The sequence below is a fragment of the Schistocerca piceifrons genome, chromosome 8 (assembly GCF_021461385.2).
Source record: "Schistocerca piceifrons isolate TAMUIC-IGC-003096 chromosome 8, iqSchPice1.1, whole genome shotgun sequence".
Taxonomy (NCBI): domain Eukaryota; kingdom Metazoa; phylum Arthropoda; class Insecta; order Orthoptera; family Acrididae; genus Schistocerca; species Schistocerca piceifrons.
Window position 1 is genome coordinate 204170177 of NC_060145.1, and position 144179 is coordinate 204314355.

The following is a 144179-nucleotide window of genomic DNA, read 5'->3' on the forward strand; positions in this document are numbered from 1 at the left end:
CATAGTCAGTGATCTTCATATAGAGCGGTATATGGCGTTTACCAACATAAAAACGTGAACAGCCTACTTACAATATATACGGCTGAAGTAGGGAACTCACCAGTAACGTAACGAGCGACGGAAAGATTATTCGCAGGATGATTTGGAGGAAGGGTCATAAATATCAACACATTTACTGAAAGTAAGATTGATGGTTAGAAGCACAACTGCGTAAGTGGACAGCGGGAGCAATGTGTTGGAACGTTCATGAGAGTGACTGAATCCGAGAAGAAAATGTGAAGCGGAGAGTTTCGTTGCAAAATAAACATTCTGAATGCACTTGGGAAAAAAGGAAAGTTATCGCAGCAAGTTTACTGTGACTTGTTTATGGCACATGCATAATCTGGTCACAAACGGGTTGCTGATTCCATCCCTATTAGTAGCAGCTGGCTGACGGAGGCACATGGGAACCATAAGCAGTCAATAAATGAAAGTTTTTCAGGGAGGAGGGGATGGGGGGAACACAATGACAGGATTCCCGAGAAAAGGCAGATTAGCGAAAAGACTCAACATACGAATACGACGATGCGGCGCAGACACGTAGACACGTTAGAAAATTCTTAGAGGCGCAAGAGACGGACGATTGAGACAGCTGCGAATGAAGGCAAGCCTATCAGCAGATCATGGAAATCGTCCAGTACAGGCAGAATTATTCCCTCTGAGAGCAGTCCAGCATGCCCACGGTCTAATAATATTCCATCGGCTTACGTTGTTGACCCTCTTGTGCAACTAGTTCGTGTATGGTTTGTAGAGCAACCGACCAAGAGAATCAAGGAGAAAAGAAGTGATAGGGTTACCAGTAGTTTCTCATATATTTGACGTAGGGTGGAGAGGAGGGGGTGGGGATGGGGTGAGAGGGTAGTCCTCTGTAAAAGTCGCGATGGAAGTGTTTTCAATGTGAGCTACTACGGTGCGGAGATGACATTGTGAATGGTAGCTCCACTGTTATACACGTTCCAGTAAGTGAACGCGACTGCCACCTCTTAGGTCCACAAATTTGCTTCTGCCGTTTTGCAGTTGTCGGCATTAGCGGAAAGTAGTGGTTCAAGTCGCAGGTAGTAAGTTTCACACAGTAAGCTTAGGCATTTGAGAACATAACGCCATCAAAATATCAGTCGATTTTTGATTGCATCTTAAAGACATTCTCTGCTGAATATGTCAACTTACGAGTCCAGTTCTCGTCATCTGCGGAAGGTTTTAATTTTCTGCTTTGATATGAAGAAATCTGGGGATGAGGCTCGTCAGAATCTGGGTAAGACCTATGAAGAGACGCCTGATAGTGACAGAACTTTGCAGAAAATGGTTTCCATGCTTCAAGAACGGTGATTTTGACGTTGAAGACCGCCATGGTGGTCAAAGAGAGAAAGCTTTCGATGCTACTGCAAGCGACGGGAACAAACACAGGATATTCTTATCGAAAGTAATTGATGTGTTTCAGCGGAGCACTGAAAGACAAACGGCCACAGTACAACGATAAAGAAACGGCGATATTGTAGCATGACAGTCCTCGACCACATGTCGTAAAACCCGCCAAAACATACCTGGAAACGGTGAGATGGGAAGTCCTACCTCACCCGCCGTCTTCTCCAGACATTATTCCTTCTGCCTAACAACTTTTTAGTTCAATGGCTCACGACCTGGCTGCCCAGCGCTCCCTGTCATATGAACAATTGCAAAATTGGATCGATGCATGGATCTTTTCGAAAGATGCCCAGTTCTTCCGCCACGGGCTTTGTATGCTACCCGAAAGCGATAGCCAATACTTTGAAACGTAAATCTTTGTAAGACGCCCACAATAAAGCCTCGACTTTTGAGAAAAAACGGCAGAAGCAAAGTTGTAGCCCCAGTATCTTCAGTAAATCTTACTGAATATGAGCCTCTGCAGCAGGCACCTTCTTTATGCACTTATGCCGACTGCTTGTATCACAAACGGTGGGTGCATTTTGGAAGTACACTGTGTAGCGCCAGACAGCCTTTTAAGGTGAATCACGTTTTATGCTCCATAGGAAAAATGGCCTTTAGCGTGGACGACGTGAAACGTCTGAAAGTAAAAACACTGCTTCAACTGTCGGAAGAGTCCAGGTCGGAGAAGGAAGCGTTATGGCCTTTGTGATCTCGTCATTGTGGAAGGCACAGTGGATTAACAATGAGGACCACGTCCACCCCTACACGGGGTTTGATTTTCCTCGGTACGATAGCATCTACCGGCAGGACAATGCAACGTGTCACACAACTTGCAGTGCATGTATGTGATTTGAAGAACACAAGGACGAGTTTACTCCCCTGGCCATAAAACTCCTCAGATTATACCAATTCGGAAAACTGTGGGGCCATCGCGATCAGGCTGTTCCCGCCTTATATCCTCAACCGAGAAACATAGCGCAGCTGGTCACGCCACTGGAGTGCGCATCGCTTCACATCCTTGTCGATACCTTCCAGAACCTCCCTGGCTGTGTTTCTGTATTTCTCACAGAGTTCCGTGCTGCAAAAGGTGGTTGTTCAGGCTTCTGACATGTGGTCACATCAATGGGTCTGGACAGAGAGATGTAAGTTGTTTTAAAGGTTTTGATTTCATCCAATGTTTCTGTTTTCGTTGCATTTTATTGGTATTCCTTACAGAGGCCAGATACAAAATGCTTTCTGTTTCGATAAATACATCGTCGTCAGTCTTCCTTCCATCATCAGTTTAGATTTCGTAAGTGTATAGTTTGCTTAACATTAACTGCCACAAAGCATTATAACTAGGTTCCCTGACAGTAGCATACAGTTCTTCGGAGCGATCGCTTCAATGATGTTCTTGTGACAATTCGAGACCGAACTGCGGCGGTCAGTTTCTTTCCTACTATCGTCAATCAAAGCTGAAATACGACGACGTACTTCCTGATCATCGGATATCCGCCGCTGCCGATCTACTTCCAAGTCATCGGATATCCGCCGCCTCCTCCGCATTCTGTCTGTAGTGGGCCTCGCTGGACTATCGACGCCAACAGGCCATTGCTACGGCAACTAATACAGCCATCTCTGCTACGATTACCTTCAACGAGTTGATAACAAATGCCCATAGAGGGCAATCTATAGACAACCGAACAAATTATGTCTGTTATTGCGTTTCTTTAGATTAAATGTATTGTGGTAGGTGTTCTTGTGAATAGTTATGTATGCGGTTTTTTTGTATATTTTTGTATATTTTTTCAAATGTATTTGAACTATGCGATTTCATATAACATGCCCCATGTAATGAGTACAGGATTGGTTGTCCATGACGTAACACCGTATGCGATGAGCGGAGTTTACAGTATGTTTTCTCGACTTGTTCAACTGTTGACGCATGTTTTCTAACGGATCTTGCCCCGCCCACCACCATCACCAACCGTCATTTCCATAACATCATATTTTGTTATTATTGTAGCTTTTATTTTAGATCTCTTTAGTCGTATTAATATCTCTATGCAAAGAAACCCCTCTGAATACGTATTGCTATTCTATTGTAGTGCTTTCGGCCTGTAGGTGGTCTAAATTATAGATCGAAACCGGTTATCTACCAAAATAAACATTTGTTGCGATCGACACTGTTTTACAGAATTTGAACAAACAAGTTAGCCATTGCTACGTCATGTTGCGCAGATTTTTCGGCTTCAGTATTACGATTAGTCTTGGAGAATAAATTTATCCGTCAGCGAAAAATAGAAATCTGTGTGACACATCATTTCCTTGGCAACATATTTGTTATTCCTTATTGCTAATGTAATCACATTGGCAAGTTTCCGACAATGGGGGGACGGGAGTTTAGGTCGGCCATAAAATGATGGGTCACTGTTGCCCTAATCCTCCTACGTGGATTGTAGTCGGAGACCACTAGGATAATGTTAAGATCGAGTCGGTTCCTAACGACGGGCGAGTCTTTCCGACACCTGCTGCAGAAAAAGTAGTTAAACACTTCCATGAAACAGCATTTTAATGGAGCTCTACTCGCTGGAGCACAAAACGGCCAGAAAGAAATATCTGCGTTTGATATTCCTGATTGACTTGATGACCAAATTATTGAATACGCTTGTTGATCAGTTTTGGAGTCTGGAGCAGCGGTCGTGTTTTGCAGTGTGTTTCGTAAGTCGGGAGAAGCTGATCCTTGGGTATCAACCAAGTTAATTCTTACAATAAGAATGACATAGTAGGATAGCAGGACACAGGAAGGACCAAATCCAATTCGAGGATACAATTCCGGAGACGGCAAGAGCTGACAAGTGCGAGAATTATCGCACAATCAGCTTAACAGCTCATGCGTCGAAGCTGCTTACAAGAATAATATACAGAAGAATGGAAAAGAAAATTGAGAATGCGCTAGGTGACGATCAGTTTGGTTTTAGGAAAAGTAAAGGGACGAGAGACGCAATTCTGACGTTACGGCTAATAATGGAAGCAAGGCTAAAGAAAAATCAAGACACTTTCATAGGATTTGTCGACCAGGAAAAACCGTTCGACAATAGAAAATGGTGCAAGCTGTTCAAGATTCTGAAAAATGTAGGGGTAAGCTATAGGGAGAGACGGGTCATATACAATATTCCCAAGAGGGAATAATAAGAGTGGACGATCAAGAACGAAGTGCTCGTATTAAGAAGGGTGTAAGACAAGGCTGTAGCCTTTCGCCCCTACTCTTCAATCTGTACATCGAGGAAGCAATGATGGAAATAAAAGAAAGGTTCAGGAGTGGAATTAAAATACAAGGTGAAAGGATATCAATGATACGATTCGCTGATGACATTGCTATCCTGAGTGAAAGTGAAGAAGAATTAAATGATCTGCTGAACGGAATGAACAGTCTAATGAGTACACAGTATGGAGTATGGTTTGAGAGTAAATCGGAGAAAGACGAAGGTAATGACAAGTAGTAGAAATGAGAAACATAACATCAGGGTTGATGGTCGCGAAGTCAATGAAGTTAAGGAATTCTGGCCGAGAGAAGTCTACTAATATCAAATGCCGGCCGTAATTTGAGGGAGAAATTTCTGAGGATGTACGTCTGGAGTACAGCATTGTATGGGAGTGAAACATGGACTGTGGGAAAACCGGAACAGAAGAGAATCGAAGCATTTGAGATGTGGTGCTATAGACGAATGTTGAAAATTAGGTGGACTGATAAGGTAAGGAATGACGAGGTTCTACGCAGAATCGGAGAGGAAAGGAATATGGGGAAAACACTAATAAGGAGAAGGGACAGGATGATAGGACATCTGCTAAGACATGAAGGAATGACTTGCATGGTACTAGAGGGAGCTGTAGAGGGCAACAACTGTAGAGGACGACAGAGATTGGAGTACGTCAAGCAAATAATTGAGGACGTAGGTTGCAAGTGCTACTCTGAGATGAGGAGGTTAGCACAGGAAAGGAATTCGTGGCGGGCCGCATCAAACCAGTCAGTAGACTGACGACAAAAAAAAAAAAGGCCAGAGTTTGATGAACGCCCTGTTGACTTTTCCAATTTTTCTGAAATTGTAATAACTTGTTTGTCTGTACTTGTACATCACCTCCACCGATATCAGTCCCATTCGGATTATTCCTTCATGGGGCACCTGCATTTACTTGTATTAAGGTGGACGTGGCTCTACGTCATAACAGCACGATGTGTGCCCGGTTCCTGCCAGATGTGCAAGTTTGCCTGATATGACGCCACTAGACCGTTTTCCCAGGTACAAACTAAAAAGTGAAGTCTATGTAAGAGTTCCAACAACCCAAGAAGACAAAAGAAACATATTTTTGGAACTATATATTCGTCGCACCAACGTCTAAAAACGTGTATTTCGGTAGTCGGAGGGCATTTAGAATACTTGGCGAAATAAATGGAATCTTAAAGAAGTGTTCACGACGACCTTTGTTCGTTATTTCATTTTTCTTGCTGTAATATATGTAATTTTGCTATGTAAAAGTGTGTCTTGACATCAAACACATGACGTGAAGTTAACAATTTTCTATACCTCAGTTCTTTCTTTTACAAGTGCACGTATTTTCTGATGTGCTCCTATATCATTGGGCTCTGGCAGAACAAGAGCATAGCTCTTACAATAGTTAACTGGTAAATCGCCCTTGAGTGCTACATCCATTGGCTCCATCCAGTTGGTGAGACAATCGATTCACATTTGCGATTAGAATCAGTTTTAAATTAGTTTGTCCACTACACCTCTCAGATGTGTCAAGCTAGAGCGCTCCGTCAGCCAGGTACGACAGTTTCGAATTACAACACCAACATCCACATCAGACAGCAACTGGTTTTCTATCCAATGGAGATAAAACGTAAGTTTTAAACATTACGGTTTCTCCGAAACCTAATGGGATTTTGAAGAATGAAATTCTCATGAATTGGTCTACATTATAACTATGATAGTAGCAACAGAGATGATTATACGTAAATTTGAAAAGTCGAAATTGATGCTGATATCGCTGTAATTAATATAGCTATGAGAAAGAACTACATGTCATTTAATGAAGACCACCTCACAATTTAGGCGTGTTAAAACAGAATTAGTTTAGTTATACCACCCTGCACACTGACTTCAAACGTTCCGTTTCAGACACTTCGGTATTCTCGTTTATAAAACTCCATTTAGATAGCAGAGCCCAAAATTTCAATGATCATCACACAATCGCCTTAAGAGACCATGCATCAGAGTTACTAACAATAATAAGGCATCCGTACTGTGTAATCTGTACAGCGAAGAAGGAATAAAAGTGATTAAATTTCAGGGTTAAACGATGTCAATGATAAGTTTCGCTGATGACATTACTATGCTCGGTTAAAGTGAACAAGAAATAAAGGACCTCCTGAATGGAATGAACAGTCTAATGAACACTGATCTTAGAGTAAATGGAAGCAAAAGTTCTGTGAAGTAACGAAAAAGAGTACAGCGAGAAACTTAACATCAGAATTGGAGTCATGAAGTAGACAAACTTGAGCAACTATTTCCCACGCAGTAATGTGACCTATGATGGGCGGAGCAAGAAGGACTTAAAAGAGGAGACTAGCACTGTCAAAAAAGGGTATGCCTGGCCAAGAGGAGTCTCTAGTTCAATCGTAGGCCTTAATTTGAGGAAGCGTTGTAGTGGAACATGGACTTGGGAAAACCGGAACAGAAGAGAATCGTAGCATTTGAGATGCGGCTCTAATGAAGAATGTTGGTAATGAGGTGGACTGATAAGGTAAGCAATCGGTGAGGAAAGGAATCGACGGAAAACACAAGAAAAAGCGACACGATGATTATTACTTGTGTTAAGACGGACAAACTTCCTTGGTACTCAAGGGAGCTTTAGAGGGTAAAAACTCAATCTGTTTAAACAAACAATATTCTACACTATATACAAAATAAAGACTTACACCCCTCCTATCCAGCAGCCTAGCACTAATGAAACTTTCTCCTTCCAAATTACAGATGTAGGTGGGGGTAAGAGTGTGGGAAGGGCAATAGCGCCCTCAGAAAGTGGTGATGTTGTGAACTAGGTCAGTTGGTCTCCAAACCTCAAGGTGAAGTCAGAAAATTGGATACTCCCACCAATAAATTTCAATTCGCAGCATTTTTTTAATGTACCACCAAAATATCAATTTCCCATCATTTCTAAGGTTCGGGGTGGGGAAAGGAAGAAGCGTAACTGAAGGGACCTATGTGTCACCTGCGGAAAGCCAATGATGTCATCAAGGGGTGGGGGTCATTAATTCTTCAATTAATTAATTTGGATAGTTAATTTGATACAAGAAGTGGGCCAGAACATGATTCGCCCTACTGTTTGAGCTGCACATACTCATCGAAAACTTCAGTGCCGATTTTAGTTGTGAAAATGCCTTGGTGCGTCGAAGGAAGTATGTTACAGAGAGACATATGTAAAGCACATCACTGTTAAACTTTATAACGGCAGATATGTAAACAGGATGTCTGCATCGGCCTACTGCGGAAGGCAGACTGCCATTTGAACTGTCTGAGCATTCCCCCGGTACCAATTCAAACTTCTATATGTTACGTAGTAACAGTTCCTATGCTCTCAAATTCGTGATTTGCGCACAGGGAGACTAACACCACATCGTAATTTTTGTCTGTCGAAGCATGGATATATCACTGATTTTTAAAATGTCTGTGTTTATACAGTCTCTATATGTCCTCAATACAGTGTTCTTCTCACATCCATGCATGTCTGTAGAATTAGACACTGCCACTGACAATTACAGCTGTCGTAAACATTACGCAATAGACACGCATTCTGGTACTACGCATTGACAAGAGCTGTTTATGGCATATGATAATTTGTGCCAGACCAGGTATCGAACCCTGCTTCCCGCTTTTCTAAAGCGGTCGCCATAAACCCTTCGGCAATCCGAGTGTGCCCCCAGGACGGATCAAACTTCGATGTCTCCCGTAGTCACAAATCCTTATGCTCGCACAAATTGTGATTTATGTCAAGGAAGACAATTACCATACCGTCATTTTTGCCCACCGAGGCATGGATGTTCAGAATAAAATGTCATTCTTACGTGCATGCGTGTGTGAAGGGCACTGTGTCGTGAAGATACAGACGCTGTAGCAACGCAGACATTGTAATTATCAGTTTACTTTAGGAAACGAAAGACTTTTCTCAGACAGGACGCAGCAAGTTTCCCTGGAAACAAAATCATCTCTAGAAACTGAAACTGTACCTGCTATGCCGCAGGGGAGCGTAGTAATGCCTTTTAAGTTATATGTCAATGACTTTGACGATAGGCTACTTACAAATCTAACGCTCTTTGCAGCTGATGCAGTTATCACTGAGAAAGTACTCTACAGTAAAAATTGCAGCAATACGCCACTATTTTACGAAAAAATATCAATCATATGAAGATAATAGCAACTCGCTCTCAATATAGAAGAAAGCGAAGTTGTGCTCTTTACGAAGCGTAATACCATCGTATGTTTTGACTACTGGATCAACTAATATTTCTATGTACTTTAAGATCTGAAGTCATGTATACAACTGCTTCATTGCGTAATATTTGGTTCCAGTGTTTGGTAATACGCACAGTTCTGCTGACCAATCCCTTGGAAACAACCAAGGGAGTAGGGTGCAGTGCGTACAGTTGGTGTCAAACCTGTAGAGAAGCGAAGCTGCATTTTTGTGATGAACTCAGCCTTTGTAAGACAGAATCACAAACTACGAGAGTGATTCAAATGGAAAACTTAAAATTCCCACAAAATTTCAAAAAGTTGTGTGATGCGGTTGATAGGTGGCAGTAACGTTTTCTGACGTTCAGAAAGTGATAGACAACTGGCAGAAGCGTCCACTACAAGATTACCATCCCACTGTGAACATGCACCTCTATTAAGCAGCGGTCTAGTGAGGACGTCGAATCAATCGAAATTCATTGCAGACTGACAGCGCAGTACGGTGATTCTTGTTTTTCATTCTAGAAAAGGTACGAGTGGTACAGGAAGTTGAAAAGCGGCTTAAGTTCTGTGGAGGGTGCCCCAAGACCATAGTGACGGACAAGAACACTGTGTTAGTGGAGCAGCTTTTAAGAGAGAACAGTTGAATAACGCTGAATGGAATAGGCAGAAGTTTTGAAAATTAGTATTGGTTCATCGAACAATATAGTTCACAATGTACTGCGCTTCAGTAAGGTGTCTGCAAGATAGGTGCCATGTCACTTGACTGTCGAATTCAAAGGCTCTCGCTTCAGTGCCTGTGAAGAATTTTTCCGTCGTTTCCACTTCCAAATTGACGCATTTCTATGTAAAGTGGTTACAGGTGATGGTACATGTGACTATCAACAGAAACGAAAAGGTCAAAAAGGTAACGGTGCCATAGCTCATCAAGAAAACCAAAGAAATTACGGACTCAACCGTCTGCTGGAAAAGATACGCTCATTCTCATCGGAGATGCAAATGGAGGGATTCTGGAGTACTACATGGATAGGGGAGCTACAGTAACCAGCAATTCTTATTCAGGCATCCTGAAAGATCAACTTCGCCGTGCAGTTAGGGGTAAACGATGCTGACCTCTGACTTCAGGAGTGTTGCTACAGCATGACAACAACGGACTGCATACAGCCAGTAAGGAATTTAAATTTGAGCAGCGATAGGTAGCCGCGCCGTCTAAGGCGCCTTGCCGTGTTTTGCGCGGCTCCCGTCGTCGGAAGTTCGAATCCTCCCTCGGGCATGGGTGTGTGTGTTGTATTTACCGTAAGTTAGTTTAACTTAGATTAAGTAGTGTGTAAGCTTAGGGACACATGACCTCAGCAGTGTCGTCCCAAAAGGCCTAACCACAAATTTCCAAAATTAAATTTGATTGTCTAATACATCCTCCTTTTCACCACATCTCGCTTCTAGTGGTTTTCATCTGTTAGGTATATTAAAGGAAGCAATGGGAGGCAGGCGTTTCAGAAGTGACAAAGAGGTGAAAACTGCCGTGCACGATTGGTTGCTTATATCGCCAGAAGAATTCTTTCATCGCGGTGTCTATTGACCTCCAAAGCAGTGGAATACGTGCATGCAACGTAAGGGAGACTATGTCGAAAATGACACTTGAGTTTTCTGTTCATCGTTACAATAAACATATTCTAGCACTTCTCAGGTTCTAATTTGAATCACCCTCGTATATCACTGACGCGTTTCTCATGGTACATCACATATTCCCTCTACATCGTGTTCGTATTATCTGCCGTCGCTACGAGTTAAGTATTCTGTGGTTTATTAGCTGACCTGCGACATGAATATTTTAATAATTCACAGAAAACGCTACTTTTTTATAGGTAGCCTACTATTGTCAGTATTTTATTCATATTCATAACGGTCTTGCGTTGACACACAACAAATAAATGTTTCAAGTGTGGGACTAAAGTTTTAAACTTAATTGTCACCGTCGATCAGTATGATGGAAAAGAAAAATGAGCAGTTTCCATAATTTACCTCCATCGACGAATTACGATTGTTTCGTATTATATAACTCAGATGGGACCACTTGCAAAAGGACCTAAATAAGTCATCCACAAAATGCTGCAGTAGGTCTTCATAATTCAGAACTTACTTCCGCCACTGCAATTTGTAAGATTTTGCAATGACATAGATGTATTTATATATAAATGACAGCCTCACCGTCAGAGTGACAGAGGAGAGTGAGTAAACCACAGAGGCGGTGAGTCGACTATCATCAGCTCTGTATCTCACCATGGTTAGCTGACAAGGACAGCTGTCGTCAGAGTGTAGTATTCAAATAGAAAGTACAGTAATCATCAAACTATCTTAGGTACTCGCTGTTATATTGCTCTCATAAAAGATTCAAAGATCGCTAAAATGAACGATAATTTGTCCTGGGCAGCCAGTGGCAAATCTGTTCTAATGCTCAACATCCGCCACCTGTGGGTGCTGGGAATTTGGGAACTGGGTGAAACCAACCTGTTTACACTACAGTCTATCATCGCGTTCGGGATGGGCGCTTTCGTCATCGCGGATCGTGCTGTAGCTGTTTACTTCATCTGGGGGAACTTTGAGTTAACCACGCTTGTTCTGCTCATTACTTTCATCGGCGGCAGTGGCGTTGTGAAAATGGCAGTCTTCGTCTACAACAGACGGCAGTACCACTCCCTGGCTAACCAGCTAGACGAGCTGCAGTCCCTCCAACGTAGGTCCTGCTCAGAGGACCCTAACTTGGCAGCCATTTCAGCATCGTCCCGCCGGAAAGCTGCGCGCCTCACGAAGGGGCTGCTACTGCTCATGCTGTCGCAGACTCTCTTGTGGATCTCGGTGCCGCTCGTAGCCTACCCAGAGGAGAGCCGTTTGCCATTTGTTCAGCACCAGTGGGACCACAACAACAAGTTTTATGTGATCTCCTATATCGTACAAAGCCTGTCGGCTGTCTGGGTGAGTCAGATAAGCTTGGGTGTGGACTGCCTGTTCGCAGCCGTCATGGTTCTTGTGGCTGCCCAGCTGGAAATCCTCGTACACCGTCTCTCGAACGTCAGAAACGACGTGGACATAGTGTGGAAAGAGACAGCCGTTTTGGAGAAGAAGGAGCTTGACAGCAAATCTGATGAAAACATGTACGACGAATTGCGCCTTTGTATTAAAACTCACCAAGGTATCCTAAGGTAAGTCACAGGGCACGATATATCTGATTACAAACACATGCTGACACGTATTTATTTTTTTCGCTTACGAAATAAGCCGAAATATTTCTTTAACTATTATATTGCATATTAAATGTTGCAACAAATAATTTGCCAACTTTCAGAATGTTGGCGCTACGTCACATTGATTCCAGCTTATTCTCTCTCTGTCGTTTCTTAATTAATTCTGTGCTATTATTAATATCGTTACTATTACTAGCTTGTTGGAGAAGTCGTCCGTCTGTGGAACTAAGTGAGCAGCTATTTGATTTCGTGCTATACACATTCAGTAGTTGTATAGATGGACCACATCTCAAAGAATATCCTAACAATAAACTAGCTTACTTTGGACTGTGCTCGAGAAACAAACCGAAATTGTTTATGACGAATAGTAGTATCATCTTAAGTTGAAGCAGCTCGTATCTAAATACTGTTCTATAACAATATTTCTCACGTTCCGAAGGCTTAAATCTTGGTAGATATTGTTCCATAGCCAAATTATGCTAACATAAGTTATAGACATGACATACACTAGGAACATGCAGATAAGCTGTAATACATTTAAATTTATTCGTCAGGAAATGTCCTATACGTGTACTCTGTCTCCCCACCCCTCACTGTAATCGAGATGTTGTTAAATTGTCTCTGGCGCTCAGCAGATAAGTTACTGAATGAAAATATTGAAGTTTTCGTTACGTCAGTAAGATTATTCACTAAATGTATCACCCTGATTATTGCTGAAATCATATTACACGCGTTTTAACATCTGTAACTGTCGGAATTCTAACGAATTCTTCTACAGATTATTCGCGGACACTTCATATGAGATGCCTTTTACTATCCAGTCCTAGAAGTTACAGTTTGGTATAGAACCTTGTAGCTTCACCTTTACATTCTACTTACATTTACCGTATACAAACACATGTACAAAGTAGCTTGTATATTAATAGATAACCAAAAACAAACGACACAATTTTTAGAGTTTTACACTTTCATGCGTACATTACTGAACTCCTTTGTGTGCGTAGATATAAGCGTTAGTGATTAGCTGCAACTTTTCTCGTGTGCAACTGAATATGTGTGGCCGGATGACATGTCTACCGTAGCGGTAATAAATTATAAATACAGATAATCAGTCTATCTCATAGTGAAAATTGTGTCAAAATCCCTACAATTGCTCTCGAGATTAGTCTTCACATATAGACAGGAAAACGCGACAAGGGACTTTATAATATGATCCAGCGCTTCCCACCTATTCTTACGCGTATAACTATTCTGCCGGAAGAAATGTAATTGTACGTCCTTTCATAGGTTTCCAATTCACTCAAAATTTATTACTGGAACGGTGCATATGGAGTACAAGAAATGATTACATTTACGGATCAATAGCACAAGCGGTTCTGAGTTATCAAGTACTGACCCATGTTGGAACACCCGTATTAGCACGTGGTATAGCCTGCACGGACAGTAATGCAGGATCTGACTTTGATATCCAGTCGATCTTACAGCAGGAGGCAAGTACTGTCCTGGGGGACGTTCACGCCCGCTCCACATGTTCACGTAATTCTCTGACAGTTGTTTGTTGGCAAGTCACACGAGTCACTTGTCGTCCTATCATATCCCACACGTACTTGATTAGAGACAAGCCAGGAGATCATGCTGGCCATGGAAGTTGCTGCAGCCGGCCAAAGTGGCCGTGCGGTTAAAGGCGCTGCAGTCTGGAACCGCAAGACCGCTACGGTCGCAGGTTCGCATCCTGCCTCGGGCATGGATGTTTGTGATGTCCTTAGGTTAGTTAGGTTTAACTAATTCTAAGTTCTAGGGGACTAATGACCTCAGCAGTTGAGTCCCATAGTGCTCAGAGCCATTTGAACCATTTTTGAAGTTGCTGCATGTCTTGCAGGACACGTTGAGTTTCATAGGCAGTGTGTGAGCGAGCATTATCTTGTTGGAACAACACATCACCCTCCTTTTGTTTGAATGGAAAATTAAAAGGTTAAGTAACACTCTGCACGTACCGAGCGTTCTTTACCATCCCCTCCAGAAACAAAAAAAGTTGAACGGGAGTTCTGGCTTATCGCACCCCAGGACATAACGCCTGGAGGTGGGGCCAGTGTGTCTTGGGCGAATGTAGTACCAAGAAGGTAGTAGGATTAATCCACTACATTACAGGCCCATATCGTTAACGTCGATATGCGAAAGGATTTTAGAACATATATTGTGTATGAACATTATAAATTACCTCGAAGAAAACTGTCTATTGACACACAGTCAATTTGGGTTTAGAAAACATCGTTCAAAAATGGTTCAAATGGCTCTGAGCACTATGGGACTCAACTGCTGTGGTCATAAGTCCCCTAGAACTTAGAACTACTTAAACCTAACTAACCTAAGGACATCACACACATCCATGCCCGAGGCAGGATTCGAACCTGCGACCGTAGCGGTCGTGCGGTTCCAGACTGTAGAGCCTTTAACCGCTCGGCCACTTCGGCCGGCTATCGTTCCTATGAAACACAACTATCTCTTTATTCACATGAAGTGTTGAGTGCTATTGACAAGGGATTTCAGATCGATTCCGAATTTCTGGATTTCCGGATGACTTTTGACACTGTACCACACAAGCGGCTCGTAGTGAAATTACGTGCTTATGGAATATCGTCTCAGTTATGTGATTGTATTTGTCGTTTCCGTCAGAGAGGTCACAGTTCGTAGTAATTGACGGAAGTCATCGAGTACAACAGAAGTGATTTCTGGCGTTCCCCAAGGTAGTCTTATAGGCCCTTTGCTGTTCCTTATCTACATAAACGATTTTGTAGACAATCGGAGCAGCTGTCTTCGTTTGTTTGCAGATGACGCTGTCGTTTATCGACTAATAAAGTCATCAGAAGATCAAAACAGACTGAAAAACCATTCAGAAAAGATATCTGAATGGTGCGAAAAGTGGCAGTTGACCCTAAAAAACGAAACTTCGGTTACACGATAAATCAGTCTAATCTAAGAGCCGTAAATTCCACTGAATACCTAGCTATTACAATTACGAACAACTTAAATTGGAAGGAACGCATAGAAAATGTTGTAGGGAAGGCTAACCAAAGACTGCGTTTTATTGGCAGGACACTTAGAAAATGTAACAGACCTACTAAGGAGACTGCCTACACTACACTTGTCCGTCCTCTTTTAGAATACCGCTGCGCGGTGTGGGATCGTTACTAGATAGGACTGACGGAGTACATCGGCAAAGTTCAAAGAAAGGCAGCACGTTTTGTATTATGGAGAAACATGGGAGAGAGTGTCACAGAAATGATACAGGATTTGGGCTGGAAATCATTAAAAGAAGCGTTTTTCGTTGCGATGGAATCTTCTCACGAAATTACAATTACCAACTTTCTCCTCCGAATGCGAAAATATTTTGCTGTCACCAACCTATATAGGGAGGAACGATCACCACGATGAAATAAGGGAAATCAGAGCTCGTACGCAATGATATAGGTTCATTCTTTCCGCGCGCTATGCGAGATTGGAATAATAGAGAATTGCGAAGATGGTTCGATGAACCCTCTGTCAGGTACTTCAGTGTGACATGCAGAGTAACCATGAAGATGTAGATGAAGCACTCTACGAGCCAGCGTTCACGTGATCTACGTCGTAAGCGCAAACGACCATCCCTTGCGTACAGTCAGAATCCGCTTTCATCGCTGAAGGCCACGGTGCACCATTCCAAGTGATCCTCTGACGGCGCCAGCCGAGCCGTGCATGTCGGTGCCGTGGCGTGAGTGGAAGATGGGCTAGAGGGGTGGGTTCAAAAATGGCTCTGAGCACCACGGGACTTAAACATCTGGGGTCATCACTCCCCTAGAACTTAGAACTAGTTAAACCTAACTAACCTAAGGACATCACACACATCCATGCCCGCGGCAGGATTCAAACCTGCGACCGTAGCGGTCGCGCGGTTCCAGACTGAAGCGCCTAGAGCCGCACGGCCACAGAGGGGTTGGTGCCCGTAGTCCCACTGCTGATAACCGGTTTACAACTGCTTCTGTTCGCACGTCTGGCCTCACAAGCCCTCTTACCTGTGATGTGGTAGCTGTACGATATAGCAATGGCGCCCATACGATACGACGATCCTGGCGGGCGTCTGTGGTGGGTAGGCGTCCACAACCTCTTCTACGGGAGTGAGAAAATTCACCTGACCTCTGATACCAGCACCGTTGCACAACTCACGCAGCACGTCCAACTCCAGTGGCAGTTCTCCCAAAGAACCGTCTAGAGACTCGGAAGGTCAGACTGCACAGTTTGACCCCTTTCAAATTTGCTCACTTGGCTGTAGAGAGCACGAGTGCGTCTCCGTGGCATGGCTGTGTCCTTGCTTCATACGTTTGCACCAAACTAGTTCTCCTGTTAGTGAGCATTCCCTGTTAAAGGGTAGACACAGATGGTACTCTGATAGCTATTCCACTACACTATCTCTTGGCGGGCGACGTTGAAATCATTATCACTACGTCCACTATAACCCAGGCATAGGCGGTCATCGGATTAAAGTCGACGTCATCTTTGCAGGAGGACTAATTTCTTTCGGCAGTGTATTTGTCTGGCGTAGAGGCAGCTTTGTTTAAGGGGCTCTGCGTAGAATTATGAATAACTATCAGTGAACTACTTGAGGTATCTGAATATCATCGCTTTCATATAACTTAAGCGATTTAAGCAGCATGGACCTCTTGCCTGGTGGCTCCTGCGCCGAAAAGTGTGAGCACTCTTCCAGACGGCAACCCACTAAGGGTGTGACCTTTTCATCAAAGGCACCGCGGTCGATCATTTGTCGACAAGGAAGATTGTGCCCCTCCATTGGATGAATCAAAATCTGTACAGTAGTATCTGAGAGAAGCCTTCCACATGCAGACTGAAAACGTCGGCATCAACTATCTTGAAATGAAAGTAACTTCTTTGGGTTTGCTTTACCATGAAATGTTTTATTCGCCTTGAATTTGGAGCATTTTCTATTGTACATCTTCTAATCCTCACAGTAGGAAATTAAAGTTTGATGTGAGATAAACATAAATTGTAACTCAACTCTCTTCACAGAATACAAGCAAATGTCATCCTCTTGATTTAAAAATATTGTGGGAAAGAATCATGCGTTATAAAACGAATAGGATTGCTTTCCTTTCTTGTGTCATCTAGTTTTCTTTTTTAAATAATACTAAACTCTGTAAGTATCATACACTGTGATTAACTTATCCATGTTCTTCTGAACATTATTGTTATCCAAATGAATGAGAAAAAGTAATTGACATGTAACCAAAAAGGCACACTGTTCCATAACGCAACACAATGGTGATTCTACCTCACGTGTTGTGTATTTCAAAAAAATTATATGTGTCTCCTTACATCTTTTCGTCTCGGATAATTTGTGATTCTGCGTGGTAAAATATATCAAAAAAGCTTCCATACATTTGGCATCTCCTGTCAGGATCCAATGAATCGAATGTAGCTTATACCAACTGTAGGCATTCCTTTTCGTTTTCGGGTAATCAGCTTCATCTGTGTATAAAAAGTCTGATGGTGTGACACTGGTGCTATCTTAAAGATGCAATCTAACTTCTGCGTAATAGTTTGCCAGATGTCCTACACTTTATCACAAATTAATGTGTGTTCCTCAGTATCTACTCAAATAGAGGAAGCATACAGAGAGGACCCTGTTAGGTGGATGGAGTGAAATTGGGAGTTGGTAGGTGTTTTTCTGTTCACAGCCTTGTACCAAGACGCTTTCACATGCGAAGGTAAGTTCCAGTACTAATGTTTTTTCCAAATATTCTTTCTGTCGTAGTGAGGGTATTTCTGGTCTGTCACATTCCTGTTCTTATACTCTCTTAATTTCAACCTTTAACTTTTGCCATACTTATAGCAGTTAGTGTCATTTGGATACAACTAATTTATATTAAAAATTACTTGAAATGTTAAAAACGGTTTGGAATGTGCTGCACATGTAAGGGCGTATTCACATTAACAGGAGTGATCTCATTCAGTAAATGGGGCGTTAAACTATTGGGCTTGAAGGTGTTACGCAAGTATACAATTGCGATTTAACACTGACGTTAGTGAGGTATAGCCCTCCGTTTTCTACCGAAAGAGATAGGCTGCCGAATTTTACTGTGACATTATTGCCGCAGCTCATGTAGCGTCCCAATGCTGACATTATTCTCATATATGTGTCCTTTGGTATTGGCAACAACTGGGCCACATAGTTCATTTATGATATTATGTGTGTATTTGCCAGTCCTGCTCTCTGAACATCGTGCAGGTTTCTGAAGCTGTGTGCCTGGATTGCAATATGCAGCCAGATGTTCCTGTAGCTGGCCAAGATGGTGTGTGTTATGTTCCACCTATACTCGATTACTAATGTATGCGTGTGGGAGACCTCTTTTATTTCCTCAGTGTTTTGACCGAGAAGACATCGCCCTATATTCATTATCCTTGATTTTGCCTACTTCAGTTTTGCACCTGACCCTGTTTCGTATGTGTGTATAATGTGTATTGCGACCTGTATGTCGTTTACGTTTGTTATTACAAACTTACATCGTCGGCCTATCCCTTGCAGACTCGCCCGTGTAATCCTCGAAGCTAATGCTGCTGAGTGACCAGCAGAGGTTTAATAGCGATGGAAGGAACACAAGGCCATCGAAATCGGGCAGCAATGCACCCCTGAACTACTCAAATCATAACTCCTCGACAACTGACCGTTGATCGTGATTCTTGATGACTCGTTCTTATTTATTCTACGTAACATTTTGATAAAGCATAGTGAAAACCTCAAGGCGCTCGTTGTTTCTAGGAGATATCGATGGTTGACCATGTCAAAAAACTTTTCAAAGTCAAGTGTCTTTATTGTATATCCAATTTCAAGAACTTCCACTGTAGCTGTAATGCCTATATAACAATACATAGTGTGGAGGATCGATATATCCTTGCCTCTACTTGTTTAATAGGCTCGTTTGCCCTCATGTATAATTCTTTTGAGACTACGTGCTATGATGCCGGCCATTATTTTGTAGTCACTGCTAAGCAGTGCGATTTGTCATAGGTTTCCAAGAGACACTCTGTGGGTGTCTTAGAATGAGTACAACCGTTTCTTCCATGTAGTCTTTCTGGATTTCGAGTCAAGTCTCGTAAGTTCGTTATATATTTGTAACAATTTACGTGTCAGTGGGGCCTAGAAGACCTGGAAAACTCTGCAGGTATGCCATCTTGATCAGGCGATTTCTTTTCCGGACTAAATGCTATTGCGGTATGTGTATCACCTTCATCTATCTCCTCTGTAAGAATGTGAGACTCTATAATGACAAGTTTCCCGTGAAAATTTCTGCACAGTTTTTCTGCCTGTGCGTTGTTATCAATAGCACTCTGGGACATAATTTGTGCAAATTGTCTATATATTCCTTCTTTAATTTTATGTTGGGTGGTTAAAACGGTTCCATTTTCGCTTGTGTAAAAATTTTCGCTTGCACCCTAATTCTTTCGCGTGCAACGTAAGAAACCGATGCTTCTTCGTGGAAAACGGTGTCCTGTCTTCTCAACTAAACTTTGTGTCCTTGTAAATGTTTGCGCTTTAGAGCTAAACTTTTTGATTTTATGTTCTTGATCTGGATATAGTTTCCAGCTGCCGTTGCATCTAGTTTGTAGCGATCTCTCGGACACTGGTAAAAAAATTCAACCGTTTTCTTATACCAGAAAGTTTTTTCGCGCGAATAATCAATTACCGCTTTTCGTAGTTTCGGTTAAGCTTATTGAATTTACCATGTCAAAGCAAAGTTATAAGAAGTAAACTTCCTCTCATATTTCCTCCTTGCTGGGAAGTTCGCGACCTACGGCATCCTGCAGATACCCTACATTTAATGCCCATGTCCCCGCAGTCAACGGCTTTCTGGCGTTCCATATCTAATGTGGATATGTAACTAGCATGGTTGGAAAAGCTTACGGACCACACCTCGGTTGGAATCACTCAGTTTTTCAAGTTGCTAGACACGTAGATCTTCTCTAAGTGGCTCACTGAAGTGTTCGTAATGAAAATAAAGTCAGGCACGTCGTCGCTTTTAATCACTCACATATCATATAGTCTAAACCCTTTGACTATGTATGCTATCTCAATGGACGCGCTAAAACTGGAGTCTTGATCTTTCTGATTTAAAACACGGTTAAAGTCTCCCGAAATTATGATGCTGTCGTGGCGCACACCGAACAGATGAGTAATTTCCTGTTTGAGAAATTACTCTGTCGCGTCGGGTACTGCTTCCTTGCGGTGCGTAGATATTGATGATACTCGTGTTACGGAATGTGCAAGCAATTCCTCTACTGCTAGGAAGTGTTTCAACGTCATTAACGACAATTCCTTCTTTCGTTAGCATCGCTGACCCTAGTTCACATCAGTTCCCAGAGTTAAAAATAGCATTATACCCATTTACTCTTGAACCAAGCATAGTCGATATCGACTACATATAAAAAATCGTTCAGGCTATTTAACTTACGTGAACTGAAGTTACCATTTATATTCAAGTTTGCAGTTCGGTAGGCTTGAAGAAGAGGCGCATAATTTTTTGTGCATTGTTGATGCCAGCTATGCTTTACCAGTTTTAGTATGTATCTGACATATAATGACTTCCCATTATCTCTTCCTTTAGCGTCAATCATTCACTGTCCTACAGATCCTTAGTAGAGTCAATCTTTGCTTCGTCCGTAGGTGTCGGTATTTCGTTCATATGGAGATGATGAAGCTAGCTACCGCTTAGAAAGGCCTTGTTTCCCATGAATGAGACGCTCTGTTGCCTCAGTAGAGGGTGGTTTTGGACACTGCACTTCATTTTTTCCCTGGAACTGTGTAAAGGCACTATCGTTTTTCGGTGTACAGCAGAAAGATAAACTGACAATGGAAACCTGTGTCCATTACCGCCATCCACCAAGGCAACAGTCTATCTTATTCATAGGAGAAAACCGAGCGGGTTGGCGCAGTGGTTAACACACTGGACTCACGTTCGGGAGGACGACGGTCCAAACCCGCGTCAGGTCATCCCGATTTAGGTATTCCGTGATTTCCCTAAATCGCTTCAAGCAAATGCCGGGAAGGATCCTTTGAAAGGGCATAGCCGATTTTCTTCCCGATCCTCCCCTAATCCGAGCTTGAGCTACGTCTCTAATGACCTCGATGTCGACGGGATGTTAAACTCTAATGTCCTCCTCCACCTCGTCACGGGAGTAAGGACCTGTCCACGCAGCAGCGAGCTTCATCTTCCCCACTAGCAGTCACGGCAGTCAACGCGGTCACTGCATAACAAGCAACATTCCGAGACGTTCCTCCTATGATTCATTAGCGTAGAAAGGCACGTCCGCGGCCGAAGGGGTGGTCTAATGGCAGGCGCCAGCGCCTACAGCTCCAGCTCTCTGTAGCATCGTTGGGCTTTTACGGACACAGGTTGCTCTCCTAGAATTGTTTTTCAACACACACTCTAAAGCTATTCGAAGATCGTCACGACATTTCTGGAACACCCTGTGTTAGTCAGGCACAGCGATATCTAATAGTCCATACTACTATTGCGCCACCTCATGTACACACGCTATTTACAAATAAACTCTCATCCACTCTCAATAACTCAAATGAATACTGTGCTACCGGGAGGGTTCGGATCGTATCGTCACAGATGAACTGCCTGTCAACATGACATGATAGACCCACTTTCAGCTGTGATGCCCTGTGTACCCCCTTGTCTCTCAGTCGAAACACCACCAGGTGGTCCATATACTGAGGTCGAGACGGAGAACTACTGACACCACCGAGCAGACACTCCCTCTAATCACTGACTGTGAGAGTTATTGAGTTCACACGATACACAGCCTTATCCCGCCTTTGGTTGAAATTTTGTTTGTTTATGGTACGTATAAACTTTCTATGTAAGCCCCACGAACTTGCCTTTGTGTACGTCTGCATACAATAGCAATCCCCGCTGAGAATTCTGTGTTCGAAAAAGTGTAGCATGTCAACATCTTTCGACAGTTAGATGCTGACACATGTTCTTTATCCACTGTGTCCCACGAAAGCCCTGATGTGTTGTAATAGAAGGCTGTGTCCAGTGTGTATATATGCGCTCACCCTGGAATTTCTCAAAATTATCTCCAAGCCGGTGTAAGTCTGGGTTCAGGTATATTCTAGCATACTCCCATACATCAGGAATGTTGAAATCCTGCCAAACATTGACTGCATGCCTGTATCCACCATCAATTGTGTCTGTGCCTGTAAGTTTACTGGAGATTGTGTCTATGCCTGGCAATAGCTTTCCCCCGAGTCTCGTCTTCGAATCCAGGTACTTTTCACAAGCCGAACTTTGCATCATATGAATATGTATCTGCTATGACATCCACGTTCTCCTGACAATTGTTTCAGCAAGTTTTTGAAGAAACACATGCATAAAACGTAGCGTATCCAGGAAACAGAGCGTTATTCTCAATGCGGTACGCTCGAAAAGTGAAATATATGCTTTGAAAGTGTCACATGCGACCCTGATTTTTTTCATTTTCAGCCCTAAATTATCCCTAGTTCTGAAAAAGGAAGTAAGAAACATACTTTCTCAAATTATGGAAGAGAACAGGTAGTTGGTATTTCAAGTCGCACCCATTTTCTGCTGAACCAGAGATCTTCCCGCTTGATGACAGTGGTCTCTTCACGGAGTTTCCAATTTTGCTACACAATAGCAGCCAATACAAATGACAGTCAACTGCCTCCTCATAATAAGGCATTCTCCAGCAAATTAATTATGGAAATGTTGTGATAAAGTGGATCAACATGTCATACAAGATCTTCAAGGTTAGTGAGCAACCATCCCACTGCATTACGTTCAATACATGACACGAAGTATTCCACAGTGGTATCATATGAGCATACAATTTTGTGTGCTACCACATATGGCACATGCTGTTCTGTGAAGGTTATATGGGAGGCAATGTGGTCATCTTCACAGCATTCTACAAGGCGTAGGAAGCATTGGAAACCCACATATACTAAAAAGGGACATCCCTACTGCTGGTGTGCATTCTCAAACTTTAAGAAGTTGTTTGTTTCAGAAGGCACTTTCCACATGTACCTGTTCCTGACTGGAGCAATGAGTTAGATGCTTTTCTAAATACTTCTGCATACAGAATCGGTTGAGGCTACTGACAAAAATGCGTAGCAATGCTATATTTTGACAACTGGAATAAAAATGGGCGAGACATATTTTTAATCCAGAAGTAGTGTTATATCTCAGCCTCAGAGAATAACAAAGAATTTCTTACTTTTGAGAAGTAGAGCAGTGCATCTACTTTACACTGTTGATCTTTGTTTTTATTTTCCACTGTGTGCTCTTCAACTTCTTTTGGCTTTCTATCGCATAGTTCTAGGCCACTTATGCTTTACATATTTCTTCAGCACAGTGCGTTCTTTATCATCTTTTGGCTTTATGACATATACCTCCAAATCCTGATTCTTCATATCAAATTTGGTAGGGGAATGTGATATCTTGTAATGCTCCCAAACATTAAATATGTGGTACATTCTTGTATGATCTATATATATCGGGCACTTTCTATTGCAAGCTAGATATCGTTATATAAAGTAAAAATCATCAGCAGTAATTTGGACATTAAAAGATGTGTGATTAGTGGGGGTATCCTTTGGAAGAGAGAAAAGGCTGCACCCACATTTACTGAATCATACACAAGGGAGTACTTATCGAGTACATGGCTGAGTGCTTTACCGGATCCTCTTCCCTGGATTTCAGATTAATGGTCGACTATGACACTCATGATATTAGTTCTGAAGAAATCTTCAATTGAGTGCCCCACACAATGCTTTTTTGCTCCACATCACTACCTTCTTTCGTTGAATGTGTGTCCTAATGACATAGACCTACACTTCATTTAATGGGAGGATACCACTGGCTGTTGACGATTCTGAGAATCACACTTTTCAGATTAGTTTGAAATGCATTAAGGATAGAGGCAGTGTCTTGGTAACATTAGACTTTTCTGTGTGTGCATGTGAGATCTACCACCCCAAAGCGCCTGCAACCACAGAGAAGTTCAAGCCCGGCTTATGCCTGACCTGTTACTCTTTAACAGGGCAGGCCGCTTTTCCATAATCTACATATCGATACACAATAATATTTGTGCTATAATTGCTTACAGTACCAGAGTTCTATAGCACCAAACGGGGATGGAACTGACACACCAGACCAGCAACAATCTACAAAGTTACTGCGAAATCACTTGTTTCTCTTCTTTTTGTTCCACTCGTCAAACGAGGAAAAAACCTCCTATTAACATACACTACTGGCCATTAAAATTGCTACACCAAGAAGAAATGCAGGTGATAAATATATTATACTAGAACTGACATGTGATTACATTTTCACGCAATTTGGGTGCATAGCTCCTGAGAAATCAGTACCCAGAACAACCACCTATGGCCGTAATAACGGCCTTGATACGCCTAGGCATTGAGTCAAACAGAGCTTGGATGGCGTGTACAGGTACAGCCGCCCATGCAGCTTCAACACGATACCACTGTTCATCAACAGTAGTGACTGGCGTATTGTGATGAGCCAGTTGTTCGGCCACCATTGACCAGACGTTTTCAATTGATGAGAGATCTGGAGAATGTGCTGGCCAGGGTAGCAGTCGAACATTTTCTGTATCCAGAAAGGCTCGTACAGGACATGCAACATGCGGTCGTACATTATCTTGCTGAAATGTAGGCTTTCGCAGGGATCGAATGAAGAGTACAGCCACGAGTCGTATCTCATCGGAAATGTAACGTCCACTGTTCAAAGTGCCTTCAATGCGAACAAGAGGTGACCGAGAAGTGTAACCAATGGCACCCCATACCATCACGCCGGGTGATACGCCAGTATGGCGATGACTGATGCACGCTTCCAATGTGCGTTCGCCGCGATGTCGCCAAACACGCATGCGACCATCATGATGCTGTAAACTGAACCTGGATTCATCCGAAAAAATGACGTTTTGCCATTCGTGCACCTAGGTTCGTCGTTGAGTACACCATCGCAGGCGCTCCTGTCTGTGATGCAGCGTCAAGGGTAACCGCAGCCATGGTCTCCGAGCAGATAGTCCATGCTGCTGCAAACGTTGTCGAACTGTCCGTGCAGATGGTTGTTGTCTTGCAAACGTCGCCATCTGTTGAGTCACGGATCGAGACGTGGCTGCACTATCCGTTACAGCCATGCAGATAAGATGCCTGTCATCTCGACTGCTAGTGATACGAGGCCCTTGGGATCCAGCACGGCGTTCCGTATTACCCTCCTGAACCCACCTATTCCATATTTTACTAACAGTCATTGGATCTCGACCAACGCGAGCAGCAGTGTCGCGATAAGATGAACCGCATTCCGCGATAGGCTACAATCCGATCTTTATCAAAGTCGGAAACGTGATGGTACGCATTTCTCCTCCTTACAAGAGGCATCACAACAACGTTTTACCAGGCAACGCCGGTCAACTGCTGTTTGTGTATGAGAAATCTGTTGCAAACTTTCCTCATGTCAGCACGTTGTAGGTGTCGCCACCGGTGCCATCCTTGTGTGAATGCTCTGAAAAACTAATCATTTTCATATCACAGCATCTTCTTTCTGTCGATTAAATTTCGCGTCTGTAGCACGTCATCTACGTGGAGACGCAATTTTAATGGCCAGTAGTGTACAGTGCTGATTGTCAAATGTAGCCATTACATGCGCTAAACAACACATTATTGCAGTAGTTGTGAAGTGCTGACTTCAGGCAATTTAAAAAAATACACTTTTATTCATACTGATTCATACAAAATGTCACTACATGACCAAGTGAGAACGATGACATACATTTGTAGTGTCTCGTATGTTAATCAGAAAAAAAAAACCAGTCCAACTATGGGTGTCAAAACTTTGTATACACTCTAAAGCTACAAAATGCATGTAACAGATTGAAATAATAATTGAGACACTGGCTTTATCCTATTTTTAATATGCATTGCCTAAATGTACTATTTTTGTATGTGCATGTGTTGATAACTCTCTTCGGTTCCCCACTGTCCACTGTATTTTAGGGATAGAGTCAGGGGTAGCGTTCAGAGGTGAATCAACCCTGTGTTTGATCTGAGGAAGCTTTTGAACTGGATCCACCAGTGTTACACCTGCGATAGTATCCAGAGGTGAGTGCACTCCACATTCAGTCTGAGGTAGCTACTGGAGAGGGATCCACCCATATTACGTCCGAGGTACGTCCAGAGATGGATACATCGGCGATAGGTCCGAGGGGTATGGTCTGGGAGCCCCTGCACGAGATACAGAAACATGCACACACAGAGTAATTGGGCTATATGTGTTCACACTAGAAGAAAGACAGTTCGTCAAGCATTATCAATTTCAACTGTAGCACAGATACATCCTAGATCTCCAGATCACACTGACCAGCCAGAACAGTATGACTAACCAGCTAATAGCCAGGATGTCCAACTCTGACACGGATATCAGTGGTGATGCATCATGTCATGGAAGCAATGTGACCATGGTAGGTCGCTGGAGGGAGTTGGCACCACATCTGGACACACATTTCACTTAATTCTCATAAATTATGGAGAGGGGGCAATGATCCTTGATGCCCCATTCAATCAGATCCGAGATGTGGTATCAGATCTGGCTAGTTGAGGGAGGGGGGCGAGGGGGCAACACAGCACCTGGAACCCGCCCTGTGTTGCCTGACCCACTTGATCGGACTCTTGGTCTTTTGATGAGGTGCACTATCTTGCTGAAAAATGCCCCTGCGATCGGGAAACATTATATCATGAAGGGGTGTATGAGATCGGAAACCAGTGTATGATAGTCCTTGGTCATCATGGTGCCTTCCACTGCTTTCACTGGCCCCATGGATGTCCATGTGAATGTTCCCCAGAGCTTAATGGAGCCGCTGTCAGCTTGTTTCTGCCCTAAGTTTGGTTGGCAAGGAGCTGTTTCCCTGGAAGACGATGGATTCGAGCCATCCCATCGGCAGGATTAAAGTTATTGGGATTCTTCAGATCATGCAATGATTTGCCATTGTGCCAAGGTCCAGTGCTGATGGCCATGTGCCCATTTCAGTCGTAGTTGGCGATGACATTGGGTTAACATTGATACACACATGGCTTGTCAACTGAGGGGACACATCGTCAGGAGTGTTCAGTGCACTATGTGGTGGGACACACTTGTACTCTGCCCATCATTTAAGTCTGATATTAATTCCACCACAGTTGCCGCCTGTCCAGTTTTACCAGTCTGCCCAGACTACGACATCTGATATCGGTAACAAGATGTGGTCACCCAACCCCACGATGTCAGGATGTGATTTCTCCTTGGTTTGGCCATGTGTTTAAGACTACAAGTCAGCACTCCTTCAACACGAGACAAGTCGTGTACTTTCTGAAACGCTCATGCCAAGCTTTCAGGCCATCAAAATCTGCCCTCGACAAACTAAGATAGATCCCTCTCTTTCTCCATTCTACACATGGACAGCGCACTCACTGGCTGTACATGCACTGTGCGTGTGTCTGACTAGCGTTCATTCTTCGCCAGGTGACGCTTCTATCACCTGAATAGGTCATAATGTTCTGGATGATCAGTGTATATTACACCGATAACAGAAGTCACCGAGCGTTCTCAACGTCATGTGACACGTATCTTGTAGTTTCGGAGCGTATATACGAAGCTTTGGCAACAGTAGTTGAACTGCACTGTGTGTTATTAATGTAGGAGAAAGTCAAAACAGATGTCATCATTCTTAGGTGTCTAAGGACCAACATTTTGTAAGAATCAGAAGGTGTTGAGCAGATATCTAAAGACAGCGTTCCTAAACCACAGCAATCCATGTGTGGCTTAGCGTATTTAAAGGTTCATTGAAGTTTGTTTCTCGGTTGAGATTTGGAAAAGGAAGAACAGATATAAGCGACCTGGGAACCACTTCGGTGATTTTTTCTCACTTGGTGGGTTAATCCGAATCCATGTTAGATGCTAAAAAAACCTGGTAAGACAAGCAATAAAAGCACAAAAATAATTGTGCATTTAGACATAAAATATGGAAAACAACATTAGAGAGCATTAAAATATTGGAAATATGGAGAAATGTGGAACAAATTTCAGTAAAAAGCGTTAGAGCAATGGTGAAACACCAATCTGACTCATCTTCAGAGGCTGCAAGTGCAATCGAATTGAAGACATTGCTCGAATATATTTCAGTCGGTAGCTGCGGATAGAAGTGCACCTTTACGACTAAAGCATGTCAGACAGTACCTTAGAAGTTCTAGTGGGGGTAATAGGCACTTCAGAAACTGATTGATGGTTCGTAATTGGTGAACCAAAACCATTAACAGGCGAATTTTGTGACGGTAAGTAAACGTTTCTTCTCTCTCAGTATATTTGAATAATAATGATAATAATTATGGTATCCAAGGTAATGCCTTTTATGTGTAGAATTTGTCAGGGTGGTTGCGGGAATGGGGGTGGATGAAGGAAAGCCCTATGACCGTGCACTCACATATTATATCCAGTCATTATGGTATAATTAAAGTTGACACACTGCCCCTACCATCTCCGTGAGAAATCCAACTGAATGATCAGTACCAAGCTGTTGCATCTTTTTCCAAATGGGTTATGGGGAAAGGGACGGATACCTAAGCTGTAGTAGTAAATCACTTTTTTGTCATCGACAATGATAATTTTCCACGCTTATGAGATTTATTTCCTTCTACTTTGCTAGTGCATAAATCAGAAATCCAGACGCCGAGTGTCGACTCAGCAGGCACACCATTTGTTTATAAATCGCTTGTGAGGAATGGCGTCGAAAGCCTTCTGGAAATCTAAAAATCTGGAGCCAGTTAACTTCCGCCATCGATAGCAGTCAGTTCGTGAGAATAAGGAGCTAGGTGTTTTTCACAAGAATGATATTTTCCAAATCAGTGTTGGCCATTCGTCAATGTGTCGTTGTCATCGAGGTAATTCATAATGTTTGAAATCAGTATATTCTCCAAAAACCTACCGTAAATCGACGTCAGTGATGTATGACTCTAATTGAGCGAATTACTCCTATACCACTACTTCTTTCCTGAATATTGGCGTGTCTGTGCAACTACCCAGTGTGTAGGTACGGATCTTTCGTCGAGTGATAAGATTGTGAAAAGGGTATCTATGGAAAACTGGTGAAAAATGTTGAAATTTTTTGCCACCAGATAGGTCTGTAGCACCTTTACAAATATTGTCTCCAGTTTTCAGAGTTTCATCTGTGCCACAAAGGATATAAAAGTTACCTTGTTTCAACCAAAATGCTGTGCCACACCAACTTTTCTACATGACCCTGTCCTTGCTTTCGATATTTTTTTACTTTCTGCGATAAGGGAAAAATTCTGTAGAGTGTATGATTCTACGAGCCCATTTACGATGCGACTAATTACGATTTATTATAGAAATTCACAAATGTTGCGACATAAAACCCAAACTAAGCCTTCAATATTCTCGTCTAAAAGAGACGCCGCATACATTATGCACACCTACTGTTGTTAAGATTTGTTCATGTGATGCTTGTCTGGTGTTCAGTAATGGTGACACTGGATGAATGAGCACCCTAATGAGACTGGGATATGTTGCATCCTGCTTCACTGAAACATACTGAATAAGGTGGGCAGTGATAGTTCTTTTAGATGAATGCGATGTGCCTGTTCTTCCGCACATGTCCGAAAGAACGGACACCATCCATTCAACTGATTTATTTGCCTCAAAGGGCAGTGGATACACGACATACAGTGCGGATGCACCACTACGTCAGACCTTCTACGGGAATCTCTCACTAGTGAACAAGTAGGGCATAGATGGTAACTGCGGATATGTGGGGCGAGGCGAGAGTAAGGCTCGGCTGATAGGCATGCCGAGTGAGTCTACGAGGGTGCGACAAACACTGTGTCCGGATGGCGCAGTGGTTAGTGCAAATGCCTAGTAAGCAAATGGTCCCGAGTTCGAATCCCTGTCTGGCACACATTTTCAGTTGTTGCCGCTGATGCTGCACACTGCTGATGCAGCTGACAACGGCAGTCCCTTCCCTTTACTTCCTGCCCCTCTTCCTTCAATCTAGATAAAGTGCTAGATCTGAAGAGTCAGTGAAGGATTTTGCCAAATGGATTAGACCAGAGTAAAAGAGGTACATGAAGACAAAAAAAAAACACCAAACGTATGGGTATGCCCAGCATTAAGGTACTTTTTTCTGGCATAAATGCAAATAAAATATTTTTTTCGGCATTTCCCGCAGATCATTTATCAACTCATAAGAAGCATTCTCTGCTTACCCACTGCAGATAAAAAGACCAAATTTTGTACTGACTTTGTAAGTACTATAACGCAGGTCGATGTGAGACAAAATTTTTCATACTGCATTACTGTCAGCTTTATTTAAATTTATGTGAAACAAAAAAACTGCTGTGTATTATGCACATAAACTTAAAAAAATAGTGGCGGGAGTTCTAAGTAATATTTAAAAACCGGTACACAGATTTGTTTACCTAATTACTAAGAATAACCTACCATTTTTTGAAAGTGGTAGATTAAGTAACCATTGAGGAAATATTCCTCAGGCGACAGTATGTGTTCTAATAGTACTGAGCAGCATTCAGATCAAATCATTTGAAAAAAAAGTACATTACAGCAAATAACGTATTGAAAACATGTGCAACATTTGATTGAATTATCTTTCAAACTACGAAGGTTACTTTACCTTATAGCACGTGGTTGTGTATTCTCTCATCCATCCCCCATTAAATATGAACATATTATATCAGTACAGTGTGAAAGAAATCTAATTGGAAGACTCACATATATTAAGTTATTTTAATTGCTTCATTAGACAGAAAATACCTTCTCCTAAGTCACTTCCGTTGGCAGCAGTTCTTGATTCGGAGTCGAAAATATTTGTTTGGTGTTCTTTGGCAAAGAAATTTTGAAACCTCCAGTCATTGATTTCGCTTCAATGCCACTATCATCGATAATATTTACTTTTACTGCTAGATTTAGAGATAGAGAAGGACTGTTGACACTCTGTCAACATGGATTCAGAAAGTATCACTTTTGCACAGGTCAACTAGCTCCCAATCACATAAAGTAATGAGTGCTATTGACAGGGGATCTCAAACTGATCCCATGGTTTTATATTTCCAAAGTGCATTTGATACGGTTCTTCACAAACGAATTCTAAGCAAACTGCGTGCCTATGGACTATCGTACAATTTGTATGAGTGGATTCGTGAATTTGTATGGGAAAACAGACAGTTTGTAATAATTATAAAACCGAAGTGATATCTGGCTCTTCCAAAAGAAATTTTATAAACGGTCTGCTGTTTATAATCCATATAAATGATTTAGGAGATATTTTGAGCCACCATCTTCAGCTGTTTGCAGATGATGCTGTCATTTACCATCTAGTATAGTCGTCAGACAATCGAAACCAAGTGCAATTTGATTTAGACAAGATAGCTATGTGGTGTGAAAAATGGTAATTGAAATTAAATAACGAAAAGCGAGTAAATCATCGAAATGAGTACTAAAGGTAATCCGTCAAATCTCGCATTCCCAAAATTCACACAAAGTTCAAATCTTTTCATTCAACTAAATATCTAAAACTGAGAATTACGAACAAGTTGAATTGGAACGAGCACATCGTTAATCTGGTGGAGATGTCGAACCAAAGACAGTGTCTTATTATGAACACACTTAGACGTTGCAGCAAGCCCTGTTGAGCAGCAGTATAATTTTAATGTTCATATTTGGATTTTTTAAAGTTCTAACAGGCAAACTCAGAACAGAGAAGGTTACCTCTTGGCTGTTGTGTCACTTGGCATGTCAACAAGATGCGCCGCTCATGTTGCGGATGTTAGGAGGTGAAGCGAGCATTGTCACACTACCACCAAGGCATGAAGGCAGAAGAGTAAATGTGTCAGTGGTGCATATCAAAGTAATGTGAAGTAACACTTCGAAACTTCAGCGGCAGAGCGCCACTGCAAAGTCAAACGTAGGCAAAAAGACCTAAGATCAGCAATCTAGAATAATTGTACAATTACTAAACAAGGCAAGTAGTGCTGATGGCACAGATAAAGGAAGGACCAACGCACTCATACACCCTGAGACACTATTTTATAAGTAGGGCTCGGTTCTTTGAATAGCGAGGCTTTCAGAACCCACAGACAAATTCATTCATTCTGCCATTCTGTCCACGTTGCTAGAACCAGACATAATGACGATTTATTGAGCTTCAGTGAAACCACTACAAGCTTATCGATAACGATCTGACAACCAACCCGGTGCATTACACAGCCCTGACCCCCCGTTGAAGTCTACAATGGTTTAGCGAACGAAGAATATGAGGGTGTGGGGCCAACCCTTCTCCTGTGAGAGTCATCGCGGAAGATCTGCAACCTGTCATCTCTACACAGACCAGATGCAGCGCCTTCGATCAGGCCTCTGACCGACTCCAATCCAGCATGGATCGACTAAGACTGCAGCACTGCTGCCTTGATGGATCTGTGCTGGATGACCAGATCCTAATCTCCACCATAACCGACATCCTGGACCACTGTCAGCTGACCTCACCTAAGCACACGAGGAGACGTGTTCGAGAACACTGTCCTGTAAAACGTCTGGGATGACGATGCCTTCATGCCCCCCCCCCCCCCCCCACCCTTCCTTGTCCCGGCTACCGCCAGCAGAACTCGTGGCCATAGCTCACCACAGTCCTATTGGGCGATATCAGCACGCGCTGATGAAGCTCAGTCAAAGGGTGTGTGAAATCTTATGGGGCTTAACTGCTAAGGTCATCAGTCCCTAAGCTGACACAATACTTAACCTAAATTACCCTAAGGACAAACACACACTGGTACACTAATACTCACTTCATCCCCTTGTTTTTACACACAATTCAACCGTAGCTCTCTGTGTCGCAAAATCGGTGTCGTTATTGGCTGTCACAACAGGCAATCGTGGCATGGCTACATCATCGACCGTCGTCGATCTGTACCAGCACAGTGTTGTGTTGTGGGTAAGCTTTTTCTTTGTTGATGGCCTTTCTACTGCATGTGTGTATCTATTTGGGCCATATCAAGTCACAGAGGCATCAGGAGTACCCTTAAGGTGTAACTTCTGAAACCAAAAGAATCTCCTGATTTGTTATCGTTTAGAAAGAATGTTATACGAACTTATTTAACACTAATCTGGAGTAAGACATACGTGTTGTATCACGAAGAAACATTCCAGCAGTTAGCTAATGATTTTCGAAAAGCATATGAGAAGCAATATAGCACGAATTTTTCCGGGAAAAACTGAATACGTTAAGGCAGGAGGATAAGGAATGAGTGGAAACCTTATCATATAGGATCTGGAGCATCAATGCGCAGACATAAAATGTGATGCAAAACGCAGAAGCGGATAGAGCCATCCTCCAGGAAACAGATAATGTGCTTTTGGATGTTCTTCTGCATGGTATCAACGCCGAGATGTCACGTAGGGATGGAAAATCCTGGAATTGGTTTGGGGCTCTTATGGGTACAATGAAATTACACGGTATAGTCACATTAATGTAACGACCACCCAAGCTATACGTCAACGTACAGTAACGATTTACGGACGACAGGTGTTAGCAGTAACAATGGAGCATATATAGAGTGCAGTCGTTGTCACAATGCAGAAACAGAATGATTTATCTGGTGTCCAAACAGGAATGATCATTGGATTTGGGGCCAAGGATGGAAGCATTTTCTCCCACGCCCGGGTTCCCGGGTTCGATTCCCGGCGGGGTCGGGGATTTTCTCTGCCTCCTGATGACTGGATGTTGCGTGATGTCTCTAGGTTAGTTAGGTTTAAGTAGTTCTAAGTTCTAGGGGACTGATGACCATAGATGTTAAGTCCCATAGTACTCAGAGCCATTTGAACCATTTTTTAAAGCTTTTTCGAAATGGCTAAGTTTGTAAAGAGTTCGCATGGGAAAATAACAATATTCCAAACCGGTGCCTCGGAAAAATTACTGCACCAAAGGCCATACATGACAGGGGGGCATAGTGGCAGCTGAGATGTTTACGGACGAATATACGCGCAACTGCAGCTGACCACTCAGACGAAGCAAAGGGCTACCAACAGCGTCTGTCAATGACTTCAGCGAATGTTGCTGCGGATGTGCAGCCGCACAGACGACTGTTTCATGCTCCCATGCTGACCGCTATACACTGCAGATTCTAACCTACTTATACACTGAATCCTGATCTCCTACACTCTTCGGGAACACTTATAGCGCCACAGCAAGGCAAAACTTCCATGCATTAAATACTGCAACATATACAGCTATATTAAATCCGACGTATGGTAACCATATGGAATAATACCACCAGTGTTGCAGTATATGTGATAGCAATTTACGTACTTCTCCTTTGTCTCAGACCTAGAAGTATCCATTTTCCAATATCACCGACATAACATATACCTGTAGATTGGTTAACTAACATAACTCGCGAATTATAGCCTAACAATCTGCGAATATGAGCAATCGTAACCTGTTTCCCGCTAACTGCGAGCGGTCGCATTATCATCAGGCTAACCTCGCAAGCTCCACGGCCAGACCAAAACTTGCAGGTCATCAACCATCTGTCTACAACCTGTATTAGTACGTTCACTATGTATATTCCCGTACAGGGGAGACATTTTAACTGAAAGTCGATTGCCATGTGCGGATGGGTAAATACGATATTGCAACGCCTCTGTTGATCAGAATTACGGTGCTATGTTCCTTCGGACATGAATGCATGTATGAATGAAAAGGCATTGCGGCGACTACAGCCATTGTGAACCTCGTGAAATCTATTCGCAGTTGTAAATATTTACAACCATCGGCTGTATAATGGAATGACGACAACGTAAATAAGTGCCAGATCGGAACTCGAACCCAGATATCACGCATATCACGTGCGGCCGTCTAACCATTAGGCTATCCGCGCACGCTCTGCGGCCAGACACGAACTTCCCTTACGTCGCCCACCATGTGTCTTCAGTCCGTACTCGTACATCCATCCCGCAAAGGAGTTGCCTGCCTGGTGTCAGCAAATAAATACGATACTGCAGTGGTGGTGTTGCTCAGAATTACGATGCAAAGTTCCTTCGGACATGATTGCATGTGCGAAGGAAAAGGGACTTCTCCGCCTACAGCTGTTATGAAATACTAGAAATGTATTCGCAGGAAATATGGAAAACCATCAGCTGTATAAGGGAATGACGGCATTGAAAATTTGTGCCGGACCTGGACTCGAATCCGGATTTTCGCTTACTGCGAGTCGTCGCCTTACTATTAAGCTTGGAATATTGCTTCGTAATTCTGAACAACACATGAACTGCAATATTGTATATGAAACTTCCTGGCAGATTAAAACTGTGTGGCGGACCGAATCTCGAACTCGGGACTTTGCCTTTCGCGGGAAAGTGCTATACCGTCTGAGTTACCCAAGCACGACTCACGCCCCATGATTGAATGTCACGCCCCGTGAGTCGTGCTTGGGTGGCTCAGACGGTATAGCACTTTCCCGCGAAAGGGAAAGTCCTGAGTTCGAGATTCGGTCCACCACACAGTTTTAATCTGCCAGGAAGTTTCATATCAGTGCACTCTCCAATGCAGAGTGAAAATCTCATTCTGGGAATATTGTATATATTCGCTGACACCAGACAAGCTACCTTTAATTAAAATGCCTCCCCCTAAGCAGGACCACACATAATGAATGTACGAGTACAGATCGTAAAAGCATGACTGATGACATATGGAGGTCTGGATCTGATCGTGGAGCGTGTTCGTATAGCCTAACGGTAAGGCGACCGCTCGCGATAAGAGGGATATTCGGATTGAGTCCCGATCCGGCACAAGTTTTCCATGTCGTCATCCATTATATAGCTAATGGTTGTCCATATTTGCCACAGCGAACACATTTCAGGTAGTTCATAACAGCTATAGTCGGCGCAGTGCCTTTTTCTTCGCACAAGCATGCATGTTTGAAGGAACATTGTATCTTAATTCTGAAAAATACAGGCGCTGGAATATCGTATCGCAAATATGTACTAGGATAACTAAACCCGGGCCGCTGAAACATGTCACTTCAAGGTCACTCACCAAATGCCGTAGAGTTGGTAGTTCAACTAACAAGCAAGTGAGGAACGGGGCGCCGCGTCTACTGAACCAATAACAGTACCGAACAAAAGCCGGTTCCGGCGTCGACGCTACCGCGTTGCCAGCTACCGTGTAAACATTTTATGTTAGTTCGCGAACGCCTGCTGTTGTGTTGTGTTACCGCCTCGACTACAGTTTTTGTTTGTTAAACAATGTCTCCCAAACGATGTCATTCACCAAGTGACAATCCATTGCGCCGTGGAGTGCCATTAAATAGTCGGGCTTAAGAATTACTACGGAGGACGCGTAAGTCTTATGAGCAAGAAAAAGAATTTGTTTCTCTTCATGGGCATGCGTCGATTCCTGCCGATAGAGTTTTAGAGCGTACCTCGAAAACTCTACGACTCAGTGAAAGAACAGTTATAAGGAAATGGGTGCTACTTCAAGACTTACAAGACAATGAAATTAACAGCGTGGAAGAAAGACCCTGTGGAACAAACTGTGTTTTTAAGTACTCCGGGCAAGAAAAAGAAGCAGCCTCGTCCTATTACAGATATTGGTTCTTTCCAATCCGATGAAATTCGTCGGCACATATACGGATACTATAAAAGGAAAGAATACCCCACAATAGCGAAGTTGCTAATTTCTTTAAAAGAAAGTGAACTTTTCTCAGAGGGGAAATCGTCACTTAAGATGATATTAAAAAGCATGGGCTTCCGTTTTAAAAAGTTAGATGGACGAAAACTGTTACTAGAAAAAGCTCATGTCGTTGCAGCTCGTACCATTTTCTTACACAAAATTGTAGGAAAGGACATACACTCAGTCATTTGGTTAGACTAAACCAGGGTCAACGCTGGAGAATCAGTTGAGAAATGCTGGACAGATGATACACCGAGTGGCAGCGGTCATCAGCCAACAGGAAGAGTATCACGATTAATTGTGGGCCATGCAGGATCTTCAGGGGGCTATGTGCCTGAAGGACTTCTAGTTCTTCGATAGAAAAAATCCGGTGACTATCAGGAGAATATGGACCACCCACGGTTTCTACAGTGGTTTAAAAATTTGTTGCTCCAGTTTAGTGTTCCGACAGTTTTTGCGATGGACAATGCACCCTACCATTCCGTGATTTTAGATAAAGCTCCCACCACTAGCGACCGTAAAGAAAGTATGATGCAGTGATTGCAGGAGAGAGACATTGTTGCGAACATGAGCATGATAAAGCTGCTGTTAGTACTCGCTCGTGAAAAAAAATAAGCCTATGACGCCTAAATACATTGTAGATGAAATTGCAAGCGAGCAGCGTCACTTGGTAATTAGGCTACCGCGTTATCACTCTCATTTTCATGCAATTGAATTGGTATGGAGTGAAGTCAAGGCGTTCATTACAAGTAACAACAAGACTTTTACCGTAACAGAAGTGGAAAGACTGCTACGTGAAGGTCTTGCTATGGTAGACGCCACCTCATGTAGGAAAAAAGTAGACCATGTTGCTAAACTAATAAGAGAAGCACAGACTATAGATGGTATTATAAATGAAAACGAACAGTTAATGATTACTCTTAATGATGATGATGATGACGAAGACAACGCTTTTGGCGCCGATTCCGATGACAGTGAAGGAGAACTTGATGGAATTGCGCCATTGACATTTCAAAAAATGGTTCAAATGGCTCTGAGCGCTATGGGACTTAACATCTGAGGTCATCAGTCCCCTAGAACGTAGAACTACTTAAACCTGACTAACCTAAGGACATCACACACATCCATGCCCGAGGCAGGATTCGAACCCGCGACAGTAGCAGTCACACGGTTCCGGATTGAAGCGCCTAGAACCGCTCGACCACCGCGGCCGGCATTGACATCGTAAATTGGTAAGCGTAAATGTATGCAGAATTAATTCTTTTTCTCTCTGCAGTCGGGTAGGCTATGTATTTTTTGCTTTATTTCTTTCTGTGAGTGTGGATAGCGTGTTATTTGGCATGCTCAGATTTGCATTATTACTGTAACAATTTGGACGACTTTTCGTAGATATTGTCATTAAGGTGTTGTCATTTCCCAGTTTAATATACCATCAAACGCTTAGTCTTCGTCGTCGTTCTCTCCATTGTTAGAGAAACTTACTTTGTTGCACTTACGTGTTTTTATTGCGGTTTTCAGTCCAGAGACGGGTTTGATGCAGCTTTACATGCTACTTTATCCTGTGCAAGCTTCTTCATCTCCCAGTACCTACTGCAACCTACATCCTTCTGAATCTGTTTAGTGTATTCATCTCTTGGTCTCCCTCTACGACTTTTACCCTCAACGCTGCCCTCCAATACGTAATTGGTGATCCCTTGATGCCTCAGAATATATGCTATCAAGCTATCCCTTCTTCTAGTCAAGTTGTGCCACAAATTTCTCTTCTCGCCAATTATATTCAATACCTCCTCATTAGTTATGCGATCCACCCATCTAATCTTCAGCATTCTTCTGTACCACCACATTTCGAAATCATCTATTCTCTTCTTGTCTAAACTGTTTATCGTCCACGTTTCACTTCCATACATGGCTACACTCCATGCAAATACTTTCAGAAATGACTTCGTGACACCTGTGAACATTGATTGTAGCTTACGTACTTGGGAGTTGTGGGCGTGTGCGGTGGCAGCTATTGCAACCTCGCAATCGCAGTGAAGCCAACCACATGCGAGCTGTCAAGTACATGTACTATAGTAATTCGCAAACACGAAAATAAGTAAAATGCCGAATGACTGTGCGAAGGTCTTAGCTAACTGAAACGTAAGAACAATGGTATATACTAGGAAAGAAAGACAAAATTAATAAGAGCCAGCACTTACGAGCAAAAAGGTTGGAGCAATATGCATGATGTACTATTACGTAAGTAGATCTATGTGATAGTTGCAGAGGATAATCAAAGGCAACATTCGGAACTTTATTTTGAAATAAGGGAGGAGTATTGCACAGCAGAATAGCTTTATGGTACATGTTTAAATCTTTTAAAGTTTTACCGGGCGAGCTCACAAGAGAGAAGGCTGTCTCTGATTCGGTGTGCCAATTGGAATTTCAGCATGAGGTACCGCCGACGTAACGGACGTCATAACATGAATCAGGCATTGCCAGACGACGCCAGAGGTAGAACATCCGGAGAACAAATATCGCAGTGCTACACAACAAGATTATGAGAAGTAGCACCTCAGAACTTCAGCAGCGGAGTGTCACTGCAAAGCCAAACATAGACAGATATTGCCTTCTTCTTTTCAGTGTTTACCATATGTCCCACTCCACGCCGATTCTTCGGAGAACCGCCTCATTCCCTACCTTATCAGTCCAAGTGATTTTCGACATTCTTCTGTAGTACCTCGACTCAAAGGCTTCGATGCTCTTCTGTTCTGGATTTTCCACAGACCAAGTCAGTAATAATGCTATACTCGAAACATACATTCTTAGAAATTTTGGATACCAGCAGACGTACCTTGGCCAGGAATGCCTTTTTCCCCAGTGTTAGTCCCAATTTTATGTCCTCCTTGCTCCGTTCGTCATATGTTATTTTCCTACCTAGGTAGAAGAATTCCTTAACTTCGTCTACTTCGTGATCCCCGGTTGTAATGTTAAGTTTCTTGCTGTTCTCATTTGAGCTACTTCTCATTACCATGATCTTTATTCCATTTACTCTTCATTCAATTTACTCCACAATCTATACTAATTAGAGGGTTCATTCCGTTCAGTGCATACCGCAATCCCCTTCACTGACGATAGCAAAGCCATCTACGAATGTTATCATTGAAATACTTTCACCCTGAATTTTAATCCTACTCTTGAACCTTTCTTTCATTCCCTCATTCTTATTCGATGTACCTATTGAACAGTGGGAGGAAAGACTGCATCTCTGTATTACGTCCTTTTTAATCCGACAACTTTGTTCTTGGTCTTCCAGTCTTAATTTTCCCTCTTCGTTCTTATATATACTGTAAATTGCTCGATTTTTCCTGTAGATTGCCCCTATTTTTCTCAAATTTCAAACATTTTGAGCCATTTTACATTGACGAACGCTATTTCCAGGTCGACAAATTCAATGAACGTGTCTTGATTATTCTTCAGTCTTAGTTCCATTATCAACCGCCACGTTACTGCTGCCTCTCTGGTACTTTACCTTTCCTAACGCTAAAATGATCGTCATCTAACACATACTCAGTTTTCTTTTCCATTTTCCTGTATAATATTCTTGTCATCCACTTGGATCTATGATCTGTTAAGCTTATTCTGCGATAATAGTCGCACTTGTCCACTTCTGCAGTCTTCGGAATTGGATGGATAATATTTTTCTGAAAGTCACATGGTATGTCACCAGACTCGTACGTTCCACACACCAACGTGAATAGTCGTTTTGTTTTCACTTACCCCAACGATTTTAGATATTCCTATGGCATGTTAATTAACCCTTGTGCCTTATTTGATCTTGTGTCTTCTGACTGTAATACGGGACAACCTAACTCTTCTCTGTCGACTTCTGTTTCTTCTATCAAGTCATCAGGTAAGTCCTCTCCTCTGTCATTTTATGGTGGAATTCCCACTGAACTCGTGATGTTGCCACACTTGCTTTTAATTCGGCCGAAAACTGTTTTGACTCTCCTGTGTGCTGAAGCCGTCCTTCCGGCAATGATTTCTTTTCCGATGTCTTCATATTTTTCATTCACCTTTGTGCCGTATCTTCGTGGGTCACCTGAAACTTGTCATCTTCACAATTACCCGACGAGGCACATTCGAGCAGCCCCCTCCCCGAGTCCTGAGTATCTGCTGCAGTCTTGCGGGATCCATGGTGGATGACTAGAGCCTAGTCTTCAAAACAACTGGCATCCTGGAGCACAGTGGGCTGCACTCACCTAAGTGCCCAACGGGCTGTATTTGAGAGTAGGGGTGCGGGGGGGGGGGGGGGGGCGCAGAGTGTCTGGGTAGGCGACGCCTTCTCATCTCCCCAACTACCGCCGAACAACTCGTGGCTGTGGCTCTCTGACTTACATGGCTACGTCACGTCTCGCTGAGGAGGTGTTAGCAAGTCTTCGGGGCAGGAGCTTATGCCTGGCTGCAGACTGCTTCCATGAAGATGCAAACGCAGCCTGCGAAATGAACGTTATTGCTAATAACACTGTACCAATGACACCTTTGGGCGTAAATCCGAACTCTCGGTCACACTCGGTGCCTGAACTTCCCCATTCAACGCGACCCCAGCTGTGTGGATCGCTATGGTGCTAAAGAAACTGCCTACACTATGATTGTTCATCATCTGATAGAATACTGCTGTGCGGTATGGGATACTTACCAGATAGAACTGACGGAGGACACTGACAAAATTTGAAGAAGGGCACTGCGTATTGTATTGTGGCGAAACAGGGGAGAGACTGTTATGGACATGATGCTCGAGTTAGGGTTGCAAAGGCGGTTTTCGTTTCGGTGAGATCCCCAACTTTCTGCCTGAATGTGAAAATATTTTGTTGACACCCAACTTCATAGGGAGTCATCATCATTGTAATAAAATAAGACAGACCAGAGCTCATACGAAAACATTTAAGCGTTCATTTCTCCAGAGCATTGTTCGATAGTAGAATGGAAGAGAAATTGAGTGAAAGTGGTTCTATGAATGCTCTGCTTGCCCTCATGCTTTCCTCGGTCGTTTCTTGTTTCATCCCGGACCTGTCCATTCACCTATGTCATCCACAGAACAATTTGCCAGCTGCTTACGCTTGGCGCTCATCCACAACCAACCACATGAGTTCGTTGACTATGTGGTCTGTCGATCCTAAAACTTAAATTAAATACAAGTTGATGAATTCAGAATCTTGGCCGTATTTTGATTTATTTAAATATATTTCCTGTTGCGGGTTTACAGCCATCATCTGAGAGTAAAAATAGCAACAATGTGTTGTACCCGCAGCAGTCAAATCGGACACAAAACATTGCATTCTGTGCTTTCCTGAACATGCTACGATTCGAAAAGGTTGTTGGGGCAGCTCATGGTCGTTCCACCAAATTCCAGTGTTGGGCACCGAATCTCATTCTGTTGCTATAGACATTTAATCTCTAGTAGACATACAGACCAATTTCGCTAATTAATAACGTTTCCTACATATTATGTGAAAGAAGATTAAATAATTTAGTTCAGCAAGTGAAACTTACTTTACTTATTTAACGTCAAATGTGTTCGGGGCATTTTATACATACAACATAGCGCAAAATTCAGAAATCTGTGACAAAATTGTAATACAGCAGGACATGAAGCACGCCTTAAGAAAACTAATATCTGCATACTTTATCTTGAATATAAAGACGTTGAAGATTGTGTCATTCAAAGTTAAGCTGACCCAATACCTAATCAAATTAAAAAATCACGAAGTTTTGTTTATCAGAGAAATAGCATTCTTCGCATTTACCCATCGCCTGTCTGGCTTCTACTCTGCATAATCTCAGAAAATGAAATTAACTTACGAATTGCTCGTTCTATTAATGTTCTCGAGTGCATGTTTGATGACTACATCCAACTTGCTGTAGTACATTTCGTTTTATGGTGTTGCTTAAAACATTTTCTTATTCCAGGTTCGTCGCTTACCTCCAGGACATCATGAGCCCCATCGCAATGACGCAGTTCGTCATGAGTGTTGTCATCACATGCATGGCGTTATTTCAAGCAACTTATGTAAGTATTCTTCTTCACGATATCACAGTATACATTTCATAACTGGCACCAAAGCAACAATTTGAAGAAATGCCATTCCTATAAGGCTACACCCTAGTTTAAAAATGGAAGTTTTCCGTGAATCAGTGCTGCTTCCATTGTCTCCATACCACCATTCTCCTACTTCGACGGAGTCTGGCAGGACCACACCTGAAGCTTACATCAAATGCCTTTCTTCATACGCAATTAATCACACTGTTCTTCGGTTTCTATTCACTTCCTCAAAGGAATGTTAAACTAGGAATGACTACCCGCAACAGTAGTAAAAACAACGAAGTCTCCTGGAAGACTGAAAGAGACATCAAGTGAGCTGCTGCTGAAAACTGTTCCAAATATGTAGCAAGAGCTCAACGTCGTTTACATCAAATCCACATAAGATTTGGAAACATTGTTTATTAAAACGTGGTGAACTACCAGAAACAAGTCATTCTAAAAAGATTGGAAAGGATTTAGGAAACGATAATCGTATGTCTTAAGGACACTACTAATTCGTAGGCTTCGGCTGGACACGATAGTTTACACTTCCCTATCACACACTTGTAATAACAGAAAAAGTCATACATATGAACTTACGACCAGTAAACATGTTCTTGCCGCAAAGAAATCTATACGGACTAATGTTTATCTTTCATCCGTTAACCATGCCAAGTCTTGAGTGTGTGTAAATGAATTTAAGTGAACTAGAACTAATCGTGATACAGAAACATCCTTGAGAACCAAGGCTAGAATAAACATAGGCAACGAACTGACAAACACAATGAAAGATCGTGGCCCTAGCAGTGAAGGTGGAGACTTTACATTTTATCAGATGTAATAAGGGAGACCAAATTTACACGAATCAACGACATGATTTAAGTGAACTCTTCGCATTACTACTAAAAGCATTGGAATGGACTGACATCTAAACAATTCATTGAATAGAGAGATTTACAAGGCCAGAACATGGTCTACGAGAATCAGAAAAGTAGACTATCAGTTGGCAATGTGATTTAGTGGGAGTGCTATACATATCTGGGAGTCACATAAGTATCAGACTTTGTGAAATTTATGTCGACCTGGCTACTGTATCTATTACGGTGATTGTTTGTATGTGCTGAAAGCAAAAGAAGACCCATGCAAATGAGAATGCACTGACGAACGAGAGAGAGAGAGAGCGATATAAATCATGAACCTGTGCTCCTAGCTTGTGATAGTCCTAACATGCCTCAGCTCCTAATTATGCTCACCACTTTGGTCCGTGCGATATGTGCAGGGCGGCGACACCTTACGATGCTAGAATCACCCTGCCTAGGAGTCGAATATTGGTCCCCAGCCTGCTGAAGGAGTCTGCTGATCCAGTTGAGAGTGCAGCTCGTGGAGTACCAAGTCCAGAAATGAAGACATTTTCTCCGTTGTCAGTTAAGAACTGACTGTACCATTATTCCCACCAAGAATCTTGGCAACCAATGATCTTTATAGTTATAATGGTCCACCAATGCATTAATTGTTTCCTTAACAGAGTATTCCTTCAAAAAGAGACAAAACGTAAATAAAAACAGCAGTCTTCATTTCTTTCCCACTATTCTAAAAAGCTTTCAGCTACCTGTTAATACCTAATGATGACACATCAATGTCAACAGTCAGTGCCCTCTCAAGCAGCGGCCAGCCTTGCATCACTGGTTCTGGGGTAAGCTAGAAACGCTTTTCTCGAGGCTAGCTGCAAACTCTACGGCGTCATCTGAACCTCTGGTATGTCAGAGCTGTTTTAGGAAGTTTTTTGGGAAGATGGGAGACGTTTATAAGCTGATTGCACCTACCTTAACGTGGCTATAATGCTAAGCTCCTCTCCACAGGGTTCTGACACGTGGAACGAATTCTTGTGACTTGGCCGTCCAAACTGGATACTTGCAATAAACCGCACAATATGCTTGGAGCAAGTATGTCTTGGAACATAAGACACAAACAGCCGAGATGAGATGGCAGAGACTGGACACTCGCATGTGCAACATGAAGCTTGGTTCATCTACTGAGCAGAGCGTGCGCGGATGCCGCTGCTGGTCACCTGCAACTCTGGGTCAGCGCTGGCGAGGGACCGATGCATAACTAAATGGTCAGAGATGGGGGACAGCCGGTTCTCGGAAGTGGAAGCTGCAGGTATCTTTTCGGAGGACGGCGTTCTTGTGGCCACGGACCGAGGGTTTTGTATTGGAGTAAGCGCATGTTTGTATGTATGTACTGGAGCGCTGTATAGTAAATGAATATATATATATATATATATATATATATATATATATATATATATATATGCTGTAAGTGTAAAAAAAGAATTGATCGTATGGCATTGACGGACGGTAGTTCCCATCTGGGGGAGTTCGGGAGTCGAGTTGCAAGGCTTTCCAATTGACGGCACACTCGACGATTTGCATTCCATGATGATGAGGACAACACAACACCCAGTCCCATGTGGAGTACATAGATATACACCATATGGTACTTTAGTAGGTATATATTAACACACGAATGTTCGAGTGCAACATTGTGTCAAAATTTCAAAGCCGTCAGTGGAGAAGTTCAATACATGTATGTAAATAATAATATAACGTATAAATATATAAACACAAATGTAAGTGTTCTTCGGTTCAAAGTCTTAAATCTCCTATTCACTGACAACTTTGAAACTGGGACACAGTGTTGCATTCGAATACATGTATGTTTCTACATATCTTCTAGAGTATCACATATAACGCGAATATGTACAGGGTGTTTCTAAAATGACAGGTATATTTGAAACGGCAATAAAAACTAAACGAGCAGCGATAGAAATACACCGTTTGTTGCAATATGCTTGGGACAACAGTACATTTTCAGGCAGACAAACTTTCGAAATTACGGTAGTTACAATTTTCAACAACAGATGGCGCTGCAAGTGATGTGAAAGATATAGAAGACAACGCAGTCTGTGGGTGCGCCATTCTGTACATCGTCTTTCTGCTGTAAGCGTGTGCTGTTCACAATGTGCAAGTGTGCTGTAGACAACATGGTTTATTCCTTAGAACAGAGGATTTTTCTGGTGTTGGAATTCCACCGCCTTGAACACAGTGTCGTTGCAACAAGACGAAGTTTTCAACGGAAGTTTAATGTAACCAAAGGACCGAAAAGCGATACAATAAACGATCTGTTTGAAAAATTTAAACGGACTGGGAACGTGACGGATGAACGTGCTGGAAAGGTAGGGCGACTGCGTACGGCAACCACAGAGGGCAACGCGCAGCTAGTGCAGCAGGTGATCCAACAGCGGCCTCGGGTTTCCATTCGCCGTGTTGCAGCTGCGGTCCAAATGACGCCAACGTCCACGTATCGTCTCATGCGCCAGAGTTTACACCTCTATCCATACAAAATTCAAACGCGGCAACCCCTCAGCGCCGCTACCATTGTTGCACGAGAGACATTCGCTAACGATATAGTGCACAGGATTGATGACGGCAATATGCATGTGGGCAGCATTTGATTTACTGACGAAGCTTATTTTTACCTGGACGGCTTCGTCAATAAACAGAACTGGCGCATATTGGGAACCAAAAAGCCCCATGTTGCAGTCCCATCGTCCCTGCATCCTCAAAAAGTACTGGTCTGGGCCGCCATTTCTTCCAAAGGAATCATTGGCCCATTTTTCAGATCCGAAATGATTACTGCATCACGCTATCTGGACATTCTTCGTGAATTTGTGGCGGTACAAACTGCCTTAGACGACACTGCGAACACCTCGTGGTTTATGCAAGATGGTGCCCGGCCACATCGCACGGCCGACGTCTTTAATTTCCTGAATGAATATTTCGATGATCGTGTGATTGCCTTGGGCTATCCGAAACATACAGGAGGCGGCGTGGATTGGCCTCCCTATTCGCCAGACATGAACCCCTGTGACTTCTTTCTGTGGGGACACTTGAAAGACCAGGTGTACCGCCAGAATCCAGAAACAATTGAACAGCTGAAGCAGTACATCTCATCTGCATGTGAAGCCATTCCGCCAGACACGTTGTCAAAGGTTTCGGGTAATTTCATTCAGAGACTACGCCATATTATTGCTACGCATGGTGGATATGTGGAAAATAACGTACTATAGAGTTTCCCAGACCGCAGCGCCATCTGTTGTTGAAAACTGTAACTACTGTAATTTCGAAAGTTTGTCTGCCTGAAAATGTACTGTTGTCCCAAGCATATTGCAACAAACGGTGTATTTCTATCGCTGCTCGTTTAGTTTTTATTGCCGTTTCAAATATACCGGTCATTTTTGAAACACCCTGTAAGAATCATTGGGAAATAGGAGATGGGTAGAGACAGGGGACTGAAGGAGATGGAGAAAGAGGGCGACGAGAAGATGCACATAGAGGAGGTGGAGGTGGACAAAGAGAGAGAGAGGGCTAGAGAAAGTGGCAAGAAGAGATGTAGTGAGAAGCGGAGGGGAAGATGGACAAGGAAAGGAAAGAGGAGGCGATGGACAGAAAGAGGGGAAGAGAGAGGGGCAGGAAGAGATGGAGAGAGAAGGGCAGGGAAAGATGAGCATAGGAAGAGAGGAAGAGATACTTTTAAGAGAGAGAAGGGTAAGGAAGAGGAAGTGGGCAAAGAGAGGGGAGGGGGATATGGAAAGAGAAAAGGTGGATAAGGATTATGTACATCCAGTTCCCATACACATTAGAAACGTGTTCCCTTTTCACTATTTTGTTTTTAACCAGACTGAACTACAGCAATACTTGGCAGGGAATAGCTAGATATAAAAGTTCGTGTAGTACAAGAGTAACGATATTGTACTTTGATTTTGAGTGCTAGGATTCAGTGCGATAATTAATCTTCTATTTATTGTAGGCTTTAAACTGAATAATCCGAATGTGTAAATAGGCTTTAAACTGAATAATCCGAATGTGTAAAATTGTAAATCTAACAACTAAACAGAATAGTCTGAATATCGATTCAGAAATTCAGCCTCCTAGATAAGATTACGCAAATTTACAAATCATACTTTAAATTAATCACAGTTTACTATTACAATCATCTTTCTTTGTTAAGTACTTCAGTATTGAGGGCATGTGATGCACACATTAGTTAACAACACACCATTTATTCTTTTTATTCACTGCAAAAAAATACTTTGCCTGAGAATGCATTCCGCATAGCTACTTTCACAGTGATAAATTAAACATTTTCTCTGACAATTCTTCAAAATATGTAGCAACTAATCGACTCATTAAAGTCTAATGCTGAAGTAAGGTCTAATCAAAATCCATAGCATAAGTGAGATTGGTAAAATTTCTGTTGTGTCATTTATATTTTCTAATAGTCAGGGATGGCTAGAGGACAAATGTAAGGATGTAGAGGCCTATCTCACTAGGGGTAAGATAGATACCGCCTACAGGAGATAAGAGAACGACTTGTATGAATATCAAGAGCTCAGATGGAAACCCAGTTCTAAGCAAAGAAGGGAAAGCAGAAAGGTGGAAGGAGTATATAGAGGGTCTATACAAGGGCGATGTACTTGAGGACAATATTATGGAAATGGAAGCGAATGTAGATGAAGATGAAATGGGAGATATGATACTGCGTGAAGAGTTTGACAGAGCACTGAAAGACCTGAGTCGAAACAAGGCCCCCGGAGTAGACAATATTCCATTGGATCTACTGACGGCCGTGGGAGAGCCAGTCCTGACAAAACTCTACCATCTGGTGAGCAAGATGTATGAAACAGGCGTAATACCCTCAGACTTCAAGAAGAATATAATAATTCCAAACCCAAAGAAAGCAGGTGTTGACAGATGTGAAAATTACCGAACTATCAGCTTAATAAGTCACAGCTGCAAAATACTAACACGAATTCTTTACAGACGAATGGAAAAACTAATAGAAGCCAACCTCGGGGAAGATCAGTTTGGATTCCGTAGAAACACTGGTACACGTGAGGCAATACTGACCTTACGACTTATCTTAGAAGAAAGATTAAGGAAAGGCAAACCTACGTTTCTAGCATTTGTAGACATAGAGAAAGCTTTTGACAATGTTGACTGGAATACTCTCTTTCAAATTCTAAAGGTGGCAGGGGTAAAATACAGGGAGCGAAAGGCTATTTACAATTTGTACAGAAACCAGATGGCAGTTATAAGAGTCGAGGGACATGAAAGGGAAGCAGTGGTTGGGAAGGGAGTAAGACACGGTTGTAGCCTCTTCCCGATGTTGTTCAATCTGTATATTGAGCAAGCAGTAAAGGAAACAAAAGAAAAATTCGGAGTAGGTATTAAAATTCATGGAGAAGAAATAAAAACTTTGAGGTTCGCCGATGACATTGTAATTCTGTCAGAGACAGCAAAGGACTTGGAAGAGCAGTTGAATGGAATGGACAGTGTCTTGAAAGGAGGATATAAGATGAACATCAACAAAAGCAAAACAAGGATAATGGAATGTAGTCTAATTAAGTCGGGTGATGCTGAGGGAATTAGATTAGGAAATGAGGCACTTAAAGTAGTAAAGGAGTTTTGCTATTTGGGGAGCAAAATAACTGATGATGATCGAAGTAGAGAGGATATAAAATGTAGGCTGGCAATGGCAAGGAAAGCGTTTCTGAAGAAGAGAAATTTGTTAACATCCAGTATAGATTTAAGTGTCAGGAAGTCATTTCTGAAAGTATTCGTATGGAGTGTAGCCATGTATGGAAGTGAAACATGGACGATAAATAGTTTGGACAAGAAGAGAATAGAAGCTTTCGAAATGTGGTGCTACAGAAGAATGCTGAAAATTAGATGGATAGATCACATAACTAAAGAGGAAGTATTGAATAGGATTGTGGAGAAGAGAAGTTTGTGGCACAACTTGACCAGAAGAAGGGATCGGTTGGTACCATATGTTCTGAGGCATCAAGGGATCACCAATTTAGTATTGGAGGGCAGCGTGGAGGGTAAAAATCGTAGAGGGAGACCAAGAGATGAATACACTAAGCAGATTCAGAAGGATGTAGGTAGCAGTAGGTACTGGGAGATGAAAAAGCTTGCACAGGATAGAGTAGCATGGAGAGCTGCATCAAACCAGTCTCAGGACTGAAGACCACAACAACAACAACAACAACAATAGTCAACGTGCAGAATGAATGTGAATGCATCCATGTTTTATCCATGTGTATAAATGTCTACCGAAGCTAACTACACTGACTGTCAAAGATATGCAGCTTGCAGTAAAAATGGGTCGAAAGAAAATGGTATTGTGTTATAGAAACATTTGTTCCAGTGTTGCAATGGAAGGGCTGGTTTACTTTAGTTTAGCTTTAGTTATGTCATGTTCCGTAGATCATTTTCCCGATTATTTTATCGATATGATGTGGAAAAATCAGATTACAAGATATATATACACACATGAATAGTTCTAGTACTGAAAGTTTTAGTTCTACACATTTAGAGGTACATTTCATTTTTTTCTTATTTTTTACCATTTCTGAAACAAAAACTCGTCCATGGAGTAGACAAGGTTTTCCAAAAGAAATGACTTTAATCTAGATTTAAAACTTGATCTGCTACCTGCCAGACACTTTATGTTGATGAGCAAATGATCAAAGATTTTTGTTGCTGAATAGTGTAGTACTTGTTGAGCAACCATGGACGACTTTACCTTCGGGATGACGCTACCTTCGTTATTTTTGCTTCAGGAATGCTAATCATACATCTTCAATCTCCGAAAATGGTAAATAAAGTGAAACTGGTGTTAGAAATTTTTTGGGTTGGTGTATGTGCACATAATTATTCTGTGGCTTGGTGTGTTGTGTTCTCGAAACAATCAGCAACATAGTGTTGGTAGAGAGCTACGCTAGACAATATTTGTTACGAAATGTGGAGAAAGTCGGAAGAAATAAGATATATGTCCAGTTAGTGTACAGAATTTTCACCTTCTGCGGATAAAATAAGGATTTATTAGAGGAGCAGGAAGATCTTCACTTTCATGTACATGGAAGAGAGTAGAACAAACACAAAAACAGACTATGTATTGCAATAAATTCATGAGAACCGTAACCAAGAACATTGTTTTGCACTTTGTTACTGCCACACACTTTTTTTTCAGATTCTTACGTATATCTCTTGATTTTTCGCAGAGTGAAGAGTTCAGTGCAGTACTGAAATGTGCATCTTTCCTTACAATTCCTGTCGGCCAGCTGTATCTTTATTGTTGGGCAGCGACTAATGTAACAGCACAGGTGAGCATGGGATCAACCTCGAGCACTGATAGACCAACTTGTGTCCATACTTTTGTGAGCAATGTCCTCTACCGTCATTCAGCTGATATGAGGCTCATATCTCTCAGGAAACCAAACCAAGGTGTTTCGTTTATTAACGCTATCATTTTTCTGTAACCTGTTAATGGTGGCCCAGAAAGAGAGCCGGTTTTGATACACCAAAGCAAAGAAAATTATTTTTAAGTAAAACATAAACAAAATACCTAAACATATTCATCTAACCTTCCTGCATGATGTATGAAAAAAGGGGGCCAATGACCTCTACTTAGCTGGCTTGCAATAGCTCTGTCCATCAAATTCACTATGACTCCACGATAAGATTCCACATCCATTTAGCTGACAGGTCGTCGAATTTCCTGCTTCAAATCATGGATGTTTCGGAGTTTATTGGCATACAACATTGACTCAAACGACCTCAAATGAAAATGTCACAAGGAATTAAGTCCTACGACCCTGGTGGCCATTGCGCAAAACGGGGCCATCCGGGAACCACTCATGGAGCAGCTGAATTGTTTCGCGGGAAATTGGGCAGATGGCTGAATTTTGTAGGGGTGGTAATGGTGAACACACCGGAGAATTCTCCGTAATGAAGAACAGCTTATGCCCAATTGTTAAGAACGGTAACGAACTGTTTTCATTGGGCTAACATAAGACTGTCACGAAACTTCACAATGTTATTCTCACTTCGGCTAGAAGCGAATAATTTCTTATCCACTGTCACTCAATTAGAGAACAGAACCAATATATATAACAAATAATAGCAAAATTGGACTTTATTGAACTTACGACATACACAACCGATCTACGTACGTTTGAGGTACCTCATCATCACCATCGTCATCATTAGCCTTTAGACATCCACTGCTGTAAGGCCTGGTCCAGTTCTTTCCATGCTTCCAAGTCACTCCTGCACGTTTTCTTGTGTCAGTTATGCACCTCCTATTAGGTCGTCACACAATATTACTTTTACCGCGTGGCACTGAGCATAGAATTTTCTTGAGCCATCTACCATCGATTTGCCTAGTTATATGTCTCATTCACCGTTTCGTTTTCATAACAATCACAGTTACATGTTAAGCTGCAGTCTGTTTCGTGATTCATTTGTCCCTCCTGAGCAAGACTCAGTTTTGATGGTTTTCACACTGAAAAGCCAGGTCTCAATATCCTAAGTCAAAACTGTTAATAGCCACTCATGATACGCTTTTCTCTTCACAAACATAGGAAGCTAAGTTTTGCTAACTCTACTCATTTTATCGAGAAACCTTAGGTCGTTTTTATCCTAATGCTTATTTACTTTGCTGTCCACCCAGTCGCTAATTTCAGTTACCCTAAATACGAGGGCTCTTCCATATTGATTTAGAATTCATTTCTCCCCATCAGTGAAGGTGCCCCATTTGCCTCGTCATTACATTTGCAAATATGTAGTACTTAGGTCTAACTGCAGACTGCAGGTTAGTCATCAGAAGTGTTATCCCTTCTAACTCATTTTCCCAACTTCTGTCATTATGTGGTCTAAAAACATTGACTGTGATCATCGTGGAGAGCGCAGGCAAGCCGGTTTTGTGGAAGGAGGGCGTAAACATTGAGGATGTCAACAGGCAGCTGATGTCAGTGGGAGGAAATCGACTACTCTTCTCCACATAATAGTCGAAAAACCGTGGTTACCCTTACTGAAATTGTGTTCCAGATAGTGCCACACCCACCGTATTTTCCTGACTTGGCCTCTTCTGGTTGCCTGATTACCTACTGTTCGCTGCTATGAAGGAACTCCAGCTCGGACATCTTTTTCTACAGAGTTCAATGAATTGCGAGCTTCTAGTGGGCGCGAAACACTCCACAAAAGTAGTTCAAGAGCGCCTACAGTAATTACAGGGCCTAGTAAGGAGAATATGGCGGTTGTGGCAGTAACTAGAGTGCCATTTCAGCGATGGTAGCCATGGTTTTGCAGCTCGTAAGGGGACGAGCATTGTCGTGTTACAAGAGCGCTTTTCGTAATAGAGTTCTTTATTAATTGACGAAAAGTTATCGAGTAAAACTGAAGTAATGTCTGGCGTTCCTCAAGAAATTGTTATATATCCTATGCTGTTTGTCATCTGCATAAACGAGTCAGAAGACAATCTTAGAAACATTGATTGTTTGCATGTGTTGCTGTCATTCACCGACCTATAAAGTCATCAGATTAACAGAACAAATTGTACAACAATTTAGACAAGATATCTGTAAGGTGCAAAAGTAGCAATTGAATCTAAGTAATTAAAAGTGTGGTCATCCACATGAGTACCGAAAGGAATCCGAGAAGTTTCGATTACATGATAATCCACACAAAACTAACTCCTATAAATTCAATTAAATATTTAGGGATTACAATTACGAATAACTTATGTTGGAAGGATCACATAGATAATGTTGTGGGTAGAGCAAACCAAAGACGCGTTTTATTGGCAGAACATTGAGAAAACGCTACAGCTGTATTAAAGAGACTACCTACATTACGCTCGTACGTCCTCTTCTGGAGTACTGCTATGCAGTGGGGTATCCGCGTCAGATAAGATCAACGGAGGACATCGAAAAAGTACAAAAAAGGGAAGCTTGTCTTGTAGTACCGCGAAATAGGTGAGAGAGAGCCGTGGATATAATACGTAAATTGGGTTTCAATCAATAAAACATAGGCGATTTTCGTTGCGGCAGGATTTTCTTATGAAATTTCCGTCACCAAGTGTTTCCTGAGAGTGTCAAAATATTTTGTTTTGCGCACGTCTATATAGGGAGGAACGATCATTGTAATGAGATAAGAGAAACCAGAGCTCGCATAGAAGGATTTAAGTGTTCGTTCTCCCCTCGCGGTGTTTGAAAGTGTAATGGTAGAGAAATAGCATTAAAGTGGTGCAATGAATCTTTACCATGCACATAATTCTCAGTGGCAGAGTAATCAAGTAGATGTAGATGTACTAAACATGAAACTCCGTGTGCCATGTCACACATGTTTAGTTTTTCCTAACTCTTCGGGAAGTCGGAATTTTGCATGAACTCGGCAGGTAATCGTTAAATGCTTTATTAATTAATACTGGACAAACGTTCACCACGCAGATACACCGCAGCTGTTTGAACGTTGTGGCCGGAATCAGTTGAAAATGTATGACAATACAGTCATGAACACTTGTGTCGATAGAAATCAGAGGGACAGTGTTACATCGACACACAAGGTAGCACCCGTTGTTCACATTAAATCATATTTTGTTTATTGTTTTGATTATAAGAAACTATTTTTGAAAAACTTGAATTTAGAAACAAATAATTTTGTAAAAAGTGATTTCTAATTCTATGTTTCATCACAAACTTTGAAATAATCGAAAGTTGTGATTTTTCTGACGGGTGGGTGATGGGGGAGGAGCGTTTGTATGGTTTTGAAGATGTGCGTTCTGGCACCTAACATTTTAGAAGTTAGGCTCTGATCCACAGAAAATGCAATACATTCTTTTATGTGTGCAGCTCTAGCAGAACTAGGTGACTGATTAAGGACTGTAAATATTTACTTTGATTTAACTGAATCATTTCATTGTGAAGAAAATGCAATACATTTGCGTAAGTTCATCAATGGTTCGCTTGTTATCGAAATTCGATCGTGCCAAGGTGGATCATGCATCAGTGAAGTCGATCATTGTAGGTTTTTGGAACTGACTGCAGGCGGAAAGACTTGCAGGTACCGTGCTCAAGATCTCGTACAGAAACTGAATGCTGCTCTCTTCCCTATACGAATAATCTCCGCTGTGTCTGACACAAACTCGAACGCTTGTTTACCTTTCGTACTTTCACTCTGTTATCGCATATGGTGTTATGTTTAGGGGACTCCATGCATTCACTCAGAACATTCTTTTCTCAGAAAACCGCAGTCAGATTAATAGGTGTAAGTACCCGAACTTGGTGTAGGTCGTCCTTGAGGTGTCTCCGAAATCTAATTTTGCCATTTCTGCACATATATTTCATCTTGAGGTTTGCTGTTGACAAGATTGACTCATTCAGAGGAAATTGTAACATTCACTCAATGAACGCAAGATAGAAAGATGATATGAACTTAGATAACATTTCCTTACTCATTGATCTATTTAGGAATTTCAGTTTCTCTAGGCTTACAACCAAATCATTGAAGGGGAACACGAACAGCATCTCTCTTACTACACACCCCTGGGGCACAGCAGCCATCACTTCAGCATCTGAAGATGACTCCCCCGTCCAGGTTACTGTGCTCCATCATGTCCTTCAGGAAACTTCCGACCGCCGTAAATCTTTCCAGACATCAGATTGGATAGTGTCTTCTTTATATAGCATCGATGTGATACTGAAGCACAAGATTGCCGGAAGCACAGAAATATCACATAATCCTGACTATCTGTACTCCTGGCACTGAGGATACCATTCTTAAGAATAAGACTTGAGTTTCACATTATCAGCATTATCAAAATACGAGCTGCTTTTTCTGAAGCATGTTATACTTTTCCAAGTAAGTCATAAGATCTGAACTAGCAATTTTTTGCATGGTTATGCTACAGATACATGTGAAGGATGTAGGACAGCACTACGGTGGATCTATTCTGCTTACTATATGTAGCTAAATGAGGCCAGTGTTCTTTCATAATAGGAAGAAATGGGTATCAGTTGCCCAGAAATCTGGAACTATCGCTGGTTTCCCGAATTACTTGGGCGCCGTTGCTGGGAAACACGTAAGAATCGTCTACCCTGTCAAATCGACCCATAACAACTATAAAGCATATTCGTCTATAGTTATGAAGGCTATAGCTGAAGCAGAATACCGAAAACCTTATGCGATCGATTGCGATGCTAACGTTTTCAAAATCTGTCGACTGTCGAGATCTATCATTAATGGCCCCAAGGACCCACCTGAGAACCAGTGCGTTCCACGCACACAGAACCCCAAAATGCCCTATAATCTCATAGGAGTTAGTTCGAATAGTTCAGAAGGACGTGTAATATACTTTTAGAATACTTAGAAACATATTGAGAATCTTCCGGCGCAATTAACTTGTATCCTGACTATCCTAGGGATAAAGTGAAAACCTGTGTAGTTTTGCACAATTTAGAACGAGAGCGAGATGGAAATCACATTGTCCATCCCGGGTTTTGAAGATGTTCCCTGTGAAATGAAGAAAAAGCTGTCAACTTTATTCAGAAAAAATGTAAGAGTTGTGTTGGAAGATGACATCATGACTGAGGGGGTTTCTATGAGATAGCGATAAAATATGATTCACCTTAATGCTCATAAAAGACAGTATACTGTATTATAATTTGATATGTATTTTAAATATATGTCACTGGTAATTTTCTTAGATTTCAAGTCATTTCGCTTTAAATTTCCTCAGAATCGCGATGAGTTTACAAATTGTCGTAATGTTGTTATTGTAGTGGTCTATAGACCAAAGACTGGTTTGATGCAGCTCTCCATGATGCTCTATCCTGTGCAAGCCTCTTCATCTCCGAGTAACTACCGCTACCTACACCCCCTCCCCCCCCCCCCCCCCCCCCGGTGCTTCCCGTACTAAATAATTGGTGATGCCTTGATGTCTCAGAACGTGTCCTACCATACGATCCCTTCTTTATTACCACAATTTTCCCTTCTGCCGAATTCTATTCAGTACCTCCTCATTAGTTACGTGATACACCCAAATAACCTTCAGCATTCTTCTGTAGCACCATATTTCGAAAGCTTCTATTCTCTTCCTGTCTGAACTGCTTATCGTTCATTTTTCAGCTCCACACATGGTTACACACCATACAAATACCTTCAAAAAGATCTCCCTGGCAATTAAATCTATAATCGATGTTCATAAATTTCTCCTCTTCAGAAACGCTTTTCTTGCCATTGCCAGTCTACATCTTATATCCTCCCTACTTAGACCATCATCAGTTATTTTACTTTCCAAACATCGAAACTCATTTACTACTTTAAATAATTCATTTCCTAATCTAATTCCCTCAGCATCACCTTATTTATTTCTGCTACATTCCATTATCCTCGTGTTTGCTTTAGTTGATGTTTATCTGATATCCCTCTTTCAAGATACTGTCCATTCCAGTGAGCTGTTCCTTCAAGTCCTTTACCGTCTCTGACAGAATTACAATGTCATCGGCTAACATCAATCTTTTTATTTCTTCTCCGTGAACTTTAATTCCCACTCCAATTATTCTTTTATTTTTTTTACTTGTTGATCAGTATACAGACAGAATAACATCGGGGATAGGCTACAAGCCGGTCTTACTCCCTTCTCAACCTCCGGTTACCCTTCGTGCCCCTCGGCTCTTATAACTGCCACATGGTTCCTGTACAAATCGTAAGTACCCTTTCGCTCCCTGTATTTTACAACTGCCACCTTTAGAATTTTAAAGAGAGTATTCCAGGCAACACTGTCGAAACTTTCTCTACGTCTGCAAATGCTTTAAACGTAGATTTGCCTTTCCTTAACCTATCTTCTAAGATAAGTCGTAGGGTCAGTATTGCCTCCGCGTTTTTCTAAATTTCTTCGGAGTCCGGACAGCTCTTTCCCGATATTGGCTTCTACCAGTTTTTCTGTTCTTCTGTAAAGGACTCGTGTTAGGATTTTGCAGCCATTACTTTTAAAATTGATAGTTCGGTAATTTTCACACCTGTCAGCGCCTACTTTCTTTGGAACTGGGATTATTATATTCTTCTTGAAGTCTGAGGGTATGTCCCTTGCATTACACATTTTGCCCACCAGACTGTAGAGCTTTCGTAGTGGCTGGCTCTCCAGAGGCTATCAGTAGCTCTAACGGTATGTTTTCTGTTTCCAGGGCCTTGTTTCGACTTAAGTCTTTCAGCTCTTTGCTAGATTGTTCACGGAATATCCTATCTCCCTTCTCATCTTCCTCTAAGTCCTCTTTCCATTTCTATAGCATTGCCCTCAAATACATCTCCCATTTACAGAATATACTCCTTCCACCTTTCTGCTTCCCCTTCTTTGCTTAGGACTGGTTTTCCATCTGCGCTCTTGATATTCCCCACGTGGTTCTCTTAATACATCTCCCATTTACAGAATATACTCCTTCCACCTTTCTGCTTCCCCTTCTTTGCTTAGGACTGGTTTTCCATCTGCGCTCTTGATATTCCCCACGTGGTTCTCTTTTCTCCAAAGATCTCCTTCATTTTCCTGTTGGCGGTATCTGTGTAACTCCCTATGCTTTTAAAACCTTAAATTTGTCCTGTAGCTATTTCTGCTTAGCCATTTTGCATTTCCTGTCGGTCTATATTCCCTTTCACCTGCTTCGTTTATTGCATTTCTATATTTTCTCGTTTCATTAATTAAACTGAATATGTCTTGTGTTACCCAAGGATTTCTACAACCTCTCGTCATTTTCTGCCTGCTTGATCCTCTGCTACCTTCACTATTTAATCTCTCGAAGCTACCATTACTCTTCTACTGTATTCCTTCCTCCTGTTCTGTTCAATCGTTGCCTAATGCTCCCTCTGAAACCTTCTACAGTCTCTGGTTCTTTCAGTTTATCCAGGTCCTATCTCCTTCAATTCCTGCTGCTTTGTAGTCTATTCAGTTATAATCTGCAGCTCATAACCAATAAATTGTGGTCAGAGTCAACGTCTGTCCCCGGAAATGTCTTACAATTTCAAATCTGGTTCAAAAATCTCTTGTAACTATAATAATCTTTCTGAAACTCTCCGGTGCCTCCAGGCCTCTTCCATGTATACAACCTTCTCTCAATATTCTTAAACCAAGTTTCAGCCATGATGAAATGCTCCGTGCAAAATTCTATCAGGGGCTTCCTCTTTCATTCCTTTCCCCAAGTCCATATTCACCTTCTACTTTTCCTTTTCTTCCTTTTCCTACTATCGAATTCCAGTCCCCCATGAGTATTAAATTTTCGGCTGCTTTAAATGTCTGAATAATTTCTTTCATCTCGTCATAGATTTCTTCAATCTCCTCCTAATCTGCAGAGGTGTTTGGCATACAAGCTTGTACTGCTGTGGTGGATGTGGGCTTTGTATCTATCTTGCCTACAATAATGCGTTCACTGTGCTGTTCATAGTGGCTTATCGGCGTTCCTATTTTTGTACTCATTATTAAACCTACTCCTAAATTATCCCTATTTCATTTTGTACTTATAACTTCAACAATTCCAATTGTATCCATTTCCCTTTCTAAACTTTTTAACCTACCAGCCAGATTAGGGGATCTAACATTTAACGCTCCGATTAGTAGAACGTCAGTTATGTTTCTCCTGATAACAACGTCCTAATGTACCATGTCTCTTATTAGACAAAAATGCGTTTTTCGATATCTACCAAATTCCAGTTTTAGTGAGCCCATAATCATCGAAGTCGTTAAAAATTTCAAAACAAACGTCTTTCCATGCTTTCTGCGTCTCTCATACTTATATTTTTCACATGTTGTGCCCGACAGCACTGGTTCAGATAGCACTGCAGAAATCCAGGGATTCACATTAACATCTAATAAATGCCTCATTTCATCAGAAACACTGCTGTACACTCTTCAGATAGCACTGCAGAAATCCAGGGATTCACATCAACATCTAATAAATGCCTCATTTCATCAGAAAAACTGCTGTAACAACTTACCAAAAATAATAATAAAATATAGTTATTAAAGAGATCCAGTCGCTATCACGTTAAAACAGAAACTGAACCGGACGTGTGTGAATGCCTGATCGCTTTCTGTCCCCTGAACATGAGTTCTCAGCTTATGGAAACCTGATGGAGCCTGTTGGTGTCGAGGGAGTATACGGTACCCTACTGTTACCACTAGGTACCGAATAAAAAGTGAAGAAACTATTCACATCTGTGGAAAGCGACCAAAAAAAAAAACGAAAACCAACCGAACCTAACGGAAATGCACATGTGTGAAACACCAGGCCTAAGGCACATGGGGAGAAAGACAATCGGTACACCACTGTAAGAGGACAAATACCCGTAATTTTCGCGACATAATAATTACGATTGATTTACGCTGAAGGACGCAGTATGTTTCTTTTACTCATTTTGGATCGTGAGTAAGCCTCTCCACTAACTAGAACGTCTTTCTACGAATGCAGTCAATTTGTTGGGCAGTACTTCGACACTCTAAAACACACTAAACAAACTTGTGACGCATCATGTGTTTTCTTTCAGTATTTTTGTATCCCTAATCTAACTTCGTAATGGCTCTAGAAAGAAGAGCAACACCTAAAAATTGGCGTAATAAGGCCACTGCTTTCGTGCCCCCTACATGAGTAAATTACATGTTCTTCGGTTTATTGCAGTAAGTGAGAAATAATTCCTTCCTCTTGTGTTGTTCATACAGCTGTCATTAAATCCCTCATATCTGTTGCATCTGATTCTATCTTCTAAAGCTTCCTCTCCTTCTACCAATCCTCTTTTTTTTCATGGTCTCATTTTCTCCATCTAACATTCACTCTTCATTTCTTTTTCCTCTAAGGATGGTACATCAAAATTTGCTTTCGCCATCTGTCGTCCGCCAATGTGTTATATGTCCACAGACGAGACCTGTTCTTCCGTTCTATCTGTCATGCTCCCTTGAGTCTCGATCATTGCCCTAATAGTTCTGTTTTTTATGTGATCTCTTTTTTTCTGGATGTATTCCAGTCTCTGCCTTCTTCTACCGTTTTTGCCCTCTACAGCTCTCTCGAGTACTACTGAAGTTATTGTCTGATATCTTAACAAATGTACTGTCATCCCTTTCCTTTTTCTTTCCAGTGTTCTCCGTATATTTCTTTCCTAAGCGATCCGCGCAGAAGCTCCTTATATCTTACCTTACTAGCCAACTTAATTTTCAGCATTCGTCTGTAGCACCACATCTGAAATGCTTTGATTCTCTTTGGTCTGGTTATCCCACAGTCCATGTTTCACTACCATACAATGCTTTTCTTTAAACGTACATTCTCAGAAATTTCTTCCTCAATTAAGGTATATGTTTGATACTAGTAGACATCTCTTGGCCAGGAATGTCCATTCTGCCAGTGCTAGTCCGCTTTTGATGACTTCCTTGGTCTGTCCGCCACTGTTTATTTTGCTACCTAGGTGGTAGTATTCCTTAACTTCATCTACTTAGTGAATATCATTCCTCATCTTAAGTTTTCGCTGCCTTCATTACTTTCGTCTTTCTTCGATTTACCCTCAGCCCGTGTTGTTTACTCATTAGACTACTCATTCAACTCAGCAGATCATGTAATTCTTCTTCACTTTCACTGAGGATATCAGTGTCGTCAGCGAATCGTATCATTGACATCCTTTCACCTTGAATTTTAATCCCTCTGCTGAAACTTTATTTGGTTTCCATAATTGGTTCTTCAAAGAACAGATTGAACAGTAGGGACGATAGACTAAATACCTGTCTTACACCCTTTTTAGGCCAAGCACTGCGTTCTTGGTCGTCCAGTCTTATTATTCCCTCTTGGCTCTTGTACAAATTGTATGTTACTCGTCACTACCTATAGCTAATTCCTATTTTTCTCAGAATTTCAAATATCGTGCACCGTTCTGCGTAGTCGAAAGCCTTTTTCAGGTCGACAGATTCTATTAACGTGTTTTGATTTTTCTTTAGTCTTGCTTCCATTATCAACTGCCACGTCACAATTGCCTCGCTGGTGCTTTTACCTTTCCTTATCCCGGTCTCATCGTCATCTAACACATCGTCAATTTTCTTTTCCATTCATGTGTGTATTATTCTTATCAGCAACTTGGATGCATGAGCTGTGAAGCTGATAATGCAATAATACTAGCATCTGTCAGGTCTTGCAGTTTCGGAACTGTTTGGATGAAATTTTGCTAAAAGTGACGCGATGTGTCACAAGAGTCATACATTATTCACACTAACAAAAATATTCGTTTTGTTGCCATTTCCCGCAATGATTTTAGAAATTTTTATGGAATGTTTCCTGTCTCTTCTGCCTTATTTGGTCTAAGTCCTCCAAAGCTCATTAAAATCCTGATTATAATAATGAATCACCTTTCTCTTCTAAATCGACTCCTCTTTCTTGTTCTATCACATCAGACAAATGATCCCCCTCTCAGAGGCCTTCAGTGCACTGTTACCACCTATCCGCTCTCTCCTATCCAGTGGCAATCTTTATGTTAGCACCCTTGCTTTTAATTTCACGAAAGGTTGTTTTGACTTTGGTATATGCTAAGTCAGTCCTTTCAGCAATCATTTCTTTCTTTGCAACATCTGTGATTGCCCTTTCTAGGGGTATCCATTTCTCTTCAACTCTACTGCCTAGTGAGCTACATCTACAGCCTCAGAGAACTTCAAGCTTATCTCGTCATTCCTTAGTACTTATGTACCCCACTTCTTTCCTTATTTATTCTTCCTGACTAATGTCTTAGACTTCAGCCTACTCTTCTTCCCTGCTACATTGTAATCTGAGTCTATATTTGTTCCTGGGTACGCCTTAGAATCCAGTATCTGATTTCGGAACCTCTGCTTGACCAAGATGTATTCTAACAGAAAATTTCACATATCACCTGGTCTTTCCCAAGAAAACCTATTCCGCTTGTGATTCTTGAACACAGTATTCGCTATTACTAGCTGAAAATTGTTACAGAACTCAATTAGTCTTTCTTCTTTTTGTTCCTTATCCGAATCTATGTTCTGATGTAATCTTTTCTTCTGCTCCTTCCCCTCTAACTACACTCTAGTCGCCCATGACTACTAGATTTTCATCTCCATTTACGTAGTGTACCACACTTTCAATATTATCATATACTTTCTCTAACTCTTCGCTTGCAACGTCGGCATGTGCACTTCCCCTACTCTTCTGCTGTTGTTGATATTACCCAATATTCATCTGACCAGAAATCCTTTTCTTTTCATTTCACTTCACTGAGCCGTACCACACCATGGTTGGGTCCTAGAAAACCCCTTTTAAGATTTTCTAGCTTCGCTACCACTTTCAAGCTTCTGGTATTCCAGGCCCCGATTCATAGTACTTCATCCTTTCGTTGAATATTCAGTCGTTTTCTCATGGTCACCTTTCTCTCTTTCATAACAGTCGCATCTGTGGATCATTATAAGCTGCACAATAGTTCTACAGCGCATACTCTTTACTTTCCAACTCATCTTAGAAGACGATAACAGAGGGTATAGCTCCTAAGTAGCTGTTTTCACATAAACTACTTGTTGCTCCACTCCATGATTATTTTTTTGGGTCTTCTTAGGTTACTCTTGAAACATTTAAATTTTTACATATCTTTAAATGCTGGCCATTTAACAATGTGCGTTCTACATTTGTCCAATGCGTAGGTATCCAGGTTTCTGAAAATTTACTTTCAGTCCCCCACATATGTTCTTTAAGTCAAATATAAAATAACAAAACTGCTAAAACATCCACCCAGTAATGCTTACGGTTTTCAACAGGCAGAGCCGGTCTCGGCAGCAATATACAGCTGCTCTTGGGTGGACGCTAGTGAGCGTTTCAAGCGTGCTCTGAGGATCATCATCAGTCGCTCACAGAAGCCGCTGGTTCTCACCGCCGGACACCTCTACCCCATCGACAAGGGAGCGTTCCTCACGGTTGGTATACTACTGTCTCAACTGAGTCAATAATAATGGCTAACGTAAGATAATCCACGCTAATATAAATCAGAAGTCACCTCGGGTAGTATTTTTAAAATTTTATACCGTTATGACCGATTGTGCTAGTAGAACATCCTCAGGTGACCATGCCATCAGTCTCTAAAAGACATCTCAATAGAATTGAGTCAGTATTGTAATCATCCAGCAACCGGTCAGTACGTTAAGCTGACGGTATTGGGTTGTAGACGTCAGGATCAGACCTGACAGTAATCCTTCGGAGATGGATGAGTCGTGGCTAGATGACAGATGGCTTGCTGCGCCCAAAGACTGTAATAAAACACTAATAGCAAACAAGCATATGTTGGTCCCCAATACACGTTCACTATTCACGGTAACCAACAGTAGCGGCGTACGGCAAGGTGCTAGCCTCACTGGAATGCGCTGACTGACACCACGCGTTTTCCGCTCTCTCGGTCGCTGCAGCAGTGGAGGCACGTACTCAGCAACCTACGACGTCGCAGCAAATAGGCGTAAATTGGCCAGTATTGTCTGCACTGCCTCTGGTGTTAGCAGCAAAGGTCAGTGACTTAACAGAGTGCTCTCTTAAACACTGAAGATTGCTCCTCAGAAAGCATTCATTGTCTCTATTCAGAATGTGCGGCGATGGACTGTGTTAAAAGCAAATGCCGGAGCATGATGAGTTCATAGGCTATACATCAACCACCAGGCTGAAGCATGGTGAGCAGTGAGTGGAGGCAACTTGGTATCCTGCGTACACTTGACCCTAGAGTCCTGCTTTCATCCCAATTTTAAAATGATCCACGAAGTAAGGGGCAGCGGGACTTAGGGTATGCACGGAATTCCGAACAACAGTGCAGCTCGTCGATTTTCACACTGATAAACACAGGCAGATGTGAATGAAGTGATGTCTCATAAGAACTGAGGATCAGTAGCTCGAACCCCAGACCTTCGGCTGTGTAGTCTGGCAGGTAACCATGTTACACATATTCCCTCCATCTCTGACCGATAATAGCAAGCGAGATGACTGTTAAGACGTAATGATGCAAATTAGATAATATCAGATTCTCTTACACCGTATTTGAACAACATGAAACGGTTGTGTATTCAATTGCAAGGGGTTCCGTATCACATGACATGTCTTTCATTCATCTATCATTATTTCTATCGATACATATTTTTTGAAGCCTATGTAATGTAAGCTAACTCGTTCCGGACACATCAATGAAAGAATAGTTCAAATGATCCATGGAATACATAAATAACAGTGAAGAGACATCAGAGATAAAGTTACACATTATTATGGCAGGCCAAGTAGTATCTTTTGAATAGTTCACTGAACATTAAATTTCATTTTGTTACTATACAGCCAGAATTCCTATGTGCAGTTTTGACGTTTAGTCCACAACAATCGTACTGTCCCACACGCTTCAACTTTGGAGTACGACCCGAGTTGCCCCGCCATTTCACCCTAAAATTATGATGCTCCTGTTGTCCACACCACAGCAGTGCTGTGACTGCAAGAAACCGGGAACGTATACTCTCTTCTGACAATGTTCCGCTGTTGCTGTGCAATGGTCTTAGCCTGGGACATCAACTGTAACTTGCTGTTTGAAGTTCCCTCGTAACTAACACAGACTCAAGATACATTTATGGAGCTCATTTAGGATTGCTGAACAACCGAAATCACAGTTAGTTTAAGTACGTCATCTACGAACTACTGTAATTCATACGTGTATTTCAATCAGACGTATGTTCAATAAGAAATGTGTAGGCATCGGAATAAGATTAGAAAATAATAATTTCATTTGTGTACATTATTGTTTATGATGTTCACATTAAAGAATTTTTTTTGCAGTTGGTAAATGCCTCTTACTCATACTACGCATTGCTGAGTCAAATGTACAATCGCTAGAGGCGTCAACGACAAGAGCCAGGACGTATGACGTAGCCAAAGAAGAAGGAACGGACTTAATACATACGACAAAATCGTCTACTTCTTTATTCATCAAATACACACACCCATTTTCAACTAATAATACTTTAATTCAATTCTTTTCTGTGACATAATAAGAAGTGTCCTTTTTTAATCATATTACTCTGTTGTGAATGCTGTCAGAGCATATTATTAGCTATGTAGTTCAAAATAATAACCTTTTATATTTTTATCAATTTTTTTAAATTCTGAAATACAAATCTAGACAGCTAACAAATTTTAAGTAACTGTACAGGCTACATAGTTGAGACCAATAAATAATGATTTACGATATCGAACACTAAATGGAATGAAGAGATTCCAACTAAAAATGTACCATTTTCAGAATTATCAATATTTCAAAAACGTTTTAATTTGTTGGTCTACGATGTACCTTCTGGAATAGCAAAAAAAAAACCTAATTTATTTAATTTTTTCACCGAAAACAGATACTGCAAATCAAATGAAGCTATTCCTCTCCGAATGAGTTAATGTCTATTGTAAAAGCAAATGAATGCTTAAGTCTTTTATATACCACAGTACTAAACGCTGTAATATCAAAGTGTGGGTAAGTGTGTTTTGAAGCAGAGTACGGATGCTACGTTACACTAAGTTGTTCTTTCTTGAGGAGTTTCATGCAGTATAAAAATTGTTTTTACTGAGTACAGATGAAGATAATAGTGCAAGAAAATTGTAAATAGGCGGTAAAAAACATATCTCACAAGACATGGACAGGACATACCGTCGAGTGCCTAGAGGAAATGAACTAACAAGGTGGAGAAGATTTTTACATCAAAATATTTCTCAAACAACATGACAACTGATAGAATATTCAGTGTTAAAAACTGGAGAACTGACTTTTAATTTATGCCAGTTGGTTAAAAAAGTATATTGAATATAGAAAGTTGGTTAACATACCTGACTTACATCAACTGTATTATCTTTGCTATCACTATCATGTAAATCGATTATTCAGCTCCTCCATATGTTCTTTGCATATGGAGTCCATTTTTAAATCTAAAAATGACATTTCAGTGTCCAATAATTTGCTTTCAAAGCACTCTCACTTCCTTGTACGACATGACTGTAAACAATATAGTCCATAAATATCGTGTGAAACACACAAATATTTTATGAAGTTGGTGTCTGACTTTGGCCTATTGACTGTATTCAGACTCTGATTGACTTCTCTCCTGTTCTCTGTCTCCATTTTCACATTATGTTAATTTTATTTGCTGCTCCTTGCTGTTCATTGTACCGTATGTGTTACACTGGATACGTTTATCATTTTAAGTGGTATGCTTCGCTATCTACATGATGTGTGTTCATCAGCATTAAGCTATTATTATCTCATAGTGCTTGTTTTCTGTTTATTTGTGAATATTATCATCTCAGGACACAACAGTAGAAATATAAAAAACCACCATGAACGTCTCCAATGCAGATTCTCTATTTTGCAGTTAAAATATGAAACTAGATAATTCTAAGTACTATTTAAATATGATGTGTACACCTATAGTTATGGGAAATCTTTAGAAAAGGTCCTTCCTTAATGCTGCAATTTGATATTAAATACATTACATTCTGTAATCACCCATATGAATGATAATATGAGTTTGTAGTAATTATGCCAGTTAGCCCCAACATGAAATCAAGAGTATCAAGTATTTTTACACGTATTACCTAGATGACACAAAGCTTCAGCCATACATTTCCATGAGGAACATTACACAGATTTCTGATCACTGTTTATTCGTTTTACAAAATATTTCCTGCATTCTCTGCCGAATTATTCAACAAATTGTATGCAATTCCCTTCCCTGAATGAAACAACCTTCTCATAGTGTCAGTTATAGTTATTTTATATCCTGTCTCTTACTATTACAGCATTAATGACACAAGATGCTTACTCAACCGTTACATGTATAGTAATACCAATAATACAGCTTTGTAATAAGTAAAACAAACGAAGTTACATCAAAAATTGCACGCTCATATGTGTTGGCAAAACAGACCAAACCTTAAGTATTTTTCTTTGCATCCTGAAATACTTTTCTCGAACATACTATTTCATCAGGTGATAATGGTACTGAAAAGACACCTACTCTAAAGTGGATAGAGAAAAACCAGAACCTCGGAATCTGGATGGACATTTGAACTGCTATTCTTTTCAGCATTATGTATTAGAAGAGTTTTTGTGTGTGTGTGTATGTGTGTGTCTTCTTAAACTTTGCTTTGTTGTTTGCAAATGTTGCATGAGGGCCTCATGGTATTTCGTAATAGTGTTCTTCTACATATGAGACTGAATATGCTGAAAGCTAAAACTTACTAGCATTTTACCATAACTTGACAAAGAGAATAACCTACACCATATATACAAATATATGTAGACCTTTATTTACTGATTATTGACTGACTGAAACTGTTTCAGCACTTAAAAATGCATATTAGTTTAGTGAAAACAACGATTTCCAATGTCAGTTGGCACATGTTTCTTATTTTTTCTTGTTCTCAGAATGTGGAGACTTTACCATAGTATCTGGTTGGCTACAGCCCCTTTTACACAAGTGACTTTTTCTCAATCAGGACTTTTCAAATTTTTTATATTTACTGTATGTGATCTTCAGATGTCAAAATCAGTATTCAAAAGCAGTTCGATGCAACTCTAAATACTTCTAGGGAAAATCGTATTTGAAGTTTCCCGAGGGTTTAATGCACTAAATTAAGGTCTGTATTCAATTGGTGGAATGGAGTTGTGGTATAATGCTGTTGTGTTACGTGTGGAAGGGATGGTAAGTCTTCATTTCCTGATGCAACAGATTTTTAAACCACGTTGCATGTTCTATGAGAAACTATGTAAAGTCTAAAGTACTTAAATGCTGGAAAAAAAATTCTGGCACTCGAGAATGGAAATTGCTGGATCAAGTCTTGTTTGGTAATTATTATTTCATATCTTTTTCTCTTTTTTTGTTCAGTTCGTATATCAATGACATTCAAATGTAAAATTCATTAATTGTGCTTATTAAAACGTACCTTATACTCATATTACTATATTACTAACAGATCGAAACTTAAATACAAATCACAACCAGTTGGTCCAGTTGTTCAAAACCGTTTCGAACGGACTGCAAAACGACAACTATACGAACGTCACCAAAGCAGACAAAGTACCATCTGGGCAGCACGCGGGCCGATATAATTCACCGAACATTAATGAAATTGCGGTTGTTACAGTTGGCTACGCATTCGAACATCGAGATATACAAATCCAAAGCAGAGATAACACAGTGCATACGACTGAAGACAGTCATCGATCTTACGACGCTTTGCAATATCCATTGATATTTTGGGAAGGACAAGATGGATATCATTTAACTATCAAGGAAATCCAGCAACAGGTACAATCTACACATGTCATTACCTAATATTTTATTTTTATGCACGATTAATTTCTTTTTGTCTTCATTATATTTTTACTTTGCAGATGCAGAAACCAGCAAGAAAGTGAGCGCGATGAACGTCTACGCATGTAGGTTGGTGATTCGTGCCAATGAAGACCATAATATTCTCCGATGCCGCCAACTGTTTCATCAATATATCGTTGATATGTATGCGAAAATTGAAAGCGAGCTATTACGATACATCAGGTATAATCAAGCGAAACTTCGAGCTGAGGAATACATTCATTTGCGTGATGTTGTTGTTGATAACGTATGTGGAATAATTAATATCAACGACATCGGTACTTCATATATTCTTCCATCATCATTTATTGGTAGCCCACGTCATATGCAAGAATATATTCAAGTCTCCATGACTTTTGTACTCGTGTACGGACGACCTGATTTGTTCATTACATTTACGTGTAATCCAAAATGGAAGTTGCGTTCTCGCCAGGTCAAACTGCAATAGGTCGGCACTACATCACTGCAAGTGTCTTAGGACAAAAGTTAAAATCGTTGATGAACTTGATTATACATTCCTCCGTATCTGGCAAAAGACGTTTCTGGCTGTATTCTGTTGATTGGCAAAAACGAGGTTTGCCTCACGCGCATGTTTTTATTTGGTTGGTCGACAAAGTGCAGTCTGAAGAAATTGATAAAATTGTCTCAGCAGCAATTCCGGATCGGAATATCGATGAAGCATTGTATGAGATTGTTACAGCTAACATGATCCATGGTCGATTCGGTGCTATAAACGTGACGGCACCGTGCATGGAAAATGTACGAAATGTTTTCCAAAAAATTGTATAAATGATACAATCATTAATATCGATGGCTATCCATTGTATCGTCGTAGAGACACTGACCATGGTGGTCAATCACATCAATTACACATGTCACACGGTACAACAGTTGACATTGACAATCACTGGGTGGTTCCTTATTCACCATTGCTGTGTAAAATCTACAAAGCACACATAAACATTGAGCTCTGCAGTTCGGTGAAGTCCACAAAATATATATGCAAATATGTCCATAAGGGCAGTGATATGGCTGTATTTGCTGCTTACGATGTTAACGAAAACGATGAAATAACACGATATCAAATGGACCGATACATCAGCAGCAATGAAGCAGTTTGGCGTATTTTGGGTTTTCCAATTCACGAAAGAGACCCTGCTGTTATACATTTGGCCGGGCACCTTGAAAGTTGAAAGCGTGTTTATTTCACGGAAGAGTATGCTCCACAACGTGCATCAGTTGCCCCAAAAACCACATTAACCGAGTTTTTCGAGCTATACAACCGGCCAGGTATTCCCGGTCAATTCGCAAAGACATTAATGTATACTTATGTGCCACGATATTTCACATGGAACAAACAGTCAAAAAAGTGGGAACCACGAAAGCGAGGTGTTCCGGTTGAAGGATACAACGACATATTTATGGGAAATACATTAGGCCGATTATACACAGTCATCCAAAGCAACACGAATGTTTCATCTTGTGCTTGTTGTTGGTTAATGTTCCTGGACCGACGTCCTTCGAATACTTGCAACAGTCAATGGCATTTTGTACGACACATACCATGATGCATGTCGCTATTTACATTTGCTGTAAGAAGACAACCATTCGGATATTACACTTGCAGAGGTAGCATTGAGTTCCACTCCTCATCAAATTCGCCCATTATTTGCCATATTATTGACGACATGTTTTCCGTCTCAAGGTTCTGTCCTCTTGGACAAATATAAAGATTCCATGAGCGACGACATTCTGCGTCGCATTCGTATAGCTGATCATGATCCCAATGTCGATTTTTCGCCGGATGTACATAACAAGGCGCTAATAAAGATTGAAGATATTGGCATTCTGACTTCGAATATTCCACTTATTTATTTTGGTATGCCCTCACTTAACCGCCCAGCAACAGACATCATTAACAGCGAACTTCAGTGCGAACAACAGTTTAATACGGTCGCCGTAAGTACTTTCGTTGAAAATAATAAGCAACTACTCACTGATGTATACAATCGAATTAATTTGTCAATTGCAGCAGAACAAGGAGGATTCTATTTTTTGGACCAACCAGGTGGCACTCGAAACACGTTTCTCACCTCACTAATACTTGCGCGTATTCGATCACTAAATCACATTGCGTTAGCAATTGCTTCGTCTGGTATTGCCGCCACTGTGCTTGAAGGCGGACAGACTGCACATTCAGCACTCAAGTTGTCGTTGAACATTCACACAATTCCAGATCCAGTGTGCAACATAAAAAAGCATTCCGGTAAGGCTAAAGTTTTGCAAAAATGCAAAATTATTATCTGGGATGAATGTACTATGGCCCACAAGCATTCATTTGAAGCTCTCGATAGAATGATGAAAGATCTAAATAATTAGACCAGGCTTTACGGTGGTGCCTTACTGCTGCTGTCCGGTGATTTTAGACAGACTGTGCCAGTCATTCCATGCGCTACATATGCGGATGAAATTAACGCAAGTATAAAGCAACTTTATCTATGGCGAAGTATCAGTACATTACGTCTTAAAACAAATATACGTGTTCAACTGCAACATTTGCAACTGAACACATATATTTGTGTTAATAGGTAATGTACTGACATTTAGCCATAGATAAGTTTGGCACTATCATTATCCGAGCAATTGCTCAACATTGGAAATGGAACAATACCATTGCATGGAGACACAGAATGCATCAAATTGCCAGACAATTTCTGCAACGTGGTAAACACGAAAGATGCTTTCACTGAAAGCATATTTCCAGATTTACAAGCTAATTAAGTTAATCAAATGGTTCAAATGGCTCTGAGCACTATGGGACTCAACTGCTGTGGTTATCAGTCCCCTAGAACTTAGAACTACTTAAACCTAACTAACCTAAGGACATCACACACATCCATGCCCGAGGCAGGATTCGAACCAGCGACCGTAGCAGTCGCACGGTTCCGGACTGAGCGCCTAGAACCGCGAGACCACCGCGGCCGGCTAAGTTAATCATGCGTGGCTTCGTGAACGAGCTATCTTAGGCGCAAAGAATATCGATGTTTACGCTATTAACTTCAAAATATAACAGTCATTGCCGACAATGTGATATTGTTCAAATCGATCGACACTGTTACCGAGCCTGACGAAGCAGTTAACTATCCTGTTGAACTTTTGAATTCGCTGGATTTACCTGGAATGCCACCATATAACTTGCGATTAAAAATTGGCTCACCTAGCATTTTGCTTCGGAATTTAAATGCACCTAAGCTATGCAACGGTACAAGATTAGTCACAAAAAATTATGGTGAATGTTCTTGAATCTACAATTCTGAAGGGTAAATTTTTAGATGACGTTCTCCTGCCACAAATCCCAATGATCCCTTCAGACTCACCCTTTCCATTCAGACGTCGGCAATTTCCAATTCGCTTGGCATTTGTCATGGCTATTAATAAGTCACAAGGTCAAACAATGTCGATTTGTGGGTTGGATCTAGAAAATCCGATCTTTTCACATGGCCAATTATATGTGGCGTGTTATCGCGTTGGAAAACCGTCAAGTTTATTCATTTATACTCCTCAGGAATTGACTAAAAATATTGTTCATCAACTCGCATTAAGATAACATTTAACAAACATTATTGGTTATAAGGAATTGTTCTTAGAAAAATTGATGTATTTCATAATAAAGAATAATGAAATTATTATATTATTTGTCTTTCATTTCACTCTTTGTTTAATATCCTAATCGCTTCAAATATCATGCTGGACAACATCTGTCGGGTCCGCTAGTATACATATATGTGTGTGTTTATTCACCATTGGTTGGCATAATAATGATTATAGATGCAAATCTTCATGACAGGTAGGATAGCTGCGAAGTGCACTAGTGCTGTTTATGTGTAGAGTTGTTTCAAGGACTGGTGCGTTGCATAACAGATGAGATTTTGAGTGAACACCATGAAGGGCTTGGAGTAGCTGCATACTTGTGTCAGGAAGTATTTTAGCACCTGCCAGGAGTTCGAAAAAAGCCTCATTATCAGTCAGCAATTTGTGCGCTTGTATAGTCATACAATATCCAGATTTGTGTGGCAGTTGGATGTGACAGTGGTCTGAATTTTACCTGCATTCGACCATAAGGGCATACTTGTTGTCAGGGCTTTGGTCAAAACCAACTGACAAGGCAGGATCGCCGTATTGTGCACAAAGCACACTGTAACCACTTAACAATCGCCTGCCATCAGGGAACAAGGAAAGGACTGCCTGCAAACTTGTAAGTCATCCCAATCCACTGGTCAGAGACTAGCAGCAATTGGACTAATTAACTACCGTAAATTAATCAACTGCCATTGATATCACAACACAAATAGCTTCGATTGTGGTAGAGCCCTAAGTGGTAAGGGTAGACCTTGGTGAATGACATATTCTGCTCATCAATGAACTGCTCAGGTGACCATAATTGAGGATTATGACGGCTTCATGATAAGAGACCCATTATTCCAATAATTTGGAGAAGCACAGCAGTGTTACTTCCGGCCTCATCAAATGGGGAGCCAATGGGTACGATTCTGGTCACAGCCTGTGACGGACAGAACTCTAAAGGCGCAGTAGTACGTCACAGACATCCTACTTCCTAGTATGCTACTTCTCATGTGACAGTATCGTTGCGCCATTTTTTCAGCAAGACAATGATCGACCGCAAAAGCCCATATCGCTACGAACTATTGGTGCTATGGCCAGGGACACTCACAGATATATGCCCAATCGACCCTTTGTTGAATCAGCTCAACCATTAACACTAATGAGCGTCAGTATCTAGGATATCAAGGTATCTAGGTGTTTTGTACTGCCTGCTAAAAATATGTAACTCCCAAAATGAGATGAAGAAATCAAATAGAACTTAACAGATTGTGAGGATATGAGATGCTGTACCACTCATCAAAAAGTCGTCGAAATTTAGAAAGAACTTGGCAGTATCAGTCCACTAACATATCACATCCATATGGACCAGTTTAAGTTAAGAAGGTGTCATAAAGACACAACCACCCACATACCCACATCCACACGTACCAAATCCGCCCCTACCCATTGGCACACACACACACACACACACACACGCACACACACACACACACAGAGAGAGAGAGAGAGAGAGAGAGAGAGAGAGAGAGAGAAAATCACAACACCAAAAAATCATCAATCTAGAGCAATTAAATTTTGGGAATATTATGTCTGGGTAAAAGGGTAACGTATTTAAGTAATTAACATTGCAAAATCACAGGTTAATGTAAGTGCAAAATAAACCAATGAAAATGCGAAATACAGGTTGATTAATATCAGGTGTAACTGCTAGAATGTTGAATGCAAGCATGCATATCTGCAAGCATTGTGTTATACAAATACCGGATTTCAGTTTTTGGAATGGAGTATTATGACTGTTGCACTTACTCGGTCATTAAAGAGATGGTTAATGTTGTTTCTGGATGACACTAACGTTATCGTCTGATGATGTCCCATATGTGCTAGAATGGAGACAGTTCTGGTGATCGAGCAGGCCAAGGCAACACCTGGACACTCTCCAGAGCATGTTGGATTAGAGCAGCGATATGTTCGCGAGCGTTGTCTTGTTGTAAAACACGCTCTGGAATGCTGTTCATGATTCGCAGCACAGCAGATCGAATCGCTAGAGTGACACACAAACTTCAACTTAGGGTGCGCGGGATAGCCACGACAGTGCTCCTACTGTCATACCAAATTGTACACCAGACCATAATGCCATTTGTATGTCAAGTTTGTCCAGCATGCAGAAAGGTTGGTTACAGGCCCTCAAGTGGTCTCCTTCTAACCAACACGCTGCCATCACTGGCACCAATGCAGAACCACGTTTCATCAGAAACACACCAGACTTTCACCCTTCCCTCCAATGAGCTCTCGCGTGACACTACTGGTTGCAAATGGCCATGGCAAAACAGGTTTATTGGGAGTCTGTTACTTGCATTTCTGGAATCTGTACATACTTCTGTTGTCTCAAACACTAAACAACAATTTTGAATCTCTTATTATTCGCACGCAGTGTTTGGCCGGAGTAGCTCTGTCACTGGAAGATGTGTTTCTTTTGTCATTGCTGCTTGACAGCGAGGAGCACGGGTGTTCTGTCCTTTGAGTAGTAGTGAGACATACCTTGAGCAGAGAACTCGTGGCAATGTACACACACCACAAAAAGTTTTTCATTACCTCCGTTCTGAGAGTTCCGGAACCTGTACAGAAAATTGGATTAAAGATTAACATAAACATCATTTCCGCCCTTTTTATTGCTCATGAAAACCACACTTTGCATGTTGTATCACCATACAGCGAGACCGTCAGCGGTGGTGGTCCAGATTGCTGTACACACCAGTATCTCTAATAGTCAGTCGCACGTCCTCTTGTAAGATGCATGCCTGTATTCGTCATGGCATACTATCCATAAGTTCATCAAGGCACTGTTGCTCCAGATTGTCCCACTCCTCAACGGCGATTCGGTGTAGATCCCCCAGAGTGGTTGGTGGGTCACGTCGTCCATAACAGCCCTTCTCAAACAATCCAGGGCATGTTAAATAGGTTTCACGTATGGAGAACATACTGGCCACTCTAGTCGAGTGATGTCGTTATCCGGAAGGAAGTCATTCAAAAGCTGTGAACGAAAGGGGCGCTAATTGTCGTCCAAGAGGAGGAATGTCACGCCAATATGCTGCTGATATTGTTGCACTATCGGTCCGAGGATGGCATTCACTACAGTACAGCCGTTGTGGCGCCTTCCGTGACCATTAGCGGCGTACGTCGCCACAAATAATGCCACCCCAAATCATCATGGAACCTCCACCTTGCTGCACTCACTGGACAGTGTGTCTATGGCGTTCAGCCTGATCGCGTTGCCTCCAAACACGTCTCTGCCGATTGTCTTGTTGAAGGCATATGCAACACTCATCGGTGAAGAGAACGTGGTGCCAATCATGAGCGGCCCATTCGGCTTGTTGTTGGGTCCATCTGCACCGCGCTGCATGTTGTCATGATTGCAGAGATGGACCTCTCCATAAACGTCGGGAGTGATGTTGCGGATCATGCAGCCTATTGCGCACAGTTTCAGTCGTAACACGCCGACCTGTGGCTGCACGAAAAGCATTATACAACATGGTAGCGTTGCTTTCAGGGTTCCTCCGAGCCATAATTCATAGGTAGCGACCATCCACTGTAGTAGCAGCCAGTACGTCGGCCAAAGCGAGGTATTTCATCCACAGTTGCTGCCTCTCTCTATCTCCTCCATGTCCGAAGAACATCACTTTGCTTCACTCCGAGACACCTGGACACTTCACTTGATGAGAGCCCTTCCTGGCATAAAGTAAACATGTACACGCGATAGAAACGCGGTATTGACCGTCTAGGCATGGGTGAACTACAGACAACACGAGCTGTGTACCTTCTTCCTGGTGGAATGACTGGAACTGATCGACTGTCGGACCTTCTCCGTCTAATTGGCGCTGCTCATGTGTGGTTGTTTACATCTTTGGGTGGGTTTAGTGACATCTCCGAACAGTCAAAGGGACTGTGTCTGTGATACAATATCCACAGTCAAGGTCTATCTTCAGGAGTTCTGGGAATTGGGGTGATAGAAAAGTTTATTTGGTGTGTGTGGATGAAAGTTGAGTGCATCTGTGTTTAAGTAAAATGATTACTGTTTGAATATTGTGAAACAGAAGATATAAATTTGATTAGTGATTTAGATTGAAATGAGACATAATGAGATTAGAAAAGAGCATGAAGGGGGGTGAAGGTAATATTTTCATTTATTGACACTGCACTCGTGAGTAGCTGGAGACATTGTTGAATAAGACATCCCTATTAAAAAAAAGGTTCAGAAGGCTCTAAGCACTATGGGACTTAACATCTGATGTCATCAGTCCCCTAGACTTAGAACTACTTAAACCTAAATAACTTATGGACATCACACACATCCATGCCCGAGGCAGGATTCGAACCTGCGACCGTAGCAGCAGCGCGGTTCCGGACCGAAGTGCCTAGAACCGCTCGGCCACAGTGGCCGGCAAATCCATATCAGGGAAGTTCAGATTATTCATTGAAGATTGAGTAATTTTTACTGTAAGGTATATCTCATGCTTATTAATGATTTGTCTAAAATTTTTGAGAGTAAGAGTTTGGTATGAATGTTGAAGTTTGTCAGTATCATTGAGTGTTGTAACATGAATTGCATACAAGTAATAATATATGAGACATATTAGAAACAATTTGTTAAAGGAATATTTCCATTAAGAGCTTTGTCCACATCCTTGACGCAAATTATGAAGGAGTGCCTCACTCAGTGATGTGTATAAAATAGTTCCTTGTTGTGTGGAGCATTGCACTAAGTTCTCAGCAACTGTACTTAGAAATTTGCAGCTAGTGCACAGAGAGCAGCAAGCACCGTGATTCCAAGTCATTACATTAACGGGTAAGATATTTTCATTTCAGTGTCAATTTACTATGACCATTATCAATGCACAGGGAGCATTTCATGAACAGCATTATTAGGCAGATCCTTAACACACAGGGACCCTTTGTTTAATGAAGATATTAATAGTAAAGTTCAGGATTTAATCAGTTTGCACATTTCTTAGATAGATTATAAAACACAGCCAGTATGTTGTATTTGCGCAATCAGATATATTTTGGTTTCTCTCGCAGCTGGAAATGCATAGTCATCCAAAGCTAAACCACAGTGAAGTTACAATCATCAAACTAACCAGAACGAATTCCTAAAATGCAAACATACGGAAACAATTTTTGAGGGAAAATTTCACTTGGCGACGGCTCTTATCCGTTCAGGCTTCGGGGAATCTTTGGTGAATTTCATAGTGAGACATGCACAGTGCTCTCTGTAACACTTCGTTCGTATCTATTTTTTGAGCTGCGTTTATAAATTAATTATTTGTGTTTTCTTCTCCATACAGGTCAACGTTCTCAACTTTGAAAATTTATTTTCTTGTGAAAATTATTATTTATTGCGATGCCACGTAAGACGACAAACCTCTCGTACCAGTGTTCATTAGCCAACAGATATGCCCAATTTAACAGAATTCTGACGTATTATTGCATCCTATTTTAAAACATCAGACAAACTCGACAATGCAAGGTGTAGATTCTTTCCTCACAGTCACGTTACAATCAATATGGAAATGTTACCGAATTCCGATAGAAATGTGTTTGCGAGTCTAAGTATTTCTTCCGTCAATGATGAACCTGCCTCAGCTTTACAAGTTTTAGATTCCAGACAGGGGGAAACCACCACAACACAGCCATTGGAAAGGCTGGTCACATCAGACTCAGACATAGAATATGAGACTATTGATGAACAATCCTGTCATCACACATTCATTATCGGCAATTTTTTATGGGCCACTGGTCTTGGGATTATGCTTCAGATTTTACTCGCAGAAAACAACAAATACGTATAAAAGGCTAGCTAGTCAAGTATCAAGTCATACGGACCACAAATTACGAAAGCACAGTGAGACACTATAGAGTCAGCTAACAAACCACATAGACACAAAATGGAATTTATGACCATTTAGAAGCGCTTTCAGAATATCTGACACAACTGCAGACTTTATTTTCGCAACGGGTTGTGAAGTACATAATCAGTTAAAAATATTAAAGAAACAATGCACAGAAGGAAAGATTTGCTTTTTAAGAAAATAAATAAAGTAGTTACCAGTGCTGCAGTAGCAAGACTACAACGCAAAACACTTAAGCATTCGGAACAGATGAGTCATTTGGAATCGGAAATTAATAAAGTCAACAATGACACTATGACAAAACCGAAATCTCCAACAGCACAAATAGAAGACATTTCTCAGAAAGTCGAGTAATGAGAGCTTAACACAAACTCAAATTCGGCAGACACACCTCCCATAAGTTTTACGCAAACAAAACAATTTCTTTCATTATGACTTTTCAACACGAGCAGCAAGCAGTGAACAACATAAGCGCACGGCGCTTTCCAACATTGAAAAAGCTGTGTCATATGAACAAAGCCGTTGTGATTCTCCAAATAAGTTTCATGGGCAGTCAGATGGATTTACATATGAGCAAAACGTCAGCAGAATGAAAAGAATCGGGGACTTACATCATCGACAATCACAAACATTTTGCAATTGGAATGGTCTACAAAATTCTCCAAGACACGACGGACCCGACTATAAACATTTACTCTCAGTACAAAAATTCAGAGTTTTTGAAAATCGTAATATTGAGTTTCATCCATTAGAATGGACCAGAAATTCTCTTTTTCTTTACCTCCATCTTGTCCAGTAATTCAAAAACTAGAATTCATTTCTAGCGTTTTTGAAGACGAACCTGCCAAGCGAATGCGCCCAGTAGCCAGACATTGCTATTTTAATAAAGAACCCCAAAACGGTTTTTAGCGACTTATTGGTCGTAAGCGACACAGCGAGGCGTCAAAGACCATTTAATCAGCCTACGCAATTATGAGATTTCGCAATTCACTATAGCTACGCAGTTTTTTGAGTACATGATGCAACAGAACCGTCGGTTCTCATTCAGCTTTTTATCTCAAAACTTCCTCCTTTGTTAGGCGTTTCATTATTCGCAAACCAACAGAAAGAAAGTATTAGTGCATTCCCCGGTTTACTTCAATTACTTGAAACTCATCCGTGAAACTATTCTTTCGTTAACAAAAATTTCTCTCAAAACAACAGAGGTTACAACGGCAATGGAAATCGTTATAACTGGTGATTGAATAACAGACAGAACATATGACACGGCAATAGTCAGAGGTATCAAAGTAACTACAACAGGGGAACAAAGTTTAAGGGACAGCCACAGTACAATCACCAACAAAGCCGAAATATTGCTCGGAACAACCAGCACTTCCAGCAGCAAGATGATAGCAGGCACAGTTCGTTTCAGAAAAATTACGCATCACAGCAGATTTACAATATAACAATCAGGGAAACAATTGCGTTCATCGAAATATGAGTTACATTCCAATCGTCAAGTAGTATACGCCAGAAAGTACGGCAGCAGACAACGAAACCACAATCAGGATTACAGACACAGTGACCGCACCGCATTGACAACAGGGCAACTGATGGTTACGGACAGCAGCAATACTGTGTATTAAATGAACCTGACAGTTGCTTCCACCCGACTGACAGACAACGACGAGTAGCTCAGTTCACTGTAGATGTAAACAGCAAAACGTCATATGCAGACAATATGAAAGTAGTAACAGAACGTATTATCATATTGGAAGACATACGAGACACCTTTTTGCGGGAAAAAGAACAGCTACAAATGAATGTGTACCATCCGATTACCATTTACAAACTGACGCACTTAATTCCACCACTTGACTCTGGATCTCCAGTTACAGTGATTAGTGATGCAGCATTTAATGATGAGAGTAATTCTTGCTTTGGCTTCCCATTACAAGAGACTAAAATCAGAGCAGCAGTTTCTGGAAAAGGAATAGACGTAAGACTACAGACACACTTGAAATTTACTTTTCATGGCTTCATATTTTATGCAAATTTTAGGATCGTCCCACTTTCAACAACTGAAACTATGCTAGATATGGATTTCTTGACGGAACAAAGGGCGATTTTGGACTTCAGAGAATCTTATATTCTTTTTCAGCAGAGAAATTGAGTGGAGGAACAGGAAATTAACGAATCAGAGGTGTTGTCATACACAAAGAATATACAATGATATACATCGTTTCTCACTGAAACATTTTTTACTACCGGAGTTGCTGATTAAGAATCTGATTTCGACTTATCAGTAGCTACATTTCTGCCATATCCTACTGTAGCATGACAGAAAGAACATCCATCTTGTTTAAGCCTTATTACACGACCTCGTTGAAACTCAGTGAATTGTCGACAATGGCATCGTTTTTGCCTTAAGGACATCCTTCACTAACATCAAGTCATCCCGTCTAATCACAATTATTATTTAAAGCAAGCCTGAGTAGCATCTTCATAGTGGCGCTACTAGTGCCATTCTTAACCATATTGGGACGAAGTCGAATAGCTATCATCTTTCAGATGTAGAAGCAAGCTCACCAATTTTTGTTTCTGTCTCACAGCGCCTTGATGGTGTTGCGGCGGACACATGGCTGAAAATGACTTACATGTTCGTGGCACCCTCCATCGGTAATGTTAGAATTCGGAATGGTGTTAGCCCATACTTAGCCTTGATGATAGCTTCCAATCTCGTAAGCCTACATTCAATCAGGTGGTGGAAGGTTTCTTGGGGAATGGCAGCCCATTCTTCACGGAGTGCTGCAGTGACGAGAGGTATAGATGTCGGTCGGTGAGGCGTGGCGCGAAGTTGGAGTTCCAAAACAACCCAAAGGTGTGCTATAGCATTCAGATCTGGACTGTGTGCAGGCCAGTCCATTACAGGGATGTTACTGTCGTTTAACCAGTCCGCCACAGGCCGTGCATTATGAACAGGTGTTCGATCGTGTTGAAAGATGCAGTCGCCATTCCCGAATTGCTCTTCAACAGTGGGAAGCAAGGAGGTACTTAAAACATCAATGTAGGTCTGTGCTGTGATAGTGCCATGCAAAACAACAAGGGGTGCAAACCCCCTCCTTGAAAAACACGGCCACACCATAACACCACCGCCTCTGAATTTTACCGTTGGCACTATACACGCTGGTAGATGAAGTTCACCGGAAATTTGCTGTGCCCACACCCTGCCATCGGATCGCCACATTGTGTACCATGATTTGTCATTCCGCACAACGTTTTTACACTGTTCAAACGTCCAATGCTTACTCTCCTTACACCAATTGAGGCGTCTTTTGGCATGTACCGGCGTGATGTGTGGCTTATGAGCAGCCGTTCGACAATGAAATCCAAGTTTTCTTACCCCCAGGCTAACTGTCATAGTACTTGCAGTGGATCCTGATGCAGTTGGGAATTCCTGTATGATGGTCTTGATGAATGCCTGCCAATTACACATTACGACCCTCTTCAACTGCCGACGGTCTCTGTCAGTCAACAGACGAGGTCAGCATGTACGCTTTTGTGCTGTAGGTGTCCCTTTTCGTTTCCACTTCACTATCACGTCGAAAACAGTGGTTCTAGGGATGTTTGGGAATGTGGAAATCTCTCTTACAGACGTATGACACATGTGACACCCAATCACCTGACCACGTTCGAAGTCCGTGTGTTCCGCGGAGCGCCCCACTCTGCTTTCTCATTACGTCTAATGACTACTGATGTCGCTGATATGGAGTACCTGGCAGTAGGTGGCAGCACAGTGCGCCTAATATGAAAAACGTATGTTTCTGGGCGTTTATATATTGTAGTAGAAATATGGAAACACACGCTCACAAAGAGGAACAGCAGACACTGCCACAGCAACAAAAACAAAAGAAAATTGGATTCTGCAGCATCAAACGAAACCACATGAGGTGTATGGCAGTCTGAAGAACATGGAAAAAAAAATATTCCGTGTCATTGAAGTGTAGCGCACTAAAATGAAACACCTATAGGTAGACGATAAATAGTAATGAAGTAGGAAACAAAAAAGAGTGATGGCGGAAATTTAAAACTGTTAATAACAGAAATTTGAAACTTGAGAATTGCTTACAGTCTTGGCAAAAAGACCAGCAAGGGAAACGTCGTTGATAAAGTGACTACTGAAGATACTTCAAAATGAAGCGAAAGGTGTGGTCTAAATGACTGTTCCTTCAGTCTCAAAAGCCGTTACATATATTACCCGTAAAATTGCGACTGTAGTAGAGGTAACTACCAACCAAAATGTAACATCAAAGAACTTCACTCCTGGTGTGATTCTCCAAAGTTATAGAAATCAGGACAAATGTAGCGTTACGTTAATCACTAACTTCATCAAAAATCCATATTCAGATACCCTGCAGCGGACAGTTCATGTGTCTTGCGGATCTAGATAGTCCAAGGCGAACATTGGCCTGGACCCACAGTCCCGTAATGCTGTAGCTCAGTACAAGTTGCATTGACCGTTGTTGGTCTTAATGGAGAAACAGTGTGTGACCCGGAAACGACAGTCTTGACGTAAGTACCCAGGAATGTAAAAGAAGTTTAATTAAATAAATATTCCCTCAATGTTAGTTGTCAGTAGAAGGGATGAACATTTGTTGGCTCTCTGGCTCTGAGCACTATGGGACTCAACTGCTGAGGTCATTAGTCCCCTAGAACTTAGAACTAGTTAAACCTAACTAACCTAAGGACATCACAAACACCCATGCCCGAGGCAGGATTCGAACCTGCGACCGTAGCGGTCTTGCGGTTCCAGACTGCAGCGTCTAGAACCGCACGGCCACTTCGGCCGGCACATTTGTTGAGAAGGAACACTGAATACTGGGAGATGCCTTGCATAACCCTCAAATGTTCGAGAGGACCTTCACACTGTTCCAGCACTCTTCCAACAGCGTTAACTCGAAAGGCTGGTCTTCCAGAAAATAGTACATTTATATCAAAATGAGATGCTTGTAAGATGGTAAAAGATTACCAGATATTTATGGCTTTATAAACAGAGGATGGGAATAATCTGAAAGGTCCTTGCTTCAGCAGACCTTAGTTTTGCATTCTGAGAAACTGTGCCAATATCGTCTAACAGAAGAAAAGCTTAACAAACCCTGATTTCGATACTGGTGTTGTGAATTTTAATATCATAATGAACATGGATGGCCCAGGAGGTTTCTTTTCCTCTTGTAGCCTTTTTGTTTGGTATGTAGCTGTAACTGAGCTGGGGCCTCTGTCTTCTCCACAGTATTTGCAAGTTTTCACTGGCGACACGCTTTAAAATTTTCCAAGTCCCCGATGCGAAAATATTTCTAAATGTTCACTGGTGACACAAGCGAAAATCTTCCAAGTCCACAACTCGACACTTAGATAAATCCCAAGACTTTCAGAAGCGACCGACTAGCCGCCTATCCAATTCAAATAAAGACTACTGCCTAAACCAGCCTGCCTGAGCCAAGGTGGCGGCTGGGTATTCATATTCTCGCGTAGGTCACTTGAGGATATTTGCTTGCTGGTCATGTAAAAATAAAACTCTATTGATACATGCAAGTATTACATCTGAACTCACTTTCAAATTTTATCAGCTCGTCAATGATGACATCAGATTTTTACTACACATACTTGTTTTCTCTAAAACTACAATTTTAACATGAAAAACGCTACTTTTGGTGATATTGTTGTTAGTAAATGCAAGCAAATAATTAAGAACCTATTTATACTTTCCTAACTATTGTTATTCTCTAATACTGCCGCTACCTTTACGATAGAATTTAATCTTGTGGCTAAATCTGCTGATTTTTCAGCATGGAACACACATTCCGGTCTATAGTTCAAAAGTTTACTTTAATTCTCTGATATGTCTCTACGAAATCTATTCGCTAACACTTTGATTACGAAAATCGGTGTAGTTCTCACCGAGCTATAATTTTTAAAACTTCATACAGTTGATAATTTGCTTAACACAGAATAACCTGCGAACTTTTCATCGAAACGAGGTCCCACTTATTCCCTCACACTCGTTGTAATTTTCCCATTATTGTGGCACTGGGTTTCCAGTATGTTACTGGGCTCACATTTTATTACTACACATCTGATTTCCACTTGTTAAAAAGTTCATTTAGTGTGTGATGGCTGCCTTTAAACGAAATTTCTCCTCAACGGCCTTCCAGCACTGGAAATACCGGGCACGCCCTTTCAGAGCGTGTTTTGTCATTTGTTAAGCGTCAGAATATTGACAAGCTGACTGTTTCAATAGCACAGCTAAAAGGACGCCTGTTTCATTTGCAACAGTTAGCTACACCTTCCAGCTACTTCTCTACACAGTCGCCGCTCAGACTTAAGACATCTGTCTTAGCGTTGTTCCAGATTTTCAAATTCCTCACTAAAGAAGACAGCCGCCAGTGCTTTTCGACAATTTTCTACTCTGCAGCTCGTGGTCTGTGTCAAAATATTGTCTTCATAGCCATCGGTTCATCTGAGCAGAGATTAACCTCAGGGGTAGCCAATTACGGGCAGTATTGTGGGTGGTCAAACACATCCCATCGAAAACGCTCCAGGAGCATCTTCATTGCCCCTGCAGAGTGCGGGGGATAACTGTCGTTAGAACGAACCGCATTATAGTTACGTTATGCGGATTGCATAACTTCAGCCAAAATCTTTCTCCAGGCCCTCATACTTGGCAAGAGACGCTAATTTCTAGTCGTCTTTACATTCTCACTGTGAGCTCAGAACTGAAATGTGTGACATGATGCGATCGACGGGCGTGCTAGATACACTGCCCAACACATCTGTGCAAAGCTTCATCAGATTTTCACTGTATTTTACATTTCGCGACTGATCGTTCCTTACTTTCCAAATAACCCTCTTACAAAGCTATTGCAGCTTTCGCTGGCCACGCTCGGCCTCCATGTGACCCGCTACCGCCCAACTTCTCCTGTCAAACGCTACTTCGCGCGGCGACAACTGTCATACAGCGTACTAGCAGATCGGCACACCAGCCCGCGTCCACTCTCGAAGTTTAAAAGACGACTTGTACATAACATATGGGATCGAAATGGTACTTCTGCACATATCAGAAAGATCAGTTTATGTTTCCATTTTCGTAACATCAGAAAAACATGCAGCAGCTACTAAAACCGTGCTATTTATGTCAAATAGCAAAGCAACAAGCAAATGCTCTAATGCAAGGCTACGGCTAGTAATCCAACAAAGCTATTGCAGATTATCTCATCTGAAGTCACAAGAGATTTGCTTCACCTAGAGGTAGAGCTGAACATCTGGTAGCACTACATGACAGTTTTCCCCAAGTATGCTAAATTATATGCTACGATGTCTACTGCAGCAGTCCAATTATTAAAACACAGTAAACAATTTACATCAACAGTCAGTCATCCTGTGGCCGTGCTGCAAGATAATGCTTCAAACTTCACTTGTTAAACATCGAAAATATTTTGACATGGATATGGAATTAGACAGATGCTAATCTCACTCCTTCTCCCTGAAGTACATACCATCGCACTTATCATGTGAGAAATTGGCTCGTTCATTACGAGCTACATTGAAGCACCAAAGAAACTGGTATAGGAATGCGTATTCAAATACAGAGGAATGTAAACAGGCATAATACGGCGCAGCGGTCGGCAACGTCTGTATACACTGAAAAGCCAAAGAAACTGGTACACCTGCCTAATACCGTCTAGGGCCACTCGAACACGCAGAATAGCCGCATCATGACGTTGCATGGACTCGACTAATGTTTGAAATACTGATGCAGGGAACTGACACCTATGAAACCTGCAGGGCTGTCCATAAATCTGTAAGAGTACGAGGGGCTGGAGATCTCTTCTGAAGAGCACGTTGCAAGAGATTTCAGACACGCTCAATAATGTTCATGTCTGGTGAGTTTGGTGGCCAGCGGAAAAGTGTAAACTCAGAAAAGTGGTCCTGGAGCCGTTGTGTACCAATTCTGGACGTATGGGTGTCGTATTGTTCTGCTAGACACGCCCAAGTACGTCGGAATGCACAATGGACTTGAACAGAGGCAGGTGATCAGACAGGATGCTTACGTACGTGTCATCTGTCAGAGCCATACTTAAACGTACCTGACGTCCCATATCAATCCACCTGCACACTCCCCCCACAATTACAGAGTCTCCACCAGGTTCTACAGTCCCCTGTCGATATTCATGGTCCATGAACTCATGAGGTTGTCTCCGTAACCTTATGAGTCCATCCGCTCGATACAGTTTGAAACGAGTCTCGTCCCACCAGGAAACATGTTTCCAGTCATCAACAGTCCAATGTCGGTATTGACGGGCCCAGGCGAGGTGTAAAGCTTTGTGTCGTGCAGTATTCAAGAGTACACGAGTGGGCCTTCTGCTTCGAAAGTCCATATCGACAATGTTTCGTTGAATGGTTCGCATGCTGACACATTTTGATGACCCAGCAATGAAATCTGCAGCATTTTGCGGAAGGATTGCTCTTCTGTCACATTGAACGATTCTCTTGAGTCGTCGTTGGTCCCGTTCTTGCAGGATCTTTTACCGGCCGCAGCAATGTCGGAGATTTTATGTTATACCGGACTCATGTCGGAGATTTTATGTTCACCGGATTCCTGATATTCACGTTACACTCGTGAAATGGTCGTATGGGAAAATCCCCATTTCGTCGTGATGCTATCTCCCATCCCTCGTGCTCCGACTGTAACACCACGTTTCATGACGACCTGCCGCTGTAGCAGCAGTAACCGATCTAACAACTGTGCCAGACGCTTGGTCTCTTACGTAGGCATTGCCGACCTAGCGCCGTCATCCGCATGTTTAGAAGTCTCTGTATTTGAATACGCATATACCAGTTTCTTTGGCGCTTCACTGTAAAAGTGTGAATAGCAGTTATCGGAAGTGTAAAGCTAAAAACACTCCGATGTTAGTTTATGCACTGCTTGGACAGTACTCCAAAGCACGTAACTTAAGTACTAAAGTCTTCTATGATGCAGATGCTTCGACCTGTGAACTGAATTAGAAGATTCGCTGATACGTTAGTAATGAAGTTGCATGGCTTATAACTAAACATATACTTTCCGTGCTTCTGGAACCAGATAAAAGAACATGTCACAAGGAAAGGATGCTAATCAATTACTACCTTTTGTAAACACTAATCTGTTACACAACTATAAGGTAGCTTTAAGAGAATGACCTAGTCCTCATCCTCCTCAAAACCACACAATATTAGCTTTAGCTTGTTTTCAATGACTGGTTTCTTGGCTCCTTGAGAGTTGTGTGTTTTATTCAGCACTGAGCCTAAGATTTCTTTGCTTTCCCATGTCGCATTTATTTATTTAATCGAACACTCTATGCAAAGACTGACTTTTATTCTACAGATATACAATGTTGTCCGCACTATAAAATATTGTAGTGGCACCACAGTTCAAGATAGGGAAGTTACATTTGGTGCAATATTTCGGAGCGCACAAGTTACAGCCAGGTGCGGGCTGGATTGCAGTACGTTACGCTGACCAGCGGTTGCGAAGTGGGATGGAGGCCACATGGGCCATCGAACCGCTGGAAAGGGTAAACACAGCGGTTCGCATGTCGCAAGCAATAGGCAGAAGGGTTCCACTGGCGCAACCGGGGTGTGGGGCGTACGTGACTCGGAGCGATGCATTAGCGAAACAGAGCCGCAAAGCCGAGTATAAATAGGTGTTGTTTCCTAATGAGACTCATTCAAGTGTGACAGCTCTGCTGGACAGCGGGGCGTGTCACACTACCGGCGACACATGGCAGAAGAAGAGGCGCCAGCGTCCCATTCCACGGCGGGTCGTTGGTTCGACCCTCTGAGGCCGACGCGAGGTCTGCAGCCAGCCAGGGCGGGCCACTCTTCGGGTCACTACCGTGGGCAGTCGTCTCCTCTCCCGACACACGCCGGAGACTTACAAGGCGAAGGCCGCAGGTTCGGACGCCGGAACGGGGGCGGTCGTTGCCGCCGCGTTCCCAGCTACGCCATCCGAGGAAGAAGCAGCAAAGGGGTCGGCCTACGGCTCCCGTGGAGTCAACAGGGACGGTGGCCGCCGAGTCGGCTGCTGGAGTAGCCATCCTGACGTAATTGGAACTCTACAGCTGATGAACAAGGCCGGCACGACACAGGGTTGCGTTGCACAGGCCGCGGGGTGTACTTCCTCAGCAATGCAGGGCCTGTGATGCGGAGTGATGTCAACGAACCACTGTAGTGGAAACGAATAAATCATTTGAAATAGCTCGGCAGAGTTTTCATACGGCACCTCCTGGCACCCATCCATTACAATATGTAATTCTTACCCATTGTGGAAGTGCCTAAAATCAAGATAGAGTCGTATATGAAAGGTATTTAACGATTGTAATCCCACTTTGTTGTAGCGTATGATTCTGATTCATCCATGAAGATGTACAGATTTGTTCCTTAAGCCTGTTACCAAACTACATTTTATTATGAAGACAGTACAGTGTCCGAAAATCACGGAATATAAAAAACAGACCAACAAACAGTGAGATAGTGAACTCCGTTTCCAAGGACAAATTTAAGTGTACTGTTGAGTCTGTGAAGAGAATATGGAATCGTGATGAACAGATACTGAGAACAGCTACGGCACAGTCAACTTAGCACTTTGTTAGGACGTTTTGGTGAGTATACAAAATTACACAACTAGCGCATGCCTTACGACGATGTTGTAATTACCGGGATTGAACTCAGCAAAAGCCGTTCGCTCCTAGTGCAGTGCAGAATGATGTTGATGTTATCTCTGTGAGAGATGAGACACCCAATCTCTCACTTAACAAACACACAAACTAAAGGCGAAACAGTTGAGACGTGCAAGTGTCAGCGAGCCGCTGGCTTATGCTAACCGTCTGCAAAGCGAAACACAAGTCCTGATTGTCGCTGCATATGCTCTGAGTGGCGTAACTATTGAATTGAACTATGTGTTTGAAAACAGAAAGACTTGAGCAGCTGAGACACAAAAGGATTTGCATGTAGTGGACGTTATAGCGTAAGTGTTTTTGACTCTATGAACTTGATCATGACAAACTTCAGCAATTTAGACACCATGTGTTGGGCAGGGAGTAATGTTTTATATATAAAATATGGAAGGATTCCCCACCCCCTCCCATGCTAAACACTAATCCATCTAATATTGTAAAGATATGTTTGGTTCTTTACGTTTATGAAAAAATCTTTTGCTTGTGACCCGACAAAAATTTCTTTCAATGTAGCATGTACAGATCTTACTCTACATAATAGTAATTCCATTATACAACAGTTCCGTGTAACAGTTCCATGTAACAGTTCCATGTAATGTTGAGTGGTTCGAGAAACTATAAGATACAAGTAAAACTGAGCGGATGTTTCCGCTTGTTCTGGTTAATGATTTTTTTGTTGATAACCTGATCGCTAACTTGGGTCCTGTTACAGCCGACAACTGAACCACATCCTTGGCTCCATCGCACCTGATCCTCGTCTACAGCTACAGCCAACCACCTCTTTAACCCCACCTCTCGTAAACTGTACTGTATACTCCTCGTGAAACAGAAACAAATATATTCTTTTATTTTGACCGTTTTGTAGATTATACTGGAGTAACAAAATAAAAGGTAAACCGATAAACACCTGTGTAGATGACAAGTCACATGAAAGATTCCTATTGGAAGAACGCACAAAGTACTAAAATGAAATACATTGGGTTGTAGCAGTAATTGGAAACTGAACTATAACGACTCATGTTTTCAAAAAACTGTACTTATTCCCTATCAGGCTATCATTCTCTACCTCATTCTTAGAATGTAGGCCCATTTCTGCTGTTTGTAATTTGAATGTATATATAGGTAGACTATTACCTAAATATCCTGAGTCAATAAATTAAATTTCCAGCCATCTACTTACTAAACAAAATGTAATGATTAACTATTTTAACAAGTGTCTTTCTAAGAAGAGTAAATCACTTGGACTAACTTTGTAATACTATTTACAAGACATCCCGAATACTTACTGGAAAACTAATTTCCCATATATTAGAATATAACGGCTGTGTAAAAATGTTATGTCGATAGAACCTCCTGAGCAGTGTAGTACAATGGCTTCTGCAACACTTAACAAAAGGTGCCTTAGCCCTTCAAGGGGTCATTGTAATAAATTAATCTGTTGTGATAAGTTAAAGATCTAATTATAAGAGGGTAATTCAAAAATGAAGGTGTCCTATTCTTTTTTTTTTTTTTTTTTTTTTTTTTTTTTGTAAGTGCAGAACTCTGTGTGGTAGTTGGTCACAATCTTATGAAGAGGGCTTCACGCGCTGTGTGTAAACATGCGCATGCCGCACTAAGGCGCTCGGTCTTGGCAGCCGTTGAGAGTTACCGCCAAGTGTGAATTGCGCGCAGTTATTCGGTTTTTGAACGCAAAGGGCACTGCGCCGATTGAAATCCATTGCAAATTGATGGATGTGTATGGTGAGTCGTGCATGGATGTCCAAAATGTTCGTAAGTAGTGTAGAGAGTTTTCAGCTGGTCTGGCCGAAATTCACGATGAACAAAGGAGCGAGAGACTGTCAATTTCTGAGGAGACAGTGTTGAAGGTTGAGCAAAGCATGCGTGAAGATCGGCGGGTCACCCTGGATAATCTTTGCACGTTGATTCCTGTTGTATCCTAAAGCACCGCTCACAGAATTTTAGCTGAAACATTGAACTATCGGAAGGTGTGCGCAAGATTGGTGCCATGCATGCTGACAGGTCCACATGCGGCAACAAGCTGATGCTTTCCGCGCATTTCTTCACTGCCTTGCAGCCGAACAGGACAACTTTCTGGACTCAATAGTCACGGGTGACGAGACCTGGGCGTACCACTTTACACCTGAGACCAAGCAGCAATCACGCCAGTTCATAACTTTCTGAAGAGCATGGCGGCGAGCTGGTATGACATGGGAATACAAAAACAGCCACAGCGACTACAAAAAATCATCGAGACAAATGGTGATCTTGTCAAATAATAGCTAAATGCTCAAGCTGTAAAATGATGTAAACCATTGTGGAAGAAAAAGTCTATGTACTTATAAAAAAATAGGAGACCTAATTTTTGCGATTACCCTCGTATCTCTTATCGCAGCCGCTGTTTAAAATTGTTAAAAACAGTAAATTCGTTTTTTAAATTAATAAATAACTGAGGCTCACATAGACTCCTCCCTATCATCCAGTCTCCTTTCGTCGACCTTCACTTAAGGGCGCATTTCATTCTTAACTATAGTTGTAAGGGGTTCACCACCTCGCTGGAGCAAATGTAATCTCAATGTATTGCTCACTTGCTAGAACAATTCACAGGCGCTGCCTGAGACATAAAATAACTTTGCCCCTGTCAAAAGAGAGCTGCAATAGAGTCGCAGGTCAGAGCAGTCTCTGCAGCAGTTGCAGTCGCTCGCTGATACAGTGTAGTTGTAGTCTGTCTCTGGTACTGCGCAGTTTGTAGTTAGTGGTTAAAAGTCATACTGCAGAACAAATTGGAAACTTTATTATACGGAACTGAATAATAATTGTGATCAGCCGCAGAGCTAAATGATACCATGGAATGAGATGATGATGAACAAATGAATAATTGTTAACATAATGACAAATCAACAGTGTAATTAAGTCAACCATCTATTGTTAGGTAAATTTTATTATTTTTATTGGCATGTGCGTAGTTAAGTTACTTGTCTGAGATGTTAATATGAATTCGTTTCAATGATTTCTTTTGTGATTCGTCAGCACCATTTGACACAGATATGTAATATATTCAATTTTCCTGTGTAATGGATTGTAGATACTTATCCATAACGTAAAACAAAATTTTTCGGATTGTCGTTGTTTTTACCAGTCAACTAAAAGAGTATAGTTTCCCCTTAAGTAAATGCCAGTCCCGATGAAATCATTTATCTAAATTAAAATATTCCAGAATTTTTATCAGATCATAGTCATGTGCTCTTTAGTAATCACACGACCAGCTGTGCAGCTGTGTCACTAAGTAAAGACAGTTTTTTTAGTAATTCAGATCTCAGACAATTGTTATCCATTATTAGTAGATAGGCCAGCTGTGCCATTTACGAGCAGATATATAGACAGCGGTATCCGGTGACACCATCACGAGGTAAGAACTTATTAGTTTATTTCTCACGGACAGATTCAGATAGATTTCACAGGGCCATGGCGTATTGCTGCTTACGTCACAATTTATCAGTTTTTCATGAGTTACGATTTAACAGTTTTCATACATCAGATTTTGATGTTAAAATTTTATTAATTTTTTTATTTTCTGTTCGGAAAGGTTACAAATCCTTATTTAACATTGTTTTTATTTAGATGGGAAGGTTACACTTGGTGACCTCCGGCCAGATCGTAATTTTCGAGTATTTTCTGAGAACTAGTCAGCTATATGTCTGCTCTTATTTATCTAGTGTTAAGTGTGGTTTGAATTTGGCTCAACGCATTTGCTAATTTGCCATATTTTTTCACACATCATTGGCCATTTATTGCTCTTTGTTGTCATTGTACTTGCTCCATTTCGTGTCCGCTTTGTCTTTATTTGATTTTGTGTCCACCTTTGACTTGCGAAGGCACCGGCCTTGCCGCAATGGATACACCGGTTCACGTGATATCACCGAAGTTAAGCGCTGTCGGGCATGGCCGGCACTTGGATGGGTGACCATCCAGCCACCTTACGCTGTTGGCATTTTTCAGGTTGCATTCAGCCTCGTGTTGCCAATAGAGGAGCTACTCGACCAAATAGTAGCGGCTCCGGTCAAAGAAAACCATAATACCGACCAGGAGGGCGGTGGCTGACCACACGCCCCTCCTATCCGCATCTTCAACTGAGGATGACACGGCGGTCGGATGGTTCCAATGGGTCACTAGTGGCCCAAAGGGGGAGTGCTTTTGACATTTTCATAATGCCACGAAAAACTGCCAACAGTATATTGCGAACTGCAATGATTGATTTGAGTAGTTTAACTGACAATACAAGAGGCATTCAGTCTCACAGTTCTAATCCTTCAACCTTAGACAATCAGTGCATGTCAACAACAAGTAACATTTTAAATTTAAACGATGAGCAAACAGATTTAATTATATACACAGTAAATGTAACAACAATTGATAACGCGGCGCATTCCACTACAACGAACGCTGGCCAGTTTCACACATTGGATGAGCAGAATTTACACAGCGAGCGTTTTAAATGTTCCTAGTGAAAACGTGCAAGTTACTCAAAATACGTCAGATTTATTTGGTTCCGTGTAGTGACCAACAGTGCATAACCAGTCAGCAGACCTTTTCATGAATCAGACAATGACCAAATGGTTACAAAATAAGAATCAAATGCAGATACACTATCACACAGCACAATAAACAGAGTCGCTAATTTTGTTGTTAATCAAGTTATGGCAATATTGCTACAACTTAATGAATCGAACAAACAACTTAACGAAAATTTCAAACAGTCGAATGAAAAACAAGACAACAATTATAAACAATTTAACAAATGCCTAGACCAGTTAGATGAAAAATACGACAGGTCAGTCAAACAAACAGATGAAAATTTCAAAGAGATTAACGAAAAACTTGACACCTCTATTGAACAGCTTATTGAACAGATTACAGCAGTTTCCGAGAAATGCAATGAGATTAAAAAACAATCCTGTGAGGAAATTAAGGCCTGTGCCAGGAATAGTAGTGAAGAAATCAGATCCGTTGCACAAGAGATACGCAACACACACGAAGCTACAACAAAAATACTTAGTGATGAAATCAACGCAGTCGCTAAACAATGTTCAGAAAGCACAACACAGTTACACGACGAGATTATAGCAGTATCAGCAGAAATTTCGCACGCTTTGCATGCGGAAATTGACGAGAAATTTGAACAACAGACCACCCATATTGACCTATGTCTTAATTACCACCTACAAAACAGCGAAACGCGTAACGGAAAATTCATACAAGAACAGAACGAAGTAAAGAAACAATTCACGTCAACAATTACTACACAGAGATAGGAAGATAAGCGTAAGTTGTTTGGGAATGCAAAAACATTCGTTGACACGAACATTGCTACAGTATCGGTTGAAATTAACACCTTCAAAAAATCGAACACAGAACCCCAGGACGATCTTACCGATCTGAAAACAAAAACAGACACTAATATTCAGACCTTAGAAAACAAATACACAGAAGACTCACATACTTACTAGCAGACTTGAACAACTGGAATTAGTACAGGATCCTAATGCCATTAAAGTAGACTTTAAGAAATTAAAAGAAACCACGCGTAAAATGCAAAAACAAGTTGATGCTTGTGACGCCAAAACCGACAATCAGGTAAAAGCACTAACCAAAAAATTCGACGAATTAGCCAGCAGAGTTGACATTATCGAGAACAATAATGACACTAAATCAGACGATACGTCATCAGTTTCCTTCAATTAGACACCCGAATTTCAAAATATGCAGCAAACAGTCAGTCAATTAGGTACATCCAATAATATGTTACGTCGCAAAATGTCATCTTTGCAGCATGAAGTCACAGAAATGAAAAACGTTTCATCCTCTAACATCAAACAGCATACAACACATTCCGAACATTTGTCACAATCACACAGCCAACACAACTTACGTAGATTACAGAGAATACGTGACTTAGATTCCGAACAGACGCAGACAAACACATTCTTATACAACCGTGATCCTGCCCAAACATATAGAGACGATAACTTGGGCTACAAGCACATTTTTCTGTTAGGAAATTTAAGAAATTTAAGAATGACAGAACACAAATTCACCCCTTGTACTGATAGAACAATTTACTTTTGCATTTCCACCAACCTGGTCTGTAACGCAAAAGCTAGAATTTATTTGCAGCTTTCTAGAAGGTGAACTAGCAACTAGAATGAGACCCATCGCAAGACAATGTTACTCAATCGAAGAATTTGAAAATGCTTTTCTGTCAGTGTATTGGTCGAAAACGACACAAAGTGGTATCAAGGATGAGTTAATAAACCTACTAATTTTGAAAACTCAAATTTCCCCACTATCACACAATTCTTGGAACATATGATACAGGAAAACCAATATTTATGAGAACCATACAATTTCGAAATTTCGACGATCGTTAAGATTATCGCTCTTAACTGGAAAACAGAAAGAAAACATTTAGGCACTTAGAGATTTATGACAGCTTTTGGAAGTCCAGCAGTCAGATTATTCATTCATAAATAAAAATTTTCCACAACATAACCACGGCCAACGGGTATACGGCAACTACGACCAGCTACGCTATTTTTATAGCAAAGGAGATAGACGTTCCCGAAATGACAAGAACTACCAGCACGACTTTAATAACAAACGGAATTCTAATCATCAGGTCCCACAAAATTATCAGCAACCGCAGACTTATTTTGGCAAGAATCGAGGCTTTTCCCCACAACAACAACAGAAGCAAACGGTTAGCATACCTACATCTACATCTGCATGGATACTCTGCAAACACATTTAAGTACTGGCAGAGGGTTCATCGAACCACCTTCACAATTCTCTATTATTCCAATCTCGTACAGCGCGCGGAAAGAATGAACATCTATATCTTTCCGTACGAGCTCTGATTTCCCTTATTTTATCGTGATGATCGTTCCGCCCTATGTAGGTCGGTGTCAACAAAAAATTATCGCATTCGGAGGAGAAAGTTGGTGACTGGAATTTCGTGAGTAGATTCCGTCGCAACGAAAAACGCCTTTCTTTTAATGATGTCCAGCCCAAAACCTGTATCATTTCTGTGGCACTGTGTCCCATATTTCGTGATAATACAAAACGTGCTGCCTTTCTTTCAAAATTTTCGATGTACTCCGTCAGTCCTACCTGGTAAGGATCCCACACCGCGCAACAATATTCTAAAAGAGGACGGACAAGCGTAGTGTAGGCAGTCTCCTTAGTAGGTCTCTTACATTTTCTAAGTGTCCTGCCACTAAAACACTGCCTTTGGTTAGCCTTCCCCACAACATTTTCTATTTGTTCCTTCCAATTTACGTTGTTCGTAATTGTAATAGCTAGGTATTTAGTTGAATTTACGCCTTTTAGATTAGACTGATTTATTGTGTAACAGTTTAACGAGTTCCTTTTAGCACTCATGTGGATAACCTCAATTTACTATGACAATTATCAATGCACAGGGAGTATTTCATGAACAGCATTATTAGGCAGATCCCTAACACACAGGGACCCTCTGTTTAATGAAGATATTAATAGTAAAGTTCAGGATTTAATCAGTGTGGAGTCACCGCCACACTTGCTAGGTGGTAGCCTTTAAATCGACCGCGGTCCATTGGTTTACGCCGGACCCGCGTGTCGCCACTGTCAGTGATAGCAGACCGAGCGCCACCACACGGCAGGTCTAGAGAGACGTACTGGCACTCGCCCCAGTTGTACAGCCGACGTTCATAGCAATGGTTCACTAACAACTACGCTCTCATTTGCCGAGACGATAGTTAGCATAGCCTTCAGCTACATTTGCTACGACCTAGCAAGGCGCCGTATTCAATTGATATTGAGATTCTATTAATGTATCATCAAGAGCGATGTTCTACAAATGTGGCTCAAAGTAAAGTATTCCAGAAGCTACGTACTTTTCTTTATAGCATTCATTACGTATCCTGTTTCAGACCTCACGCCAGCCTGCGTGAGTTTAAGCGCGTGCCTTTCGGCTTCCTCTCATTGTGTCTAGGCTGTCTTGCCTAGACACAACAATCAGTTTGCATATTTCTTATATAGATTATAAAACACAGCCAGTATGTTGTATTCTCGCAATCAGATATATTTTAGTTTCTCTCGCAGCTGGAAATGCATAGTCATCCAAAGCTAAACCACAGTGAAGTTACAATCATCAAACTAACCAGAACGAATTCCTAAAATACAAACATACGGAAACAATTTTTGAAGGAAACTTTCACTTGGCGACGGCTCTTATCGGTTCAGGCTTCGGGGAATCTTTGGTGAATTTCATAGTGAGACATCTACAGTGCTCTCTGTAACACCTCGTTCGTATCAGGAAATCGCAAATCCAGTCACATAACTGAGACGATTTTCCATAAGCACGCAATTTTACTACGAGCCGCTTGTGTGGTACGGTGTCAAAAGTCTTCCGGAAATCCAGGGACACGGAATCGACCCGAAATCCCTTGCCAACAGCACTCAGCACTTCATGTTAATAAAGAGCTAGTTGTGTTCCACAGGAACGATGTTTTCTAAACCCATGTTGACTGTGTGTCAATAGACCGTTTCCTTCGAGGTAAAATCAAATATGTGTGATATCTTATGGGACTTAACTGCTAAGGTCATCAGTCCCTAAGCTTACACACTACTTAACCTAAATGATCCTAAGGACAAACACACACACCCATGCCCGAGGGAGGACTCGAACCTCCGCTGGGACCAGCCGCACAGTCCATGACTGCAGCGTCGGGGTAATTCATAATGTTCTAACACAATATATGCTCTAAAATCCTGTTGCAAACCGACGTTAACGATATGGACCTGTAATTTAGCGGATTACTTCTACTACCTTTCTTGAATATTGGTGTGACCTGTGCAGCTTTCTAGTCTTTGGGTACGGATCTTTCGTCGAGCGAACTGTTGTATATGATTGTCAAGTATGGAGCTAATGCATCAGCATACTCCCAAAGGAACTGAATTAATATATAGTCTGGACCAGAATACTTGCTTTTATTAAGTGATTTGAGTTGCTTCACTACTCCGAGGATATTTACTTCTACTTTACTCATGTTGGCAGCTGTTCTCGATTCTAATTCTGGAATATTTAGTTCGTCTTCTTTTGTGAAGGCATTTCGGAAAGCTGTGTTTAGTAAATCTGCTTCGGCATAACTGTCTCCGATAGTATCTCTATTGTTATCGCGCAGAGAAGGCATAGATTGTTTCTTGCGCTAACATACTTCACGTACGACCAGAATCTCTTTGAATGTTCTGCCAGGTTTCGAGACATAGTTTCGTTGTGGAAACTATTATAGGCGTCACGAATCGTTGTGGAAACTATTATAGGAGTCACGCATTGAACTCCGCGCTACGTTTCGAGCTTCTGTATAGGATTGCCAATCTTGCGGATTCTGCATCTGTTTAAATATGACATGTTTGTTTCGTTGTTTCTGCAACAGCGTCCTAACACGTTTTCTGTACCAAGGAGGATCAGCTCCGTCGTTTGTTAGTTTATTTGGTATAAACCTCTCAATTGCTGCCGATGCTATTTCTTTGAATTTAAGCCACATCTGGTCTACACTTATATTATTAATTTGGAATGAGTGGAGGTTGTCTCTCAAGAAGGCGTCAAGTGAATTTTTATCTGCTTTTTTGAAAAGGTATATTTCTCGCTTATTTTTAGAGGATTTCGGGATTACAATATTCAATCTCGCTCCGACAACCCTGTGTTCACTAACCCATATATTGGTTTTGATGCTAGTTATTAACTCAGAATCATTTGTTGTTAAGAGGTCCAGTGTGTTTTCACAACCGTTTACTATTCGCGTGGGCTCATGAACTAACTGCTCGAAATAATTTTCAGAGAATGCGTTTAGCACAATTTCGGATGATATTTTATGCGTACCTCCGGAATAAAACATGTATTTTCGCCAACATATCGAGGGTAAATCAAAGTCACCACTAACTATTATCGTATGAGTCGGGTACGTGTTCGAAATCGAACTCAAGTTTCCCTTGAAGCTTTCAGCAACTGTATTATCTGAATTGGGAGGTCGGTAAAAGGATCCAGTTATTATTTTATTCCGGTTGCCACCAATGACCTCTGCCCATACTAAGTCACAAGAAGTATCTACTTCAATTTCGCGACAAGTTAAACCACTTCTAACAGCAACAAACATGCCACCGCCAACCGTGTTTAGCCTTTTTTTCGGAACACCGTTAGGTTATTTGCAAAAATTTCGGCTGCGCTTATACCCGGCTTTAACCAGCTTTCAGTGCCTATAACGATTTGAGCATCAGTGCTTTCTATTAGAGCTTGGAGCTCTGGTATTTTCCCAACACAGCTACGACAATTTACAACTGTTATACCAATGGTTCCTGTATCTAAGTTCTCCTGTGTTCAGCCTGCACCATTTGTGCCTGAAGCCCATCTTGTGTTTTCCCGAGACCCTGTAACCTAAAAAACCACCCAGTCCACGCCACATAGCCCCTGCTACCCGTGTAGCCGCCTCCTGCGTATAGTGGACACCTGACCTACTCAGCGGAACCCGAAACCTTACCACCCTTTGGCGCAAGTCGAGGAATCTGCGTGGACTGATGACCACAGATGTTAAGTCCCATAGTGCTCAGAGCCATTTTTTCGAGGAATCTGCAGCCTACACGGTCGCAGGACCGTCTGAGCTTCTGATTTAGACCCTCAACTCGGCTCTGTACCAGAGGTCCGCAATCGGTCCTGTCGACTATGCTGCAAATGGTGAGCTCTGCTTTCATCTTGCAAGCAAGACTGGCAGCCTTTACCACTTCTGTTTGCTGCTCTAAACCAGAGAGAATCTCTTCTGATCCAAAGCGATACATCATTGGTACCAACGTGAGCAACCACCTGCAGTTGGCTGCACTCTGTGGTCTTCATGGCATCCGGGAGAACCCTTTCCACATCTGGAATGACTCCACCCGGTATGCACACGGAGAGCACACTGGTTTTCTTACCCATCTTTACCAGCGAAGTCCCTAAGGGGCCCCATAACGCGCCTAACGTTGGAGCTCCCAACTACCGATAGTCCCACCCTCTGCGATTGCCCGGATCTTGCAGGCTGAGTGGTTTCCTCTGAAACAGGACAGGCGACAACATCTGGCTCAGCGACAGTGTCAGCCACAGACAGCACCTGGAACCTGTTTGTGAGACAAATCGTGGAGGCCTTACGCGCAGCCGCCTGGGAAGTCCTTCGCCGCCTGCTTCGCCCCAGATCGACCTCCCACTCGACCACAGGTCACGGGTCAACCTCAGTGCGAGCAGTAACTGGGATGGCCCCCAGTGAGGACCGATCGGAGGACTCTGACACGCTGGACATCCGTTGGATCCCCAAGGCCAGCCCACAACAGTGGTGCCCATCCACTGCAGCCTCAAGCTGTGTAACCGAAGCCATCACAGCCTGTAGCTGAGAGCGAAGCGTCACCATCTCGGTTCGCTGCCGCACACAACAATCGCAGTCCCTGTCCATACCAAAGACTGTGAAAAACTAAACTATGCAGATAAATGGACTATCGGCACGTGCTGTGCAACTCTAATGTAGACCCTGACAAAAACGCATGAACTGTTTCTAGTAATACGCAGATAGTCAAGAACCTAACTACCGAAGCACTCTGGTGAAACTAAATAATTAGCCCCTGTTAAGGAACTTGTAATATGTCACAAAATCGGTTTACTTTCTGACGCAAACGAAAACACGAGAACTATGGCTATTAGATTTTAAATTTAGACGCAGAAACTCAAGAAACAAAGCACACAGGTGATATAATAAAACTTGCTCCTGGTTAGAAACTGTTAAACGTCACAAAAGCGGTTAACTTATCTGTTGCTGCGTGTGTCGCGGTCGGCTACTATTACCTAACCAACAATGTAATTTACAAGGTTAGCCCAACTTTGATGTTACACCGCCTGGACACGTATAGAATCGGCTCCGCCGAGGAGTAACGCTCAGCAACAACGAAACCAATACGTGCAGAAAAACCTTTATTTCAACTCTCATCGGAACGGCCTGTATTATAGTAACTATCATGACAAACGCAAATGCAATGAGTTTTCAGCGCACATTTGATTACAGCAGGTTTCTCCAGCAGCAGAATCATCCGCAACCACAGATTATCATGAATGAAACAGACAGCCGATATCATTCTCAACCTAGTACGTGAGAACGAAGTAACACAACAGGGCAGACAGTTGAAATGCCACAGCATCCTCCTGCAAATAACAACAAGCCAGAAAGATTTTCACTAGATACAGCATCAGTTGCATCTTCCAACAACGTGAGCAACACTTTCGATACACAAGATTTTGCTAACGAAAATGTCATTACTTTTGACGAGATCCGAAATACGCTTTTACATGAAAAACCAGTTATATAAAAAAAATATTTCTCACCCTGTTATTGAAGTAAAAATTGGATCATTCACATTTTCAGCAGTAATCGATTCTGGATCACCTACTTCGATCATAAATGAAGAGACTTTCAACAAATGTAACAACAAAAACAGTTATCCTACGTTACCACTAGGCAAAACTAAAGTAAGAGGTGCAGTATCCAGTAAAAGAGTAAATGTAAAATTACAGACACACTTATCATTTTTTATTGCAGGTCCTACGTTTCACACACTCTTTTGTATTGTTCCTTTATTGACAACAGACGTAGGCACGAATTTTTTGGTACAACACGACTCAATAATTGATTTCAAAAAGTCTTATTTGATGTTAAAGAATTTTAGCACATATTCAGCAGAACAGACAATTAATCGAATAGAAGTCATTTCTACATCCCGTAACATAGACTGGCATTCCACCTTTTTCACAGATACGTATGTACACAACTACGATAAACCAGACGAATTTGATTACGACGTGATACAAACGACTTCTGAGAAAGTAAAACAGAGCAACGCAAATACAGATGACGAACGTAGTCAACTACGAAATATTCTTTTACAGCAAGCTCCAATTTTCGACAACATCCTTGGTACTATATCCGGTTTTATGTACGAATTTCAAGTTAAACAGCACAACACATTTAAAGCCGAACATTATCCTATTCCTCATATCCATAGAGAACAAGTCAAGAAAGAACTAAAAGCTAGGCTAGACAAAGGCATTATCGAAACGGCAGTTAGTCAGTAAGCCCGCTTCACGTTGTTAAGAAGAAAGGCGGCTCACTTCACCATGTACTTGATTCTCGTCACGTTAATGACATTATCATTACTGAAACCGATCGCCCACAAACACTAGAAGAACTTCAGTAATTTCATGTACTTCTATATGTTCCACCTTAGACTTAAAATCTGGGTTCTAGCAGATTCAACTCCATCCGAACTCGAGAAAGTACACAGCTTTTCTTTGTTTTGGTGTTTGTTATCAATTTTGCAAATTACCGTTTGGTTTCACAATTTATTCAGCAGCATTTATTCGTGGTATGAACACAGTACTTCCAAAGAATTTAAATTACAGCGTACATAGACAATATCCTTATAGCAGAAGCTAAGTGGTCTCAGCATAATTCCACTCTTGAAAAATTGTTACAAACTTTTTGTGCACAAGGACTCACAGTTAAGCTTAGCAAATCGCACTTTGGCAAAATCTCCATAAAATTTCTTGGACATGTAAACTCAGCAGAAGGAATTGGGCCTGACCCTGAAAAACTTCAAGCTTTACGTGATATTACTGTTCCAACGGCTACGAAACAACTCCATAGTTTTCGAGGATTAATTAATTATTTCCTAAACTTATTCATTACTCTGCTTTTGACACCCCTAGATTATACCAGTTTACAGGCAAAAACACTATTTCGTGCTGGGATAACCAAGCACAATCTGAATTTATTAATCTGAAATATGCCTTGTTGAACGCACCACTTCTATCACACCCAGATCCCAGCAAAAATTTTTCCGTTGCTACAGACAGTTCTAACACCGCTCTAGGCGTACACATTTTCCAGGAAATCGAAGAAGATGGTACTACAGCAATTAAACATCGTATCTGCAAGTCGCATTGTATCACCTGCTGAACGGAATTATTCAATTACAGAGATTGAAACATTAAGTATTGTATGGGCATTTACCAGATTTAGTCATTTTCTCTATGGGAGACATACTACCATTTACACAGACCATAGAGCACTGTAGTTCCTTCTCTAAATCCTCGCACAAATTAAAAAATGGCTGACATCGAAATAAGTGTCCAAGGAATAGAAAAGCAACTGAAATCACTCAACAGAGGAAAGTCCACTGGACCTCAAGGGATACCAATTCGATTCTACACAGAGTACGCGAAAGAACTTGCCCCCCTTCTAACAGCCGTGCACCGCAAGTCTCTAGAGGAACGTAAGGTTCCAAATGACTGGAAAAGAGCACAGGTAGCTCCAGTTTTCAAGAAGGATCGTCGACCAGATGCGCAAAACTATAGGCCTATACTTCTGACATCGATCTGTTGTAGAATTTTAGAACATGTTTTTTGCTAGCGTATCATGTTATTTCTGGAAACCTAGAATCTACTCTGTAGGAATCAACATGGATTCCGGAAACAGCGATCGTGTGAGACTCAACTCTCTTTATTTGTTAATGAGACACAGAAAATATTAGATACAGGCTCCCAGGTAGATGCCATTTTCCTTGACTTCCGGAAGGCGTCCGATACAGTTCCGCACTGTCGCCTGACGCCTGACGCCTGATAAACGAAGTAAGAGTCTACGGAATGTCAGACCAGCTGTGTGGCTGGATTGAAGAGTTTTTAGCAAACAGAACACAGCTTGTTGTTTTCAATGGAGAGACGTCTACAGACGTTAAAGTATCCTCTGGCGTGCCACAGGGTAGTGTTATGAGACCGTTGCTTTTCACAATATATATATATATATATATATATATATATATATATATATATATATATATATATATATATATAAAAATGACCTAGTAGATAGTGTCGGAAGTTCCATGCGGCTTATCGCGGATGATGCCGTAGTATACAGAGAAGTTGCAGCATTGCTGTGAAATACAGAAAGATCTGCAGCGGATAGGCATTGGTGCAGGGAGTGGCAACAGACCCTTAACATAAACAAATGTAATGTATTGCGAATACATAGAAAGAAGGAAACTTTATTGTATGATTATATGATAGCGGAACAAATGCTGGTAGCAGTTACTTCTGTAAAATATCTGGGAGTATGCGTACGGAACGATCTGAAGTGGAATGATCATATAAAATTAATTGTCGGTAAGGTGGGTGCCAGGTTGAGATTCATTGGGAGAGTCCTTAGAAAATGTAGTCCATCAACAAATGAGGTGGCTCACAAAATACTCATTCGACCTATACTTGAGTATTGCTCATCAGTGTGGGATCCGTACCAGGTCGGATAGACAGAGGTGATGGAGAAGATCCAAAGAAAAGCGGCGCGTTTCGTCACAGGGTTATTTGGTAAGCGTGATAGCGTTACGGAGATGTTTAGCAAACTCAAGTGGCAGACTCTGCAAGAGAGGCGCTCTGCATCGCGGTGTAGCTTGCTGTCCAGGTTTCGAGAGGGTGCGTTTCCCCCTACTTATACCTCCCGAGGAGATAACGAATGTAAAATTAGAGAGATTCGAGCGCGCACGGAGGCTTTCCGGCAGTCGTTCTTCCCGCCAACCATACGCAACTGGAACAGGAAAGGGAGGTAATGACAGTGGCACGTAAAGTGCCCTCCGCCACACACCGTTGGGTGGCTTGCGGAGTATAAATGTAGATGTAGATGTAGAGGGAGAGCTATACAGCATTTACTATCCGCCAAGTTCACACATGACAAATTAAGTAGATGCAAACTTTATTAACAGGAATTTGATTTTACAATTGCTCACATTTCCGGTGCGAAAAATATTTTAGTTGAAGCACTATCCCGTTCTCTCAGTAATAATCAACAAGATGTCGCAGCCAAGTTCTCCCAAACAAATTTCAGCCTCATGTATATTCAACAAGACGAATTTGAAAAATTTCATTTCGTCCTCATTACGTGACATTGCGAAAGAACAGAGCAAAGACAGTGTATAGAAGGAAATTAAATACTTTTGGCAAGACAGGAATGACGTTACCATAGAAACTATTATACTGTATGCAACGACATTCTGTTTTGCCGTTCTCGCCCTGACAGCAACGTTTGGTTACTCTGCATTCCTGAAGGGCTTACAACATTAATCTCGTATACTCATTTAAACTACATTCGACCCCTTAGCGGAGAGTTCAGCGCGAAAGAATGTGTATCCCAAGGGCCCGGGTTCGATTCCCGGCTGGTTCGGAGATTTTCTCCCCTCAGGGACTGGGTCTTATGTTGTCCTAATCATCATAATTTCATCCCCATCGTCGCGCAAGTCGCCAATCAAAAGACTTGCACCCGGTGAAAGGTCTACGCGACGGCAGGCCCTAGACACACAACATTTACATTTTTATTTAAGCTACGCCCATTATGGAGCCAGAAAATATTTTCTCATGCTAAGAAATGTTATTTTGTCAATATAAAAGAAACATATTGGACGAGTTTTAGCGTCATGTAAAATCTGCCAGAAAGCTAAATCATCCACTAATTCACATATTCCACCGTTATATCCTATTGTATCCATTAAATTAAGGCATATGGAAGCTGTAGACATTATTAGATTTAACAGAGGTTTTTGTTACATCTTTCAATTTGGTTCAAATGGCTCAGAGCACTATAGGATTTAACATCTGAGGTCTTCAGTCCCCTAGATCTTAGAACTACTTAAACGTAACTAACCTAAGGACATCACGCACATCCAGGATTCGAACCTGTCGCGCGGTACCATACTGAAGCACATAGAATCGCTCGGCCTGCTACATCTTTGTCGCTGTTAAACTCACTTACAAATTTGTTATCTTTACTCCGCTACGCACAGCTAAATCTGCTTCAAATGCATTCGTAAAACATTTTCTACCTCATGTAGGTCATGTGCTTAAAGTAATTTCCGACAATGGACCACAATTTCGATCTGCAACATGGACACGTATGTTACAAGCTAAAAACATTTCTCCGATTTATATATCCAAATATCATGTTTCCTCCAACCCTTCTGGACCTTAGATGAAAGAAATTGGAAAATTATGTAGAATATACTGCCATAAGAAACATACAGATTGGGAGAAACACATTTTTTGATTCCAAGATGTAATTAATTCTATACCAAATGAACCCACTATGTTATCTGCTACTGTTATTTTGAAGAACGTTGAACCACCCAATAAAATTAATGAACTGATATCTTTTCCTACATCACGTCGACTACGTTACCATGAAATAATTAATATTGCCCTCAACAATCTGAAGCGTGCCGCACAGCACCGCAAAAGACAGCAGAAACAGGTTTGTAAACATCGTGAATTTCGCATACGACGAAAGATATTGGTGCGCTCACATTATTTATCCAATAGAGGAAGGAGTAGATGCTGAAAATTTGAACTAATATGCGCTGGTCCGTATAGAATCAGCAGCATTCCTCACCCCAATGTAGTAAATATCGAAACTTTACGAACCAGAAAGTCAAAAGGTAACCACCACATTACAAACGTCAAACACTTTAAAGAATTAACATGTTTTATGATTTATAACAATCTAATGCTGCTTCCAGTTACATTTACATTTATGTCGGCACATACTGATTATTGATTGTATTTTTCTGGGCAAATGTCCGGCAAGATGAGCTTAGCAGGTCACTTTTCTTGCAGTAATATCAAACCGCGCACATTTTCTAAATAACATAGTTTTTCTTGGCAAATTCCCAGTAACTTGAACCTAGATACCCTGTAAAAGAAATAAGTTAAATAACCACAGTGTTTACTGTAAACTGACGTCGATATTTTACCATCAGGACGAAAGATAGAAAATGCAACACTTTGCCATGAAAAGTAAATGGACCGCAATTAACAAGCACTAACAAGAATATACTAAACACACTATATGATAGCAGTCTTGACTAATTATCTTTCTTTCAGAGTATGACGCGATTATGGCAGGCTATCAAGTAAAACTATATACATTGATTTTAGTGATGAGGTATGTTAGACGTAATATTACTTCATAATATGCGAAATGATGATGAGAATTAAATACTATGAAAGAGAATGATGCAGCGTATAAAGTAATATGAAAGAGAATGATAATGGTAATAATGTTATACGAAAGAGAATGATATTAGAGAAGTCATGCCTTGAGCTGACACAAACAAATGATGATGATGAATACTGAAGTCTCTATTTTTTGCATATGATGATAATGATGAAGTTTTCCCTTTAGTTACGGAAGTTTTACCTTCAGTTACGAGATGCTATGTAGTTGCTTAAGTATTAGTTGTAGTTTATTTGACAGTATGTCATATATAGCATAGCATAATGAATGAATATTTTTGGGAGATACAGCTAGTATACATTCATATTAAACATAATTTTTCATTACCTGTTAATTTAGAGTTTATTACTTTTTCTTCATAATATGCGTACATTTCTTCTTTCAGCTTAGTAATCCACTTTGTATTTTTCCAGGAATAACATTTCATGTCATCAGAAGCATTTCTCCAATATGTTTTTTATGTTATTTGCTTCAGACACTTAGTTACTAAGCTTGTTCCACTACTTGTATTTTATCTGGTATATGTGATCACATATACTTTGTTTATTTGATAGCCTTGTGGCAGCTGATTCATGACGAGTGATAAATGGCGTTAATAATTTCATTTCCACCAGTAAATCATAATCAAATATTCTAATGCACCAGCAATTAACCATTAATCCCAAATCAATGCATTGCTGTTCCATAAAACCAACATACATGTACTATGTTTTCCAAAATTCTGTTCTTATCTGATGTATAGATTCCATTACCTGTATGTATAATTAGGTTGGGCACATTGATCACTCGATCAAATGCCATACATTTTAGGTACCTCTCGTGTCACTTACACAAACAATATTATTTGTACTTACTAGCAGCTAAATGCTTGATGTAATAACACCTATTTCTGGATAATAATTTGTATATCATCTGTATAACTTAATGAAATTCTGAAAGACCACTCTGTGCCAACACTTCTCCAACTAAGAATGTATAAGATCTGAAATGTTGTATTTTCACACCGCCATTTCTAGACACATAAAACACTGATTTCAGTAATGAAAGTGGCCAAGAGTCATTTATTTGTCAATGTATAATATTTAACTACGCATTGTAATGATGTATTTTGACAATTTACCAGGAGAAATGAATCCAGCGCCATTTACGCGCCTAAGAAACTATAGACTAATTCAACGCGCATGTAAAAACATCGATATTAAAGACAGACTCTCAAGACATTTCAATATTACAAAAAAGAAGCGAGCAACCCATCGTCCACTGCCGGACGGTATCACTCTCTTTTTATCTCCTGTATAATACGGACGCACCATTATATAGGCGTCATTATTAGACTTGTAATTTGTTAAACCCTACAGATAAGTACTGCCATTTGGTTGCATGTGGGACTAGCATGTGTGAAAAACGCAGAGTGGTTAATGAATGGACATTACTACGTGATTTCTAAACACTCCAAACTACTGAAGCACTGTCATTGTTACTGACGTAAGTGTTAACATGTTATATGGGCTAAACGTCAAAGTTCGTAATTATAGTGTCAATAATTCTAAGTTTGTGTTTGCTTAATCACTTACTTTCTATGTGCCAAGTTTTTTTACAGAGCCAACAGTGTCCGACGTGTCATTGTGCGGACAGAACAGTCGAGGCCGACGTTAAAATACTACTTATATCCCCCCCCCCCCCCACCCGCTTGTAATATTCTTCAAACTCAGTTTAAACTGGCCCTTAGGTACATTTTCAGTGCGAGTGACGTCTGGGAATTTCTTAGAAAACTTTACATCTCTGGTCGCACATCGCTCGCACAAAGCCTCACTGTTCCACAATGGTACGCGGCACTTTCTAAACGGGAAAGGGAGCCACACAAGTATATGTTGCTACCCCTTCTCATTCTGATGCTTAATAATAATAATAATATTACCTTACATCAGAGACTACTACTGATGATTTCTATGTTACACTTATTTAATGTTTTAATTTTACTGTTTGGCCTTTGAACGCCACAAAGTTTTGTAAAATTATCATGTAAAGCTTCCTAGAAGCTACTTAAATGAATAACATAAAAAAAAATTCTTCATCTTAAAGTACGTCAAATCAAGTATATATCTATGTAAAACCGCTACTGAAACGCTCATGTGAGCTTAACTTACATATCTTATGGGACAGAAACTCAGCTTATAAGTTATAACTATGGAGTGATGTCAATAACGTAATTTTCACAAAATGTTATAAGACTAACTGCATCCTTCAACCTCTGTCCCAATTATCACAAAATAATAAGACTTTCCCATATCCTGCCCATCCTCATGGTCAATGAGCAATCTATTTGAATTTTTTGGACTAATTCTGCGTGGATGCACAAATAATGGAATCTACAAGAATATGGTGTTGACATATCAAGCTGTCCACTACACTGATCAATGGAGATGTTATTATGGACCTACTGTTTCGTGTACCTAATGACCTAGCATAAGGGCAACATAAAATATTAATACTACATTCCAGTGTCTTGGTTACACTGATTAATGCTTCAGAAAAGAGAACTTCAGATTGTCACACCTGTTGTTGTGCTTCTGTGGAAAGATGCAGACTTTTCAATGCCGCTATGTGCAAACCACTGTGCCACTACCATGATGCTATCCTTTCCATTCCTCGCCTTCTTCTTATAAAAGGCACTAAAGACTTATACTAAACAATAATTTGAATTGACAGTGCATGTGGACTTTATCTGATTCTTAATATTCAGAACTACCTATGTACGTCCAGTACTTATATAATTTGTCAATGATTTCATATATACTCTGTAACTATCTAAACGATATGTATATTAATTACCAAAACTCATTTTGCAGACTTAGTGAACGGAATATTTCATATCTATTTGCAATAGAAAAATTTGTTGCTCATGGCAAGTCCAATTGACCCACCATCGCTGCCAAATTTTTAGCCCCCAGTGCAGGGTTATGTAAGGGACTCATCACCCTGCTGGAGCAAATGTAATCTCGATGTATTGCTCACTTGCTAGAACGACAATTCACAGGCGTTGCCTGAGACATAAAATAACTTCGCCTCCGTTAAAAGAGAGCTGCAAAAGAGGGCAGGTCAGAGCAGTCTCTGCAGCAATTGCAGTCGCTCGCTGCTAGAGTGTAGTTGTAGTCTGTCTCTCGTACAGCGCAATTTTATTGTATGGAACTGAATAATAATTGTGATCAGCCGCAGAGATAAACGATACCAAGGAATGAGAAGATAATGAACAAATGAATAATTGTTAATATAATGAAAAGTCAACAGTGTACTTAAGTAACCATCTATTGTAAGGTAAATTTTATTTTTTTATTGGCATGCACGGAGTTGTCATTTGTCTGAGATATTAATATGAATTTGTTTCAATCATTTCTTTTGTGATTCGTCACCACCAGTTGACCCAGATTTGTAATATATTTAGTTTTCCCTTGTAATGGATTGTAGATCTTTAACAGTAACGTAAAAAATTTTGGAATATAATTGTTTTTACCAGTCAACTATAAGAGTATAATTTCGCCTTAAGGCATTGCCAGTCCCGATCCAGTCACTTATCTGAATTAAAATATTGCAGAATTTTTGTCAGATCATAGTCATGTGCTCTTTAGTAATCAGAGGACCAGCTGTGCAGCTGTGTCACTAAGTAAAGACAGTTTTTCTAGTAATTCAGATCTCAGATAAATGTTATCCAGTACTAGTAGACCTGTTATGGTAAGTCAAAGATCTAATTATATCTTTCATCGTAGTCACTTTTTAAAATTCTTACTGTTAATTTGTTCTTCATCTTAATAAATAACTGAGGCTCACATAGCCTCCTCCCTATTATCCAGTCTTCTTCCATCGTCCTTCGTGTAAGGGCTCATTTCATTCTTAACTATAGTTTATCAAATAATAATGATAACATTTAACTTCATTTATATTTTCGTTTCGTTGTAATAAGGTATATTGCCCTTTACTAATAATATGTTCAAAATCTGCGTCTATTTCAGATTTTTTTATTGCGATGGGAGTCAATTGGTTACGTGACGTGTCGACTGCGCACCACTAAATGCGCATATGCGATCCTCATAAGTTTTAACCATGAAATCTATATTTCTTGTCATGAGGTCCGATTACTTACTGTTTTTCCTTGTGTAAAGGACGCTATTTCGTTGCATTATGCATCACATTATCACGATCCGCTGTCGCTAAAGTTTTCTGCTCTCCAACAACGAATCTGCACCTGAGAGTAGAGAAAATAGGGAACACAGGAGTTTTATTTCGGTCAAGTGGGAGATTTGAGTTAAATTACAGTTACATTCCTAATGATACGTTGAATCGCCAAATAAACTGGTATAGGCACGTGTATTCAAATGTAGAGATACGTAAGCCGGCAGAACACGGCGCTATGGCCGGCAACGCCTATCTAAGACAACAAGTGGCTGGCGCAGTTATTAGGTCGGTTAATGCTGCTACAATGACAAGTTATCAAAATTTAGGTGAGTTTGAAAGTGGTGTTACAGTCGGCGCACGAGTGATGGGACACAGCACCTCCGAGGCAGCGATGAAGTGGGAATTTTCCCGTACCTCCATTTCACGAGTGTACCGTTAATATCAGGAATCCGGTAAAACATCAAATCTCCGACATCGCTGCGGCCGGAAAAGATACTGCAAGAACAGGACCAACAACGACTGAAGAGAATCGTTCAAAGTGCCAGAAGTGCAACCCATCTGCAAATTGCCTCAGAGTTCGATTCTGGGCCATCAACAAGTGTCAGCGTGCGAACCATTCAACAACATATCATCGATATGGGTTTCGGAGCCGAAGGCCTACTCGTGTACCCTTGATGACTGCACGACACAAAGCTTTACTTGCCTGGGACCGTCGACACCGACGTTGGACTGTTGATGATTGGATGCATGACCGGAACGGACGAGTGTCGTTTCAAATTCTATCGATCGGGTGGACATGTATGGGTATGGAGGAAACCTCATGAATCCACGGACCCTGCGTGTCAGCAGGGGGTTGTCCACGCTGGTAGAGGCTCTTCTGTAATGTTTTGGGGCGTGTGCATGTAGAGTGATACGGGACCCCTGATACATCTAGATACGACTCTGCTAGGTGACATGTGCGTAAACATCCGTTCTGATCACCTACCTTAATTCATGTTCATTGTGCATTCCGACGGACTTCGGCAATTTCCGTAGGACATTGCGACAACCCACATGTCCATAATTGCTACAGAGTGGCTCCAGGAATAGTCTCATGAGTTTAAAAATTTCCGCTTGTCACCAAACTCCCAAGGCATGAACATTATTGAGCGTATCTGGGATGCCTTGCAACGTGCAGTTCAGAATAGATCTCCACTCCCTCGTACTCTTACAGATTTATAGACAGCCTTGCAGGATTTGTAGCGCCAGTTCCCTCCAGGTCTACTTCAGACGTTAGTTGAGTCCACCATGCCCCGTCGTGTTGCGGCACTTCTGTGTGCTCGCGGGGGTCGTACATTATATTAGCCAGGTGTACCACTTTCCTTGACTCTTCATTGTATATCTTCATGCAGTACGTTCCTGCCGTGGCCACTGTGTTGTATTCGATTTCTGAGCAAATAGCTTTTTTTGAAGTTCTTGTCCCTCCTCATTTTAGTTTTTCTAATGGGTACATCACAAGCCACTTACTTCGCCTCCTGTCTACACAAACACATAGGCACTAGAGCGGTGTGGTTCACTGGACTATGTGCTGCTCTGCAGACACCATCTCGGCTGATCTGTTCGGCATGGACTCCACACTTCTGCTGCCAGCTGGAACCATCATTCTTGACCACCAGACAGAGACCGTCCACCGCGAACCCGGTCCATTTGTAAAAGGCTCGAAAGTAGTCGTGCATATTCTGGTACCGCGCGCCGCGGAATTTGAATCCCCGCCAGACCTCATGGACGTCGAAGACCCCTAGAGGTCTCTGAACCATCGCGCCGTAAACTGTGGCGGAGCGTCCTGGCCCGCATTTAGTGTGCGGGAGGCACAGTGGAACACTTGGTTTCAGCGGGCAATAGCGGCGTCCCGGATAGAGTATTTATTCTCCTGCCACTCTCTCAGCCAGCGAGTCTAATCGTTGCGAGAGTCTTGACACATCGCCTGGACAACAGACAGCGTGTTTATCGTTCTTTGTTTTCATTACTAGTGCACGTCTTGGATTCGTTTGATTGTCCCTGTCACTTCGTGGCTTTTGCGTATTGTCAATGCAAGGTCTTTCTCCATTGTCCGTCGTTGTTTCGTGTCCGTCGTTTCCGTTCGTTTGCTTTTTCGCGGGCAGGTCTCCGTTTTGTCTCACCGCGCTTCTCGGCCACTCCGCAACCATTCCGGTCGCGGTCACAACAGGTTACAAGACACATCCACTCGGGAGCGACGTGCGAAGCTGTTGCTGGTTAACAGCCAAAGAGCGTCAGCAGGTGCGGTGTCGATAAGAGCTGGCAAGGCTTAATGTCTCCATATTCCTTAAACTAAAGAGCAGGAGGGGTGGAGTTTTAAGCACCAGGAACAGTCTTGACATGGCTCGGATGAATACGGTGCATCTTACTGTGGATTATTTCGGATGAGTGCATTTAAGCCTTACGAGGTTTCTCAAAACGAGGTAAAAACGTATATGAGATTTTCTTACCGTCCTTCCATTGGGCACTGAAATTCTTAACGAAAACTACGTTACCAGCATTCAATTTGGCTAAACCCCCACCCCCATGTGTCGCCCTGTCTCTCTCTGAAGCGCATAGTCAACATTAGTGTCCTCCCGCCTCCAATTATCCTGAACGAAGAGTTTTTGATGGCGCTGAGCGACAGTCAATCAGTCCTTTTTTTAAAGGAACACAACGCCATTTGACTGTTCAATGGTTATTTAAGTACAACCCAGGTTTCGGCGTTCTGTGTGTTATCAGGTATTTGATTTTCTGTCTTTAACATATACTGCAGGACACTTAACGCGTTGTCAAGCTCAATGTTGGCCATAAATTAAGAAAAATATTGGCTCTTTTCGAAATGCCAGAAGTAAAATCACCATCTTGTAACAGATAAGTAAATAATCGTGGGAGCAAGTCATATTTAGTAAAAACAGGCTTACGTTGGTAAATAAAAGATTTACTACCTTTACGTTTTTATTTACCAACATAATTGTCTTTATACTAAATAGGACGTGACATAAATAAAAGATACTCTTTGATTTCACAATCGTTACGTTTTTATTTACCAACATGTCAGGTGTCCTGCAATATATGTTAAAAACATAAAACCAAATACTTAAAAAAATAATCTGAATTACTTCAAGGGTCACTTGCTCCAGTAGGAGGTCGTTCACTGAATAATCGAACATTGAATGAGCTGGGGTCGTCTTATGGATCTGGTGGTGTCAAATGCTAGAGTCAACCAAGGAATACATCTGTCCCATTTTATTTAAGTTCGAGAATGGGATATTATTAGAGATTTTTACCGTCTCAGCGAGATAAGGCTGAGTCATCATCTGATACCATTGTGGATGGATCTAGTGGAGACCTTCAAACAGCGTCACCAGGATCGTCGATGTGTTCAGGATGTGGATATAAAATTGTGTGCACAAAACAAAGGCAAGACAGTCAGATTTCACGAGCTTTGATGCAGGCAATAGTTGGGTCTTGCGCTGGAAGCGTAAAAACAATATTGTAAGCCGTAAAGTCAAATTTTTCGTGAAAACGTCCCAGAACAGAAACGACATCCAAAAAGCAGTAGACAACTAGCAACAAGCAACTGCTGCAGTCATGACAGCCTATACAGATGAAAATATCTACGACACAGACGAAATAGTCTCATTCCTGGAGCTAGTGGTTCTACAGTTTTTGTAGGGGTTGTTAAGTCGGTTAAAGAGAGATTCCGTAGGTAGACAATTATTCCATTGTTCCCACAGACAGGAAAACCTACGCCAAAGCTGTTTTTAATCCTTCAAAGAGCCTCTATGTTTGAGTGCTCCTATACGTCAGTCCATATTCATAGCACCAGATTTAATCGTCTCCATTCATTCCTCCAGGCAAATGACCAAAGAACTGTTCAGAATATTTCTACAAGAAGTGATAGTGGAATAAATCAGTAGATAGAAACTTCTCATAATTCTGAAGCCTTATAGTCCCTGCAAATATGCCAGTAGTCTATGTCACCTACATGTACAAAATAATTGGTCATAAGGCGAAATCACAGTTAACTTAATTCCAGGAAACACAACCTCCATTCTTCGACCGCTTGATCTCCATTTCTTCGGAATGTACAGGCACATTATTCATAAAATCTTCGATGCTGCTCGAGACTCTCCGGAAAAGATTAATCTGTAATAACGAAATAACCTTCTTGAGCTGTAGCCCCTCACTAACAATCAGTTGTGTTCACGTTTCTACACTTCTCACCGTCGCAAAAACTCGATGATAAACCCAGAGCCTTTGAAACTTCGCCATCGTTCTGTTTCAGATACAAGCTTCCATTCTGCAGTATACACGTTGGATTCGCAAATATGTGATACCTCAGATGTTATAAGAGTGCGAAAATAATTTGGTTCACACACTTCTTTGTATGGAACTACTATTGTGAAAGAATTGTTCCTGAGTGAACAACACTGTGCGTGCGTTGCGGTTCTTTTATTGGTTTCTGAACGTTATGTACATTTTTTATTCTTATTGTCCTGATTGTATTAGTCTTTGTATTTTTATTATGTTTATTGTTATTGTTATTAGTATTATTACTATTACTACTATTATTAAACTTCTGGACATGTGATGCAATTTTTGTCTTATTCCTTTGCTCCGATTGTTTATGTTTATTTTATTAAACTACAAATCTACTCTACTGATTTGATAATTTCAAATAAACGAAGAGAAAGTGAACTGCCTGTGGAACTTCGCTATAAATACAGAAAAGTCCTTTCACATGTTAGGAAAATATTGTCCCTGCTAACATTTAGAGGTATACTACAGTAAAAAGGTGGCTAAGACCAGGGGTCGAACCCAGGACTCTTGGTACAAACTAACGCTCTACCGATTTCCTCACAGTACCTCTGCACCACAAGCTCTCATAGTTACGCTTTTCCTCTGCCCCGTAAGTTAGTTGTTACTTATTACTTACCGTTTACGCACGTTCTACTGAACGCCAGCGTTTAGCACAAAATATATCAGTGGTTTGGTGGATAGTGTATCGATGTAAAGTATCTTTGGTACCGGTCTGAGTGTCTGACATCTTGTGACGTCTCCTGGCAAGACATCCACAAAATCGTTGTATTATATGTGAAAAAAAGAAACATTTATATGTATTATTTTTATTATTATTATTTCATGTCTGTATGAACGGTTGTCGATTATGTAGACTCTGTAAAATAGAAATAATCTTTTTCATTTTCATGTTTGTGCAACAATTATGGATCTATATTTTGCAAATAACGTCTGCTGTCACCCAGTGTAGAAATCGAAACAGACAATGATAATTGAAAAAGATAACAAAGATGCATATTAAATTGCCTGTAAATAATTTAGGTCAAAACATTACTCTCTCTGCCTTCTTGTAGTCGTAAAAGCTGTAAGAGCCTGTAAAGCTCGATTGAATACTTGGTTATCTTTCTTTTGTTCTTTGTACGAGAAAGACGCCATTGGAGGCTGATGAATGTAAAAGGTGTGTACCTTAAATTTATGTTGAATTTTGAATATAGAGATTGTTAAAAATTCTTGTAATAATTTATTGCTACCTTGCCCAGTATTACATTCCACATTTTTATCCGTTTTCAGCATAATTGGAATTTTTCATGAAGCAGAGCTGAGCAGCAATCGCGGGAGCCGCTGCCGCGGCAAATTCAAATTGTAATGAATGAAAGCAGGTAACGGTACATTAAAATTATTTCTTTCAGTTTCCCAGAGACCTCAGAGGTGAATGGTAGATTTTATTATGTCATGTGCAGGTGGACATGGGCAAGTGCTATTACAACATCAATGACGTAAATAATTTCAGTAAATCAGAGCAATACAATTTTACTTGTTTGATGGTCTTGCGGTAGCGTTCTCGCTTCCCGCGCCCGGGTTCCCGGGTTCGATTCCCGGCGGCGTCAGGGATTTTCTCTGCCTCGTGATGGCTGAGTGTTGTGTGATGTCCTTAGGTTAGTTAGGTTTAAGTAGTTCTAAGTTCTAGGGGACTGATGACCATAGATGTTAAGTCCCAGCCGGCCGGAGTGGCATTGCGGTTCTAGGCGCTACAGTCTGGAGCCGAGCGACCGCTCCGGTCGCAGGTTCGAATCCTGCCTCGGGCATGGATGTGTGTGATGTCCTTAGGTTAGTTAGGTTTAATTAGTTCTAAGTTTTAGGCGACTGATGACCTCAGAAGTTAAGTCGCATAGTGCTCAGAGCCATTTGAACAATTTTTTTTTGTTAAGTCCCATAGTGCTCAGAGCCATTAGAACTTGTTTGATATCAAAGACTGCTGTGTAGAAACCTGTTCGGGCTAATAGTACAAAAACCAAATTTCATTTTTAGCTTCATGCACTCGTGGTAGTCGTGGTAATCAATAGTATTCACATGTTAAAAAATTCAGTGCAGCTTTTACTTTTAGCGAACATAGCAACCTGTAACTTCTGTACGTGTATTAAGAGTAATTTAGGGCATTTCAGAGATGAGAGTAGCGAAGGACATGTTTAATTTCATAATTAGTTACAGTACTGATACCATGTTCCATTTCTAACAAGCCAGATCAGGGTTATATAAAAATAGTTTGCTAATTAATGATCATAAGTGCGCAGCAGGAAATATTTTAGTGTTGTGCGCATCCCCAGTTAACAGACAAGGTGCACAAAGTTAAAATATTTTCAACTGCGGAAACTAATAGTGTGAGTCGCTTTCTGTCTGTTGTGCTCGCAACAAGAAGCAATATACAGTTAATTAAAATATTATATCATATAAACTGCACATAAAATCAAAAGCGCTGTGGGTTTTACGTGACAACCTGGAGCTTTGCACAAAGGCATTTGAGTCTGACTGCTGACTTAACATACAATTAGCCGTAGGCTCGTCCATCCGAGGTAGCTGCCTCTCGTAGAAACTCCCGAACTCTGGCGAACTTTGCTTTCTTGGAGTTTAATGGTTTCCATACACGGATTTTGAAAATGCTTGCTTGCAGACGGTACACGGCTGCATAGTTTTTTACCCCCAACTAGCAATCTGTGCGCATGATATGAAAGGTTTCTCATATCGCTTGATCTCTTAATGGACTCAAAAGTGGCTTGCACTGTGTGGCTCTACAGAAGATACATGTCTTACAGCTGATACTTGGGTAATTTTCTTACCTTTTGTCGTGCAGCCTTTCACAGATCAGCCGCTACATCTCCCTAATCGGGGAAAGATTCACCCTCGAATCTCAGACTCTTAATTTTACTCTTCTCTCCTATACAAGTTACATTGGGGTGTACAAATAAACACATAAACGCATGAGTTTCTCTTTACTTTTTACATGTAACTATACATGCATTAATTATTCCGATGGTAAAATTAATGCATCTTTGGAACACAAGTATGTACACTAAGCAATCATATTTTCTCCACTTTTCATCCGCCATCTTGTTTATTCGTAAGCGAAGCACGGGAGTTAGGAATACTTTTACTTACAAACTGTATTTTTTGTGAGATCTTTCCATCAGCTGGATCACATTTCACACACACATCGTCGATATACTTCTCATATTTCTAGTTTCTGCCAACTCACTTTCTGTTTCACTCACACGCTGTCCTATTCCCTTAGTTTAAACTCTGGATGTCTGAACTTCTAACTTTTACGTTCCTCGCTGATATTTTTCCTCGCTGATATTTTTCCTCGCTGTCGCCTCCCCCTGTTTGCTATTGCTGGCAGGATTACGCTAACAGAGGCAAAGTGACCGGGGATCGATCTGTCTCCAAAGACATTACAGCGCATGGTATTAACATGTTATAAAATGCAGCTCGCAAAAATACAATATCTCAAGGGTCATATCTAAGATTCTGTTGAATCCAGAGAAAGGGGGTCAAATGCTTTGAACAGCCTTTGGCCTAGCGACCATTTCCATGCCTATCGGAAGAGCGGGCGTGCTGTAGCTAACCTGTAGCACAGGGCCTAATTTAAATAGTTGACGCGTGCTCCAGTCGCACAAATTGATTGGTTATTTTGCATTAGGCGTGGTCTTTGGTGGATCTCAGGCGGCTTATAAAAGCACAATTTGTTTATCAGTAGGTATTGACAGAACTTCCGAAAACTATCTTTTACGAATGCCAAACATTGAAGTTGTAGGGATGGCCACTTCTACAATTTCTGTTCATGGCAGAGCGTCGAAATTTCTACCACGTTTAATATTCTAGTGAAACGAAATTTTCTAAGTTACCGTCGTTTTGCAAGCGAACTACGAACGCAACATCAGGTTTGAGACGTAAATGTAGTTTTCCGCTGGACACGGATCTTGGGTCATGTCAATGGTTCTGAGCTCATCAGACTTTGTTTTTAGTCAGATACAAATATGCTCGAAGTGGTAGTGTAGTGACATAAAATGGAATAAAGTGGTTCTCAGTGTGCCCGATAAAACTTAAAATGAGTGCTCAATTTTTGTAAAACTGGAAAGACTTCAAATATAATAAAATATTTGTCTTTCGGTACACAAATCTTAAACTGGGCATTTACAGTGAACTGGGCTCGATGGCAAAGAATCCGAAAAAAATGTAGACGCAGAAATTATGTTATATCAACATGGCCTTGGCAACGCTCCGTATCCACGTTACAACGTATTTTCTCCAAGTCATTAATCATGAGAAACTCACAAGAACAGATCGTTAGGATCATGGGGAACTTGCAGACTTGGTCACGTCTGGTTACGTTGTGCACCGTCAGTGATTTGTTTTACATGTCCCTGTTGCAATGCGACATACGTCATTGCTTATTTACAGATAACATCAACTGTTTCAGCGATCACATTGGTTACCACGCAGAGTTAATCTGAGACTTGGCTCGTGTAATCGTAGTATATACAAATGCAGATATGGCAGATTCCCATTTGATATCTGGATTAGCTGACGGAAACGGGGTGCGCTCTCAACGTCTGAACCGGGGAAGACTTACGGGACGAACGTGCCCCGACAGTAAAACGATTGAAGCCATTGATCGTCGTCTTAGGGAACATGGGAATTTACGCCTCACAGTCGCGACCGGGAGAAGCCAAAAAGGCCGAAGACACCGCGACAGGAGGCGACAGATCTTCATGCAGTTGAAGACAATCCTAGTGTCAGTACACGACAAGCAGCTGTAACACTGAAAGCTGACTACGTAACTGTCTGGCCAGTATTACACGAAGACCAGCTGCATCGATACCATTTACAGCGTGTGCAGGCACTATCTGCAACTGATTTTCCTGCACGGATACTCTTCTGAAAGTAGTTTACTCAACGAAGTGTCAACCCTAACTTTAATGCAATGGTGTTGTCTACATATGAGGCGTTGTTTCATCGAGATCAGATGGTAAATTTTCACAATCAGTATGTATTGGCAGACGTCAATACGAATGCAACTGTTAATGCAAGTCATTAACAAAGATTTTCTGTCGATTTTTGGGACGGCATTGTTGGTGACTGTTTGATAGGGTATCACTTTCAGGCTCAACGGACGAAGTTATCATAATTTCGTAGAGAATGTTCTGCATGATCTGATACCATACGTGCCTTTAGCTGCGCGACAAAATATGTACTTCATGTATGATGAAGCACCTCCACAATTTAGTGTTAATGTTCGTCGGCTTCTAAATAACATATTCGGAGACAGAGGGATAGACAGAGACGGACAAATTGTCTGGCCTCCACGCTCTCCGGACCTAAGACCACAGGACGTATAAATTGGGGGCATTTGAAAGATCTTGTGAATGGAACCGCAGTACAAGATGTTCAGAGTCTCCGTATCAGTATTATATAAATTATTCGCAATATTCCAGGGATACATCAACGCATCCGAGGTTCACTACGACGGCGGGTTGATACATGTATCAGTGGCCACGGAGGGCATATTGAACATTTCCTGCGAGGAAGAGTTACTTGTCGCATGCTGGTGCGTTCTGTTCGTGTGTGTTTCGCATGATTAGTGAGTTGGAGAAAATGAGTTCTAACATGAAAACAAAGCATTTCCAGACTCGTGTTCATATAACATACACTCCTGGAAATTGAAATAAGAACACCGTGAATTCATTGTCCCAGGAAGGGGAAACTTTATTGACACATTCCTGGGGTCAGATACATCACATGATCACACTGACAGAACCACAGGCACATAGACACAGGCAACAGAGCATGCACAATGTCGGCACTAGTACAGTGTATATCCACCTTTCGCAGCAATGCAGGCTGCCATTCTCCCATGGAGACGATCGTAGAGATGCTGGATGTAGTCCTGTGGAACGGCTTGGCATGCCATTTCCACCTGGCGCCTCAGTTGGACCAGCGTTCGTGCTGGACGTGCAGACCGCGTGAGACGACGCTTCATCCAGTCCCAAACATGCTCAATGGGGGACAGATCCGGAGATCTTGCTGGCCAGGGTAGTTGACTTACACCTTCTAGAGCACGTTGGGTGGCACGGGATACATGCGGACGTGCATTGTCCTGTTGGAACAGCAAGTTCCCTTGCCGGTCTAGGAATGGTAGAACGATGGGTTCGATGACGGTTTGGATGTACCGTGCACTATTCAGTGTCCCCTCGACGATCACCAGTGGTGTACGGCCAGTGTAGGAGATCGCTCCCCACACCATGATGCCGGGTGTTGGCCCTGTGTGCCTCGGTCGTATGCAGTCCTGATTGTGGCGCTCACCTGCACGGCACCAAACACGCATACGACCATCATTGGCACCAAGGCAGAAGCGACTCTCATCGCTGAAGACGACACGTCTCCATTCGTCCCTCCATTCACGCCTGTCGCGACACCACTGGAGGCGGGCTGCACGATGTTGGGGCGTGAGCGGAAGACGGCCTAACGGTGTGCGGGACCATAGCCCAGCTTCATGGAGACGGTTGCGAATGGTCCTCGCCGATACCCCAGGAGCAACAGTGTCCCTAATTTGCTGGGAAGTGGCGGTGCGGTCCCCTACGGCACTGCGTAGGATCATACGGTCTTGGCATGCATCCGTGCGTCGCTGCGGTCCGGTCCCAGGTCGACGGGCACGTGCACCTTCCGCCGACCACTGGCGACAACATCGATGTACTGTGGAGACCTCACGCCCCACGTGGTGAGCAATTCGGCGGTACGTCCACCCGGCCTCCCGCATGCCCACTATACGCCCTCGCTCAAAGTCCGTCAACTGCACATACGGTTCACGTCCACGCTGTCGCGGCATGCTACCAGTGTTAAAGACTGTGATGGAGCTCCGTATGCCACGGCAAACTGGCTGACACTGACGGCGGCGGTGCACAAATGCTGCGCAGCTAGCGCCATTCGACGGCCAACACCGCGGTTCCTGGTGTGTCCGCTGTGCCGTGCGTGTGATCATTGCTTGTACAGCCCTCTCGCAGTGTCCGGAGCAAGTATGGTGGGTCTGACACACCGGTGTCAATGTGTTCTTTTTTCCATTTCCAGGAGTGTAATTTATTCGCCTACGTATGAGGATTATGTCCTGCAGTTTGTACCGTACTTTTTTGTTACATCTTGTATGAATTTGTCGAAGTATATCAATGAACTATTACAAATTTCCTGACCAATAGAATGTGTTTTATATAAGTAGCACAAAGCATAGTAGCAGGGAAAGGAGGGGAACTATCGAAAAAATGCTCCTGTCGATCCCCAAAAGGCAAATATGTTCCTCTTTAAAAAACATGCGAACTTACGAGCTTTTTTTGTGCTATAATAAATGTGAATGTCGTGTGACTAGGATCTCCCGTCCGGTAGACCGGTCGCCGAGTACAAGTCTTTCGATTTGAAGCCACTTCGGCAACTTGCGCGTGGATGGGATGAAATGATGATGATTAGGACAACACAACACCCAGTCGCTGAGCGGAGAAAGTCTCCGACCCAGCCGGGAATCGAACCCAGGCCCTCAGAATTGACATTCTGTCGCGCTGACCACTCAGCTACCTGAGGCGGACTTTTCTGTGCTGAAAGAGAGTAACAGAGACACAGTGGTGGTGGAAGAGAGAGGAGCCAGTGCCAGTGAGAAAGAGAGAGGAGACAGTGGTGGTGAAAGAGAGAAGGCGGTAGTGAAAGAATAAGAAAGATGGATGAAGATAATAGCAGCGGTAGCCAAAGAGAGAGAAGATACTGACGGTCAGTAAGAAACAGTCGTAGTAAAAGAGAAAGGAATATCGATGGAGATAGAAACAATGGGAGCAAAAGAGTGAGGGAAGAGTGAAAAAGTAAAACATAGATGAGAGATGAGTGTACATAGGTTTTGGGGGAGGGAGGAGTGTCTGTACCCTGACTGGCGAACTTTAACATGTAGGTATGCGGGAGGGCGCAATTTCAATCGAAATTTTACCCACGTGGGTATAGGGGATAAAACGGACACTCAGAATATCTGAGCTGCAACAATGGCAGTGGGAAACAAAGACAAAAGGATAGAGTGTAAGTGAGAGAGGAGACAGTGGCAGTGGGATATACTAAAAAACCACAGTGAGAAAAAAGAAACAAAGGGACAGACGTACACAGACAGTGGCAGTGAGAAGGAGATGCTGATCATGAATGCTTAACTACAGCGAGAGAGTGGCTAAAAGCATTTAGTATTTTTGCTGAGGAAAACAAAATGAGGATTCAGACAGCTGGTTGCTTACTTTCCATCAGAGCATTTTAGAGACGAACATATTAGCCTTTTTTCTGCTCCGAGAGGAACATTTTTCCGTTGGTGTATATATAGTCTAGCACTAGGTCTTGCACGTTATGATCACGAAGCGTGGATATCGAGCACGCACTTTTCTGTATTAATTTGTAGCCGTGTTTCGCCTCAGGTGAGAACGTTGTATCTTGTCATGCAGTGTATGGTGTCAAGAACATTTTCCACCAAACATTTGTTGAAAAATGTAGATTCGAGCATAAGGTCCTAGAGATGTGATTTGGCATGCGGTCAGATAGGTTACTACAAGTATATTTATCAATCTTCGTTTTTTATGGAACGTTACAGAATTTTTCTAGCGATGAATTGTTGATTTGGCACAGGTAAACGTTTTTAGGAACATGATTTCAGCGTTATAAGAAACCAGAATAATATGCAGTAAAAGGGTGTAATAAATGTGACATATTTTCCTCTTTGGCTATACCGAGCGAGGTGGCTAGCACACTGGACTCGCATTCGGGAGGACGACGGTTCAATACCGCGTCCGGCCATCCTGATTTAGGTTTTCCGTGATTTCCCTAAATCGCTCCAGGCAAATGCCGGGATGGCTCCTTTGAAAGGGCACGGCCGACTTCCTTCCCCGTCCTTCCTTAATCCGATGAGACCGATGACCTCGCTGTCTGCTCTCCTTCCCCAAACAACCCAACCCAACTCCAACACTCTTTGGCTATACGAATTGTAGGCAGCGGTGGTACTTGGAAACATTTGTGCCGTCTGTGCGATAAGTGCATCGATGAAAAGACGTCGGACAAAAGATTTTTCGTTTCATGTAGGGTCGTTTCGAAGTGAATTATTTGTCATATTCTAGAAGATAAATGGGTTTTAATTAAGGGCGTTTCTACGGTTCACCACTGGTGAACCCCAACTGCCTCCCAGGGATGTGCCCCCGCAGTTGGCATCTGTTGTCAACAATTGAGACGTCTTATCTCCGAGTCAGTTGCTTTCTACGGGTGTGAGTTCAAAAACTGGACAAGGGTGTTATCTGATTGCTTTAGTTAATATAGGAGAACAAATAAAGTGCCAGGAAAAAACCACGAAACCAAGAAGGAACTGTGATACATAAACGAAAGTTTTTAATGGTGTTTCTACATCTGAAAGATTATGTCTGTTTGTATTTCATACCAGTCGCATAAGAGTGGCACTAGTAGCGCCACTGTGAAAATACAGTTCATATTTGCTTTAAATACACGCTGTAACGTCGTGAGCGTTAGAAAATTTTGATGTTGCACGTGGTGTGAAGATGTTGGTCAAGAATGCCTTTAAGGTGAAAAAGACGCCACTATCATCACCTCACTGTGTTTGAATGATGTCGTGCAACAGGGCTATGAAAATCTGGAAGTCGCTTGTGCGATCCCGCAAAAAGACTCGGAGGGGCTTGTGGCCACTGTACATTGTTGCTGGCAGCGATGATCACGAGAAAGTACGATCGCAAGAAGGCCGGGCTCTGGAAGGCCACTTTACATTGCCGAGAGGGAAGACCATCGTATTCACCGTATGACTATAGCAGCAGAAATTTGAAGAGCAGTTGGCAGAACAGTGCCAACTGAACTGCTATAAATTGGTTACTTCAAGGACAGCTCCAAACCAGACGCCCTGTAGCGTGCTGTCCGCTGACGCCAGACCACCTCCATTTGCAACTTCAGTGGTGGCAAGCGAGAGCTCCTTGAAGTGCAGGGTGGTAGTGTATTGTTATTTTCTGATGAAAGATAGTTTGGCATCGGTGCCAGTGAGGCTGTATGTTTGTTACAAGGAGGTCAGTTATGGGACTGCAACCAACCTGTCTACGTGCTCGACACTCTGGAACAACAACTGCAGCTGTGGTTTGCAGTATGATTTAGTAGGGCATTAGGGGCACTCTCGTCGTCCCACCCACCTTGACTGTAGATTTGTACGCCAGTCTGGCCATTCGACCTGTTGTACCGCCATTCGTGATCAGCATTGCATTGGGTGTTTCCCCACATTATAACACATATCAATGCTATAACCCAACAGGCACCACAGACTGTCGACGCTTAGCCTTGACCTACTCGATCCCCTGATATCTCTCCAATCCAGTACATAATGGAAATCATCAGACGACAACTCCAGCGTCATTTACAAACAGTATTAACCTTTCCTTTATTGAAAGACCGAGTGCATGAGGCATGGAACTCCACCCCACAAATTGACTTCCGGCTCCTGTACAACACAATGAATGCACCTTTGCGTACTTTCATTCAACATTCTGGCGTTAACACCCGTTATTAATGTACCAGCATTTCACATCTGCAATTGATTATCTCTGACTTACATTAATCTGTGATCTTGCAGTGTTAGTCACTTAAATATCTTATATGGACGTCAGTGTATGTTGTTGCTGAGAATTTTTTTCTTAGGTTCTTCTGTTATAATCAGTAAATCAGTGGGAAATTCTTCAAATAAGTACTGTTCTGCTACGAATGAATTAAAATTAACTACATACATTGATAACATTACGACGAAAGTGCACGTTAATAAATAGAAAGCATTGTTAGAAAACCCTGCCCAAAATATCATTCATTAATAAAATGATACTCAATTTTGACCTCTATCTGGTCTGTGTCTATCTGAAGTCCTCTTTTATATCCAGTAAGCAGTTTGGGACTATCACGAAGTGTGTAAATGTGACAGCGAGGGTAGACCTAAAACAGAATCCAGTAAACAAATTACTCAATGTCACACATAAATCAATTAAACTGTTCATTCAAAAAACGATAAAAATTATGTCGACATAAGCAGAAAATTATAAGTTGTAGCAAGAACGCAATGTCAAAGTTGCTTAAATTTTTTTCTTAAATTTATATTGGGTGCGGTATTAAATCGACGTCGTGAGAATACTTGTGATAGAGAAATTAAGACTTTCTCACTGATTTCGAACTTGCAAACAGAGAAAGTAAAAGCTGACAAACTGTTTAGGTCTCTAGCGAATTTGGAAACATATAGTTCCTTCCACATAGGGGACACGTTACAACTTAGGTAGCGAGGGAGGGCTGCCGATAGGACGCTATCATTGACATGCTGATTGATAACACACATAATTCACAACATGAAATATGAGAATAGTTGTACATTCAGCATGGAAAGATCTCCCTGGAGTCAAATCATGCATTTTATAACTCAGTGTGATGTCCTAAATGAGAATCATTCACATCATTTATTGGAATTAACAAGGATGTATCAAATGAATTTAGCAGAACAATTCTGAATTAATCCAGGGAGTAACTCGGCGGTAACGTAGTTGCCACACATATTCTATAAAGTTTCCAACTATCCGGCAGAGAAGACATAGGAAGAATATAATTACTCTTACAAAGTGTTTCTTGAGCTAGCTGATTAATATATCCTGTAATGGACAACTGTATTACGGAGCGAGACTGCATACTTAGGGAGGCAATGAATAGCGTTTGATCTCGAAATTTTTAGTTTATTGCGTCAACTGCATATAATCTAAGATTGGTGGCTTATTTCAAGTTGATGTCAAGTGCGAGGTGTGTAATTTCCAAGTCTCTTCGTTGTTCTGGTTTGTCTTTTTCAAGTGTCGCCCAATATTTTGGATCGGATGAGCAACAGCAGAGATATGGCAATGCTGGACTACATATGCAGCTACCCATATTGAATCTAACAGGAACGCGTTTTTCCAAGAAAAAGCAATACAAACCTATTATAGAGACTGGTAAATGATGGAGCTGCACCTGCTGCGTTCTGCTAGATGCTGCGTTTTGTACAGAGGAAGAATACTTTGGAAAAGGCGAAATTTGTCTAACTGGCACAACAAGAGTAACACACTTGTGGGAAAATCTGTTCTTTGGATTGCAGAAAGAATGACTTCAACAACTACTTATAGAGAGTCTGCAGCTGAGAAAGGATGATATTTGAAGACATCGCAATTCAATGTTGAGATGCCAGTACTTACAAATCCGGTCATGGCAGATGCAATAGCAGCTGCTTTCCCGCAGGCATCTCCAAAGATTACTGCAATCTGAAACTCTTTGACACTTTTTCCGATGTTCTCCGATAGCCACAACCAAATTTACATTTCACTTGTTTAGTAAGTGCTCAAAGGCTTGAAAAATGCTATGTCCAGTGGTGTCAGCCTCTGAGTGGTGTGGCCAGATAGTGGCAAGATGATCACGACATTATCACGTGCTAGATATAGGGTTTCCATATCTCTTAGTGTGCATTGAATTGGCCACCTAAGAGGAAAAACACTTCGTCCTCTTCACTTAGATGGGCTTTCTAGGAAATGCTTCAGGCAGACTACAAACGATTACTTGTTGCTGTACCAATTTTCACTATTCAATGCAAGTAAAATCGGTGCTCCAATCATTTTATCTCGTTACCTCGAGCATATTTAAATAGCATCACTAGTGGCACATAGTGACGCGATTCACTGACACAGAGGACTGCCGTAGTATGTGTTCCCCTTTCACCATTGGAAACAGATAAGAATTGTTCTTTACTTTTCCGTGCTAGAATTTTCCTTTTGAACTGTCGATAATCCTGATTCGTCAACAATATAGCATCCACAAAACTCTCGTGGACAGGTTTTTTCAATATGTCGAAGAACTCATAGACCACTGTTTCACTGAAACTTCTAGCTCTGGGAAGACATCTAATCTCAGAGTGCCTTGGGCTGCGTACAGGATGCTTTTTCTTGAAAAGTATATATAGGTAATCAATTTTACCGAGCACGAACAGACCCCTTTGACCTCTAGTTAATCCAAGATGATTAACACGCAACTGCACCTTGGTTCAGATCAACACATTAAGTCTCTTCGATATCGACTGGAGGTGAAGTGTTGTAGTCTGGGGCATGACAGAGACCTTCATTTACACGCTCACTTTTTTTTCGTGTTGAATCATGTTTGTATATCATTTTGTGTACCCACTTTACACGCAAGACATCGCAAATCTTAAGACATTATATCAAATTTACAGCTCTTTAGTTCTAACGTGTACTTATCTATCTCCGCTTCTACGTCATGAGGCAAATCACTGAGACTTCCTGCTACCTTCCTTCCATCGACACGTTGGTATTCATGCCATAATGATGATGATCAAGCGTAGCTTTTGGAACGTTGTATGTTCTTGCTGCGGCGTTAAGGTCCATGTCACTCTTCCGAAATGCACGTAAAGAACGCTGCAAATTCTCCTCTTCCCATTTCAGCACAGCACTCCCTTCGACAATGAAAAATACATAATGGAATAGATAACGTTCAACTAGGCCTAAGATGTCAAAAATACTGGATCTTTTAAAAATAGTACTATAGACATATTGACCTAATTAATTTCAAGAAATAAGTTTAGGATCCGTTTTCAAATCATTATTACAGATTGAAAGAAAAGTCATACTAATTAGAAACACACGCGAATTTTCTTATTTAAAAGATACGTGGCACTTCGTCCCAATCAGGAGTTTTTGCAGTGAAAGGTGATTTTATTCTGAAATACGTTAAAACGTACGATAAATGTCTTCAAATAAATCTGAGATATCGTAATAGTTAAAAATATAATATATATATCTCAGTAGTCTACATCCTTTGCTCTTTTGGGGTGAATTTTATATATTTTTAGCCTATAGTCGTATACATTTATGCAACACGTATGTTGCTACAGTGAATAAATACTAAACAATTAAAAGTAATGAGATTATTTCCTATAAATAAGTGCTAATGTAGGTAAATTTTGAAGTTGTGAAACATTCAGTACCTTGCCTATTTTTTGGAATAGATTTGTAAGTGCAGAAATAATTGAAAGTAAACACATAACTTAATAAAAATCGATCTTTACTTGTTAACGGTTATTAGTGTTTTATCGAACGACTGATACCATTTAACATACATAAATGCACAAGAAGAAAATTTGCAAGTTCCGTGAATGGTCTGGTCCATTCATAGCAATCAGAAGTGTTCCAGTCATGACAAATGCTATGATTTTAAACACGCACTGCTTGTTTTTCAAAACGAAGAAGAAATAAATCCAATCCATCATGGACAAACTAATAATATATTACAATTTGTAGAAGAACAAGTGAAAAAAATTTATTTCAGTATTATATACATCTGAAAAGCTGTTGAAAATATTCAGAAATTACACAAAAAAATTAAACTCTTACCTTGTCATCTCTTTTCATTACCATACATTCAAACCTAAACAACTCAGCATGACACCCTCAACTACTCAAGTACTACATGAAAATATATAGATGCTGAACAGTTTTAAAAAAGTTAATGGACCATTGAAAGCAATGATACATCGATAGCGTACCTCCTCTACAATCAGGAGACAAGTTGATATGCACAGAGGCTGTCTTAATAGCCTTTATTCCCATAATTTATGTTGCAAATTATGCGTGTTATCAATAACTATGTCAATGAGAGAGTGCTGTGGGCGGTCCTGGCTCTATAGTTAAGTAGTAATGCGTCCCCTATGTGAAGATTTGTTGAGTCTTGGTTCCAAACCCGCTAGAGAAATAACCAGTTTCTCGATCTTTTACTTGTTCTCTTACCGATTAACAAGGATCCAGATCGAAAATGAGCAAGAATATCTTAATTTCTCCATCTTAAATATCCTCATAAGATCGATTTAGTACCGCCTAGATCTGTAGGTGAAAAAGTTAAGAATTTGTGACATTGCACCCCCGTTAGAACGTACGTTCTTCTGTCTGTATGGTTATCATTTTTAGTGTTTGTGAACACACGGTTCGACTGATTTATGTGTGCCACTGAATAAATAGTTAACTGAATACCTTTAAAGGTCTACTCTCACTGCTAGCTTTACAGATGTTTATTGTGGCTCCAAATTGCTACTTGGGTAGAATGCGTGGTTTAAGGTAACTACTGGGATGTCCTTTTTAAAGGAGACAGTACGTTGGCCTCCAATTCCTCCCAATTCTAGATTGTGATTGGAACCTGACCGTCGATGGAATGTTCAGCACAACTCATTCTTTCTTCCTTCTTTTCACCAAAACAACCTACTGAAAGTAATTCTCAAGCAACGGTTAAATGGTGATGATTTTTCACATATGACAATATTCAGGTGGACGACAGCGCTAAACTGTAATGACGACCTTCATCAAAACCCATTGGTTTCTCGAAACGATTCTACTTTAAACAATAAAACCATTTTCTTACCGATCTCGCCTATACACTTGCTTGCCCCACAATTGGCAGTTTTTTCGAGCTGCCTCCGCTGGCTGAAATCCTTTATTCAAGCCAAAGATAGTAAAAATGTCATACATCAGTAAATGACAAAAAACAGTTTAAAAGCAATGAAGAGAAAAGTGCTCCATATCCCTATTTTTGGCTTACACAGCGCTATACTTACCACTAGGTCGTAAATACAACAATCACAACGCCTTACATGGCAACACTTGTTGCAGAAATTTCTGCAACTTATCGTGTTACCAGTTAGTGCAGATGGCTGACATCAGATTTTATTTCAGTGATTACAAAATCAAGTCAGGAAGCTGGTGGCGGACTACGGAGACGAACCAGAAAATGAAAAGCTCTGGTCTGTCGCCAGGGATTCATTGTTGTCATCCAGTGTGGAGCTTCACTCCCCACGACAAAATCATGAATCAGACATACGTACAGTATGGTGGTATGTTGGAATGTTTGGGTCATATATATAAGTAATCAATTTTACCGAGCACGAACAGACCCCTTTGACCTCTACTTAATCCAAGATGATTAACACGGAACTGCACCTTGGTTCAGATCAACGTTGCACATTATCTCTCTTCGATATCGACTGGAGGTGAAGTGTTGTAGTCTGGGGCATGACAGAGACGAAAGTGACGACAAATAGGAAGTCGGTCGCCAGTAAGCTTCTTAAGTCGGGAATTTTATTTTATAAGTGAACCAATGATCACATAAGGTCAGAGGTACTAATGACTCATTGGATCTGAACTTCAGATGCCGAAAATGTTAGTACTGCAGTAGGATTCGATCCCCTTCAGGACGATATATCAGATTGGTGTATAAGTTCTTGGCGGTTTTCTTTTGCATGTTGTTGTTCCAGCTGATAATGGTTTATTCATAGATTGTCACTATTTATCTATAGTTCACTATTGTTGTTTGAGTTTACATATTGGCATTCGGAGCTAGTGAGCGGAACTGTGGACGTAAGAATATGAAGTGCGAAATGGAGAAATCGGACGTATTTTTCTGTTGAGTTTAGTAGTGGGGTAACAGCAGCGTAGGCAGCAAGAAACATTTGAGCCTTGTATTGGGACAATGCCATTGGACATAGCATGGCAAGAAAAAGTTGTTTTAAGAGGGATCGTTTTGACCTTAGTGACTCTCCACGTTCACGAAGAAATTCGGGGTTCGATGAAGAACGTTTAAAGCCATTAACCCACGATCTATCCGTGCCAGTGTACTCGAGAAGTGGTAAATGTGATGAACGGTGATCATTTCGTCGTTGTAATTTTCAAGCAATGGAGAAAGTTCAAAAATCCTGTTTATGGGTATCGCATGCTTCAGGTCAAAATCAAAAACATCAGTGCTTGGCCGCATGGGCATCTCTGCTTGCTCCTCGTCATTTGGCTCTTGAACAACAGACCAATCCTATCCTGTATTGTTACTGGTGACGAGAAATGGTTCAAATGGCTCCGAGCACTATGGGACTCAACTGCTGAGGTCATTAGTCCCCTAGAACTTAGAACTAGTTAAACCTAACTAAGGACATCACAAACATCCATGCCCGAGGCAGTATTCGAACCTGCGACCGTAGCGGTCTTGCGGTTCCAGACTGCAGCGCCTTTAACCGCACGGCCACTTCGGCCGGCGACGGGAAATGGTGTCATGAGGAAACGAAAGGAATGGTTGACCCAAAACAAAGCAGCAACTTCCCGCACAAAGAGACACAAAAGATAATGTTATGCATCTGGTGGAACGGCGACATTGTGGTGCACTACGAGTTCCTTCCCGGGAAGTGTATCCACCACTGCTGACATTTATTGTCGACTACTGAAACGTCTTGTAGACGCAGTCCAAGAACGACGTCCAGGAAGACTGTGTGAAGTGCTGCTGCTCTACAGTAACGCCTGCCCGCATTCTGCTAGACTGACAAGAAACACTACAAAGAAGTATATTTGGGAGGTCAATCCGCACCCACCCTAATCACCTGATCGTGCGCCCACAGATTTTCACATTCTCCGCAATCTACCGAACAGCTTTCAAGAAACTTCCTTACTGGATGAAAATGCGCTCCAAATATGGCTCAACGAGTTCTTTGCCTCAAAATCACGTGGTTTATGCAATACCTGAATCGCTAAGGTACCCCAGCGTTGGCAGGCTGTTGTAAATGACTAAATTCTTTGCTATGTGTGTCTGTTGTATTTATAAAACGAATGGAAAAACGCTACCAACTTACGCACCAACCAGATAATTCCATCGTTTTGTCGTTTGTCGAAGATCCTAAATTCAACAATATATCCACGAAAATCGCATGTCTCGGTTCGCATTCTTGTCCAGTCTGAAACCTTTCATGGTATGATTTCTAGCTGTAGGTTGCGCACACCTAACTATAGGTGAAAATTAATCATCATTTTTTAATGTTGCTTCATGTAGTGTCAACAACAACAACTGCTGGAGGTTTCGAGACCCAACTCAGGCACAGAAATTTTCATCACTTCATTTCAGGTTCAAACGTGCCGCGCCTAGCTACTGGTAAATGGATTCAATAGTTAATGTCTCTTCGTGTGCAGTCAACAATGATGGCATATAAATACGGTTTGTTTCCCTTTCTGCACAGATCTTTTTATTACTTTATTTTCATTTCAGACTCACACACATCTCACTGCTGCTGAAATAAACTGATACTTGACGTCTACGCATGGCTCAGAAAATGATGTCGATAGGTGCCGGGATCGAGTCCCAGTAAGGCAAAACTTTCACTCGTTATTTTACAGTGTCACCTCATTAATGGTGAGAAAATTCTACCATTTGATTCTACTTAGTTATCAGTTTATTAAATGCTGTGTTCGAATCTCCATCCAAGGCTAATTTTACATGACGTCATTTTAAGTTTAGAGACACAGACCCCCTTTTGTTTCAGATTGAAATGATATTTAAGACCTTCCGTGATTAGTTAATAGGGATAGTGATTGCTGGGCAGGAGTTTCAGTCCTGATCCAGAATAACATTATTCGACTGTAATCTCAGGTTGAAACTTGCTTTTGAAATGTCATTTATTGTAACAAATTTGAGTTCACTGGCTTTGAAGACTGTGTCATCTGAAATAACATGTTAACAGTAATTGATTCATTGTGTTACCATTTGCATCTCCACTGATGGCCATTTCTTGTAGTCGAAGGACATCGCCAAATAGAAATTAGCGGACCTGTAAGACAATTTAGTTAAATATGTTACATACAAATAAGGCAGAATATAATTTGGACGTTCGGATACATTTTAGCATGACACTAAGACGGTAAGTCAGTAAATAAAATTCGCAAACACCAGAGTATTATGTACATCAGTCTGCCAACGCTGGGGTACCTTTCCGATTCAGCTACTGTATAAATCGTTTTAAATTTCACACTCTTAATGTATCCAAAAGATGGCAGCACATGTCGCGTGGAAGGTATCCGATGCACAGTATTCCGCGGCCAGTGATTATGATTTGCAGTCAGACGAAGGTGACAGCTGTGCTATGAGGGCGTACCCGAGAAGAGTAACGCCATTTTTGAGCCGAGGGAACTTCCACACAACACACTGAGGCTCCATGTAAAACCCGCAGGATGGAACAGGTAGTTTAAATTGTGGAAAGGGGCCAGAATAAGCGGCTGTCCGTTACACTCGAACATACAAATTTATTTATTTGACCAAACATTACCAGAGCCAAGAAAATTTAAAAAAACGCAGCTTTAATTTTTGGAACAAAATTACCGGCTGAATGCGTCACACAATCTCATGCCTTAAGGGCAAAACCACTTTAATTTAAAATCGGTTGAAAGTCAATAACTTAAGACTCAAACCAAAATCAGAAATTTAAAAGGCAGAAGCCTTTATCTTAAATCAGTTCTTTAAATTAGGCTGAAGGCCCAAACAATCTTACGCCTTAAGGGAAAAACAACCTTAATTGAAAAATCGGCTAGAAGCGAAGCCATACAAATACAAACAACAAGAACAAATAAGAAAAGGCAGCACACCAAACGGCGCTCCTAAGTTTCCGAGGGCTGGCCTGGAATTCAAACACTAACGCTCGGTTAGGTGAGACAGGCAATTGGCCCGACCAGTCTCGATCCGACGACAGTCAACGGACACACCGACAAGATAACTTCCGCTCCACCCGACCATCACACAACAGGGAGTTCAATGGAACTACGTAGAAGGTATTGGCGACCACAAAAAATTATATATTGAGCTGTCAAAGCGCACACCGTTCTGTACAGCGACAACACGATGAGGAAAATACAGTGCCTGAAATTACGTCAACGGCCAAGGCTGGAAACCTGTGACAAGACAGAAGATTCCGCTGGTGCACTTCAATTCAAAATAACAAAGTACAGTTGAATTCCACCGGAGGGGGGCTAAAATTTGCCAACTTGAAAACACACGTTGTTGCTCGCGGGAATGACTCAACAGTCGACAACGAAATTCAAACGACACAATGTGAACAGTCGTGAATTGGCGGTAGATTAAGTCAAAAATCAACTTTCGTGTCCAGGATCGGTGAGCCACGGACCTCGTAGCAATGGGAACAGTTCCACACACTCCGACACCGTGTAGAGGACGCCACCGGGCTCGGCCAAACTACGCGCCGCGGAGATTTCCTCGCTGAAACACGCCAACCGACCAACTGCCGAGGCCCGGAAACGGTGAAAGGACCAAATATACACTCCTGGAAATGGAAAAAAGAACACATTGACACCGGTGTGTCAGACCCACCATACTTGCTCCGGACACTGCGAGAGGGCTGTACAAGCAATGATCACACGCACGGCACAGCGGACACACCAGGAACCGCGGTGTTGGCCGTCGAATGGCGCTAGCTGCGCAGCATTTGTGCACCGCCGCCGTCAGTGTCAGCCAGTTTGCCGTGGCATACGCAGCTCCATCGCAGTCTTTAACACTGGTAGCATGCCGCGACAGCGTGGACGTGAACCGTATGTGCAGTTGACGGACTTTGAGCGAGGGCGTATAGTGGGCATGCGGGAGGCCGGGTGGACGTACCGCCGAATTGCTCAACACGTGGGGCGTGAGGTCTCCACAGTACATCGATGTTGTCGCCAGTGGTCGGCGGAAGGTGCACGTGCCCGTCGACCTGGGACCGGACCGCAGCGACGCACGGATGCACGCCAAGACCGTAGGATCCTACGCAGTGCCGTAGGGGACCGCACCGCCACTTCCCAGCAAATTAGGGACACTGTTGCTCCTGGGGTATCGGCGAGGACCATTCGCAACCGTCTCCATGAAGCTGGGCTACGGTCCGGCACACCGTTAGGCCGTCTTCCGCTCACGCCCCAACATCGTGGAGCCCGCCTCCAGTGGTGTCGCGACAGGCGTGAATGGAGGGACGAATGGAGACGTGTCGTCTTCAGCGATGAGAGTCGCTTCTGCCTTGGTGCCAATGATGGTCGTATGCGTGTTTGGCGCCGTGCAGGTGAGCGCCACAATCAGGACTGCATACGACCGAGGCACACAGGCCAACACCCGGCATCATGGTGTGGGGAGCGATCTCCTACACTGGCCGTACACCACTGGTGATCGTCGAGGGGACACTGAATAGTGCACGGTACATCCAAACCGTCATCGAACCCATCGTTCTACCATTCGTAGACCGGCAAGGGAACTTGCTGTTCCAACAGGACAATGCACGTCCGCATGTATCCCGTGCCACCCAACGTGCTCTAGAAGGTGTAAGTCAATTACCCTGGCCAGCAAGATCTCCGGATCTGTCCCCCATTGAGCATGTTTGGGACTGGATGAAGCGTCGTCTCACGCGGTCTGCACGTCCAGCACGAACGCTGGTCAAACTGAGGCGCCAGGTGGAAATGGCATGGCAAGCCGTTCCACAGGACTACATCCAGAATCTCTACGATCGTCTCCATGGGAGAATAGCAGCCTGCATTGCTGCGAAAAGTGGATATACACTGTACTAGTGCCGACATTGTGCATGGTCTGTTGCCTGTGTCTATGTGCCTGTGGTTCTGTCAGTGTGATCATGTGATGTATCTGACCCCAGGAATGTGTCAATAAAGTTTCCCCTTCCTGGGACAATGAATTCACCGTGTTCGTATTTCAATTTCCAGGCGTGTACGTCGGCGATCAGACGACCAACCGAATGACCAACCAACGGTTGTCCCGCTCCAGTGCATGTGTGTCGCGAGCGGTCGGCGATGTGTGGCTGTCGGCGCCTCACCGGCGCTCTGTGCCCGACTTCACTGCTGCTGTGTCCGAACTGCACTGCTGGTCCGTCCCGAACTGATTGCCAGACTCACAACGACCCGGAAATACAATCGGTCGCTCCAGAGATGGTACGACAGTGCACTTATCTGTACGCGCTGCTGCTGCCGCTCACGGGAAAGTAAGGCAGAAAGTTAGTGAAGCCAGTAAATGGAACAAGAAAACGAGGCGGCAGTACCGTAATAAAAGATGACAAACAATAAATGGGATAAACTCCAGCCATGCTCGGCTCACACATCATGCCGAAATTCGTCTCATGTATGGCTAGAGCTAAACTGCATGAAATTTGTGTTCAATTTGATTTAGCAATTCAGCACAGGACAAGAAAAATCACAAGCAAGGATCTTCCTCGCCGCCCTAGTTAAAAATGGTTCAAATGGTTCTGAGCACTATGGGGCAACTGCTGAGGTCATCAGTCCCCTAGAACTTACACCTACTTAAACCTAACTAACCTAAGGACATCACACACATCCAAGCCCGAGGCAGGATTCGAACCTGCGACCGTAGCAGTCGCGCGGTTCCAGACTGTAGCGCCTAGAACCGCTCTGCCATTTCGGCCCACCCTAGTTATCCAGCGATGGAATATTATTCTTTCCCCTTGTAGGGATATTTCGCTACCCCAGGACACATACGTCTTGAGGGTTGCAGCAGTTTAAGGACACAAATCAACCTGTATCCCTAGATGATGATGATGATGATGATGTTTGGATGGCGGAGCGCTCAACTGCGTGGTTATCAGCGCCCGTATAAATTGCCGACCTTTGCCCAGCCCAATTTCCCTACTTCCATGAATGATGATGAAATGATGAGGACGACACAAACACCCAGTCATCTCGAGGCAGGAGGAAATCCCTGACCCCGCCGGTAATCGAACTCGGGATCCCGTGCTCGGGAAGCGAGAACGTACCAAGACCACGAACTGCGGACTGTGTCCCTAGAGGTAACTCGTTCGACACGAAGTCTTCCACAAAATTTTATGCTGTAGGTTTTCAACGCCCTATCGAACTATGAGACACGAGTTTAAGTTTACAAGTGCAGTACGTCGAGAAGGAAAATAAATTTCAAGCTGGTACACGCTGCTCTGACATCTCTATTCCATTTTGCCGACTTATTTATTAAGTCATCCTCGTACATTTCGAGTACGGACTGCCACCAATATATGTTTTGCATAAGAACTGTGATGACAAGATGAGAGAAATTAGCCTTGTACTTTGGCATATAGGCCGTTTTTTTCCATAGGTCCATTTGCGATAGCAACAGGAAATGAGGTGATTCGGATTAGTATAGGGTATCCTCCGCCTTGCACCGCATAGTGATATGCGGACTATAAATGTAGATGTAGCTGTAGCCAAACAAGCATATTATTTCCCATCACATTGGACAATACTAGACCTATAGTAAAACCACAATCATATCCAGCATTGTGCGAAAATTCTGTAACTTGTAGAAAACCTGTGGCTATGACATTAGAAGGGCCGTTGTTTTTGAGAGTTTACGATGGTATGAATGAAGATGGACAGACTTAACCGTATATGCTTTCTACCAGTCGCATTTACACTTTTGTTATATTTAAAAACTAGTATCATTGACAATTCCTTATGTGAATGCAGTTCCGTGTCGTATCGTTGCTGTTTTTCACCGCATATCAGCGTTGTGTACCTGCATTTTTCAGTGTTGGTGTTTTCGTAGATTTTGGCCCAGATTAGCTGGGAAGTGCTTTCTGTGTTAAGTCCCCTTGAAATGGGCCCCGGCTACATCAGGCGGACCCATGTCTACCACGGAGGAGTCCGCGTAACTGTCGTCGCGACCCTCCGACTCTCCCAACGCCGTCCTTCGGGATGAATCGGAACTGAAACCAGTAACCGTGACGACTGTCCACCGTCCCGTGTCAGGGTCCTCCCCACTTATCTTTCTTGTAGTGAGGTGGCGAATGCCTCGGCTGTGTCTGACCACCACCCGGCTGTACGTGTGAGTGCTCCTCTTCCTACGCTGTCCCGCACCGTGGCGAGACTTCTGGACACCCTGACCCAGTCGGAAAGTCCTCTGGCCGTCGCTCCAGACGCTCTTCCACCCACACATGCTGTGGTGACAGCGGATCGTGTTCCGATACCTCCTTCCCGGTGGCCGCTGCACTGGATGCTGGATGGTCCTGTGGATGAGGGAATGACTCATGCTCCTGACCCTCCTACTCAAGAGACCCCGTCAAGCCCTCTGAAGAAAGAGATGATACCCTCATTGTGGTTTATAATGTCACTAATTATACAAAACTGAACACTGAGCTCCAGCGGTTCATTTGTACCTAACTGCGAGCTGTTTACCAAAAAGATCATGTGAAATAACTGCTTGACAGTAGGGACGACTATCTTACCAGTTTCGACTTTTTCAAATCAAAGGCGATGTCTTACTTTACCCAACATACGTCAGGTAGTCGCCGAACCAAAATCGTCATCAAAGACTTGCCACCAGAGGCTACGGCAGAGGAAGAGGAACTGCTTCGGCTCCATTTCGAAAGTCCTTTGGTTCACCAGTATAGCAAGATCCTGAGACCCAGGCGTTGATACCCTGCCCTACTCACGTCGTCTCCCTTTCCCGGATAGAGGACATAGAGCAGATTTACCAAATCCGTTTTCTTTTGTATATGAAAGTCCGGATTGAATGGTAAGGGGCCCCGAACGGGCCAGTCATCTGTCGCTCCATGCCGTTGCAGTGTGTTAAGTGTGCTGGCCCACGTTTAGTAGAGAACTGTACATTCCCCACTTTGGAGAAACCTACCTGTACTATCTGTTTGGGCACAACTCACGATCCCCATCACATGGCCTGCTGGAGGGGGTGCCCTGTTTAAGAGAAGGCACTGAAGTCTTCTCGTACTCCCAAAAAGAAACCAAGAACAAATCATCTCACCCAATATAATTGGAAGCGACCAACTATCCTGTTTTGCGGGGCCAGCGTCGTGCACCACCCTCAGCACCCACTCTGCAACCAACCACTCAGGCACCGGATGGTTCTGTGGCTCCTGTGCTCCTTTCTGCCCAGACTGCCGCGACATCCTTTTTCTGTCTTCCATGATGGCTTCCACTGCTCACCGACTACAGGAGCCAGCTGCAGCTCCCTCCAGTCCACCTGTGGCTGTGTTCCAGCCCTCCACCCCTATCCCCACTCTGCCTATTACTACACCCGCCACTGCCTGCCGCAGGAGCAAGCATACCACCCAGGACCCTCCCCCAATGGTGGAGACCGATGCGTCCTTTCGGGATGACGTGCGAAATACTTCATGTCATCTCCTTTTTCGTGGAACCCCACATCTGGGCTGTTATTCGTGACACTGCACAAAAAATCCTTCGGTCTGAAGATGTGCTGTGCAAGGTCATCGCCCTAGTGGAAGGGCTTAGTCAAAAATTGTTGTAGCAGCGAATCGACTACCACACCACCACCAGCCCTCTTCGGATCTTATAATCTGCATTTTAATGCCAATGGCATAAAACAGATTAAGATGGAGTTGAATGCCTTCCTCCATGACCATCCTGTGGATGTTTTACTGGCCACAGAAACACACTTTAAACCAGTGGACGATTTCCGCCTTCACAACATGGTGTGCTATCGCTCAGACCACCTCGACCACCTTGGTGGAGGCATGGCAGTGTTCCTCAACAAACCTCTTGTCGATACCCAAGAGACTCTCCAGCCAATGGAACACATAGAGGACACAGCAGTTACCATGTCCATGCGCCTTGGTGCCATTACCATTGCAGTAGCATATTTGAGCCACTGCTGGAAGTGGACCTCCATACATTGGCATCCTTTGACAGGATCATCATTGGGGCAGATCTCAATGCCAAGCACCCATTCTCCTCCTTGACCTGGTGGATACTTTAGCGCTATCGGTCTATGGCCTCCACGAACCTACCCACATCCCATTCCGTTCTAACTGTGAGCCAGACGTTCTGGATGTGGCCATCTTCTAAAATATCACTGCTCAGTTTTCTCTGGACGTTGTCCACAAAGTGGCCTCCGACAAGGAGCCAGTACTCCTGCACCTCACCGATGCTGCCCTTTCAGTTGGTGTTTGTTCCACTGTGACCCTCGCCAATGGGGACAAGTTTTCCAGGGTACTTAATAACACCACTTAACACGACCTCGACTTGATGACACCAGCCAATATGGTCTGTGCTGTGGATTGCCTTACCGCCAAAATACAGGAAGCAGTGAAACTCTCCACCTCCACTGCACCTTGGGATGTAACCCCTCTCGACGATTTGCCTCCCCTGTTATGGGAGCTGAAGGTGCAAAGAACCACTAGCGCCAGCGTTGGAAGCAGTTTCGCTATCCTCGAAGACAAATGCCAAATGAGACGCCTCCAGCGCGAATTCTGCTACCGGCTCGCCGACTGGAGGTCCGAACAATGGGAGGACAGGATGTCCGCTTTCCTCCTCCACCATAAGACTGACAGGGCTGTCATTCGCACCCTGCAGCGTTCTATGCCAGAGATCGCCCATCCTATTCTCACGGCAGTGGGCTTGTCGTATGATACCCTCCAAACTGTGGAAACGCTGGCGGATGCATTCGACATTCGATACCCAAAGCCGCCCCCGTGTCCAGGACCTTTCTCTGGATGAAGTACAGGACAAACATGAAGTCCTGACAGCTGTTGCTGCTTTTCGCTACCTCCCACCCCAGTCTGCCCACTTCCTTACGTCCATGGCAGAAATTCAGCGTATCCTTCGACGGAAACGTGGCCGGTCTGCCCCTGGATTGGACGGAATTTTAAATTAACACCTTTGCCACCTTCCCTGCACGCCTCTCGTCTTCTTCACCAAGATTTTAAACTGTTGTCTCAAATTTGGCCATTTCCCGCCTTAGTGGAAACAAGCCACGCTGATTGTGATCCCCAAGAGGTACAAGGACACTATGGTACCCGCCAACTACAGGCCCATCAGCCTCCTAAATACTATGGTGGTGGTCCTTGAGTTTGCGATCCTCCATCAACTTTCCCAACCTCTGGCGTCTCCTGGGACGATCTATCCTGAACAGTTTTGATTCACTTCGCACCTCTCTACCGAACTTCAGGTCCTATGTATTCCTAAACACGTCACTAAAGGCTTCAACACCGCGAAGTCGACAGCTGTCGTTTTTAAGGACTTGCAGAACGCCTACGACAAGATCTGGCAAGACAACCTACTACACAAGATGTTGACAGATACCTCTATACTGGATATTTATGTCAAGATCGTGGACGACTTCCTCCGCAGTAGGACTTTCCTAGTGGCTCCATCGGGAATGCGTTCTGGCATTCGCCAGTTGTCGGCAGGTACTCCACAAGGATCAGTGTTATCTCGCATCCTTTTTAATAAATATGTGAATGATATGCCAGTCATCCTCGAGTGCCATCTATCACGATATGCTGACGACACAGCACTATAAACCACTCTCTTCATTACTGACTCCGTCGTCGCCCGCCTCCAGCGACAGGTGGACGCCATTATCATCTGGTTCCGGACAAACAAAATAGTTCTCAATGCCGCCAAACCTACGGCATCCTATTTCACCGGACGGCGCCCAGTCCTCAGCCGCAATATTTCGATTGCAGTCGTGTAGGTGCCCTGGTCCCCGACAACCACATATCTCGGGGTCCAGATGGACTACAAGTTGATCTTCAACTGTCATGCAACTTAACCTGCATACCAAGCTCCGCATCTACCGAACAGTTATCCTGCCTGCCCTAACGTATGGCTCTGCTGCATGGGCCACGATTAGTGTCACCAGGATGCGGACGTTGCTGTGCCTGCACAACAAGGTTCTCAGCTGGAGCCTACACGCCCCGTCACTCACGAGAATTGTCACTATTCACGAGGAAGCGGATATCGTCCCCCTCAAGACCAATGCGCGGCGGCTCCATGATAAAGTGGATGCCGTGCGGGACACTGTCCGTGGGTTAAGCCAAGTTGGGACCACATTTCCACGCCACTGGCATCGTCATCCAGTTCCCCTAACCATCCTAGAGGAATCAGATTCCGAGCATGGCTAACGATAGGCCTGGCACGCCCACCACGGATACATACTTTCGTGGGACTAGCTCCCCAATCTACTTCC

The 144179-nt window shown here is 42.0% G+C and overlaps 1 protein-coding gene and 1 long non-coding RNA gene across 2 annotated transcripts; both read left to right on the forward strand.

Moving 5' to 3' along the window:
* Positions 1-11339: 11339 nt before the first annotated feature.
* On the forward strand, positions 11340-44500 carry LOC124712199. The gene is made up of 2 exons (XM_047242496.1): positions 11340-12133; positions 44344-44500. The coding sequence occupies exons 1-2, from the start codon at positions 11340-11342 to the stop codon at positions 44498-44500; spliced, it is 951 nt and encodes a 316-aa protein (XP_047098452.1).
* Positions 44501-51192: 6692 nt separating this feature from the next.
* On the forward strand, positions 51193-65939 carry LOC124711285. Its single transcript, XR_007005452.1, has 3 exons — positions 51193-51294; positions 63747-63902; positions 65782-65939. It is a non-coding gene; the product is annotated as an uncharacterized LOC124711285 (long non-coding RNA).
* The last annotated feature ends 78240 nt before the right edge of the window (positions 65940-144179 follow it).

Excerpts from the sequence above, each read along its gene's own strand:
- LOC124712199 (XM_047242496.1), top strand. The coding sequence starts at position 11,340 with ATGAACGATAATTTGTCCTGGGCAGCCAGTGGCAAATCTGTTCTAATG. Across the intron at positions 12,134-44,343 it reads ACTCACCAAGGTATCCTAAG|GGCGGCGACACCTTACGATG; the intron begins GTAAGTCACAGG and ends CGATATGTGCAG.